This window comes from Dreissena polymorpha, chromosome 11, assembly GCF_020536995.1.
Source record: "Dreissena polymorpha isolate Duluth1 chromosome 11, UMN_Dpol_1.0, whole genome shotgun sequence".
Classification (NCBI taxonomy): Eukaryota; Metazoa; Mollusca; class Bivalvia; order Myida; family Dreissenidae; genus Dreissena; species Dreissena polymorpha.
In genome coordinates this window covers 70443469-70557711 of record NC_068365.1, presented here as the reverse complement: position 1 = coordinate 70557711, position 114243 = coordinate 70443469, and the positions used below count along the sequence as shown (strand labels likewise).

General features: G+C 35.8%; 2 protein-coding genes and 1 pseudogene across 17 annotated transcripts; 2 read left to right on the top strand and 1 right to left on the bottom strand.

Moving 5' to 3' along the window:
- Positions 1-19741: 19741 nt before the first annotated feature.
- Positions 19742-56334, top strand: LOC127850467 (uncharacterized). 9 transcript variants are annotated; one of them, XM_052383536.1, is made up of 3 exons: positions 41642-41842; positions 41981-42039; positions 54557-56334. In XM_052383536.1, exon 3 carries the CDS (start codon positions 54603-54605, stop codon positions 55158-55160), a length of 558 nt encoding a protein of 185 aa, XP_052239496.1. In that variant the 5' UTR covers positions 41642-41842; positions 41981-42039; positions 54557-54602; the 3' UTR covers positions 55161-56334. The 9 variants fall into 9 exon arrangements, with proteins under 9 accessions (XP_052239489.1, XP_052239495.1, XP_052239492.1 ...); XM_052383529.1 differs by lacking the exons at positions 41642-41842; positions 41981-42039 and adding an exon at positions 19742-19933; XM_052383535.1 differs by lacking the exons at positions 41642-41842; positions 41981-42039; positions 54557-56334 and adding exons at positions 25364-25618; positions 33503-34532.
- On the top strand, positions 28851-79048 carry LOC127850466 (uncharacterized). Of its 8 annotated transcripts, XM_052383524.1 has the most exons (3): positions 72173-72222; positions 72369-72430; positions 77479-79048. In XM_052383524.1, exons 2-3 carry the CDS (start codon positions 72420-72422, stop codon positions 78080-78082), a joined length of 615 nt encoding a protein of 204 aa, XP_052239484.1. In that variant the 5' UTR covers positions 72173-72222; positions 72369-72419; the 3' UTR covers positions 78083-79048. The 8 variants fall into 8 exon arrangements, with proteins under 8 accessions (XP_052239480.1, XP_052239485.1, XP_052239479.1 ...); XM_052383520.1 differs by lacking the exons at positions 72173-72222; positions 72369-72430 and adding an exon at positions 28851-29137; XM_052383525.1 differs by lacking the exons at positions 72173-72222; positions 72369-72430 and adding an exon at positions 58134-58442.
- An 8187-nt stretch (positions 79049-87235) lies between these two features.
- Positions 87236-89102, bottom strand: LOC127850468 (uncharacterized; annotated as a pseudogene).
- Positions 89103-114243: the final 25141 nt, after the last annotated feature.

The window sequence follows — 114243 nt, the reverse complement described above, 5'->3', positions numbered from 1 at the left end:
AAGACAGAATCAGCTCTGCTTTGAGTATAAATGATATTACGATGATTCTACTATTATTTGCTGACGACATGGCCATTTTAGGCAAGTCACATGCTGACGACATGGCCATTTTAGGCAAGTCACATGCTGACGACATGGCCATTTTAGGCAAGTCACCTGCTGAAGTCCTGTCACATTTAGATAGATTGTATTTATACTGCAATTCTTGGGCTTCAAGTGTGAACACTGCTAAACAAATTTATGGTGTTTCGGAAGAGAGGAGGTTTAACAAATTAAACAAAAATGGACATACAATGGTTATGATATAGACGTTGTTGATAGCTTTAACTTTTTAGGCATGTCGCATAATTGATGTATTTCATGTCGCATAATTGGTGTATTTCATGTATATTCCTTGTTCGGTGTAACTGATTACGTAATATCTGTCTTCATGAAGAAATGCATAAATGGGCATCATATGTCGTCGTCAAATTAGACGAAAAAAATGCACCAAGTTATGGCCCATGGCTGGGTTCACTAATTTGTTATGTCTATTGTAAGCACATGCAACACTGTTAATTTGTGTATATTTTCATGTTAAATGACAGGTGACAGTTAAACAAACGTGGTCTCGCTTAATTATTGGCATATATATGCACAAGATATGTAAGTCACACATACAGCCATCCCGTATCAGGTAATTCAACTCATGTTAAAGTCAATCATCCAGACAGCCGTCGCCCAATTTATTTGTCCATTATTGTATAAATTGGCACTGCGTTGTATGAAGGAGGGTCTTACTTAAACGGCCGAACATACAAGTCGCATTATTGCTGGCTTTCGCTGGATGGGCCCATTGCGGGCTTCGCATGTATCTTGTATTTGACAAACATTTTGGAAACGTTGTGTTGTGTTAATAAGCAGAAATAAAACGCAAAGAAATCAGAAATGAACTTTGTTGGTTAATGTGTCTTTTCCACGAACGATACGTAATTACGTGACACAGTACATTTTATGGTGCCGTGACCAGGATACGACCGAAGTACGATCACAAGTGCGATCACGTGCCGAAAAAATGAAAACATCACAACCACAACGCGACATGAATTCAGGTCAGTTGTTTAAAAAAAAAATATGGCAAACTTGGAGAGGGAATTTCAAAATTTATAAAGTAGAAAATGGAAGTAAAAGGCGTCATGACAACGAAATTTTTAAGAATTGTTTTAAAGAATTTTGTGTAGTTACATGTTAAAAATAATAGTGTTGATAATAAATTATGTACGAACAAATTTTACAAATATCAAAATCATGCCAATTTTGCATTTATCGGTACATTTTTATAAATAACGGTGAATTGAGAATAAAAAGAGATATTTGAGTTTTACATTATTTTTATGAGTTATAGAAATAATGAAATTAGAGGCGAACAAATCATTGAGAATATTTAAAGAATTTTATATAAATTGTGTATGATTATAATAAAGATTGTATACGAACGTGCGTTTTTTGCGCACAAATCCATTTTAAATTGTTGGTATTTTTTGTAAAGTTCCATTTAATTAAAACGTACACGGAAATAATAATATCTTATATAGTTTTGTTTATTATTTTAATAAAGAAACTTTGGCGGTGGTTTTATTTATTAATATAGTAGAAAAAAACTCGGAGATGATACAAATATTCAAAGAATTTACCTAGTATTTTACATTGGCAGAATTAAGAATTTAGGAATTTAGATTATTTAAGACAGTTTTGTTTATTATTTTAATAAAGAAAATAAGGCGGGTTTTGTTTATAAGAATGATAAAGAAAATTAAAGAGGACGAATAGATAAAATTATTGGAAAATTTAAAAATAGTTTTCCGAATTGTAAAAGAAAGAAAATAGGAAATAAGAAAAATAATGTTAATTGCGAATATGAATAGGGCAGACACTTAAAAAAAAAATTATGTAAATATGTATATACGTCATTGTGTAGATTGCAAATATATGTAGGATATCGGTAATATTGAAGGTCTTGAGTAATTTTAAGTAAGAATTTAATGCGATCTGACGCGTATAGCGCAGTGAAAATATAACGATATGTACGCATTAAATTTCTAATATAATTGTTTAAGGGTTACAATTATATTTTATGAGCACGGCTGACTGATCAGCGTTCGGACATACCGAGCCCGAGGTTGTGATAACCTTAGCGTCCTCATGAGTAAGAGAATTTATCCCTGTGCCATCGAAGCAAATTACGCTATGGACAGAAGATGCGATGTCGCATAAGAATTATTTGAGTAGTTCGATTAGGAGCAAAGACCTGAATTTTGAAGTATACCGATACGTGTTCTTATATTATGAATGCATATATATAAAAGTCTGCCTTGTCATATTTGCGCATTTTTACAAGTGCACAGGTCAAACATGTCAATAAATCTATGCCCAACGGCAAAACTATAGTGATAAAGATGAGGTTTATGAAACCATGATTTGAACAGGTACGTCTATCATTACCCATTACTCTAGGTCAATAAAGTGGCGCGCGCCTGTCAAAAATTTACCGGCTGCACGTGCGTAAAATGATTATGCCTTAGGCGGTACACAAGTCATATTAAGTAAATGGCTTGTCAGATGTCAAACTGTCATGTACTTATCCGAAGTATGTTTTGAGGAATTGACTAATATTTTTTCGTTGTAAAGAATTTATTTTTTTGAATAAGATATCACAGTAAGTTGTCATGACGATATTTAACAATAACTAAGGGGATATTTATAAATGTTTGCCATGATTTTGAACAACTGATACTTGTATCACCACGACGCAGATAAAAATATCGAGATTTGAAGACAACGCCGAAGAAGAGCGACTTCGCGAGACAACGCCTTCCACAACGAATAGAAGAAACAAACAACATAATTAGAATGGAACATCACGGCGTTTACTCTCAAAGTGAATACCTGGTTCTATCACTAAGAGAAGACCAACGCCAGAAGATTTCGAAGGACAACAAGTGACGCAACAATGGACACAATACTTGTGACGTTAAACATTATAGAGTAGATGCAGCCGTTCAACTGTTTGACGTGCGTAGATAACGCATTTGGAATGATACTTCCGAGGCCTAAGACATCAAGGAGAACACTGCTATAGTTGATACCTCGTGAGCATTATGGCCAATAGAAGATCTTAATGTCCCAAGAGAAATGAAGACGCTGGAACCAAGAACAAAAGTACAATCAACAACAACAGAAACAACAATGCGATCACAAAGGTTTTAACAGACGTCACAATTGATAAGCAACGCGGTACGCATCAACACCATATCCAGAGACAACATCACGATGGATTCAACAACAGAAACAACGACGTGATGACGGCTGGTTCAGCGACAAAAACAACAGAAACCACGATGACATATCCAGCCTCGATGTGAACCTTGATACGCAGATGAGTGCAACCGACCACGTGCGATTTGCCTACACAGCTTGGCGATAGATAGAGCTTCTTCACGACAGCAATGGTAGATAACATCACCCATGAATCAACATAGACAGAAAACAACAAACCAAGACATCTACTTGACAGCAACAGGTACATATTCAACCCGGGCAATACCTACTTCGAATGGACAGCACAGGAGGTCACTAGTCAAACAACACCTGTAGTGTTACGTGGACAATCGATCAACGTCATTTAACATTGATACATGATATTGTAAGACACTTGTCATTCAGGATTTGATCTTTCTAAAGATTTTAAATCATAAAATATAAAATCTTTCTTTAATGAAAATGAGGTGTGTCGCATAATTGATGTATTTCATGTCGCATAATTGGTGTATTTCATGTATATTCCTTGTTCGGTGTAACTGATTACGTAATATCTGTCTTCATGAAGAAATGCATAAATGGGCATCATATGTCGTCGTCAAATTAGACGAAAAAAATGCACCAAGTTATGGCCCATGGCTGGGTTCACTAATTTGTTATGTCTATTGTAAGCACATGCAACACTGTTAATTTGTGTATATTTTCATGTTAAATGACAGGTGACAGTTAAACAAACGTGGTCTCGCTTAATTATTGGCATATATATGCACAAGATATGTAAGTCACACATACAGCCATCCCGTATCAGGTAATTCAACTCATGTTAAAGTCAATCATCCAGACAGCCGTCGCCCAATTTATTTGTCCATTATTGTATAAATTGGCACTGCGTTGTATGAAGGAGGGTCTTACTTAAACGGCCGAACATACAAGTCGCATTATTGCTGGCTTTCGCTGGATGGGCCCATTGCGGGCTTCGCATGTATCTTGTATTTGACAAACATTTTGGAAACGTTGTGTTGTGTTAATAAGCAGAAATAAAACGCAAAGAAATCAGAAATGAACTTTGTTGGTTAATGTGTCTTTTCCACGAACGATACGTAATTACGTGACAGGCACAGTGCTAAACTATACTGGAAGTTTTACATTAAATCAAGAACATTTGGTTGGTAAAGCCTTTAAAGACATGAATACATTATTGATAAAATGTCATGACTTCGATATTAATCCAAAAATATTATACCAGATGTTTGACTCCTTTGTGAGTTCCATATTAAAGTATTCCGAAGAAGTATGGGGTTTTACTAAGTCAGATGACATTGAACGCATATATTTCAAATTTTGCAAACGATTGCTTCATGTTAAAATAAAAACATGTAATGTTGTGTTTATGGTAGGTAGATATCCATTGTATGTAAACAGGTTTGTAAAAATTATAAAATATTGGTTTAAAATTCTAACCAGTAAAAATATCATTATGCAAATTGTTTACAAACAAGCTTTAAATGATTGTAATAAAGGTTTTACAAATCGGGTCACACATGTCAAAAACATGTTAAATAATTATGGATTTTGTTATGTATTTAAAAATCCAAATGTTGTGCAAATAAATAGTTTTGTTAGAGAGTTCAAGTGAAGAATTGTTGACAATTTTAAACAAGAGTGGTATGTTAAACTGAATAGCAGTCCTGCATTAGATATGTATAAAGTTTTTAAAACCTCTTTTAAATATGAAGTTTATTTACATCAATATTCATATAGAAAATAACTGTTATAATTAATGATACATCTTATATCATAATAATAAGAGTTCTATAAAGAAAATAGTTGAATGTTAAAAATAATAATAACACAAATGAAGTTTGGAAATTAAATAATAATTCTTGGTGATATATTGGCAAAGATTATAGAATTTTGAAATTATTATTATTTGTTAAATTATAAAAAATCTCTCGCAAGTAGAGAAAAGTCATACATGTACATTCAATGCTAAAATAAAATCAACAAATTGAAAGATCAAAGCTAATATATTTAGATAGGTTCAATAGAAAATGGTCAACGATATATACATAGGGGCCTCACAGTTATGCCTTGTTTGCATGAGTCATACAAGGTATTGCACCGGGAAACGTAATCTTATTCAACTATAAGAGTACATTAAAAACTTTCTATCACCACAAATAATCAAACTAGATGTCTAGAGGGATTATTCTACAAGCGTGTAAATACATGAATAAATTGGTTTCTTCGTTCCCGGGATGTCATTGATTCAGTACATTTAGCAATTCAACCAATCAACAATAAGTTATAAGTGAGTTTTATTCAAATTAACCTGTAGACAAAATGTAGATGTTTGGTCAGAATAAAGGACTCTGCGCTTAGATTTTGACGTGAGCTGATCGAGAAAGTCCAATCATGTAGTTGTCAGACTGTACTTATATATTTTATAATATGAATTATATTAGATATTAAATTGGAATGGAATTCACATATGGCGTTGTTGTTGACTTTAATAGAATGGGACGGACTTGTCCTCTTCGCTTTGTAGCAAAATGTAGTTAACGCGAATCACGTCATTATGGCGATACGCGCATGATATGAAATCGAACGATAGGTTACACACTATTAAATGAAGAGAAATGAACTTTATTTGTTACTGTGTGTTCGCCACGAACAATAAGCGATTACGTGACAAAAATCACTTTGTTTTAAACTTAAGCTACTGTCCCTTATTACGTTTACCATTACTATATCTATCTGACCTACACTTTTAATTCAAAGATGTTGTAAACTTGGAGACTTTTCTAACGCAACACTTTTAAAACTGGAATATCTCCGTTATAATTTAAGATTTTGATTTACAATTTTAAATGTGATCATTTGACTACATTCTGATCAAACTCACGATAAAATCATTCATCCGTGACGATTGGATGCCCTCAGCACGTGAGGTGTAAAAGTGTTGCGCTAGAAAAGTATCCTCATGTGTTCTGTTATATCTTTATTTGTAACCTGGAAATCAATATCATGCTAATCTCCGCGGTCAGTACGTACTCAATAATTTAACCCTTTGCATGCTGGGTAATTTGTCGTCTGCTAAAATGTCGTCTGCTGAATGTCTAAAATTAGCATTTTCTTCAAAAAAAATTCAAAGAATACTATCAGAATAGCAAACAGTTTGGATCCTAATGAGACGCCACGTTCTGTTGCGTCTCATCTGGATCCAAACTGTTTGCAAAGGCCTTCAAAATTCGGTTCCAGCGCTTAAAGGGTTAAGACATCGTTGTAAAAAAACACAATAACAATTCATATCGAAACGCATACAAAGAGAAAAAAATGAGACCGGATCAGAGGCAATATGGACGATATTATCAAAATGATAAACAGCTAATTATTATCTTAAAATGATAAACAGCTAAATATTATCTTAAATGATAAACAGCTAATTATTATCTTAAAATGATGAACAGCTAAGTATTATCTTAAAATGATAAACAGTTAAATATTTTCTTAAAATGATAAACAGCTAATTATTATTTTTAAAATGATAAACAGTTAAATATTTTCTTAAAATGATAAACAGCTAATTATTATTTTTAAAATGATAAACATCTAAGTATTTTCTTAAAATGATAAACAGTTAATTATTATCTTAAAATGATAAAAAGCTAAGTATCATCTTAAAATGATAAGCAGATATAATCCTTAAAAAGCAATGAGCTACATAGTTGGCTATCCCCGATAATCCGATTCAATGGTCCATAAAATGATGCGTTATGGTCAGATAACATTACCATGTATATCTCACGTTAGATACTCTCTATAAAGAACACCATATCAAACAACATAAACATAGACAAACAGCAAAACATTACCAAATAAAAGTTTTAAATATGCTTGATGGTGCTCAAAATAAGTCAGCAAAGAAAGATTGAACACACTTTTACAACCTTAAATAACCACTTTGAACGCTTGTTATGGCTTCCAGTCTTTCCGGGTAAGTATGTATTAAGACGAGAGCGCCGATGGCGCTGAAAGCATAGTTGCAAGATACAGGGAAGATGCTGCTGAAGTAAATGTTTAGGTCAAAATATACTAAATAGTTTCCTTATATGTTTCGATGTAAAAGCGACAACTTTGAGCGAAAATAAATACAACATTTTGCACAAAGAGACCCCCATAACCATACCTTTTCTTGACGGGCATTCTTAGCTGAATCGATTTAAGCAATAAAAAAGATTTGTCATGTTCAAACCAAAAACAAATTCGACTCAAATCAAAATCGACTGTTTTTGCGCCTTTTTCGGCCGTTTTCTAGTGGATTGTAACCTTTTGCAGTGCCATTTTTTACTTTAATCTCCAACTTTATCCTATTTCAGGGATTAAGTAGTGAACACCTATGCTTCCCCTATCAATATCTCCAAACGATAAAACCAGAACAAAGTGTACAACATGCCTTCGAGGAAAATATGATGATTTGTTTAGAAAGTACAGCCCTTCATGACTCGATTATTTAGTATATTGTAGCCTTAACGATTGCTGACATCACGAGTCGCCCCCCTTGTTAACAAAATGCTCTATTTTTAGAAACGGGAATTCCAAATAGTGACGAATGTGAATGGTTACAAAATGACATAACTATGAAAATAAATACGTAGAATTACATTATTTCACGCATACCATTATGCAACCATCCGTTTTCTTTTCCGACTTGATACATTTACAGCTTTCCATTTAATATTTTACAGACACAGCACTCGTCCAGAATTCACGCGAATCCATTAAATCCGATGCCACATTTAAACCGTTAACTCTACTCGTAACGTAAATTTCTGGCTCAAAGTAAAACATTTTAACTTCAATTAACACATCTCTTACTTTTAAACTCTACTTCATCAAATCCATAGAAAGGCACGTCAGAATCCATGTCATAAATCAGAAAACATTCATCGTACTCCGCCATTTTTTACACATTTTCAAAGAATAAAAGTGCTTTATGCCCCACTTCCTGCTGAGAATATGTTTTAATTTCTATTTATAATTAACCGATGAAATGTTCCATATACTTTAACCAGGGCCTTATTAATTCAGTTATGTAAACATTTGACCTCTCACAGAACAGTAAACGAAGGAAATAGAAATTGGGATCCCATATAGATCTAAATTAGGTGTGAGGTCACTATCAACAAGAACAGAATTGTTTTACGAACGAAATTTGTTCTAGGTTATAAGAAGATTTTTTGACATAAAACGGTCTTAGAAAAATTCACTAAAAACGGTGTCAGTAATATTCTTGGAAGAAAACGTTAGAAAAACGTTTCCCCCCAACAAATTGTAAGAATTACCATATGCTAAATTAAATAGATATTTCGTCTGATTTTTGATCAGGTAAGGCTTCAGAAAGGTTAACCGACCGATGTGGATTTTCAAAATGTGGTATATACCTTAAGCATAGGTGCAAGCACCTATGCTAAAAAACAGGTTAAAATAGTATGACTAAGTATCAAAATATCCCGTTTGCGGCTTGTTTTGATCGTCCTTTTATTCTTTCCTACACCAAGATAAACGCAAAATGAAAACAAGGTAATTGTATTTTTTGATTATTATTCTAATATAACAGGGGCTCATGCTGCCTATAGCAATCGTTGTGAAAAGCGAACGTTTTTAAAAAAGTGGCGATACAATAAACAGGCCGTGTTTACCTACCTATAAGAGAGCCTAACCGATAAACAATGATTAATAGATCTGTGATGGAGATTATGCTTGTATAAATGTTGAACTTAATTTTTAGTTTATTAGCGTTAAGGACCATTGTGAAAACCCTGCTCATAATTAAAAGCAGGGTTTACTTGGTACGTCAATAATTCCGAATGTCACGGCAACATGAATAATATATTCACGTAACGGGATAAAATATTGATAGTTACAATAGTTAAATAGTACACTAGTTAACAGCCAATTGCACGATATTTTAAGTTCATTTCAACCCACGATAAAAAAACAACAACAACAACACACAGGCCGTGTTTACCTACCTATAAGAGAGCTTAACCGAGACAAAGATCTATAAATAAACAACGATTAATATATGTTTGTATAAGTGTTGAGCTTAATTTTTAGTTCATTCGCATAAAGGACCATTGTGAAAACAGACCGTGCGCATAGTTGAAAGTAGGGTTTACTTACTACGTAAATAATTCCTAATTCCACGGCAAAATGAATAATTAATTTACGTCATGGGATAAAGTATTGATACTTGTACACAAGTTAAAAGCCAAATGGCAAGATATTTGAAGTTGATATCAACCCACGATAAAAAAACATCTAGTCCGACGAAAACAAAACACGCCAATAACAAATACATTTTGAGTCGAAAGATCGAAATACATTGAGATGGACAGAGAAACTTAATCGATGTAAAGAGATACTATGTCGACGGATCGATGGATCGAGATACCAAAACCAGAAAACGAGATTCTATGTCGAGGGAACGAAATACTTTATCGAGAAAACGAGATACTACTTAAAAGGAACGAGATTCTCAGTCAATAGAACGAGATACAACGTCGATGAAACAGGATGCAAATCGAAGACAATGTCGTTTCATACTTTATTTTCGGTAAGAACCGGAAAAGGTCGAATGTCTGTATGAATTCCGAACGTTCCCGTGCAAAGGAAACATTAAAACTCGATTCGCGAGTGTGGTATTTATTTTTAAAAAGACGATCCAAAACCCATCTTAATAGAACCCCCCCCCCCCCCACCACCACCAACTTTGTATGGAATGAAAAGTGTTTTCATATCATATTCCATTCGATTTTTTTTTAATTTAACTATCGATACTTTTTTTTAGCCATTTCTTACGTGTGTGCAAGCATACCCTGATTTCCCTATTTCTTACAATGAAATATTAACAAAATGACAGTATAAATTAAAAAAAGACGGTCTGATCAATTATCTGCAACTCATCTTGCTGCCAGTTGTTTATAAAAAATATATATATATTATATTCGATATTTTACATGGCTGTACAGTCCTCTAAGCAGAGCGGAACTGTCTTTTTATTAGGATCGGAGTTAGTGTTCGTGTGTCGTATGAAAATATATCGTTGCAGGAAAACGAATCGTTTTTGTCCTTTTGTCGTTAGTTGTCAAACGAAAAGCCACACAACTTATTTGGCATAGTAAATTTAAGTATAAATAAGAAACATATTTTATCTATGCCAATTAAAATATATCAGTTACAAGGTAGAAAACCGTCTTTTTGCGCTTTAAAACTTAAAAATAATCGCGTTTGTCAAAATGGACGTATACGTCTAGAAATCCTACTTTCGGTTTTAAAAGCGGTACCGTTAGGAAAATAATAAATTACTTGCTAACTAGGCTATATATTTAATTTTATCTATGCCAATAAGAATATATCAAGTGGTTACAAGGTAGAAATCCGTCTTTTTTGCGCTTTTAAACTTACAAATAATCGCGTTTGTCGAAATGGACGTATACGTATAGAAATCCTACTTTCGGTACGGAACGAAAGTACGGTTGATATTCAAATGCATTATTTTTCTCTTTCCGGGATATTGTTTTAGTATGTTGATGCTGCATTAACAAATAAAGGTGTATATGAAGTGAAAACACCAACAATAAACAACGGTTGCGATAGACACCTATAAACAAAGCATATACTGTTAGATGCGCATGTCACTTAAAAAAAATACATTGATAACATATTATTCTTTATACAAGATGTTTTAATATCTAATTATTAGTTATTATTTAAATTATGAAACCAAGAGTTTTTTCTGTTTAATTTAAGGCTGCAATAGGGCTCGTATTCACCAAACAATTCTTAGGCTTAAGTCTAAGGATAAAGAATATTATTTTAACTGATATATTCAAGAATTGCTTGAAATTTTAGTCAGACTTGGCATTTAACACCTATGTCTATATCATTCGTCATGCCGAACATTTTGTTAATGACCTAATCACCAGTGGAGGCCTGTTTATATCCATACACTAAACGTAGTGTTCTTGGTTCCAAGTCTATTCTTAAGTCTAAGAATGGGTTGGTGAATCCGGGCCCCTGATCATCGATTTTGATCGATAGCGGCCGCGGGGTTGCATCGAATGTTGGCCGCAAGTAGCTTTGCTGTGCCTTTAACTCCGGCAAATTGGTATTTCCAGTGATCTGCGGCCTGAAATCAAGTTTTTTTTTCATATTTCGGTGATTTTTTAGCACGGGTGTTTTCATTGAAAACCTGAGGTATTGTTATAGCCAGCTCGTCGTGTCGTCCGTCGTCCGCGTCGTGCTAAAACCTCGACATTTTGCTCTAAAATCAAAGTGCTTCCACCAACAACTTTGAAACTTCATATGTAGATGCACCTTGATGAGTTTTACAAGCCAACCCCAATATGGGTAACTAGGTCAAAGGTCAAGGTCACTGTGACCTCTAAAAAAATTCTGACAAACTTTCATTTATTCAGAACTGCACCCGCAGCCGAGCGTTGGCACCCGCTATGCCCCCCCCCCCCCCTCGAACAGCGCAAGACCACACCAACATTTATACTATATCAGTAATAACTATGTACGTAAATACATGTAGTTGAAAACACAGCAATAATTCTAAATTCTTTCTCAAGTCTTAGGGGGAGATATAAAGAACGCTCCAACAGTTGGGATCGATCATCTGACTTCCCGGTCGCTAGGCGAACACCTTATCCATTACACCACCAATACCTCTTCCTCCTGTGACAAGGCATTGCGTCATTGCAAGCGATAGGTGATGGAGAGTAGAAGATACGAGAGGAGAGAAAATAATAGAGGGAGATGCATGAGGTAAGAGAAATGTAGGAGAAGACAGAGATATATAAGAAGAAAGGGTTGTGTGAGAAAAGAGAGGTATGGGTATGGGACCTGTTTCTAAAGGTACATTTCGCGTTCATATAATGCTCATCAATATTTTTTAAAACGTACGTTTCTCTTCATTTCCGTATTACGTTTATTATGACCTGACTTACATTTTTATTCAAAGATGTTTTATGTCCTTATATGGGTTATATCATTCTTCGTATTCTGCAAAGTATTTAACCCATTTATGCCCAGTGGACTCTCCCATCCTTCTAAATTGGATCAATTTATTTCCAAAATTAGGGATGTCTAGTATATTTATTTCTATTTTTAGAATATTACTTACAGAATTTCGTTTAAGCAAACAGTGTAGACCCAGATGAGACGCCGCCTCATGCGGCGTCTCATCTGGGTCTACGCTGTTTGCAATGTCCTTTTTCAGGACGGTAGGCATAAATGGGTTAATATCTCTCAGGTCAGTGCATATTCAGTTATTTTAAAAATCGTGGTAAACAACAATACCAGAACCATTGCATATCGAACGCATACAAAGAGTGAACCCCAGACGAAAGAAAGAGCTGGACTAAGTGCTTCCACAGAGAATCAGTCGGAAAGGTAGATGTCTACTTTCTCCTAACTGCTGCCCAACATATCTACTATATGTACTATTATGTGTATGCACGTCATATGTGCACAGGGCTAAGGATGGTGGTGGAATGCCGCCAGTGGGCAATTTGGTCTGGTCAGTGGGGTATTTCACAAGTTTATCAGGTGTTTCTCATCTTCCACACTTATAAAACTTCTCATCGATTCTAACTGCTGTAATATTCCCTAGTCTGGGACTTCCAGCGATAATGAAGGCACTTTAATAGTGTCTAGTAATTGCATCTTTGGCGTAAGGGAAGTAGTAGTTTACCAGCTCTGTTACGCTTCCCATGTTGGAGATCTTGATATGGATGTTCTCCGCCTCCTCCATCTAGTTCTTGGTTAGCTGTCATTCAGGTTGCTTCTAACACTTGTCATCATTCATCACTTCTTCCCTTTCTGGGCAGACACGGTGCCTTCCGAGAAAGGTACTCCCTCTTGCAGGTGCGTTTCCTTTATGCAGCATATTTATATGCACCGTACATGCAGATAATTCCGTAACACAGTATTTTAGTTCCCGACTTCTGCTGCATTCCTGTGCATGATGTCGTAACTCGGTACCTAGAGAAAAGGGGAAATCCTATTAATATCAAATGGGAAAATACCGATTTGAAGGCTTTAATGGGACGGGGAATTTCATGCTTCAACTTATTAAATCGGGAAAAATTGTTAATACCGATTAAGACTTGTAAAATATGTATTTATTATTCAATAGGGTGGTGAATATGTAATTATTATTTAATCCATGCATACATTTGGCGTTGAACACCATCGCGTTTCTCAAATGCCATTTATAATTTAAGGTGTGGTATGTGCGTTCACGCTGTTACAATGAAATGAGACTGGTTTATTAATAATGTTCTTTCCACGGCAGAACTTACGCTGTGTGCACCCTGCATACGACTCATATTGAAGTTAAATGGCGCGAACAATGAGGCGGCACGAAACGTCAGTATATCCTAAATATTAGGCGAGAAATGCAGCCTAGTGTCGAGCCTTATTGATAAATATATCAAGCTTCAGACACTTCGAAACACATTATTGTTAATTTATGGGAGCGTTATAGCTGTCATAACATATTTAATTTCAATAACAAGTGTTTGTTAAAACACATCAAATAATACTTAGAAGTAAATAAGGTATTTACATCAATTGACAAAAAAGTTTCGTTTCGTTTTTGTCCTGTTTTCGGCACCAATGCAGTTCGTTGTTTATTGACGGTTCCGTTTTAATGCTATACATTTTACAACAGTTGCTTACAAACTGTGTTCATTTAAATTTTAAATTGATCAATGAGTGCATTGTACGTATTGAAAGTTACCACATAAAATATGATGACACTTTGTAACAGCAATAACACACCAATAACAAATTCTTGTGTAATTACTTAATTATAATCATTTAAAACTAGCAATAACTAGAATTCGAATACTTAAAATAGTTAATATTTATGGTGTGGTATATACACGCACAAGCTTTTATTCTTTGATTACGTAAAGCACAGGAATGTGGGAGCATCAAGTGCATTTGGTATATTTCCAGTGTGTCTCTAAATTTTCTGATTTTTCGGATATACATTTTCGGCCTGGATTTTTTTAAATTAATTTTTAAGTTTCCGAAAAGTAAGATTACATACGGTATATTGTTTGCATACATTAAATGAAACTGAAAGTGTAATGAAATATTTTGCTTATATTATCGCCTGAATTAAATTCCCTTTTTCGGTTTTCGGCCTTAATTTGCCTAAGAAGATAAGTAAAAATGTCAGTTAACAGTGCACAATCGGACTGTGTGCGCTACATGCATCAAGAGCCTACGAACCTTTGGCTACCACCTCTCATCTTACACACACCTCTCTTTTAGGACACACCTCTTTCTTCTTATATATCTCTGCCTTCTCCTTCATTTCTCTTACATCATACACCTCCCTTACTATGTTCTCTCCTCTCTCAACTTCTACTCTCCATCACAAATCTATTGTATAAGAAGTGATGTGCATGTATTTGTTCTGAACTATCATTTTGAAAAACTGTTTGGAGTGTACCAAATGCATAGATTGTACATTGTTCACGTTAGAAAAATTCTTTACTTTTATAAAAATAAAACCCCTGCACACAGAGCTTGTACGTTTTACTTGTGTATAAAATTGCCTTCTTGCTCAGCGTCAAATGCAATCGTTGTTATCCTGCGTCGGATGCAATCGTTGTTATCCGTATCTGCATCGGATGCAATCCTTGTTATCCGTATCTGCGTCGGATTCAATCGTTTTTGTGTACCCAGATGAGTGGGTTTTTCCATTCCAGCCCGATTCGGAGAAAGTCTATGCCTCTAAATGGATAATGTTTGTTGCAGGGCTCGGTATACTGCCATGGTATGTGAGCTAGCTTTAATAGTGACGTGGCATAGTGTCTGTCTGATTGGAACCTGGAGGGGTTCAATCCCCATTGTGATCAGGAATTTCTGGCTGGATTACATCGGTGTCCAACGTTAAAAACCCACAATGTGTGTCAGGCGTCCCTCAGATTTCGTGGCAATAGGTAATTCGTGGAAGAATTTCATAATTGAAGGGTGTGTGTATAGCAGGGCTCGGTATAACGAGAAAGTATACTGCCGTGCTATATGTGCTAATTTTTATAACGACGCGGCATGATTTGGAACCGGGAAGTTATTAAAGCCCCATTGTGGTCCGTGATTTTTCTGGCTGGGTCACATGTACATTGAGGGAACAGGAGCATACGTTCACAGAAGCATGATACTGTAGCTGCACAAGCGAGATGGGAAACTTGATCCGTTGTATTTGCATCTTTAACAAATTATTAGACGCCGAACGCAGCATAATGACTTGAGAAGAGACTAGTATGTGTAAGTAAAGAGAAGAGATGATACTTCGAATGTGTTTAAACGCCGATGAGAAAAAAGACAAACATTTTCTATTATTTATTGCTTTCGCCAAATTTCGCTTTATTCAAGAGTTCATTGTTAAATATACGTAACAAATAACATATAACAAGTCGCAGCTCGACATAAATTTGAGCCGCGCTCTGCGAAAAGGGGATTTAATGCATATGCGTGAAGTGTCGTACCAGATTAGGGACGTCACCTTCCGCCTTAACTTCATTTGTGCTTAGAAGAGACATTCTTGAAACGAAAACTATGATAAACGCGGAAGTGTTGTCCCTGATTAGCCTTTGCGGGGGCTTATCTGCGACGACACTTTACGCGCGTGCATTAAACCCCGCTTTCACATAGCACGGCCCATTTATTTAATACTGAGCTGACAGCAAGACACATGCATAATTGTAAGAGATGGAGGTTACAAACATAATATATGGCATAATGTATGTCATGTATAGGGCATATAGTGAACAAAGACTCCGAAACTAAATGTTTCATTTCTTTCTATTGACGTTTTACGTGTCACTCTTACTGCGATATTCGACATGCTACATAGGTGCAAGGGAAGCAACTCTTCTAATCCGTGCAAGATAAATTAAGAGGAGTTATCTTTACTTAATTAAGTATAAATTTAATATTGCCTAATTGACAATAATTGTGAACTTATTCAATCGATTTTCTTTTTCTTTTTTTTTTTGGGGGGGGGGGGGTAGGGGGGGGGGGGCGGTTGGGGGGGGGAGTATAGGGTATGAACAGGAACACTACCGTGCGTTTAGAAACGATGTTAATTGCGTGCAACACTGATATATCTGGGGATATGTATTGAGAGATTTCTGTAGGGCAGTTTCACACTGAACTCTCGACATTAATACAAATGTGTTTTCCACTTTATATTAAGAAGATTATCAGCGCCAGAGTGTTTGTACTTAAAAGGCTGTGTTTTCATATTAAGTTATTACTACGATATTGCATGCTGTGCACTCGTATATTTTAGATCACATTAGTATTGTTGTTCAATAATCTAATATACGCTTTTACGAAAATATTTAAAATCGTTTTCGAAATTTACCGTTAAATAGGTAAATGTATAAAGCTTAAAACAAGCCGTCGGTCCAGCAGTGGAATCATAACCTCACTATAATACATTGCATTCCAACCTGCCAGGTATCAAGGTCAGTTCGCTGTCAGTAACAGAAGTCGTTATATAAATGCTTTCGCGTTAACTATGTTAACTAAAGTTTATTTTGATAAGATATTTAATGGTGATATACGGCGATATTAAAATCGTATATCAATCGTAGATTATTAATGTGTTTTCAACAAATACATTCTTAATGCGTTTTCAACAATTCCATCAAAAGTACCGGTTTTGATTAATCTAATTAGAAATATTCCACTATATAGAGTAATGTATTTAGCAAAGGCGCGATGATTCACTATACTATTAATAATCTAATCAAATAACTATGTCCGACAAACCACTAACACAGGTCTGATCGTCTGTTCGCGCGTATACATATTTCATATATGTACGGATGATTCGTGTGTTGCCGGCTGACCTATATTCATTTATTCGTTTTCATTCTTCTTGTGTTTTTCTAATCTGTAAATATAGATATCTGATCATTAATTTCTTATTTAGAATATTTCTTACAAATCAAAAAACGCAACGAAATCTGACGCAACACCTCGTAATTAATTTGCGTGCGATGCAGCTAAGATTTGCGCGGAAAAAAGCATTCGCTATATTTGATCTCATACATATAACTTTTGATTGTTTTAGTTGTTGTATTATTGTCGCCTTAGTTGTTGCTTTTCTTCATGTTAACTAAAGATCATCGGTAATACGTGTACAACCGTTATTTATGTTTATTTTACGTCCCCGTGTATTCATCATTCTTTATCAGTCTATTATTTTAAATAGCTACTGAAACGGATCGTTACAAATAATAACTCACGGTATCTTAACCCGGTTCATTTACATAGTTGGGTCGTCAGTATTTCGGTAATCCAATGAAATTGAAGCGCGCGACGACATCGACCAATCAAATGTGAGTGCGAGGGTCTTACGATTATCGACTGACAGCTTATGACTAGCTTGTTTCGTTTTCGTGTTTGGAGGCTCGTATAGTGAGTGTTCGGTAAATATTTAAACAATTGTATCGATAAAGTATTTTGTATGTACAAGGTTTCATGAACATTGTTACTTGGTTTAGAAAAGGCTTTGTGATTGCATATTGTTTATAGAAATTGAATAAAATATTTCATTCAGTCAATTACACTAGGACAGTTAATTAACTGATTTTAGTTCAAAACGTTTGATTTAATGGGACTTGTTCACAGTGTGGCAAATGGCAATTTTTTATAAAAAAAAGTTATACACTCAAAACAATTTATGCATAAGATTCAAACAAAAATAATACACTAATGACTAAAAACAAGTTTTTAAATATCGGAAAATGTATACATATATACTTCGAAATCGGGTAACTGATAAAGCGTTTGTAAAGTTTTTCGTCGAGATTTTAATAAAACCATGTATTTATTACATTGCGTTTGAACTATCCATATAATTAAATAGCTGCAATTTTGTCGAGAGGCTCCAGGTTCGAGTATAAGTGAAAGCATTTGTTTAATAATAATGGGCCGTGCTCTGTGAAATGGGGGTTTAATGCGTTTGCGTTAAGTGCCGTCCCAGATTAGTCTGTGCAATCCGCACAGGCTAATCAGCGACGACGCTTTTCGCTTTCATTGTATTTTCCGTTTGAAGAAAGTATCTTTTTAGCAAAAATCCAGTTAAGGCGGGCGACACTTTACGCACATGCATTAAACCCCCTTTTCACAAAACATGGCCTATATCTATTTTTCCTTGCTATTATAATTATTTAAAACTATTCCAAATTCCACTCTTGTGTTAGTAATGTTAATGACATTTGTCAAAATATGAATCTGAAAAAAGGTTATTTTTAATAGTCAGATATATCAGTAGTCTGCAGGTGTTTCTGTGTCGCGTTCCACTTTAAAGGGGCTTTTTCACAGATTTTGGCATGTAATGAAGTTTGTCATTAAAAGCTTTATATTTAATACAAACATACGATCTAAAAAGCCCGAGTAAAAGAACACAAGAAATTAAAAAAAAAAAGATTTAAAAAGTATCCCTTTACTGGGCTCGAACCACTGACCACTGGAGTCCTGGAGTAAAAGTCTACCGCTTAGACCCCTCGGCCATTCGCGCTCATACAATGAGTGTTGTATTTTATACTTTGTATACGCAATCCTCATAGTATCACAAATTATAACGACAACAACAGAACTCGCAAAATTATTCACTCGTTTCGCGTTGCAACGTTTTATAATTTTCAGGTTTTTAAATCGTCAAAAGATGCATATACTGGATATTTTAGAGCATGGTAAATGTTCAGTTTTATTGTTCCTCACAAATAACTAACACTAAAATTATTGAATCTGGAACAACCTTTTTTAATTTTGTCAATTTACCAAAACGTGAAAAGGCCCTTTTTCGATTGTGCATTCACTTGCGAAAAAATACGAAGGTTTCTACACTCGAAGCGATGATAAATATTTTCACGACTTACGCTCTTTTTGGTTTTGTATTTAAAATTAAATTCCCATTTTACGCGTTGGTTTAAACATTACAAAACACGTACAATAATAATAACTTATATAATTATCTAAGTACGTTTGTTAACGTTTGTTTGCTATATATGGGTTGTTTATTAAAGGAAAACTTGTTGGAATGCAATATGTTTAGTTTCGCTATTTATTTCATTTGTTTTACTTAAAAACACGTTTTCCCGAAATTACTTTGCTAATAGTATACTGTTGTCAATTTTCCAAACATATATACGATAAAACCGTGTTAAATATATAATTTGTATGCAAAGCTGTATAAAATATCTTCCTTTTTCGTTTCCCCTTAAAGTCCGATTTCCACGTAAACAGTGGACCACTATCAAAATCAAGAACTTTAATACTAGGAACAGGTTTTACACACCTCAGCGGACGAAATTTGATAACAGGCGGCAATTTACTTCCGGGACATACAAAACAAAGACGGGCCTCATTTCTAGTGTGTACAAATCTATGCAAATTACATGACCAAGAGACTGCGCTACTGAAATAAAGGGCAGCGAGAGATGTGAAAAGACGAATGGATTAGATCTATCTTAATGCAAAGACACGGATTTACATATAACTGTCGCGAAACATGTCTGCTTTTTCTTTCAAGGTAGGTTGTGTTTTCCTCTTTAACTTAACGCTATTTTATAAAATAGCGCATCGATGTTCTCATTTCGGTTCTTTAAATAGAACAGACTCGCATGAGTTGACCACATTTGCTACGCGTGGTTTTCAATGATCGCCTCACGGTAACCTTAATAAACATGTATTTGACCTTTGCGCCCGCACCACCATTGATGATTCTGAAATATTAAAAAAAATGGGCACACGTGTTTTCATCGGCTACATCGTTTCAATAATTTACAAATATTTGATGAACGTAATAATTTAGACAGTACACACATATTTGACGTAAGCAAACATCTTTTGAAACGGTACATCTTATATTGTCGATCAAATCTTGCCTGCTTGAAGACTTTTCGATCCAAGTGGACTGACTGGATTTCATGGCATAAATTGATGGGATTAATATTCTTTAGACGGTAAGTTGCGAATAAAATTATTAAAATTAAAGGGGCCTTTTCACAGATTTTGGCATTTTTTAACTTATTCATTAAATGCTTTATATTGATAAATGTAAACATTGGATCGTAAAAGCTCCAGTAAAAAATCAAGAATAAAATTTAAAAAAGGAAAAGAACATTGCCCGGAGCAGGTTTCGAACCAGTGATCCCTGGAGTCCTGCCAGAGTCCTGAAGTAAAAACGCTCTAGCCTACTGAGCTATTCCGCCGAGTACGCATTGTGGACGTATTTTATACCTTATATAAGCAATCTTCGTAGTTTCACAAAATTTAACGACAAAAACAGAACTCTCCAAATTATTCAATCGTTTCGCGTTGCAACGCTTTATAATTTTTAGGTTTTAAAATCGTCAAAAGATGCAAATAATGGCTATTTTAGACCATGGTAAATGTTCAGTATTACTGTTTCCTCACAAATACCATAACTAAAACGAAAATGTGCCAATCTGAAACAACTTTTTTCAATTTTGTCAATTTACCAAAGCGTGAAAAGATCCCTTTAAAATATAAGGCGTGAAAAAAGCTACTTTTTTCCACTAATCCGACTAACCATGTTTAGCCAACTATACCCGTTGTTTTGAGTTTCAGAATTAGTTTGTGATAATATTTGGTTCGTTCAATCATATTCGCTTAATTAAATGTAATCTAACAAAAAGAAAAACATGTTTAGTAGAAAGTGCCGAGATCATATAAACAAACGCCGTTTACTTAATTTCGCCCCCCCCCCCCAAAAAAAAAGAGGTTACAATGAGGAAAGGAAAATTACCACGTAATTATAGGGTACACTGACGGTCCAGCGATTTGTTTTCTTTCTTGATAAAGTACCAGAAAACGGCACTTTACCAATTAGGGATTCAAAGCGCTGAAGGCACTGTAGGTGTTCGCTGTTGTTTAAGTTTAGACGCAACTCAGTTTTAAAAATTATGTAATATATTTTTATATTGCAAGTTTTAAATGAACACAACCCATTAAAATTTATAAAGAGTGTTTCTTAAAGGGATCTTTTCACGCTTTGGTAAATTGACAAAATTGAAAAAAGTTGTTTCAGATTCGCAAATTTTCGTGTTAGTTATGATATTTGTGAGGAAACAGTAATACTGAACATTTACCATGCTTTAATATAGCCATTATATGCATCTTTTGACGATTATAAAACCTAAAAATTATAAAGCGTTGCAACGCGAAACGATTGAATAATTTGGAGAGTTCTGTTTTTGTCGTTAAATTTTGTATAACTACGAAGATTGCTTATATAAGGTATAAAATACGCGAAGTATGTGTGCTCGGCGGAATAGCTCAGTAGGCTAAAGCGTTTTTACTTCAGGACTCTGGCAGGACTCCAGGGGTTACTGGTTCGAAACCTGCTCCGGGCAATGTTCTTTTCCTTTTTTTAATTTTATTCTTGATTTTTTACTGGAGCTTTTACGATCCAATGTTTACATTTATCAATATAAAGCATTTAATGAATAAGTTAAAAAATGCCAAAATCTGTGAAAAGGCCCCTTTAAAGCACAGGTCCAGATGTGTTTTTTGTTTTTAAATCATTAATAAAAATATAATTTAAGCTTCATTTTGGGAAAACGGCTTAATGCATATGCATTAATTGTCATCCCAGTACTAGAGACTCTCTTTAAACGAAAACATTAAATCAGAACTGTCGTCCTTGATGAGCTTGTGCGCATTGCACAGGCTAATCAGTGTGCACAGGCTGATCAGTGTGCACAGGCTAATCAGTGTGCACAGGCTAATCAGTATGCACAGGCTAATCTGTGTGCACAGGCTAATCAGTATGCACAGGCTAATCAGTATGCACAGGCTAATCAGTGTGCACAGGCTAATCAGTGTGCACAGGCTAATCAGTATGCACAGGCTAATCAGGCTAATCAGTGTGCACAGGCTAATCAGTGTGCACAGGCTAATCAGTATGCACAGGCTAATCAGTGTGCACAGGCTAATCAGTATGCACAGGCTAATCAGTGTGCACAGGCTAATCAGTGTGCACAGGCTAATCAGTGTGCACAGGCTAATCAGTGTGCACAGGCTAATCAGTGTGCACAGGCTAATCAGTGTGCACAGGCTTATCAGTATGCACAGGCTAATCAGTATGCACAGGCTAATCAGTGTGCACAGGCTAATCAGTGTGCACAGGCTAATCAGTGTGCACAGGCTAATCAGTGTGCACAGGCTAATCAGTGTGCACAGGCTAATCAGTGTGCACATGCTTATCTTATTTGACATGCATTAAGCCTCGTTTTCCCTGAAAGCAGCCAAAATGTACAGATTTCAATGATAAACACTTGACGGGCCAATGTCGTCTTACATGCTGTTAAACACTATTAGTCATAATACACTCCAGTGTACCAGTGGTGAACTATAAGCAGGCAGACAGACAGACAGACAGACAGACAGACAGACAGACAGACAGACAGACAGACAGACAGACAGACAGACAGACAGACAGACAGACAGACAGACAGACAGACAGACAGACAGACAGACAGACAGACAGACAGACAGACAGACAGACAGACAGACAGACAGACAGACAGACAGACAGACAGACAGGCAGGCAGGCAGGCAGGCAGGCAGGCAGGCAGGCAGGCAGGCAGGCAGGCAGGCAGGCGGGCGGGCGGGCGGGCGGGCGGGCGGGCGGGCGGGCGGGCGGGCGGGCGGGCGGGCGGGCGGGCGGACGGACAGACAGACAGACAGACAGACAGAATAGTTTATTAACGTCTCACTTTTGTACAGAGGTGGTGGATATCGTTCCTAGCAGACGCTCTAAGCATTTGTCGTCTGCATAATTCTTCTGCAACAGGCAGTGGTTGTCTTTCCATAGCGTAGTTAAGCAGTTAAGCGCATACTGATTTGCAAAACTTGCTCTGTAACATCAGTGTGAGCCAACGCTCACACTGAAAACTACAAATTTCCCAATTGCTGTAAAAGGTTGAAGGTTGTTTTTTTAAATAAATAAAATGCACAATTTTGTTAGTGTCCCTATGCAGCTCTATGGCTTGAACCTAAGTAAATATAATTATCAATTTTGAAGTATTTGGAAGCAATAAATCAAATACATCAATTTTTCCAATATGAAAACTTCACAAAGCGAATTTCCAAATTTTTGGAAATAAATTGATCAATTTAGAAGGATGGAAGAGTCCACTAGGCATAAATGGGTTAATTATTCGCCGCAAGGTTTTGAAATGAAATATCTAATATGAAAGTGTGGGTCTATCCCGCGACTTGCCGACTGCTAGACGGACGCTATTTCAAGGCGAATGAGTTACCGGGTAAGAGTGCAGCGGGGGATCGAAACTTCGACCTCTTAGTTCTGGCGCATATATGTAACCATAAGAAATATTAATGACAGCGATTTTTTTCCTTCTTAATAAAATTATCGAAAAACGGCACTTTCCCAATGGGGTAAAAAATAAATTTTTCCCAATGTCAGTTTTTTTCGCGTTTATTTTTCCCCAATTTCGCTGGTACGGGTACTTAAAAAAACTGATTTACCATATTTGTGCAAATGCGTCTTATATTTGAAAACAATATGCGTATATTAATGGTTGAACGGGTGTTATGCTCTTGCGTAAAGTGTCGTCCCAGATTAGCCTGTGTAGTCATCTGTGCGGACTGCGCAGGCTATTCTAGTACAACACTTAACGCACATGCAGTAAACCCGGTTTTCTATAGCGAGTCTCATATGTTTAATATTAGGACATTTTGTTGACTCTCGACAAAACGTCTAATGAACGATCTTCTGATCAATTCATATGAAGAGTAATTTCTCCATATCGCAATAGATTTTAGCGCCGACGTTATAAAAATACGTAGCGCAGCTGTCGCACTATCAATATTGACGAATTTTTCGCGGAAATGTAGAGCATCAAAAATTGAGAAAACATAACAAATTTTGATTGTGTACTGGATGTTTGAATGTCACGTTCGTGTTTCGTTCTCTATAAAATTGAATGCAGCCCTTTTTGATAAAATTTGTAATAAAAGAAGAGTGTTTCGAAATATCGATTGCACAAAATGAGTTTAAGTGAATAGTGAATCGTACCCGTACATTAATGTGCTGAATATTCGACATTTTTTAGCTGGAGGGCTAAATTTGTACCTGCTGTTTTAGTATACGCTACAATACATAAAATAAACAATGGCGGTGACAAACATATTAAGCACGAGGAGAAAACACAAACAGTCAGCGATTTTTAATGATGCGATGCAACCCATATCTTTGTAAAAATAAGATAAGACCCAAGTGTAACGTTTTATTTCTCATATCACATGTGTATACCTAACATAACGTTTATACATGCAAACCCGTTTATCGTTGCTTTGTTGGCGTATTGTCATTATTATAAATTACACTAGACTTCCATTGGGCCATTGTCCACCAATCTTTTAAGCCATGCCACATTAATTTAACGAATATTTTATGTCGCTTATCTCTATGCTGTCATATCCGCGCGTCTTTAGCGCTATTATTTTATGTTAAAAGCCCTGTTATCGTATCGTCGCTAAGACGTTTTTACGATAAATTCATGTCATAATTGCAAGCGAAAGTCCCATGAAAGTTATGGTCGTTTTAAGTATTTGTTTTTCAATCACAAATACAGACGGCGTCCCTTTACTCGAACGTTTTATTTTTGCTTTCCATTATGAAATGGAATACCCCTTTTTTATAATGTCGTTTGATGTCCATCAAATCTTCGAATCACTTCTTTTTGAAGAAAAATGCCAAAAGTTGTAAGGTCGTTTTAATTCATGTTTGTCAAAATCCCTCTTTTACGCAAAGATAACTTTATTTTTCATAACATTTCATTCCAGTTTCACAACGTTTCCTTATAGCTGACAAGGCCCTTTGACATAAGTATGACAATTTAATCACCACTGATAGCTCATACTTGTACGCTATCTCGTTCTTGAAAGACTTTTGTATTGTAATGCAACTCCGAACGGATCGAACTTATAAAGATTGACTTATACAGAGCAATTGTGACGTTTAACCTATCGATATGCTCGTTACTTCATGGCTTAGAGTAACGTTATTCGGAGCATATCGACGATATTTCCCATTATTTAAAATATAGACATTAATACATCAGTGCATATTCCCACTATTCGAAAATACGTTTATTATATTAACAATACTGTGCCGGTGGATATGTATTGTATTGAGCGTTCATAAAAAACGGGACCAGTGTTGATGGTGAGTGTTCTGTTGATTTTTTATTGCAATGGATAAAAATAACTGACTATTATTTTTAGGTTAAAATAATTTTTGGAAAATAAAAGACCTGCTTATCCGTTAATATACCTCTTGTTAAGTATTATGTTGGTAAATGAACGCACTATTTTTATAGCGTAAAAAAAAAAAAAAAAAAAATTAAGCGTAATGGCCTGGCGAAACGTTACTTGCGGCACATTGACAATGCACACATCGTCGTAACCCAAGTTATATATGCCGGTGTCACTACATTAAAGATATCAAGACCCAGAGCGTATTTGAATGAATATGGGTTCAGACGATGACATTCATTCTATTTCAATAAATACATCTGCTGCACGGTTCCAGTCACCCTTACAGCAAATGCGTATGCGCATTTCAATCCAAAATTACACCGCTATAGTACACTTATCAATAAGTCCGACGTATGCGTTTACTTGTACAACCAATTTTCCCCGAGTCCCCCCCCCCCCTCTCTCTGGGAGTGTTTGTGTATACATAAAGAGTACATATTGCATCTGTCGTTTATAAAATCGAGACCTGTGTTTTGTGTTTCGATATTGTTTCATCGTACTGATTTTGTCATTGTATTATCAACAGATTTTGTTTAAAAATATAAAACCGTATTGACCGTCTATAAACCCTCTTTACTACTAGTAAATATGTTCGTAAATGTACGCAATATTTTCATAGCTCAACCCCTGGCAAATTATGTCGTATTCCCCACAAACCAAAAACATAGGGAGAGCTTTCATTAAAATTATCTATGTGGCCCTTAGAACAGAACAAAATGGGCCCAGACCAGTTTTAAGTGCGACCAGATACCATTGGCCCGAAGAACCGTACAAAAAATGGGCCCAGACCAATTTTAAGTGCGACCCGATACCATTGGCCATAAGAACCGTACAAAATGGGTCCTGACCAGTTTTAAGTGCGACCAGATACTCTTGGCCCTAAGAACCGTACAAAATGGGTCCAAACCAGTTTTAAGTGCGACCAGATACCCTTGGCCCTAAGAACCGTACAAAAACGGGTCCAGACCAGTTTGAAGTGCGACCTGATACCTTTTGCCCTAAGAACCGTATACAAATTGTCCCGGCCCAGTCTGAAGTGCGACCAGATACCATTGGCCCTTAGAACCGTGCCAAAATGTGTCCAGACCAGTTTTAAGTGAGACCAGATACCTTAGGCCCTAAGAACCGTGCACAAATGTGTCCAAACCAGTTTTAAGTGAGACCAGATACCTTTGGCCCTAAGAACCGTACACAAATGGGCCCAGACCAGTTTTAAGTGCGACCAGATACCATTAGCCCTAAGAACCGTGCAAAATGGGTCCAGACCAGTTTTAAGTGCGACCAGATGCCCTTGGCTCTAAGTACCGTGCACAAATGGGTCCAGACCAGTTTTAAGTGCGACCAGATACCTTTGACCCTAAGAACCGTACACAATGGGTCCAGACCAGTTTTAAGTGCGACCAGATACCATTGGCCCTAACAACCGCAAAAATTGGGGTCAGAAAAGTTTGAAGTGCGAACAGATAACCTCAAATTGAGGTTATGCTTGTAAGCGAATAACTAGAAACATTGCAATGGTAAAACACTATCAGCGTTTTAATGAGTAAGCATGCGTTTGTTTGATAAACGGTTTTATACGTGTCTGTTTCAGGAAAATGAATTATCAGAACTTTTCTTTTATTTACATTGAAACGCTCGCTTTGACAAACACTTTACATGATTACGCGGAATTCGTATTCAAAGAAATCTGGGTATGGGGTTCTGATTAAAAAAAACGATACGTGCATTCGTGGGAGCTAAATATCGTAAGGTAGAGTATTTGTGTTAGCGCACAGGACGAATCACTTTTCTGTTACAATTCTTATCACAATGACATACTGCCAGAAATTGAATTTTATTAAAATGCATTTAAAAAATGTGTTTCGGTTCAACATAGTACGTATTGTAATATTATAAGTTTATATAATCAGTAGCAGAAGCGACAAAAACAGCAAATTCTACAACTTCGGCACAAATTTTGTACATTATATGCATTTTTCTTAACTTTATCAGCAAAGTTAAGGGATCTAAGCAATACATGTATTGATAAATATTTGACATAACGTTTCGAGAGCTGCACACGATCGTTATTGGCGACAGACCTTAAACTCGTGTTGGATTATCATATCGCAAACAGTGTAGTGACTTATGCGATATTACGAAACCCGTTCACCGCAACCTAGTTACGCTAACGTAAGGTGATACGTGTGTCGAGTCCACTTAAAAGCAGGTCTATGTCGTTGTACAACTGGATTCCATTTGCGTCACGATTAATGTTATAAAATAGAATGGCTGATCACGACACTTACGACGATTGCGTTGCCATTAACCCTTTGCATGCTGGGAAATTTGTCGTCTGCTAAAATGTCGTCTGTAGAATTTCTAAAATTAGCATTTTCTTCGAATTTTTTTCAAAGAATACTATCAGAATAGCAAACAGTTTGGATCCAGATGAGACGCCACGTTCTGTGGCGTCTCATCTGGATCCAAACTGTTTGCAAAGGCCTTTAAAATTCAGCTCCAGCGCTTTAAGGGTTAACCGCATAGACGAAAGCTGTGATTTCTTTGAGGCTACACGACTATACTACGTCACAATGCAGGCTTGTTACAAAAATGGAGTGGTCGAACTTACTATCAATATTTCAAACTATTGACAAGACAGAAAATTACTAGATCCGTTACGTGATTAACCCATTTATGCCTAGTGGACTCTCCCATCCTTCTAAATTTGATCAATTTATTTCCAAAATTAGGGATGTCTAGTATATTTATTTCTATATTTAGAATATTTCTTACAGAAATTCCTTTAAGGAAACAGCGCGGCGTCTCATCTGGGTCTACGCTGTTTGCCAATGCCTTTTTTTTCTAGAAGCTAGGCATAAATGGGTTAAGGCTACGTTAATTATTAAATTTGGACTGTATCCCAGATGAATAGATTGTATCTTAGAACACGTTGTCCATTCCGTTTTATAATGTTACAGCTACATATTTACGTACTTTGTCCGATCATCCGCACACATAACGGATGTCTATGTCGGTAGGTTCTGTTCTTTATAAAGGGCTCCCGACGCGCGTGCACTTGAGCAATAATGCTGCGTAATGCCAATCTTTAAATCTATCGCATGTCAACGGTCATTTATGCGGCGGGCACTAGCGCATCAGAATAGTCAGCGTCACACGAGCGTAGGCCAATGTTTTGTTGTATGAACATCAGTTTCTATGAACATTAGAGCCATTACGAAATTGCTACCGACCGCGGTGCGGCGATTTTGCAATACCGGACTACAGTAGTGAAAAACGATCGCATGACATAACAACTAGTGATGCGGTAATGATATCGATATTAAAATACGGATAGAGGAAACACTGCCTTTATTATCGTAGTGGATTTAAACATGAAAGAAAGCAATTTTAGTGCATTGATGATAAACGTGAGAGCAAAATTAAGGTAAAATTTACGATTTTACGCTGTTTGCACAAAATACCATACCACTATTTTAATTGTAAAATTTATTAAGGGGATTTGTTCACAGTTTAGCTAAATAACTATGTTTAAAAAGTCAAATATTAATGCACACTTTTTTCAAACAAACATAATTACATACATGACATAATAATGTTAAAACTATATGTTCGCTTTTTGATAATCATCTATCGAAATCGGCAAAATAATTCTTTAATAAATCGATAATTTTGTTAAATATAATAGTATCACTAACATAACAATGATAAATCCATACGTATTGTTGCCGCATTCCACAAACCGATTGCATACAATGTGAAAGAAATTGTACATCATTAGATAAACCAGGGACCTGGATAAACAAGATGTTTACACGTCTACACACGTCTGCACTCCTTCTCAGAAAACCAATGCATTTTTGCAATGATTCTAAAATTACCATTTTCTATAAATTCACGAAGGGATCGTTTTCCCACTATTTCTAAATCTATATATAATTCGTTCGATATACTTTTAAAACACAGTGCACTTTAGTATTCTAATAACTTTGAATGTTGATAATTAGACGTTTTTAGATGCATCTCAGGTAAAATATTTCATCAAATGTATTTGATTGTAAAATTGTATTATATGATATACGAGTCGTATGGATGTTGGGATACATTTATAAAATGCAGGATTAGCAAAGATAGTGTATTTAATAATTGAAATTTTTGTTATTTTCAATTTTAAAAGTATTAGTATTTAACATTAAAAACATCATAATCACCTCGTTTTTTTTGCTGTACTATGCGTATTGGTAAATAACATTTACCGAACAGGTTACGGGCATAACTCAACAAATACCTACCGATCACGACCCACGTTTTTATAATGTAGGATTTTAAGAAGTTATTTTCAATCATTATTTGACTGCCAAAGATTTGAACAATGATCGTTTATGCGGATAAATACACTATTTGTCATTTAATTAGAAAATGCTACACACGGCTAATGTTATTTCTGTGAGTACTTTATTGTAGTCCTACCATTAGATAGATTTGGGTTCCTGCGTAAATACCAAAAGTATTCGTTTACGTTTAATAATACAATTTTTGCGGACAGACATTGGGAATTCATTCAGAATTATAACACAAAGTTAATGTTAGTCAAAGTATGTGTAAAACTTTAAAATCTTTACGTTTAGTCGAATGTAACCCGACCTTAGTATTTCAACTACCGGTATATTGATAAAGGAAGTGTTTCGATTGTTCAGTCACTGGCCCATAACATTCCAATGATTAAACTATAGATAGTGGACCGTGACATCCTAATTTATATATTATCACTGATTGCGTTGTCGCTCAGTTCAAAATAAATAAAACATTTATGAATGTATAAACGCTTTAAATCATAACGCATGCATGAAAGTGTATTATCGGTCAAAAACTGTGACATACGCACCATTACTAGTTTTCAAATGCCGTTAAGTTGTATGTTTAGTTTATTATAATCGATGCGTATGCATACAGGCTGAGCGGCTAATTAATTAATGCATAACTTTTTATGAATAACTCAGCACTTAAAAACAACGTTTGTCGTTACCGTTTTGCTGCTGTCTTTATTTTTTAAAGTTCTCAATTGTTCTTGTAAGCATTAGTTTATTTTTATATATTCCAATTTATTCAGATGACGATGATGGTACTTTAGTTCGTGCTGCACCACTCTTTTGCCTATTATAGTATTGCTTATTATTGTATTTCTGCCATTAGAAGAAGCGACTCTTATCAAAGCAAGTAAGGCGACATCAATGATTAGTACCTTCAGCACCAAAATATGCCGACGCAGTCGAAGCTATTTAATTCTACTCAATACTATTTATACTGCGGTATGAGCAAATGTTCATTCCATAAATAGACTAAACTGTTCTAAAAGGGATCTTTTCACGCTTTGGTAAATTGACAAAATTGAAAAAAGTTGTTTCAGATTCGTAAGTTTTCGTTTTAGTTATGATATTTGTGAGGAAACAGTAATACTGAACATTAACCATGCCCTAATATAGCCATTATATGCATCTTTTGACGATTTTAAAACCTAAAAATTATAAAGCGTTGCAACGCGAAACGATTGAATAATTTGGAGAGCTCTGTTTTTGTCGTTAAATTTTGTGAAACTACGAAGATTGCTTATATAAGGTATAAAATACGTCAAGAATGTGTACTCGGCGGAATAGCTCAGAAGGCTAAAGCGTTTTTACTTCAGGACTCTGGCAGGATTCCAGGGGTCACTGATTCGAAACCTGCTCCGGGCAATGTTCTTTTCCTTTTTTAAATTTTTTTCTTGATTTTTTACTGGAGCTTTTATGATCCAATGTTTACATTTATCAATATAAAGCATTTAATGAATAAGTTAAAAAAAATGCCAAAATCTGTGAAAAGGCCCCTTTAAGTTCATGTGGGCATTGTCCGTTGAAGAATAAATAAACATCTAAGAAATTATCCACTTAATAAAAAAAGTTTAGGGTAACCCGACTAACCGTGTCGCTGCTGATTTGTAGTTATCGATTGTTGTTGTAACAGTTTGTTGTTTGCGTTACAAATTCTTTAGATGAAGTTGATGATAATGAAGGCCTTGCTTCATCAGTCGTTTGAATATTATATTAATTCTTCAATAATAAGTGGCGACTCTAATCAACGAAAGTGTGGCGACATCATTTATTCATCCCTATATTGATGCTCTTTCATTCAATACGAGAAGCGTCCATGTCTACATTGTATATCTACAGTTACACAAGGGTAAACGGGAATTGGAATTTACAGTCTAGCCGACTTTGTCTTATACCAGATATCGCATTATGAACTTTAGTCTCTTCAAAAGTGACTGCAATGTGAGGAACAGAAATATATTGTATCCAAGAGATATTTATTTGATGAAATATTAGATGCCCAGAACAGCGTCTGATCCGAACAGTGTTTAGTGCATTCGCATAAAAAATTTTATTTTTCACTTATTGGCTTGTCTGTGGTGTTTAAGGTAGCTGTAGCAAATATATTTGCCAACATGTGGACGTTTTTATCGAGGGCAGTGTTTTATTTGATTGTATGAAGGAAAACATACCATTACACAATTTTACATAATTTTGCCAGAGTACGCTATACGTATATTAATCCTACCTTTGGTATAGTATGGGCATGCCTAAAAATTTTGCCAAGATAAATAATAATTTTTTAAGTTGAAATGCTTTTAATTTGTAAAAAGTGTTGTTAATATCAATAGTCAGGTTATACGAATCATTGCCCTTACAATCAACTCTTTCAAAAGAAAATAACAGAGCCCTTAATTGGTTTGACCAAATAATGCTTAATATGTGCATTTCTTTTCCATTCATAACCTGTATCTAATCAAATTATGAGCTACATGTAAGATGACTTGAGTCTTAGTCTATTCTTAATTCTCAAAGAGTCCTTTTCACAGATTTTGACATGTATTGAAGTTTGTCATTAAATGCTTTATATTGATAAATGTAAACACTGTATCTAAAAAGCTCCAGTAAAAATCAAGAATAAAATCTTTAAAAAAACAGAAAAAATATATCCCTAAACAGGGTTCGAACCACTGAACCCTGGAGTCCTGGAGTAAAAGCCTACCGCCAAGACCACTACTATTATTTTACTTTATTAAAGTAATGCTCGTAGTTTCACAAAATATAACGACAACAACAGAACTCTCCAAATTATTCAATCGTTTCGCGTTGGAACGCTTTATAATTTTCAGGTATTTAAATCGCCAAAAGATGCATATAATGGCTATTTTAGAGCCTGGTAAATGTTCAGTATTACTGTTTCCTTACAAATATCATAACTAAAACTTAAATGTTCGAATTAGAAACAGCTTAATTTAATGTTGTCAATTTACCAAAACGTGAAAAGGCCCTCTAAGTCGTAGAATAGATTGTACAACTAGGTATTATTGCTAGTGCCAGTCTGCAGCTTTTGCATTGATTTTATAATTTCGCAGCGTAGACATTTTTATCTGCAGAATTAAATGATAAGCCCGTCTCTTGATCAATGAATGAACACGAGTTTCCTGTGGATAGTTCATAAGTGTATCGCCCCTCTTTAAACACGTGTATAAGATGAATTAATGATGAATCTTTAATGGCATAATACTAGTTTAGTTTTATTGCGTTTAGTTCATGCCCATTTTTACCGATACCCATTTTTTGTCATTAAGCTTCATATATTCCAGACGAATAAATACAGAGTTTTAATCTCAATGTGATTTACTTGACACTTTTGAGATTGTAAAGTTATCCAATAGAGGTTTCTTAGAAAGTGATATATTTGAAATATCGGTATCGTCTCGTTCCAGATTTATACCTAACCTCCGACCATCCGCTGACTTCTCCGCTGGTCCGATGGTTAAATGCGTCCCGATGACCAAGGATGACCTGCACTCGGACGCTTGTACCCTTCTAGCGCTCTTACGCCGGGACGAAGACAGCCTGAATGACGCCGGGAAGCAGCTAGTGAAGCAGAACCGGAAGTATGCTTGTGACGTGTTCATGCACGAAGTCGACGGTTGGACGCCTTTTCACGCTTTTGTTTTGCGAGGCGCTCGCAAAATGGTGAAACTTTGTCTCAAGGCGGGCGTCGACGTGAATTTAACTATGGGATCTCCAGACGGCGTCCCAGGTGGATGCTCAGCGCTCCACCTGGCCGCCCACCGCGGTGACGTCAGTATTATCGATGTGTTAATCTCAAACGGTGCGGACTTAAATGTGAGAGACAACAGTAGTAAGACTCCGGTGATGTACGCTTCCTTGGCTAACAATAGTCTCGCTGTGCGGAAATTACAGCGCGCAGGCGCGGACATGACAGGATGTGACCTGAACAGTAAACAAAGTCCAGATGATATGACGTCATCGCCGATAAAGTGCCTTTTACCCTTCGTATGCACAGGTGGAAGACGGTAGCATAACGTGATACCTCAACCATGTGATTAAATCATAATCATCCTCATCCTCCTCATCATCATCAGCAGCAACAGAAGAAGCTGTAGCATTATTATTATCAGTTCGACGCTGCGCAGCTTTCACTAGCAATGCTAACGACAGACGAAATTGAAGTGAACGTGTGACCTCATTAAGCTGGGTTCCCACTGCCGATCAGATCAACTCGATCAAGCCCGACCAAGCGGTCGGGTACTGGTCTGGTTCGCTCGGCATGAGTGGTCACCTTTAAGGACACAGTGTTATAATTTTTTTCATTTTTATAAGCTATTAATGATCACATATAAAGAGCCGTTTCTAATTAGTTAAAGCATTTTTCATTTATCCTACGTCTATAATTGTATGCATACCAAATTATGAAATTAGAATAATAAAATATTTTTTCCAATATCGCAACATTCAAATTGAAAGGCGGTGTAATCAATGTTTAATGCTAATTTAAAAAAATCTCATGGAAACAAAATTGTAATGGGTGAAGATCAAGAAAAAATCCGTAAAAGGAGGAAAATGGATAATAATTTTATATCTGTAAAATGCGTGTGGGGAAATATGTTTTAACGTATTTTGTGTCTAATATTTTGTGTTTAAATTTGTAAATCTTACCCGTCGGACACCACACCCGTTTAAAAAATTACATTCTCAAATACTGATTTTTAAAACCTTCAGTCAAGACAGATTTTGAAAACTGGAAACACTGTTGTACGGGGATTGTTAGAAAGATTTTACCTTTAGTAAATCAATGCCGAACAATTTGTGCGAATAATGCCATTACATTTTTAAACGGTATTTGTTTAAGGAGTATTTAATCTTGTTGGGCGACTTTTACAGCTTAATAAAAGTACGTTTGTCGACTGTAATATACGCATTATTGTTGCGAATTTCATTATCATTACATTTATACACTTGACATTACAAATTTCATATAAATGTAAAATTTTACATTTTGGTGCAAGTCGTTTTACCTCGTACATTGTGTATGTTTAAAGTAGATTTTGCTTGTTTAGAAACTAGTAAGAAATCATAGTTCACACTGACCTTGTTTGCATGTAGTGATTACGCAATTTAACCCATTTATGCCAAGTGGACTATCCCATCCTTCTAAATTTGATAAATTTATTTCCAAAATTAGGGATGTTAAGTATATTTGTTTCTATATTTCTCATCTGGGTCTATGCTGTTTGCCAAGGCCTTTTTTAGACGCTAGGCATAAATGAGTTAAGTCTTGGTATGACAATCATGTTAATGGATTGATTGCTGATTAGGTGGCATATATTTTGTCATCGTCTGCATTGCGGATTAAGTGGCAATTATTTTGTCATCGTCTGCATTGCGGATTAAATGGCATGTGTTTTGTCATCATTCTGCATGGTAAGTTACCACGTAATATGAACTTAATTGAATCATTTTAGAACATTCCTTTTGGAAGATCTAGTCGCATTTACCCGTAATCAATGGATTTGCATTAAGTATTCGAAATTGGCGTCCTTCTTCCGAACTTCTTTCTGCATAAACGTTGCAGAAATCGTTTGATTATCGAATAATGCGCCCTGCAGTGAATAAATGAAAATACAACAAAGACAAATATATTTGCCAACTTGAGAAAAGTATTATTTGGAGCAGGGTTTTATCTGGTTGTACAGCGGAACATAATACCATTATACCATTTTACATAATTGTGCCAAAGCGCTCTTTATATTTATATCCGTGAATGGCTAGCAACTTTTGGTAGTTTAAAAAAGATGTAATGTTATGTCAGTTAAGAGTTTGTTTGTATCAAAAAAGTATTATTATTTGTACAACTTAATTTCCATGTCAATATGATTTTGTTAATTGTTCGTTATTTGAAATGAAAGTGTTAAAATAACTACAAAAATGTATTCTTATGAATGTAATTTTTCAGTTTTTTCGTTAACAATTTGTCTTCTTTAGTTTATGTATTTGATGGACCATGCCATTAATTTTTGTTTGTTCCATATATAACTTGATGATTACAACCTGTTCAAAACGGTATATATGTCTTTTGCTCTATGCAATTTATTATATGAATTTATCGATTGGAAAATAAAATGAAATAAAATAAAAAACGCTTAAACTATAAAATATTTTGTTTTTATGAATACCGCTTATAATTAATCTTTAATCTAATTAATCGGGTTTGAGCGTGTTCTTTTAGAGCCTAAGTTAGAAGGACTTTGTGAACGTAATCCCTACCTTCCTAGCTTCGGAAATCCTAGAAACGGATTTTAAAAGTGAGCAGCTAGGAAAGTCCTTCTTACTTAGACTCTCAAAGTACACACTCAAACCTGCTCAATCCAATACGGATAGGGGAATATTTACACTCCGCTGTTCACCGACATGTAAACAGTATCTCAGTCGTCGCATGATCCACCATCGTCGCTCGAGTCGATTGTACGGTGTGGAGAGCTATGTGAAAAAGACGACTAGATTATAGCCATATAATTCAAAGACGCGGATTTATATATACTTTTCGCGGAACATGTCTGCTTTTTATTTCAATGTAAGTTGTTTTTCCTTTAAATCTTTCAAAGTAACTAAACGTTTTTTTCATAATTTAATAAACCGTACATCCAGCGCATTGAAGTTCTCATTCCGGTTCTTAAAATAGAACAGACTCGCATGATTTGAGCACATGTGCTACGCGTGGTTTTCAATAATCGCCCGACGGTAACCTTATGATACATGGATTTGACCTTTGCGCACCACCAATGATGATTCTAAAATTTATTTTTTCAACGTGTCTTCATCGGTTACATCGTCTCAACAGTGTACAAATATTTGATGAAAGCAATAATTTCTGCAGTACATACATATTTGATGAAAGCAAACATTTTTAGCTCCACTGGCCAAAGGCCAGCGGGGCTTATGTCATGGTCCTGTGTCCGTCGTGTGTGCGTGCGTCCGTGCGTGCGTTAACTTTTTCTTCAAACATCTTCTTCTCCTAAACTACTAGTCCAATTCTGATGAAAATTCTCAGGAATGTTCCTGTGGTGAACCTCTTTCAAATTTGTTCAAATGATGCCCCTGGGGTCAAATTTGACTTTGCCCCTGGGGGTCAAAAAATTGAAAATTTGCTTATATAAGGCCTATTTTGTGCAAACTTTATAAATCTTCTTGTCAAGAACCATTGGGCCTAGGGCTACCAAACTTGGTATGTAGTGACATTTTATAGTCCTCTACCAAGTTTGTTCAAATTATGCCCCTGGGGTCAAATTTGACCCTGCCCCGGGGGTCAAAAAATTGAAAATTTGCTTATATAAGGCCTATTTTGTGCAAACTTTATAAATCTTCTTGTCCATAACCGTATGGCGTAGGGCTACCAAATTTGGTATGCAGTGACATCTTATAATCCTTTACCAAGTTTGTTCAAATTATGCCACTGGGGTCAAATTTGACCCTGCCCCGGGGGGTTAAAAAATTGAAAATTTGCTATATAAGGCCTATTTTGTGCAAACTTTAACAATCTTCTTGTCCATAACCATTGGGCCTAGGGCTATCAAATTTGCTATGTAGTGACATCTTATAGTTTTCTACCAAGTTTGTTCAAACTATGCCCCTGGGGTCAAATTTGAACCTGCCCCGAGGGGTTAAAAAATTGAAAATTTGCTTTTATAAGGCCTATTTTGTGCAAACTTTAAAAATCTTCTTGTCCATAACCATTGGGCCTAGGGCTACCAAATTTTCTATGTAGTGACATCTTATATTCCTCTACCAAGTTTGTTCAAATTATGCCCCTGGGGTTAAATTTTACCCTGCCCCGGGGGGTCAAAACATTGAAAATTTGCTTATATAAGGCCTATTTGTAATAAACTTTAAACATCTTTTTAACCATAACCATTGGGCATAGGGCTACCAAATTTGCTATGTAGTGACATCTTATAGTCCTCTACCAAGTTTGTTCAAATTATGCCCCTGGGGTCAAATTTGACCCCGCCCTGGGGGGTCAAAAAATCGAAAATATGCTTATATAAGGCCCATTTTGTGCAAACTTTAAAAATCTTCTAGTCCATAACCGTATGACATAGGGCTACCAAATTTGGTATGTAATGACATCTTATAGTCTTCTACCAAGTTTGTTCAAATTAAGCCCCTGGGTTCAAATTTGACCGTTCCCCAGGGGTCACAAAATTGAACATATGCTTATATTGGGCCCATTTTGTGCAAACTATAAAAATCTTCTTGTCCATAACCATTGGGCGTATTTCTATCAAATTTGGTAGGTTGTGACATCTAATAGTTCTCTACTTAGTTTTTTCAAATTATGACCCTGGGAACAAATTTGACCTTGCCCCAGGGGTCACAAAAATGAACATATGCTTAAATAAGGCCTATTTTGTGCAAACTTCAAACATCTTATTGTTCTTAATTATAGAGCCTAGGGCTACTAAATTTGGTATGTTGTGATATCTAATAGTTCTCTACCAAATTTGTTCAAATTATTCCCCAGGGCTCAAATTTGACCCTGTCCCGGGAGGTCACAAAACTGAGCATATGACGTTTACCAGGGGAGATTACTGCGGCCGTGTGGCTGTGACCAATAACAACAACAACATCTTGTAAACATGAGATAAAACCCTGTCATTTAGTGCCATTTTAGATCAGATGGTGACTGCTTACAAGGGAATTGAAGTAAGAACATGTGTTCTGAATGTTTTTCTTATAAACTGAAAAAAGTCGGGATTTATTTAAATATGTCGAAAGTGACCATATATCCGGATAAAAAAATTTCGGATGACATGTTTATTTAATGTCTTTTTTGTAGTGTTTAAACCAGTTTAATAATATCTTATTGATTTAAAAACACAACTTCCATGAACATAATTAGTTCCATAAAAGTCAATATATGATTCTGAAATGTTCTTAACTGTCTATATGCTGCTTTTTAATAACTAATGATTCATTGTTCCATTTGTGAATTGTGATTCATGAATTGTGGAGATATGATTGTCAATTGCTCAACGATCTATATAAATTTCTGATCATTTTATAATTTTCTTAATATAAGTTATGAATTGATCTTAGAAGTCATATGTATTACTTAATTAAATACATTTATAAATATAAGAAATAATCTTTAGATTATCATAATATTCTCAGGCCTGTTGGTCTAAGGGATGTGTGGGTTGTTAATTATATGTATGCCCATCTTCGAAGAAGAGGGTGTTTATTGTTTTGCACATGTCGGTCCGTCCGTCATCCGTATGTCCGTCCACCAGATGGTTTCTGGATGATAACTCAAGAACGCTTAGGCCTAGGATCATGACACTTCAAAGGTACATTGATCATGACTCGCAGATGACCCCTGCTGATTTTGAAGTCACTAGGTCAAAGGTCAAGGTCACGGTGACCCGAAATATTAAAATGTTCTCCGGATGATAACTCAAGAACGCTTTTGCCTATGATCATGAAACTTGATAGGTACATTGATCATGACTCGCAGATGAACCCTATTGATTTTCAGGTCACTAGGTCAAAGGTCAAGGTCACGGTGACCGGAAATAGTAAAATGGTTTCCGGATGATAACGCAAGAACGTTTTATGCCTAGGATCATGAAACTTCATAGTTGCATTAATCATGATTCGCAGATGACCCCTATTGATTCTCAGGTGAAAGGTCAAGGTCACTGTGACCCGAAATAGTAAAATGTTTTCTGGATGATAACTCAAGAACGCTTATTCCTAGGATCATGAAACTTCATAGGTACATGGATCATTACTCGCAGATTTCCCCTATTGATTTTCAGGTCACTAGGTCAAAGGTCACGGTGACTCAACTTAGAAAAATGGTTTCCGGATTATAACTCAAGAACACTTACGCCTAGGATCATGAAACTTCATAGGTACATTTATCATGACTCGCAGATGACCCCTATTGACTTTCAGGTCACTAGGTCAAAGGTCAAGGTCACGGTGACTTTACACAAAAAAATGGTTTCCGGATGATAACTAAAGAAAGCTTACGCCTAGGATCATGAAACTTCATAGGTACATTAATCATGACTCACAGATGGACCCCTATTGATTTTCAGGTCACTAGGTCAAAGGTCAAGGTCACAGTGCCAAAAATGTATTCCCTCAATGGCTGCCACTACAACTGACAGCCCATATGGGGGGCATGCATGTTTTACAAACAGCCCTTGTTTGAGATGATTCTTTACAAAGAAAGATGCTACTATTGTATTTGTTATAACTGTGTGAAAGGCTCTAAGAAGGAACCAGAGATTATTAACCCTTTACCAAGCACCATCAGGATTTTACGGGTTTATAGCTGACGACTTTATAAAAATTATGATAAAATGAGAAATTGCTCAAGATGAGCAATTTCTCCTTTTATCACAATTATTTCTACCCTACCTGATTATTTCCTTAATATTCCATTACAATTTAATTGTTATTTGCAACCTTTTTCAAATTGGGAAAGTCCAAAATGTGTAGTTTGGTAAAGGGTTAAGGCATTTTGATTCCTACGGGTCTTGTGAATCTGTTTCAAATCAAATGCGTATATTTGATCTTCAGCATCTAAAAATATGTGAAATAGAAAGAACGAAAATATCTTTTGGAGAGATAAATGTACCTACGTTATAAGCAATGGGACTGTGCTTCAAAGGAACAATTCACAGGCTTTTTAGTCTGTTTAGTTAACACGGTAGTAACTTTTTCCATATATAAAAATGCTCACCCTTCCAACTTTAAGCGCCCAATGGGACGAGGGATAGACAGAGAAAGTCACATGCTTGAGTACATTTCAACCCATGCGCATTGCGCGTTTTTTTCGCATAAAAAACAGTGGAGCGATACAGGGCCATCATGGCCCTCTTGTTAGAAAGTCCCCTCCACCCCTCCGCAAAAGAGAGAAAAAAACACGTCAAAAACAATGTCATCTGTCTCGGGCAGTTTTTGTGTTTTCATAAAGAGCATATAGTGTTAATGTCGTTTATAAAAAAAGAGACCTGTGTTTGGTTTTTCGAAATTGTTTCATCGTACTGATTTTATTATTTTATTATCAGAAGATTAAAAAAAAAAGACCGTTTTGACCGTCTATACACCCCCTTTAATACTGTAAATATGTTCGTAAATGTACGCAATATTGTTTTTTTAATAGATTTACACCTGAAACATCATGTCGTATTCCTCACGCGTTTGTGAAAATCGAAACCATAATGAGACCTTTCGTTTAAATCATCTATGTGGCCCAAAATACCGTACAAATGGGTCCAGGCCAGTTTTAAGTGCGACCAGATAGCATTGACCCTAAGAACCATGCAAAATGGACCCAGACAAGTTTTAATTGCGACCAGATACAATTAGCCCTAAGAACCGTGCAAAATGGGCCCAGGCAAGTTTTAAGTGCGACCAGATTACATTAGCCCTAAAACAGTGCAAAAATGTATCCAGTTTAAAGTGCTACCAGATAACCTCAAATTATCATGCTTTCAAGCGAACAACTTTAAAAATTGCAATGGTATAACACTATCGGCGGTTGTGAGAGGAAAGCCTGTGTTTGTTTGATAAACGGTTAAAAGTGTCTGTTACATGGAAATAAATAATCGGACATTTTCTTTCATTTACTTTGAAACGCGCGCTTTGACTAACACTTTAACAGATTACGCGGAATTCGTATTCAAAGAAATCTGGGAATGGGGTTATGATAAAAAAAGCGATTCTTGCAATAATATCGTAAGGTAAGGTGATTGTATGGAGCACTGAACGAATGACTTTTCTGTTACGGTTCGCGTTCTTATTGAATTTCATTAAAATGTATTTAACACATTTGTTTTGTTAAACATTGTACTTATTGTAAGTAAATATTATAATTTCAGTATCATTAGCAGCACGAGCGACAACACCAGCACCAGGCTACAACTACGGCACAAATTGTGTATATTACATTCATTTTTCTTAACTTTATCAGAAAAGTTAAGGGATCTTAGCAATATTGAGAACTATTTGACATTTCGTTTCGAGACCCGTACGCGATCGTTATCGGCGACAGGCCTTAAACTCGTGTTTGATTATCAGATCGCAAACATTGTAATTGTAGTGACTTAGGCGATATTACGAAACCCGTACACCGCAACCTAGTTACTCTAATGTAAGGTGATAAGTGTGTCGAGTCCACTTAATAAGCAGGTCTGTGTCGTTGTACAATTGAATTCCATTTGCGACATAATCAATGTTATAAAATAGAATGGCTAATAACGACAATTAAAACGATTGCGTTACAATTCACCGAAAAGAAGAAAGCGGAGATTTCTGGACCTCACTTTCTGTGTACAGTAGAGCCATAAAGAAAGTGCTATCAATCGTGGCGCGGAAATTTTGCAATTCATAAATAGAGTAGTTAAAAACGATCGCATGACATCACATCACGAGATCCGGTACTGATACCGATATTAAAATACGGATAGAGGCAAAACTGCCTTTAATATCGTAGTTGATTTAAACATGAAAGAAAGCAATTTTAGTGCATTGATGATAAAAGTGAGAGCAAAATTAAGGTAATATTTAAGATTTTACGCTATTAGCTCAAACTGCCACGAGTTTTGTTGCACAAGTCGTTAAGGTGACTTGTTCTTAGTTAAGGTAAATAATTATGTTTAAAAGTCATATATTCAAATATTAATGCACTCTTTATTTTCAAACAAACATAATTACACTCGTGACTTAAGAATGTTTAAACTGTATGTTCGCTTTTTGATAATCATCTATCGAAATCGGAAAATAATTCTTTAATAAATCGATTATATAGTAAAATGTAATAATATCACTATCATAACAATGATAAATTCATACGTATTGTTGTCGCATTCAGTAAACCGATTGCATACAATGTGAAAGAAATTGTAAGTCATCAGATAAACCAGGGACCTGGATAAACAAGATGTTTACACGTCTACACACGTCTGCACTCCTTCGCAGAAACCAATGCAGTTTTGCAATGATTCTAAAACTATCATTTTCTATAAAATCACGAAGGGATCGTTTTCCCACTATTTCTAAATCTATATATAATTTGTTCGATATACTTTTAAAACAAAGTGGACCTTAGTATTATAATAACTGTGAATGTTGATAATTAGACGTTTTTAGAATCATCTCATGGAAAATATTTCATCAAATGTATTTGATTGTAAAATTGTATTATATAATACGAGTCATATGGATGTTGGTATACATTTATAAAATGCAGAATTAGCAAAGATAATATATTAAATAATTGAAATTATTGTTATTTTCAATTTTAAAAGTATATTATTATAAATATTTTATCATTTGAAACATCTTAATCATTTCGTGTTTTTTATATAATATGCGTATTGGTAAACAACATTTACCTATCAGTTTCCGAACATAACTGAAGAAATCCCTACCGCGATCACGACCCACGTGACGATGGTCAATTCAAATACCGTTTTAATAATGTAGAATTTTAAGAAGTTATTTTCATTAATTATTTGACTGCAAACGATTTGTAAAATGACCGTTAATGTGGATAAATACACTATTTGTCATTTAATTAGAAAATGTTACATACGGATAATGTTATTTCTGTGAGTATTTATTGTAGTCCTACCATTTGATAGATAACGGTGATTTTGGTGCCTGAGGAAATACCAAAAGTACGTTTAATAATACAATTTTTAAATACAATGTTGTATTCACGCATTGGTATTGTAATACTACTTAGATGTTTTCGGACAAACAACGCGAACTGCAATCAGAATTATGACACAAAGTTAATGCCAGTCAAACTATGTTTGAAAGTTGCTTTACGTTTAGTCGACTGTAACCCGACCTTTAAACTACTTAAACTATATTGATATAGGAAGTGTTTCGATTTTTCAGTCACTGGCCCATTACATTCCAATGATTAAACTGAAGATTGTAAAACGTGACCTTCGAATTTATGCATAATCATTGATAACGTTGTCGTTCAGTTCAAAATCATTAAGACATTTATGTATGTATATACATGTCCTATAATTGGTTTTGGCATTTCTATTTTACCGAGTAATAAATATTCAAATTCGCGCATTGCATGTTTTTTTTAATATATATTTGGTTATATGTCATAGTCTTTCATTTTAGGTAACCAAAAAAAGAATTTCAAAAACTGTTCCCCATACATTAGAAATTGGAAGGGGGGGGGGGGGGGTGAAATCATTTTTAAACACTCTCTTGCGGTAAAAAGGCCCATTTAGATGACAAACATCCTGCGTATTGGTGTGGTGTTGTGGTTATCTGTTTATTGCCAAATATTGTTAAGTTACATAAACATCAGAGGTCGATTAACCGCGAAAATAGGTTTACTTACCTACACTTGAACAAAGCTTTACTGCAATTTTAAAAAACAAAATGCCCTAAGTCTCTTTAAATCTTAACGCTTCAAAGTCCTACTTTAAATCATAACGCATGCATTACAGTGTTTTATCGGTCAAAATCTGTGACATACGTGCCATTACTTCGTTTCAAATGTCGTTAAGTTGTATGTTTAGTTTACTAAAACCGAGGCGTATGCATACATGAAGTTTCAAACGTGTGACATGTAGACTGTAGTGTTGCAAAATTGTGCTACTTCTGCCTACGTGGAAGAGCCTGTGTGGACTTAATGTCACTTGTTTTCGAGGTTTTACAATTATGGTTTGTAAAATTTTTAAAAGGAAATGACAAGAAAGATTACACTGTAAAATATCTCGCTGGTTAAGGATTTTATTGTTCACTGCTTAGAAGGCGGTATACAAATGTACTTCGAAATATGTTAAGTAACATGTACATGTATCTGGAATAACTAACTCAAATTTTCTGCCCAAAATCGATGTTGTTGAATACGCAAAAGTATAAATTAATCAATACAGTGGTAGGAACCCAGGTTTATTCTATGTTAACATCGGTATAAATTGTTTTATATTAGAAACCATAAATGCATAACCGTTTATGAATAACTCGGCACTTTATAAAAAGTAAAATTTTGGCGTAACCTTTTGGCTGCTGTCTTTATTTTTGAAGTTCTCGATTGCTCTTGTAAGCATTAGTTTGTTTTTATATTCCAAATTATTCAGATGGCGATGATGATAATTTAGTTCGTGCTGCACCCGTCTTATGCTTATTATATTATTTCTGCCATAGGAAGAAGCGACTCTTATCAAAGCAAGTAAGGCGACATCAATGATTCATACCTTCGGCACCAAAATTTGCAGACAAAGTCGAAGCTATTTAATACTACTCAATAAGTCAAACTATTAATACGGCGGTGTGTGCAAATGTTCATTCCATAATCAGCATAAACTGTTATATAAAGGCATGTGTGCATTGTCCGTTGAAGAATAAATCTACATTTAAAGCGGGTATATACGATTTTTTATATGTGTTTAATTGTAATATATTGATAAAATATGTTACAATAACACAAAATAGGCAAGAAAAATTATACATTAAAGCCGAATTTCATAAAATGCAGCAAAGACAAATTAGCGCCCCGAGCCGATAGTGACGTACATATTTTCCTACAATAACCGAAGCATTCGTCTTTGTATTATAAACCGTTAAACTACGAGGGGTGTTCCAGAAGTTCGTGGATTTTCGCTATAACTTATTAGTTTGCTAGTAAAAGTCAATGAAATTTACATATTATACAAACCAATTATCACGGACTTTATATAAAAGCTAAAAACGCATGAATTCCGTAAAGCGCGTTTGAAACGTGTTGCCATAGAGACCTCAGTTACGACATGCGGCGCACGCGTGTATTTTATTATAAGTATGAGCGTTACGCGAATTTAAATTTGGTTTAAATGTCGTTGATAAACAGAATTTACGGCAAATTTCACGTTACAGCGCCTAAGTCCTCCTTACAGCCGGATTTGGCCCCTATGGACTTCCGCGTCTTTCCGGAAGTTAAATCACAGTTGCGCGGTATTCGCTTTGCAAGTAAACAGGAACTTACAGTTGCAGCAAAACGAATCGTGTCGTCTTTTGACGCTGACTGGTATAGAGACACTTTTGACAAGTGGGTTTCCCGACACATAAAGTGCATTCGCGTTGGAGGTGATAATGTGGAAAAGATTTGACAGTTGTTAACTTCATAACGTCATTGACGTTGAACAGAAACGTTACACGTGCGTCGGTGTGCGCATTGTTCACATTTTTAAATCTCTGATATATATTTATTGTTTTATGTATTTCCATGATATTTGATATTCTTTACATGCTATTTGTTTGTCCATTTATGTTACCAAATGAAAGTTATAGCGAAAATCCACGAACTTCTGGAACACCCCTCGTAAGTTTAGATGCACATCGTACATGTATGGTATACATGGCAACATGCTGGCGAATTCGGCTGTACAGCCGTTTTCAATTTCAGAATTAAATATCTGGCTTATTTCGCATTTTTCGACACATGTTCTTCTTAACTTTTATTTTAATTTATATTGAAATATTTATATAATAAGTTATTTACACTGTTTATATAAATTCATAAATATTTGACAAAATCGTATATACCCGCTTTAACAAATTACCCACTTAATAAAAAAAAACTTTTGGCGTAACCGTGTCGCTGCTGATTTATAGTTATCGATTGTTGTTTTGACCATTTGCTGTTTGCGTTACAAATTCTTCAGACGAAGTTGATGATAATGAAGGCCGTGCTACATCAGTCGTTTAATTATTAAAGTCATTCTTCCATAATAAGTGACGACTCTAATTAACGAAAGTATGACGACATCAATTATTCATTCCTATATTGATGCTATGTCGGACCGTATTTGGTACAAAAACGAATATGGTACATTTGTACCATATTCGGCCGAATATGGTACAAATGTACCATACTCGGACCGAAGATGGTACAATTTTCGACCGAATATGGTACAAACATTGTACCATATTCGGTTGGAATAAGTTTTTCTATGCTCGCCAAAACGTATTTGGTACATACCAAAAAAACTCATAAAAATGAAAATGGCCTACGTATATGGTACATAAATTATGTATTTCTTAATAAATGAAATAGTCTGCCGATGTGTAAACTTTTTTTCAAACTCAAATACATTGTATTAACCTAATATTGGAAGTGACAAAAGTATCATCATCATCATCATCATCATCATCATCATCATCATCATCGTCGTCGTCGTCGTCGTAACTAGCAGTAACAGAAACAGCTACTCTAACCACACTTTACATGGATTTTGCTGGTTGTGTAACTGTTTCGCCGGCTAGCTCAGTCGGTTTGCGCGTCAGATTGGCACGCAGGCGGCCTGGGTTCGATTCCCGGGCGGGCCAGATACTTTCGTGGAGATCATTAATAGCAATTTTCAAATTTTTAAAACTTTTTTTTTCGAAAGTGTATTTTCACCAAAATCCGATTTAAGAGATTTTGAGCTCTTTTAAATGAATATATCTCTCCAAAAATAAGGATGTTTGACTGGCTGCTTTAGACAGGTGTGACTGTATTCCTAAACATTACTTTGTAAAGTTGATTTGTCGTTCCGACGTCATATTGCTGAGAAGCCGACTAAGCTTTGAAGTTTCCGATTTTTTCTTTGATAACGTGCCGCTTTAAAAAGGCGGGAATTTTGCACACGAGTCTTACTCAGAAGTCAGTAACCATATTTGACTTGGCGGTCGGCAAGAAAAGTTGTGATTTTCGACTAGAAAGAATTGAAATCCAAACTTTCTTCAAACTTCAAAAGAATTCTTGACAGTAAGTACTGTACATAATTTTAATTTTCAGTTGTCTTAATATGCATTGATGTTTTAACATGCATTGATTTTTATGTTTTATGCCCCCCCCCCCCCTCAGAGTGCATTTGCAGTTGTCCGTCCGTCTATCCAATTGTCCGTGGCATTCCTTCCGGGTGCGTAACTCCTAAACTGCTAAAATATTTAAGCTACAGTCATTTTTTCGAAAGTGTATTTTCTACCAAAATCAGATCGAGCTCCTGTAATCTGTAGATTTGAACATTTTAAATTTTATGGAGTTTATAGGTCTTTGACCTTCGAACCCTGCCTAGTCGTGACTTCTGGTGAGCGACCTAGGCCCCCAGGGCCCCTTCTTTATATCCCTTCCATCCACGTAGCATTGGTTTCTACAGACCGTTTGTCCGTTGACCGCCATAAGTTTGCCCGCTATTTTTCCCCTGAATTTGAATTCGGTTGGATTTCAATGAAACTTTACATGAAGTACTTGCTACTTTCATTGCGCATATTGCCCGGAAGTTCGGATTGTAAATTTTAGCGGAGCTATCAGACGAGTGATTTTAGCTCAGCTCATGTCGTGAGACATTCGTTTTCGACACGCGGTGTTCAATACAAGCTCTATTAACTAATGAAGTATAAATGTATAATAACTTATTATATTATTTCAGATGAAGGAAGCAATTAGGAGAAAAAGGAAGCAATTAGGGTGCTTGCCCAGGTCGAAGTACGACATTATTGTCAGATGTTTAAACGGATCGTTCGATGTCCCTGTGAAGAAACGGACACCTGAAGAGAATAATTGTTTGGCCATGATTAGAAAACGTAAGGACTTCGAGCTTGGTGACCGGGGTTCTTTATTGTGTGGCGGAAAGCAAGTCCTTGTGAAAGAAGATCTTCCTAGATTTGTTGAGAAGATGTTCATGGAAAACAAAGGATGTGGAGCAAGGGTTATTTACAACAAACTGAAAGTAAATTACACGGGGTTCTCGGAACAAGCTATCCTTGAAATACTGTACAATAGCAAGTATTACCATGAGAAGTATCCGAGATTTACAAACAAGCCAAAGCCAAAGACAATTACAGAAGAGGAACCAGGCAAAAGATGGCAGATTGACATAATTAACATGAAAAATCAAAGTGTTAGCTACAAGGGGTCCACATACAGTTATATTCTACAAGTCGTGGACGTTTATTCTAGGTACGTTATGCCAAAACCCCTGAAAACGAAGAGTTCGCGTGAAGTTGCAAAGGCATTAGAGGACGTGTTGATGGTTAACCTTGCCCCTGACATCATCCAATGTGACAACGGACTGGAATTTAAAGGCCCTAGTATGAAACTTTTGTTGAACAAGTACAACATCAAAATGATCAATAGTAGGCCGTATCATCCTCAATCACAGGGCAAGTGTGAAAGGTCAAACAGTGTTATAAAGGCCAAGATTCTATTTGCAACAAAAAGTAAACGTGGATTTAACTGGGTCGAAGGGCTTCAAGATTTAGCCTATGCCATAAACACAAGTTTCAAACGAGTTCTTGGGGGTCTCACGCCCTTTGAAGCCTACTACGGAAGAAGTCATGTTTTTACCAAAGAACGTCATAGTTCTCGTGAAATAAAGAAAACCATACGGCGAGCAAATAAAAAGGCTTACAGGTCGCTGTTGAAAAACGCAACTTCCCCAAGCAAGTACAAAGTAGGAGAGACAGTATTAATTCGCAATCCCTTTCGAAAATCCAGGGTGCCAACCAAAAGATATGTTATCGAAGGCAAGGTAGAAAAAGTAAAACGAAATGGTGTTTTTATCGTGTCATTTCAAGTACCGAACAAACCCGAACTTGGATTCGTAAGCAAATCGGTTGGGGTCGAAAACATGACTAGCCTAACTGTTGCGTTAGAGAAACAACGAAAAATTAAAAAACATTCATTAAAACAGAACCGCTCAGAGAAACAAAATCACAGAACTAAGTACTATCATGTTTTAACACACCATGAAAATCTGCAGATGTTGGATGGGGTGAATATTGCCATGGACCCAAATCCGGATGGAAATTGTCAATTTGCTGCTATATCGCATCAACTTGGTAAAATTGGTATATACAAAGACGTAGATGCTTTACGTAAGGAAGCAGTCCATCACATTGTAGAAAACAGATATTTCTATGAAACTTTTGTCTATGATGAAACATTTGATGAATACGTTAAGAATATGTCTAAGAATGGGACATACGGCGACAACCTCACGCTCATTGCACTTATGAGAGAATATAATTTGCAGTGCCTGGTAGTTTCTACCCGAGGACTAGAACACTCATCAATTGTGTCAGCAGATGGAAAGTTCGATGGTGATGTTGGAACAATTGCATTGGGGTATTTCCCAGAAGGATTTGGCATGCATTACGTTAGTATCCGTATCAATCAACGCGTGTACAAGGACATAATATCACGCTTAGAACAGTCGTATGACAACGGTGACTCTGGCGACAGCGCTGCGTCTGGCGACAACGCTGCGTCAGGCGACAACGCTGCGTCTGGCGACAACGGTGACTCTGGCGACAACGGTGACTCCGGCGACACCGCTGCGTCTGGCGACAACACTGCATCTGGCGACAACGCTGCGTCTGGCGACAACGGTGACTCTTGCGACAACGGTGACTCCGGCGACAACGGTGACTCCAGCGACAACGGTGACTCTGGCGACAACGGTGACTCCGGCGACACCGCTGCGTCTGGCGACAACACTGCATCTGGCGACAACGCTGCGTCTGGCGACAACGGTGACTCTTGCGACAACGGTGACTCCGGCGACAACGGTGACTCCAGCGACAACGGTGACTCCGGCGACAACGGTGACTCCGGCGACAACGCTGCGTCTGGCGACAACGGTGACTCCGGCGACAACGCTGCGTCTGGCGACAACACTGCATCTGGCGACAACGCTGCGTCTGGCGACAACGGTGACTCTTGCGACAACGGTGACTCCGGCGACAACGGTGACTCCAGCGACAACGGTGACTCCGGCGACAACGGTGACTCCGGCGACAACGCTGCGTCTGGCGACAACGGTGACTCCGGCGACAACGGTGACTCTGGCGACAACGGTGACGTCTCTGTGTGTTCAGCCCTGAAAGAGCTTCAAGATATGATAAACAATAGGAGGGCACAGAAGCGAACGACTTTTCCATTTCTGATGTTACCACTTCACATTCAAGTTGAAATTTTTAAGTTCTGCATACAATCAAACCCGTCAATCCAGTTTGTGTTGGCGAAGGTCGGCAAACCCTTTAGAGATTTAATAAGGTCAATGAGTTTGCAAACACCTAGAATTTACATTCGGCCGGATATTGGACTAGATACTAGTAACAGAAATCCTGTTAGCGTTCGTTTCCTATTAACAAGAGCGGGCAGAAACAGCGGTCTTATTTCGGCAATAAAAGAAATCATCAAGGGGCCAAAATGGGCAAACGCATGGCTGCGTTTGCGTGTTAGTGGAATCGGTTGGTATGATATCATAGATGTCATGTACAGACATTACAGGTGAAATATACATGTATATCGGTGTTTGGAAACCTGTTATGTTATTTTTGTGATTGATGATTATGTTCTTCTACCGGAAATTTGTTGTCATTTGCTCATTTACTGGTAACTTTTTACGAAGCACATTTGGGATATTTTGGCTGCTACTAAAATGAATGTATATATGTATATTATGTCTTGTCAAAATGCTACAGTTGGATTAAAATTTAAATGCTGTTCTATGTTCTTCAATATTACTTTGAAAAATCCTGTCAGTATACCAATAAATGAAAAAAGTACAAGTTTGTTGAATCTCTTGAATGAAACAAATTATAAAATACAAAATGTAAAATGAATATGTGATGATGATGATGACAAAACATTTGTGATGATGATGGTAAAAAAATTGTGATGATGATGGTGGTGGTGATGATGATGACAGTGGTTATGATGATTGGGGTTTGATGATTGTGGTGATGATGATGATGATGATGATGATAATGATGATGATGATAACAAACGTTTTGGGATGATGATGACAGCGATGTTTATCGGACGATGATGATGGTTATAATGATGATGATAAGTTTTTAGATGATGATGACGGCGATGTTTATCGGCCGACGATGATGATAATGATGATGATGATAACAAAATATTTGTGATGATGATGATGGCGATGTTTATTGGCCGATGATGATGATGATGATATTCTCATCGTCGTCATCATCATCACAACATCCTCATTATCGACCGAAAACATCGCTGTCATTATCATCACAAAAAAAAACTTTTGTGATCACCATTACGATCATGATAATGGATATGATGATGTTGGTTTTGATGGTGATGATGATGGTGGTGTTGGCAAAGATAACAACGATGATGATCATTGGGGTGTTGATAATTGATGTGATGATGATGATGATGATGATGATGATGATGATGATGATGATGATGATGATGATGAGATAACGATGATGATGATGATGATGATGATGAGATAACGATGATGATGATGATGATGATTACGATGATGAGTGTGTATCATATTCGGAACGAATGTGGTACATTTTTCATCCGAATATGGTACAAGTTTGTACCATATTCGGTCAGGCATTTTACCCCAAAACTGCAGATACGTATATGGTACAATTAGACAGTTGTACCATATTCGGCCGAATATGGTACAAACTTGTACATATTCGTTTTTGTACCAAATACGGTCCGACAATGCTATATCATTCATTACGAGAAGCGTCCATGTCTAAATTTTTTATCTACAGTTACACAAGGGTAAACGGGAAGCAAATTGGAATTTACATTCTAGCCGACTTTTTCTAGACCACATATCGCATTATAACTTTAGTTTCCGACAAAGTGACTGATATGCGAGGAACATAAATGGACCGTGCTTTGTGAAAAGGGGTATTAATGCATGTACATAAAGCGTTGTCCCAGATTAGCCTATGCAGTCCGCACAGGCTAATCAGGGACGATACTTTCCGCATAAACTTGATTTTTTCTAAGAAGAGACTTTCTTGCAACAGAAAATATCATAAAAGCGGAAAGTGTCTTCTCTTATAAGCCTGTGCGGACCGCACAGGCTAATCGGGGACGCCACTTTACGAACACACCAAACCCCCTTTTCACAGAGCGGGGTCAAATATATTGAGTCCGAGAGATATTTATCTGATGAAATATAAGATAAGAATAGAGTCTGATCCGCATTAATAAACTCGTGTATAGTGCATTCGCATGTACATATCTTTTCTCACGTATTGCCTTTTCTGTGGTGTGTAAGGTATTTGTAGAACAATACATTTGCCAACATGAGAAAATTATTGTAAGCAGCAGTGTTTCATTTGATTGTGTAAAAGGAAAATAAAGCATTTTACCATGTTACATAATTGTTTCAAAATATATTGTCTATATATAAATCCTGACTTTGGTATATTTAGGGCACACCCATTTTTTCAAGATTTATAAAAAAATTTAATGGTTTCAATTTGTGAAAAGTATAGTTAATATCTATAGTCAAGTTATGCGAATCATTCCACTAACAAATTTGCATTCGAAGTTTTTTGAAGAAAATAATGGAGCCCTTTGAGCCCTTAATTTGTTTAACCTGGTAATGCTTAGTACGTGTATTTCTTTTTCATTCATAGCCTTGTCTTGTCAAATTATGAGTTACAGTTAAGACGTCTTGAGTCTTAGTCTGTTCTTTATTCTTAAAGGGGCCTTTTCACAGATTTTGGCATGTATTGAAGTTTGTCAATAAATGCTTTATATTGATAAATGTAAACATTGGATCTAAAAGGCTCCGGAAAAATAATCAAGAATAAATTTAAAAAAAACAAAACAACTCAACATGGCTCGAACCACTGACCCCTGGAGTCCTCGAGTAAAAGTCTACCGCTATACCACTCGGCCGTCCGTGCTCATAACATGTTTGACGTCTTTTTTTACTTTATATAAGCAATCCTCGTAGTTTCACAAAATGCAACGACAACAACAGAACTCTCTAAAATATTCAATTGTTTCGCGTTGGAACGCTTTATAATATTCAGGTTTTAAATCGTCAAAAGATGAATATAATGGTTATTTTAGAGCATTGTAAATGTTCAGTGTTATTGTTTCCTTACAAATATCATTACTAAAACGAAAATTTGCGAATCTGAAACAACTTTTTTTCAATTTACCAAAACGTGAAAAGGCCCCTTTAAGTCGAAGAATGGATTGTACAACTAGGTATTATTGCTAGTGCCAGACTTCAGCTTTTACATTCATTTTAGAATTTAGCAGAGTAGACATTTTTATCTGCAGAGTTTAATGACAAGCCCGACTCTTGATCAATAAATCAACATGAGTTTCCTGTGGTTCAAAAGTTCAAAATAGTTCAAAAGTGTATCGCCCTCTCTTAAAACACGTATTAGATGTATTAATGATGAATCTATGATGGAATAATACTAGTTTAATTTTATATCGTTTTAAAATTTAAACCCATTTTTTACCGATACCCATTTGTTGTCCTTTAGTTTCATATAATCCAAACAAATAAATACAGAATTTTAATTTCAATGTGATTTACTTGACACTTTTGAGATTGAAAAGTGATCTAATAGAGGTTTCTTAAAAAATGTCTGCAAATATCTGAATTATCGGTTTCGTCTCGTTCCAGATTTATACCTAACCTCCGACCATCCGCTGACTTTTCCGCTGGTCCGATGGTTACATGCATCTCGATGACCATGGATGACCTGCACTCGGACGCTTGTACCCTTTTTGCGCTCTTACGCCGGGACGAAGACAGCCTGAATGACGCCGGAAAGCAGCTGGTGAAGCAGAACCGGAAGTACGCTTGTTACGTGTTCATGCACGAAGTCGACGGTTGGACGCCTTTTCACGCTTTTGTTTTGCGAGGCGCGCGCAAAATGGTGAAACTTTGTCTCAAGGCGGGCGTCGACGTGAATTTGACTATGGGATCTCCAGACGGCGTCCCAGGTGGATGCTCAGCGCTCCACCTGGCCGCCCACCGCGGTGACGTCAGTATTATCAATGTGTTAATCTCAAACGGTGCGGATTTAAATGTGAGAGACAACAGTAGTAAGACTCCTGTGCTGTACGCTTCCTTGGCTAACAATAGTCTCGCAGTGCGGAAATTGCAGCGCGCAGGCGCGGACATGACAGGATGTGACGTGAACAGTAAACAAAGTCCGGATAATATGACGTCATCGCCGACAAAGTGCCTTTTACCCTTCGTATGCACAGGTGGACGACGGTAGCATAACGTGATACCTCAACAATGTGATTTAATCATAATCCTTATCATCCTCCTCATCCTCCTCCTCATCATCATTAGCAACAGAAGAAGCTGTAGCATTATTATTATCAATTCGATGCTGCGCAGCTTTCACTAGCAATGCTAACTATAGACGAAATTGAAGTGAACGTGTGTCTTCATTAAGGACACAAACGTTGTTATAATTTGTAGGCTATTAATGATCACATATAAAGAGCCGTTTCTAATTATTTAAAGCATTTTTCATTTATCCTACGTCTATAATTATATGCATACCAATTTATTAAATGAGAAAAATGAAATATTATTTTCCAATATCGCAAAATTGGAATTGATAGGCGGCGAAACCAATTTTTAATTTTAATTTAAATACATCTCTTATAATCAAAATTGTAATGGGTGTAGATTTAGGAAAAGATCCGTAAAGTCGGATAATGGTTAATAATTGTACATCTGTAAAATGCGTGTGGGGAAATAAGTTTTAGCGGATTTTGTTTCAAATATTTTGTATTTAAATTCGTAAATCATACCTGTCGGACACCACACCCGTTTACAAATGTACACTCTCAAATACTTGTTGTTAAAACCTTCAGTCAAGACAGATATTGAAAAAGGGAAACACTGTTGTACGGGGATTGTTAGGAAAGATTTTACCTTTATTAAATTTATGCCGGACAATTTGTGCGAATACTGCAATTACGTGTTTTAATGGTATTTGTTTAAGTAGTATTTAATCTTGTTGGGCGACTTTTACAGCTAAATAAAAGTACGTTTGTCGACTGTAATATACGTATTATTGTCGCGTTACCGATCGAATTTCATTATAATTACAATAATACGCTGTACATTATAAATTTTTTTTAAATTAATGTGAAATTCTACATGTTAGTGCGAGTCGTTTTTCTTCGTACATTGTGTATGTATACAGGTATTTTGGCGTTTTAAGAAACTAGTAAGAATCACCGTTCCCACTGTCCTTATTTGCATAAATTGATTACGCAATTTCCCCATTAATGCCTAGTGGACTCCCCCATTCTTCTAAATTGAATCAATTTATATCCAAAATTAGGGATGTCAAGTATATTTATTTCTATATTTAGAATATTTCTTACAGAAATTCCTTTAAGCAAACAGCGCAGAACAAGATGAGACGCCGCTTCATACTCATCTAGGTCTACGCTGTTTGCCAAGGCCTTTTTTCTAGACGCTAGGCATAAATGGGTTAAAGTCTTATTATGACAATCATGTAATGGCAATCATGTTAATTGATTGTTTGCGGATTAAGTGGCGTGTATTTTGTCATCGTCTGCATGATAAGTAACCTCGTAATATGAACTTAATTGAACCATTACAGTACATTCCTTTTGGAAGATCTAGTCGCATTTACCCGTAATCATTGGATTTGCATTAAGTATTCGAAATTGGCGTCCTTCTCCCGAACTTCTGTTAGCATATAAACGTTGCAGAAATCGTTTGATTATCGAATAATGCGCTCTGCAGTGTATAGATGAAAATACAACAAAGAAAAATATATTTGCCAACATGAGAAAAGTATTATTTGGAGCAGGGTTTTATCTGGTTGTACAACGGAACATAATACCATTTGTGCCATATATAACTTGATGAATACAACCTGTTCAAACCGGTATATATGTCTATTGCTCCATGCAATTTATTATATGAATTTATCGATTGAAAAAAAAATGTTAATAAATAAAATAAAAACGCTAAAACAATAAAATGTTTTGCTTTGATGAATATCGCTTATAATTGTGTCTTGTTCTTAGAAAATTAAGCTTAATGCATGTGCGTAAAGTGTCATCCCAGATTAGCCTGTGCAGTCCGCACAGGCTAATCAGGGACGACACTTTCTGCCTAAATTTGATTTTCGGCAAGGAGGGACTTCCTTGAAACTAAAAATACCATAAAAGCGGAAAGTGTCGTCCCTGATTAGCCTGTGCGGACTGCACAGGCTAATCTGGGACGACACTTTACGCACATGCATTTAACCCAATTTTCTCAGAACAATACACACTTAATCTTTAATCCAATTAATCGGGTTTGAGCGTGTTCTTTGAGAGCCTTAGTAAGAAGGACTTCGTGAACATTATCCCTACCTTGTTAGCTTCGGAAAATCTAGAAAAGGATTTCTTGAAAAGTAAGCAGCTAGGAAGGTAGGGATTACGTTCACAAAGTACTTATTACTAAGGCTCTCAAATAAAACACTCAACCCTGCTCAATTCAATACGTAAAATATAAAGAATATGGAAATACTTACACTCCGCTTTTCACCGACATGTATACAGTCGTCGCATGATCCACAGTCGTCGCTGGAGTCGATTGAACAGTGTGGAGAGCTATGTGAAAAAGACGACTAGACTATAGCCATATAATTCAAAGACGCGGATTTATATATAATTTCCGCGGAACATGTCTGCTATTTATTTCAATGTAGGTTGTTTTTCCTTTAAATCTTTCTAAGCAACTTAATGCTATTTTCATAATGAATAAACCGTACATCGGGAGCATCGAAGGTCATATCGGTTCTTAAAATAGAACATACTCGCATGAGTTGAGCACATGTGCTACGCGTGATTTTTAATGCCGCCTGACGGTAACCTATTAACACATGTATGGCAAAAATTGTACCTCGACGTACAAATATGAAATACACGTCGACGTATTTATTTTTATTATATACCTGTTCAATGCTTTTAACAAAATACAGGTTGTATCAATCGTTGAAATAAAAAATCCCGTATTACGCTACTCGCCGTTTCCAATTCCGTATTACCATACTAGCCGGACTACTTTCTTCGATCCATTTAATGACGTCACATAACGCGCACCGAAAGTAGGAAACCCCCCATATTACGCAATATATTACGTAGTACATCGTGTGACGTCATTTCTGTGACGAAATACAATAGTTTTATTTAAACTCTCTGGAATTTAAGGACAGTCGGACGTGGTTTTTTTAACAGTAAACTATTTGTTTAAAACGAACGAATGCAGAACGTTTTTCAGAGTGTGTGTTTATAATGCATCAATATAAATTTCGATTGGAATACAATAAGATAGTGTGGTTTAAAATAAGTTTCGATAGAGACATGGAAGAATAGAAGTGGAAGTGCATATCGTTTTAACGCTTTTGTTATAAACATCGAATCAAAGTTATCAACTTAGTTGTTATAAACATTGGATGTGATGTCATTAAGGCAAGCGTGTCGGAATCCTGTGTTTTCCCGGTTCAAATGTTTACACGGTAATTTACATAAACTGTATTCATACGCGTCTTAAATAAACTATGGCGTACCGTTGAAGTCATTGTTTTGTCAGTTTTGTTAAAGCAAAAATACAATTGTTAACTGTTTTCGTTAGTCTCGTGGCTTGTGTTATTTCGCATCACACTCGAGGCTCCGCCTCTCGTGTGATACGTCATCACACAAGCCACTCGACTGAATACAAACTCTTGGAACAATTTACTAGCGTAATATTCCGTATGTACGTCGACATACAATTTGTACGTCGACGTACATTTTTGTACGTCGACGTACACATTTTCTGAACAGCCAATCAAAACACTCGTCTCTTGAGCCGCTTTTCCTTCAGATTTATTCATAACCAATGTTGAAAATCTCTTTTTAATTGAGGAAAATGATGAATTACAATATCAAAATTGAAAAAAAAGAATTAAAAATAAGTATCTACTTGACGGTATTTATTCTAAAATCGCTTTAAGTAATAAATATTATTAACTTCTGGGACCGTTGTAACGTAAATATTGTCAGATCGTGAAATCTGTCAGATAAACCGGAAATCTGACGATTCTTGCAGTACCCCCCGGGAGATTGCTCAGATCAGTCGCCGTGAAAAATGTCAGATTGATGACAAGTTATATTTAGCGCATGGTTGTTTCAATTAAACTTCATTTCGCGTTTTAACACCTTGCAGTTATTTTCGTAAATCTTTTTTTCGGACGTTGAACGTAAACACGTACCGGTAGTTCACAACAAAGATATCAAAACAGTAGTTCGAAAGATCGGGGGTATATTGTTTTTGGCCTTTCTTTCTTCTGTCTGTCATTCTGTCCCAAAAATGTAACCTTACAGTGAAGTTTTGCAATAAATTTTGAAATATTGAACATAACAACTTGATATTTGGCATGCATGTGTATCTCATGGAGCTGCACATTTTGAGTGGTGAAAGGTCAAGGTCATCCTTCAAGGTTAAAAGTCAAAAATTTAAAACTTTAATATAGTAAAGTTTTGCAATAACTTTTAAAATATTGAACATAGCAACTTGATATTTGGCATGCATGTGTATCTCATGGAGCTGCACATTTTGAGTGGTGAAAGGTCAAGGTCATCCTTCAAGGTTAAAGGTAAAAAAAGCAGCGCATTAGGGGGCATTGTGTTTCTGAGAAATAATTTTAAGTTGTTAAATTTTAGTAATTTTTTATTTATTTTTAGCTCGACTATTATATATGAAATATATAGTGGAGCTATCCTACTCACCCGGCTTCGGCGTTTCCGTTTCCGTGCCGTTTTCGTTAGTTTGCAAATGTTAAAGTTTTCGTACTACCCCAATTATTGTCATTGTCCCTTGACATATTGCTTTCATATTTTGCATACTTGTTTACCAACATGACCCCAACCTCTAAACAAGAGCAGACAATTCTATCAAGCATTTTGTCATAATTATGGCCCTTTTCCACTTAGAATATGCAGCAAATGTTAAAGTTTGCGTACTACCCCAAATATTTTCAATGTCCCTTAACATATTGCTTTGATATTTTGCATACTCGTTTACCATCATGACCCCAACCAATAAACAAGAGCATACAACTGTATCAAGCATTTTGACAGAATTATTGCCCCTTTTATACTTATAATATGCATATTATTGATAAATATATGTTAAACTGTGAGTACTACCCCCAAATATTTGCTATATCCTTTGACATTTATTGCTTTTATATTTTGCATACTTGTTTACCAACATGACCCCAACCTATAACCAAGAGCAGACCACTGTATCAAGCATTTTGACATAATTATGGCCCCTTTTACGCTTAGATAATTGAACATTTTGCTTAAATTGCCATAACTTCTTTATTTATGATCACATTTTATTATTACTTTGACAAAACCACACTTACATGAATTCCACAATGGATTCCACCCAAACAATAATCCACGCCCCTACCCGGAATCCCTTACCCCCCCCCCACCCCAAACTCTCCCCACCCCAAATTATTTTTTTAAACATCATCTTATAAATAACCCCACCCCACATTATACCCCACTCTCACCCCCCTACCCCCCCCTACTTTTTTTTCCTTTTTTTATTTTTGAAAGATCGTCTAATAAATTATTGAATATGAACAATTTCCCCATGATGGCTTACGTTATACTGTCAAGCACTCGATTAGTCGAGCGTGCTGTCCTCTGACAGCTTTTGTTAAGCTCACCTGATTGCTCAGGAGAGCTTATGTGACCGGTCTTTGTCCGTCGTCCGTCCGTCCGTCGTCCATCCGTCCGTCCACATTTGTTCGTAAACACTCTAGAGGCCACATTTATTGTCCGATCTTCATGAAACTTGGTCAGAAGATTTAACCCAATGATATCTCGATCGAGTTCGAAACTGGGTTATGCTGGTTCAAAAACTAGGTCACTAGGTCAAAAAAGAAAAAGCTTATAAACACTATGGAAGTCACATGTAATGCCCAATCTTCATATAACTTTTTCTAAATGTCTGTCTTACTGATATGTTGGTTGAGTTCAAAAGTGGTTCCGGTCTGTTGAAAAACATGGCCGCCAGTGGGCGGGACAGTTTTCCTTATATGGCTATAGAGAAACCTTTTAAACACTCTAGAAGTCACAATTTTGACCCAAATCACCATGAAAGTTAATCAACACATTAGTTTTATTGATATGTCGGACGAGTTGGAAAAAGGTCCAGATCGGTGACAAAACATGGCCGCCAGTGGGCGGGGCATTTTTCTTTATATGTATACAGTGAAAACATGTGAAATTCTAGAAGTCACATTGTTTGCCCAATTTTGATGAAATTTGGTCAGAACATTTGTTTCCTCGATACGAGAGTTGAGTTGGAAAATGGTTCCGGTCAGTTGAATAACATGGCTGCCGCGGGGGGGGGGGCAGTTTTCTTATATTTATATAATAAAAAAAGCTCGTGAACAATCTAGAAGTCACATTGTTTGCCCAATCATCATGAAACTTGGTGAAAAGATTGGTTTTATTATGCCCCCGGTAGGGTGGCATATAGCAGTTGAACTGCCCGTCAGTCAGTATTTCAGTCAGTCTGTCCGTCCGTCCGAAAAAACTTTAACATTGGCCATAACTTTTTCACTATTGAAGATAGCAACTTGATATTTTGCATGCATGTGTATCTCATGGAGCTTAACATTTTGAGTGGTGAAAGGTGAAGGTCAAGGTCATACTTCAAGGTCAAATGTCAAATATATGCCGTCTGTCCGTCCGAAAACTTTAACATTGGCCATAACTTTTTATGCCCCCGGATCGAATGATCGGGGGTATATTGTTTTTGGCCTGTCTGTCTGTCATTCTGTCTGTCTGTAATTCTGTCTGTCTGTCATTCTGTCCCAAAACTTAAACCGAAAACTTTAACCTTGGTTAAAGTTTTGGGATAACTTTTGCAATATTGAAGATAGCAACTTGATACTTGGCATGCATGTGTACCTCATGGAGCTGCCCATTTTGAGTGGTAAAAAGGCCAAGGTCATCTTTCAAGGTCAAAGGTTAAATATATGGCTTAAAAGCGGCGCAAAAGGGAGCATTATGTTTCTGACAAACACATCTCTTGTATACATCTCAGATGAGTTTGCAAATGGTCCCGATGGGTCAATAAACATGGCTGCCAGGGGGGTGGGGCAGTTTTCCTTATGTGACTATATAGAGAGAAACTTTGTGATTGAACACTATGGAAGTCACATATTTTACCTTATCATCGTGAAACTTAGTCAATACATTGGTTTAATTGTTTTCTTGGACAAGTTGGAAAATGGCTCAGATCGGTGAAACACACTTTTTAACTTACCTGATTGCTCAGGTGATGTTTTAGGATTGGTCTTTGTCCGCAGTCCGTCCGTCCACCACATTTGGTTTGTAAACACTCTAGCATTCACATTTCTCAAGCATTCTTTATCAAAGTTGCTGAAAGATCTCAGTCAAGTTTGATGATAAGTCACTATTTCAAATCTTACAAAAACACTCCCTACGCCAGAGTGTTGGTTCAATAATTATGAAACTTGATCAGGATGCTTGTCTGGTCAATATCTAGGTCAAGTTTGACATTAGGTAAAGATGGAATGAACCGACTCCTCTCAGGTGAGCGAACTAGGGCCATCTTGGCCCTCTTGTTTCATTATATGACACATTAATAATTATAAACATGTGTAATCTTTCTGTTTAACTTAATTTTCAGGGTAATTTGACAAAAGTGGGACTCTTTTTGATTCTCACGTTAAGATATTACATATTAACTATCATGTCCTATATAAATTAAAAGAAAATGCAAGGCTCTAAAAACCAATGCACCAACAGAAAGGTACAATAATTATATTCTACATTCTCCCATTATTTTGTTGAATAAAAGTCCCCTACCGGTGAAACTCCACCATGTCAGTATTTTTTATATTATTTGTTGTGAAACGATATGCATAATCTCCATATTGCCATTTATCCATGTTTCAAGTTTCATAACAAGAGCTTTCAGAGGACAGCGCGCTCGACTATTTGAGTGCTTGACAGTAGAACGTAAGCCATCATGGGAAGGTCAAGGTTATATAGTCATATTCTAAGTGGAAGAGGACCATAATTGAAACATATTGATCGCTTATGTTTTAAAGAAGTTGTACTTTATAGACGATTCTGAGTTAAGGTATATTTTCCACAATCTATTGAACATTTGTTAAGACATAATACAAACTAATACGATTTTCAAGTTTGATAGCAATAGCTTGGGTGGGATGGTTGGACGGTCCTTAAAAAATAAAATAAAAAAATATTTGTGTTTTTTTGTTTCCATGTTTAAAAAAAATGGGTGGGGTGGGAGTGGAATATAATGTGGGGGTCACGTGGTCATTAGGTGATCTTTTAAAAATTAGACAAAATAATACATAATGTATTTGACATTTGCGCACCACCGTTGATGATTCTGAAATATTATTTTCAACGTGTCTTCATCGGTTACATCGTGTCAACCATGTACACATATATGGTGTAAGCAATAATTTCTACAGTACATACATATTTGATGAAAGCAAACATTTTTTGAAACCGCACAACTGTTTAATTGTCGATCAAATAGTGTATGCTTGAAGAATTTCCAAGTCAAGTGAGTTGGTAAAATTTGGTTCAGGCGTTCATATTTTATTTATTAACTATAAACAATAACAAAATAAATAAAAACATGTGAAATAGAGAGAGTTGAGATCCTATAAACAAATGCCTTGTACTTGGCCAACTTTTGTTGAAATTAAGTCTTTTGCCCCAAAAAAGTTATTTGTAAAAAGTTTTAAAAAGTTAACATTAAGAGGAAAACTTCTGCGTAATTATAAGGGGCACATATATGAGCCGCGCTCTAAGAAAACGTTACTTAATACATTTGTGTTAAGTGTCGTCTCAGAATAGCCTGTGCAGTCCGCATAGGCTACTCTAGGCCGATATTTCTCTCCGGGACTGGATTTTCCCAAACAAAATAAAAAAACTTCATATAAACACACATTGTATAAAAGGGGAATGTCTTCTCCAACAAGCCTGTGCGGACTACACAGGCTTATATGGGGCACTTTACGCACATGCATTTAACTCTTTCAGTGCTGGAACGGAATTTTGAAGGCCTTTGTAAACAGTTTGGATCCAGATGAGACGCCACAGAACGTGGCGTCTCATTTGGGTCCAAACTGTTTGCTATTCTGATAGTATTCTTTGAAAAAAATCGAAGAAAATGCTAATTTTAGAAATTTAGCAGACGACATTTTAGCAGACGACAAATTTCCAAGCATGCAAAGGGTTAGACCCATTTTCCCAGAGCGCGGCTCATATATTTTTGAAGCAGGTGAAATAAAGCCGAGACATCACTTTAAGAAGATTGAAATAACACAGGTGGGTCACGTTGGGTAAAATGTTAAATGATAGTTAACCCATTTATGCCTAGTTGACTATCCCATCCTTCAAAATTGGATAAATTTATTTCCAAAATTAGGGATGTCAATTATATTTATTTCTATATTAAGAATATTTCATAAAAAAAATCCTTTTAAGCAAACAGCGCAGACCCAGATGAGACGTCTCATCTGGTTCTACGCTGTTTGCAATGTCCTTTTTTCAGGACGATAGGCATAAATGGGTTAATTACAGTGTCTTAAAGTTTGGCGAGTTTTTATCTGACCGTCAGTTTATTATCCGCTGCAAGGTTTTGAAATGAAGTATCTTATATGAAAGTGTGGGTCTATCCCGCGACTTGCCGATTGCTAGACGGACACTGTTTCAAGGCGAATTAGTTTCTGGGTTAGAGTGCAGCGGAGGAGCGAAACTTCGACCTCTTAGTTCTGGCGCATATGTGTAACCATAAGAAATATAAATAACAGCGATTTTTCCTTCTTCATAAAATTACCGAAAAACGGTACTTTTCCAATCGGGAAAAAACTTTCCGATTAACTGTAATAAAAAAGCCCTATACAAGTATTCACATGTTTTCTGATAAATTAAATGCAACATTTTTTTTAAGTCCCTATACAGCTTTTAAGGCTTAAACCTGAGTTAACATAATATTGACAACCTGAAAACATTAAGTTATCAACTTTAAAGTATTTGTAAGCAACAAATCAAATGCACTCATTTCCCAATCGGAAAAGTTAACGACGCGAATTTTCCCAATTTCATTTTTTGCGTTAATTTTTTTTTCCCAATTTGGCTGGTACGGGTACTTTTCCAAATTGGGCAAACAAAATCGCTTAATTACCATATTTGAGCAAATGCGTCTCATCTCTGAAAGCAATATGAGCAGAGTTTTGGGAAAACGGGTGTAATGCTCGGGCGTAGAAAGTGTCGTCACAGATTAGCCTGTGTAGTCTGCACAGGCTATTGTGGGTCTACACATAACACACATGCATTCAGCCCCGTTTTGCTATAGCGAGGCTCATATTTTTGATATTAAGACATTGTGTTGACCTCGACGAAACGTCTAGTGAACCATCTTCGGATCAATATTATGCGTTCATTTTTGTAGAATGAGTAATTTCTCTAAATCGCAATAGATTTAAGCGCCGACTTTATATATCAACATGTAGCGCAGCTGACGCACTATCAATGTCAATGTTTGTCAATATTAACGACTACTACGCGGAAATGTAGAGCATCAAAAAAATGGAGAAACACTAACAAATTCGGATTGTGTAATGCATGTTTGAATGTCACATTCGTGCTTACACGTGTTTTGTTATCAATTTCAATGCAGCCTTTTTTGTTGTACATATAGAGTGTTCCGAAATATTTATTGCACAAATTAAGTTTAAGTGAATAGTTAACTATAACCGTACGTTGAATTGGCGCGGACTTAAACAACCTATTCGCTTTAATGTACTGAATAGGCGACATTTTCTACAAGGAAGGCCAAATTTGTACCTGGTGTTTTTTGTACGTTACAATTCATAAAATAAACAACGGCGGTGAGAAACAAATTAAGCACGAGAAGAAAGCACACACAGTCAGCGATGTTTATTGATGTGATGCAACCCATGTCCATTTCTTAGTAAAAAATAAGATAAGACCTAAGTTGAACGTTTTATTTCTCATATCACATTTGTATACCTAACGTAATGTGTATACATGCAGAGCCGTTTATCGTTGCTTTGTTGGCGAATTGTCATTATTATAAATTACACTTGACTTCCATGGGGCCATTGTCCACCAATCTATTAAGCCAATCGTTTCCGTGTTGGCGTACTGCCATTATTATAAATTACACTTCTATTGGGACATTGTCAACCACTCTTATATGCCATGCCACATTAATTTAACGAATCGTTTAATTATCTTATCTCTATGCTGTCATATTCGCGCGTCTTAAACTCTATTATTTTACGTTTAAAGCGCTAAGACGTTTTTACGATATTTTTATGTCTTAATTGCAAACAAAAGTCCCATGTAAGTTATGACCGGTTTAAGTATTTTTGCCATTCAGAATACAGGCGGTGTCCATATACTTGAACGTTTTATTTTTGCTTTCCATTATGAAATGGAAAACCCTTTTTTTTATATTGTCGTTTGATTTGCAGCAAATCTTCGAATCACTTCTTTTTGAAGAAAAAAAAGTTAGAAGTTGTATGGTCGTTTTATCTCATGTATATCACAATGACTCTTTAACTCAAAGATAACTCCATTTATCATAACATTTCATTCCAGTTAAAGCAACGTTGCCTAAGAGCTGCCAATGCCCTTTGGCATAAGTACGGCAATTAATCACCACTAGTTGATCATTTATGTATGCTATCTCGTTTTCCCCATACGACTTCTGTACTTTAATGCGACTCTGAACGGATCGAACGTAATGAGTTTGACTTTTACAGTGTCGCTGTGATATTTGATTTATCGATATGCTCGTTAGTAATTAAGAAACTAATTAAGCAAAATGGCTTAGAGAAACGATAACCGGGGGCATTTCGACGATATTTCACCTAATTTAAAATATAAACTTTAATGTATCAGTGCATATTTCCACTATTCGAACATACGACATTATGTTTAACAAAATAGCAAGACTGCGCCGGTCTATATGTATTGTATTGAGCGTTCATTAAAGAACGGGGCCAGTGTTGATTTTTTTTGCAATTTATAAAAATGACTGACAATTAAATTATGGTTCATATATTTTAGGAAAATAAAAGACCTGCTTACCTGTCGATATACCTCTTGTTAGTTAATATGTTGGTAAACGAACGCACTATTTATAGCGTACAAAAATAAAATAAAAATTAAGCGTAACGGCATAGAGAAACGTTACTTGAGGCACATCTACAATGCATACATCGTCGTAACCCAAGCCAGGTGTCACTACATTAAAAATATCAAGACCCATGACGTATTTGTGGTTTCAGACGATCACATTGATTCAATTCCAGCAAATAAGGTCGCCGTGGCGTAGTGATTATGGTGTCCGCCTAGCGATCGAGAGGTCACGGGTTCGTACCCCACTAGGAGCGTTCTTTCGATCTCCTCCATATACACCAATAAGTTTTAACTGATTCTAGAGCCAGGAAACCGACTCGAGAGCGTTTCATATAAGCCTTAGGCTTGTTATGCAATCGCATATAAATTTACTTGCACAACGAATTTTTCACGAGTCCCCCCCCCCCTAAAATAACGAGAAGAAAAAAACAGGTCAAAAACAACATCATCTGTCTCGGGTAGTTTTTGTGTACTCATAAAGAGTATATATTGCATCTGTCGGTTATAAAAACGATACCTGTGTTTTGTTTTTCAAAATTGTTTCATCGTACTGATTTTATTCTTGTATTATAAACTTTTTTTGTTTGAAAATATAAGACCGTATTTACCGTCAATAATCCCCTTGTAAAACAAGAAAATATGTTCGTTAATGTTCGCAATATTTTCTTAGCTTAAATCCTGACAAATGATGTCGTATTCCTCACGCGTTTGCGAAAACCAAAACCATAGTGAGAGCTTTCGTTAAATTCATCTATGTGGCCATAAGAACCATACAACATGGGTCCAGATCAGTTTTAATTGCGACTAGATATAATTGGACCTAAGAACCGTACAAAATGGGTCCAGACCAGTTTTAAGTGCGACCAGATACCATAGGCCCTAAGAACCGCATACAAATGGGTTCAGACCAGTTTGAAATGTGACCAGATAACCTCAAATTGAGGTTAGGCCTGTAAGCAAATAACTGTAAACATTGCAATGGTAAACACTATCAGCGGTTGTATGAGGAACGGTTTTATAAGTGTCTGTTTCATGAAAATAAATTATCAGACCTTTTCTTTCATTTACTTTGAAACGCTCGCTTTGACAAACACTTTACAAGATTACGCGGAATTCGTATTCAAAGAAATCTTGGTAAGGGGTTCTGATAAAAAAGCGATTCGTGGGAGCTAAATATCGTCAGGTAGGGTGTTTGTGTTAGCGCACAGGACGAATTACTTTTCTGTTACAGTTCGCGTTCTTATCACAATGATATGCTTTCGGTAATTGAATTTCATTAAAATGCATTTTACAAATTTGTTCCGTTTAACACAGTTCCTATTGTACGGAAATATTATAATTTTAACATCATCATCAGCAGAAGCGACAACCACAGCATAGGCTACAAGCCTACAACTACGGCACAAATTTTGTATATTATACTAATTTTTTTTAATGTATCAGCACAGTTAAGGGAATAAGCAATATTGAGAACTATTTGACATTTCGTTTCATGACCTGTACACAATGGTTATCGGCGACAGACAAGTCACCTTGAACTCGTGTTTGATTGCAAACTTTGTCATTGTTGTGGCTAACGCGATATTACGAAACCCGTACACCGCAACCTAGTTACGCTAATGTAAGTTGATAAGTGTGTCGTGTCCAATTAAAAAGCACGTCTGTGTCGCTGTATAAATGGATTCCTTTTCCGCTATGATTGGTGTTATATTATACAATAGCTATTCAACACAATTACGACGATTGCGTTACCATTAACCGCATAGACGAAAGCTGTGATTTCTTTGCGGCTACACGCCTGTTAGAATTACGTATAAACTATGCACTATTTTGGCATTATAAGAAGGTACTTTGATGAAAGTACATAAGGCGTGACAAGCCCGAGAAGTGGTTGTCAAAGCCTTCAAGATCACTAAAATCGTTGAGGTTCGCCTCCACCCCTGAACCCTCTAACAGGGCCTTGCCCTACACCCAACAGGGGCCCTAGCGGCCACCTGGACCCCCCAGCAAATCTGTCAATATCCCGCCTCCTAATCATAAATCCGCACCTGTACTGACATGACAATCACCCAAAATTACTAGATCCGTTATGTGATTAAGGCTCTATTAATTATTATAATTTGACTATATCCCATATGATCATTATGCCCATAATACAAATATAAAATGTTTCTCAGAATACGTTGCCCATTTTGTTTTAAAATGTTACGTATTTACGTAAATTGTCTGATCGTCCGCACACATAACGGATGTCTATGTCGGTAGGTTGTGTTCTTAAAAGGGCTCCCGACGCGCGGTCACTTAAGAAAGAATGCTGCGTAATGCCAATGTTTAAATCTATCGCATCTCAACGGTCATTTGTGCGGAGGGCAAGATCTAGCGCATCAGGATAATCACGCGAGTGTATGCCCATGTTTTGTTGTATGAACATCAGTTTCTATGTACAGTTGAGCCATTTAGAAATTGCTACCGACCGCGGCGCGGCGATTTTGCAATACATGACTAGAGTAGTAGAAAACGATCACCTGACATCACAACGCGTGATCCGGTACAGATATCGATATCAAAATACGGATAGGGGAAACGCTGCCTTTATTTTCAAAGTGGATTTAAACATGAAAGACAGCCATTTTAGTGCATTGATGATAAAAGTGAGAGCAAAATTAAGGTAATATTTACGATTTTACGCTGTTAGCTCAAACTGCCACGAGTTTTGTTGTACAAGTCGTTAAGCGTAATGAAGTTAAGCTAAATGACTATCTTTAATAGGTCATATATTCAAACATGAATGTACGCTTTATTTTCATACAAGCATAATCACACTCAAGCCGTAAGAAGTTTAAAACTATATGTTCGCTTTTTGATAATCATCTATTGAAATCGGAAATCGGAAAAATTATTCGATAATCGATAATTTAGTAAAATATAATAATATCACTAGCATAACCAGGGTGCAGGATCACGTGACTTTGTGAGGTTCCACCTTTTAACTTTAATGGATGTATACAGGACGGTAAGTGGTGCTTTATAACCAATAACTTTTTTAAAGTATTTTTCCTTAAGAATGTCAACTAGTGCATAAGGACAGATTTTTATGCTGCTTATGGCAATGTGAAATACATCGGAATTACTTTATTAAATAAGCCTGTGATCTTGGTAAAAAAATCGGTATCAACTGCATTTCATTGTACACGGTTATGCTTCAGGCAACGTGAAATGTTGTCAACGATTTCAGACTTATTCAATGAATTATTACTATACCTCAAGATATTGACACACATTGCAAGAAAAAACTGTCTTTTATGCACTAAAGATTTTTACAAAAGCATTTCAATAACTTGCGATATTTGCAAAAATAAAGTTCTCAACGGTTTGTTTACATTCTGTCCAGTCCGTGTGTAAAACCCGGGAAACCCCGTTGATTCTGCACCCTGATAACCATGATAATGGCATGCGTATTGAAAGTAAATGTGAATCATCATATAAACAATATGTTAACACGTCTACACACGTTGGCACTCCTTCGCAGAAAACTATTGTAGTTTTGCAATCATTCTAAAATTTCCATTTTCTATAAATTCATGGAGGGAGTGTTTCCTACTATTTATATACCTAGATATAATTCGTTCGATTAACTTTATTTATCCCACTTTTACAGCGAAATCGGTTGATTAAAGCCCCGTTGATTAAATTTCATCTATAATCAACGGCAAGGCTATAATCAATGGCACGAAATGACGTCATCAACTGCCGAACCGGGACTACTTTTTCCCACGCACCTCTTCACCTGTATTTGCCAAGTGCATCAATAATAAAAACAATCTCAAATGTTTGTCAATCTTAATGACCTTAAAACAAAGGAAAGTAGCAAAAAACGAGTTTTTTGTCATTTATTGTCATTAAAACCTAGTATTAGGTAAATTTAACACTATGCAAATAGGTTCTGTTGTTGTTGCTCCCCTTTGAAGAAGTCAGTTCGAGTTGCTCCCCTTTGACCGTAGAAAACAATCGTCTGGACCAAGAAATCCTGTGTTCATTTACAAGATGTACTCGGATATGCGTCCATCTGATTTTTCTTTAAAGCATCTTTTCTACCTGGCAATACGCACAAATGACACTGCATCCCGGTGATTCTTGCGTCAACAATTGGGTGTCAACAAGTTTGGTCAGATGCTGAAGGCCATGGCAAAAGACGCCGGCTTTCTCAAGCACAAGAGAATAACGAACCACTCAGTTCGCAAATTCCTGGTCCAAAAACTTCGAAATGCAAACATTCCACCCACTGAAACCATGGCCATAACAGGGCACAAAAATGTCCAGTCCATAACCAATTATTCCAACATATCTGTTGAACAGCAGCAAAAGTGTTCATTCTTGCTCAGTCCAGTAAATGTAACAATCCAACAGATTCCTCTTGTTCACCTTCACGCACTGAAACTATGGCCGAAATGCAGCCTAGACAACCGATGTCTACCGTCGAACAAGTTGATCTTGATGTTCGCCCCACCCAGTCACTTCACTTGCAAATGTCTTTCTCTAGTTCGAACAACTTTGCCTCACAATTCTTTGGTGCCACTTTCAACATTCAAAATGTTAATGTATATAATTAGCTTAAATCCAAGTAATCTTTGTTATTTTGTCACGAAATAACCACATATTATAACAAAGAAGGAAATATTGTGCACCTCGTGATCGACTCGATAGTTTGATATCGAAAGTGAATTGTGTGTGGTGTTAGGCTACGTTGTAAACAAATGTAGTTCCTTGTATATAACAACTTAATGCCATATTGATATCATAAAACTTAAAGATTTGCAATTCAATATGATTAAAATTGTAATAAATAACGCTCGACACTTTGTTACAGAACGATATTCTGATTAAAAAAAAATGATTATTTCATCAGCGGTTATTTTTGGAACGCGGAGTAATACACTGACCTTGGTTACACTACAGTCATTATCAAAGTACGACAAACACTCATGAAAACTTATTTTGTTTAAATAAAAATAGTTTACTGAATAAAAAGTGGGATAAATAGAATAATAGGTTAGTGTTGATTATAGATCAGGTTTATCATGCTCGGCACGAAAACGAAAAAGCACTCGCCAAGGCTCGTGCTTTTTGTTTTCTAAGCCTCGCATGATAAACATGATCTATAATCAACACTAACCTATTATTCTCTATGAACACAGTGGACTCAAGTTTTTCGATTGCTTTGACTTTTGATAATTAGACGCGAATAGATGCACTTCAGGTAAAATATTTCATATTTGATTGTAAAATTGTACTATATAATATACGAGTCATATGGATGTTGGTATTTATAAAATGCAGCAATGAACAAATATAATATATATATATATATATATTTAATTATTGTGTTAAAATTTTAAAAGAATTTAAAAATTAGTATTTTATAATTTGAAACATCTTAATTACTTCATGTTTTTGCTATCATATGCGTGTTGGTAAACAACATTTACCTAACAGGTTCCGGGCATGACTCAACAAATCTCTACCGCGATCACGACCCACGATTCATTCATTATTTGACTGCAAACGATTTGTAAAATTACCGTTTACGCGGAAAAATATTTGTCATTAACCCATTTATGCCTAGTTGACTCTCCCATCCTTCTAAATTGGATCAATTTATTTCCAAAATTAGGGATGTCAATTATATCTATTTCTATATTTAGAATATTTCATAAAGAAATTCCTTTTAAGCAAACAGCGCAGACCCAGATGAGACGCCGCATTATGCGGCGTCTCATCTGGGTCTACGCTGTTTGCAATGTCCTTTTTTCAGGACGCTAGGCATAAATAGGTTAAATTAGAAAATGTTACACACGGATACTACTCCATGAGTACATGTATGTAATTTTGTCCTACCATTAGATAGATAACGATGATTTTGGTTCCTGAGTAAATACCAAAAGTATTCGTTTACGTGTAATAAAACATATTTTAACATTTTTAAAAACAAATTTGTATTCACGCGTTTGTATTGAACATACACAGAATTTTAGCGCATAGTTAATGCCAGTCAAACTATGTTTAAAAGTAACCCGACCATAGTATGTCAACTGTTTTGATATAGAAAGTGTTTCGATTTTTCAGACACTGGCCCATAACATTCCAATGATTAAACTTAAGATTGTGAAACGTGACTTCCGAATTTATTTATAATCACTGATTGCGTTGTCGTGCAGTTCAAAATAAACAAAACATGTATGTATGTTTATACATGTACTATAATTAGTTTTGACAAATCGATTTTACCATAGTAAATATTCATATCGACATAGATCTATTTCATGTTGTTTTTTTATATTTGGTTATAGGTCATAGTCTTAAATTTTAGTTTTAAAGGGAGATGAAATATTTTCCAAAATTTGCATTTGAAAACTGTTTCCCTTACATTAGAAATTTGGGTTGGGGGTGGGAATTAAATAATTTTTAAAACATTTTTAAAAACCCATACTGAAGATGAAAAAAATCCTGCGTAATGGTATGATGTTGTGGTTGTTTGTTTGTTGCCAAATATTGTTAAAGGGATCTTTTCACGCTTTGGTAAATTAACAAAATTGAAAAAAATTGTTTCAGATTCGTAAGTTTTCGTTTCAGTTATGATATTTGTGAGGAAACAGTAATACTGAACATTAACCATGCTCTAATATAGCCATTATATGCATCTTTTGATGATTTTAAAACCTAAAAATTATAAAGCGTTGCAACGCGAAACGATTGAATAATTTGGAGAGTTCTGTTTTTGTCGTTAAATTTTGTGAAACTACGAAGATTGCTTATATAAGGTATAAAATACGTCAAGCATGTGTACTCGGCGGAATAGCTCAGTTGGCTAAAGCGTTTTTACTTCAGGACTCTGGCAGGACTCCAGGGGTCACAGGTTCGAAACCTGCTCAGGGCAATGTTCTTTTACTTTTTTTATTTTTTTTTCTTGATTTTTTACTTGAGCTTTTACGATCCAATGTTTACATTTATCAATATAAAGCATTTAATGAATAAGTTAAAAAAATGCCAAAATCTGTGAAAAGGCCCCTTTAAGTTCCATAAGCATCAATGGTGGGTTAAATTGTCATTAACCGCGAAAGTGGGTTTACTTAACTACACTTGAACGCAGCTTTACTGCCCTTTTCAAATACAAAATGCCCTAGGTCGCTTTAAATCTTAGCGCGTTAAATCATAATGCATGCATTCAAGTGTTTTATCGGTCAAAAACTGTGACACACGTGCCATAACAAGTTTTCAAATGTCGTTAAGTGGTATGTTTAGTTCATTAAAACCGACGCGTACGCATACAGGAAGTTTCAAACCATGTGAACTGTCGTGTTGCAAAATTGTGCTAGTTCTATCTACGTGGAGTAGCCTGTGTGGACGTAATGTCACTTGTTTGCAAGGTTCTACAATTATGGTCTAAATAAAAGGTTTGTAACAAATTATCAAATTTTATAACACTGTAAAATATCTCGCTGGTTCAGAATTTGATTTGTTCACTGCTTAGACCGGTATACTTCGAAATATGTTTAGTAACATGTATCTTGAAAAATTAACTCAAATTTGCCGCCCAAAATCGAAGTTGTTGAATACGCGGAACAAAACATAATCAATCATTACCGTGGTACGAACACTGGTTCATTCTATGATCACGCCGATATACTTTGTTTAATCTTGGCAACTAATAATGAATAACCGTTTATGAATAACTCAGTACTTAATAAAAAAGTTTGGCGCGACCGTTTTGCTGCTGTCTTTATTTTTTCAAGTCCTCGATTGTTCTTGTAAGCATCGGTTTATTTTATATTCCAATTTATTCAGATGACGATAATTGAGTTCGTGCTGCACCACTCTTTTTCTTATTATATTTGTATTTCTTCCATACGAAGAAGCGACTCTAATCAAAGTAAGGCGACATCAATGATTAATACCTTCAGCACCAATAATTGCCGACAAAGTCGAAGTTATTGAATAATACTCAATAATTCACCTATCAATACTGCGAAAAGAGCAAAGGTTCATTCCATAATCAGCATTGACTGTTATATAAGTTCGTTTGTGCATTATTCGTTGGAGAATAAATATTCATTTAAGAAATTATCCACTTAATAAAAAAAACGTTTGGCGCAACCGTGTAGTTGTTGTCTTTGTTTTTGTAGATGTCGATTGTTGTTTTAACCATGTGTTGTTTGTGTTACAAATTCTTCAGATGAAGTTGTTGATAATGAAGGTCGTGCTACATCAGTCGTTTGATTATTATATTAATTCTGCCATAATCAGTGGCGACTTTAATCAACGAAAGTGTGCCGACATCAATTATTCATTCCCATATTGATGCCATTTCATTCAATACGAGAAGCTCCCGTGTCTACATTGTACATCTACAGTTACACAAGAGTAAATGGGGAAGCAAATTGGAATTTAACTTCTGGCCGACTTTGTCTAGTACCAGATATCGCATTATGAACTTTGGTCTTGGACAAAGTGACTGATATGCGAGGAACATAAATGGGCCATGCTCTGTGAAAAAGGGCTTTAATGCATGTGCGTATAGTGTCGTCCCAGATTAGCCTATGTAGTCCGCACAGGCTAATCAGGGACGATACTTTCCGCATTAACTTGATTTTTTCTAAGAAGAGATTTTGTTGCAACGAAAAATATCATAAAAGCGGAAAGTGTCTTCCCTGATTAGCCTGTGCGGAGTGCAAGGCTAATCGGGGTCGCCACTTTACGTACACACATTGAACCCCCTTTTCACATAGCAGGGCCAAATAAATTGAGTCCAAGATGAAATATTAGATACATCTGAATAGAGTCTGATCCGCATTTATAAAATCGTGTATAGTGCATTCGCATGTAAAATTATTTTCTCACGTATTGCCTTTTCTGTGGTGTTTAAGGAAGTTGAAGAAAAATATATTTGCCAACATGAGAAAGTTATTGTAGGGAGCAGTGTTTTATTTGATTGTATACATGGAAACTATACCATTATACCATTTTACATAATTGTGCCAAAACGCTCTATATCCAGGTTTTTATTTCCTTTTGTAAGAATGGCCGTTTTTCACAATTTTTGGAAATCTGCGAGTCAAAGTTTCAAAATTTCAAGAAGTTCGCGACTCAAATTTACACAATTTCAAGGAGTTTGCTACTGTAATTTTCACAATTTTAGAAAGTTCGCGACTAATTTTTTCACAATTTTGAACAGTTCGCGACTCATTTTTTCACAATTTTGAACAGTTCGCGACTCATTTTTTCACAATTTTGAACAGTTCGCAACTCATTTTTTTTTACCAAAATGGGGTGGGGGCCAAGGCCGCTTCACAAAAAAGGGAAAAAAGCCCTTAATCCCTACTTTGGTATAATAAGGGCATACCTTAAAAAATTGCCAAGATTAATAATAGTTTTTTAAAGTTGTAGTGTTTCCAATTTTTGAAAAGTATTGTTAATATCAATAGTAAGGTTATACGAATCATTCCACTTACAATTTGGCATTCAAAGTTTTTTAAAGAAAATAATGGAGCCCTTAACCCTTTCAGTGCGGGAACCGAATTTTGAAGGCCTTTGCAATCAGTTTGGATTCTGATGAGACGCCACAGAACGTGGCGTCTCATCAGGATCCAAACTGTTTGCTATTCTGATAGTATTCTTTGAAAAAAATCGAAGAAAATGCTAATTTTAGAAATTCAGCAGACGACATTTTAGCAGACGACAAATTTCCCAGCATGCAAAGGGTTAACCTAATAATGCTTAGTATTGGCATTTCTTTTCCATTCATAGCCTGTCTCTAATCAAATTATGAGTCACATGTAAGATGACTTGATTTTAAGTCAATTCTTTTATAAGCCGTAGAATGGATTTTAGAGCAAAGAATTATTGCTAGTGTCAGACTTCAGCTTTTACATTCATTTTAGAATTTAGCAGCGTAGACATTTTTATCTGCAGAATTTAATGATAATCCCGGCCCTTGAACAATGAATCAACACGAGTTTCCTGTGAGTAGTTCAAACGTGTATCGCCCGTCTTTAAACACGTATAAGATGAATAAACGATGAATCTAGAATGGCATAATACTAGTTTAGTTTAATAGCGTTTTAAAGTTTAAACCCGTTTTTACCGATACCCATGTGTTGTCCTTTAGATTAATATATTCCAGACGAATAAATACAGAGTTTTAATTTCAATGTGATTTACTTGACACTTCTGAGATTGTAAAGTGATCCAATAGAGGTTTCTTAGAAAATGTCTGCATATATCTGAAATATCGGTATCGTCTCGTTCCAGATTTATACCTAACCACCGACCATCCGCTGATTCCTCCGCTGGTCCGATGGTTAAATGCATCTCGATGACCATGGATGACCTGCACTCGGACGCTTGTACCCTTCTTGCGCTCTTACACCGGGACGAAGACAGCCTGAATGACACCGGGAAGCAGCTGGTGAAGCAGAACCGGAAGTACGCTTGTGACGTGTTCATGCACGAAGTCGACGGTTGGACGCCTTTCCACGCTTTTGTTTTGCGAGGCGCTCGCAAAATTGTGAAACTTTGTCTCAAGGCGGGCGTCGACGTAAATTTGACTATGGGATCTCCAGACGGCGTCCCAGGTGGATGCTCAGCGCTCCACCTGGCCGCCCACCGCGGTGACGTCAGTATTATCAATGTGTTAATCTCAAACGGTGCGGATTTAAATGTGAGAGACAACAGTAGTAAGACTCCTGTGCTGTACGCTTCCTTGGCTAACAATAGTCTCGCAGTGCGGAAATTGCAGCGCGCAGGCGCGGACATGACAGGATGTGACGTGAATAGTAAGCAAAGTCCGGATGATATGACGTCATCGCCGATAAAGTGCCTTTTACCCTTCGTATGCACAGGTGGACGACGGTAGCATAACGTGATACCTCAACAATGTGATTAAATCATAATCCTTATCATTCTCATCCTCATCCTCATCCTCATCATCAGCAACAGAAGAAAATGTAGCATTATTATTATCAATTCGACGATGCGCAGCTTTCACTAGCAAAACTTACTTTAGACGAAATTGAAGTGAACGTGTGTATTGATTAAGGACAGAAACATTGTTAGAATTTTTCATTTTTGTAAGCTATTTATTATCACATATAAAGAGCCGTTTCTAATTATTTAAAGCATTTTTCATTTATCCTACGTCTATAATTATATGCATACCAAATTATTAAATGAGAAAAATGAAATATTTTTTCAACATCGAAACATTGAAATTGATAGGCGGTGAAATCAATGTTTAATGCTAATCAAAAAATACATCTCTTAGAATCAAAATTGTAATGGGTGAAGATCAAGAAAAAAATCTTGTCATCGTCTGCATGATAAGTTACCACGTACTATGAACTTATTTGAACCATTTTTGTACATTCCTTGTGGAAGGTCTAGTCGCATTTACCTGTAATCATTGGATTTGGATTGGATTAAGTATTTGAAATTGGCGTCCTACTCCCGAACTTCTTTCTGCATATGAACGTTGCAGAAATCGTTTGATTACCGAATAATGCGCTCTGCAGTGTATATATGAAAATACAACAAAGAAAAAATATTCTCCAACTTGAGAACATTATTATTGGGAGTAGGGTTTTATCTGGTTGTACAACGGAAGATAATACCATTATACCATTTTACATAATTGTGCCAAAACGCTCTTTATATTAATATCCTTGCATGGCTAGCAACTACTGTTTTTTTAAATAGACGTAATGTTATGTCAGTGTGAGATTGTGTATGTATCAAAAAAGTATTATTATTTTGTCAAACTTAATTTCCATGTCAATAAGATTTCGTTAATTGTTCGTTATTTGAAATGAAAGTGTTAAAATAACTATAGAAATGTTTTCTTTTGGATCATTTTTTTAGTTTTTTCGAACACATTTTTTTCTTCTTTAGTTTATGTATTTGATGGACCATGCCGTTTATTTTGTTTGTGCCATATATAACTTGATGAATACCACCTGTTCAAAATGGTATATATGTCTATTGCTCCATGCAATTTATTATATGAATTTATCGATTGAAAAAAAATGTGAATAAAAAATAATAAAACCGAAAAACAATAAAATGTTTTGTTTTTATGAATACCGCTTAAAATTAATCTTTAATCTAATTAATTGGGTTTGAGCGTGTTCTTTACGAGCCTAAGTAAGAAGGACTTTGTGAACGTAATCCCTACGTTCGTAGCTTCGGAAATCATAGAAACTGGGAAGGTTGGGATTACGTACACAAAGTCCTTCTCACTTAGGCTCTCAACGAACACACTCAAACCTGCTCAATCCAATACGTAAAATATAAAGAAAAGGGAAATTCTTACACTCCGATTTTCACCGACATGCAAACAGTATCTCAGTCGTCGCATGATCCACAGTCGTCGCTCGAGTCGATTGAACGGTGTGACGAGCTATGTAAAGAAGACGACTTGACTATAGCCATATAATTCAAAGACGCGGATTTATATATAACTTCCGCGGAACATGTCTGCTATTATTTCAATGTCAGCTGTTTTTCCTTTAAAACCTTCAAAGTAACTTAGCGCCATTTTCATAATTTAACCCATTTATACTTAGCGTCTAGAAAAAAGGCATTGGCAAACAGCGCAGACCCAGTTGAGACACCGCATGATGTTTGCTTAAACGAGTTTCTTAAAATAGAACAGACTCGCATGAGTTATATGCATGTGCTACGCGTGGTTCTCAATGATCGCCTGACGGTGAACTAATAACACATGTATTTGACCTTTGCGCACCACCATATTTGGTGAAAGCAATAAATTCTGCAGTACAAACATATTTGGTGAAAGCAAACATTTTTTGAAACCGCACAACTTTTTAATTGTCCATCAAATATTGTATGTTTGATGAATTTCCAATTGAAGTGAACAGTTCTAGTTGGTATAAATTGATGGAATTAATGTTATTAAGACGGTTAGTTGCGATTAAAAATATTAAACTTTAAATATAAGGCGTAAGCAATAATTTATTTTCTTCCACTTTTTAAAGCCAACCCTAAACGTGATTTTGTATTCCAGAATACGTATGCGATAAAATTTACTTAAGCCGTTCATATTCGCTTGATTAACTATAAACTACCAAAAAATAAATACAAACATGTGAAAGAGAGTGTTGAGATCCTATAAACAAACGTTTTTTACTTGGCCAACTTTTGTTCAAAATAAGTCTTTTGCCACAAAAAAAGTTGTTGTTTTTTTAAGTTAAAAAAGTAAACATTAACCCATTTATGCCTAGCGTCCTGAAAAAAGGACTTTGCAAACAGCGTAGACCCAGATGAGACGCCGCATGATGCGGCGTCTCATCAGGGTCTACGCTGTTTGCTTAAAAGAATTTATGTAAGAAATATTCTAAATATAGAAAAAAATATACTAGACATCCCTAATTTTGAAAATAAATGGATCCAATTTTGAAGGATGGGAGAGTCAACTAGGCATAAATGGGTAGAGGAATATTTCCACGTAATTATAAGGGACACACAAATGAGCCGCGCTCTGATGAAACGTTACTTAGAGGGATCTTTTCACGGTTTGGTAAATTGACAAAATTGAAAAAAATTGTTTCAGATTCGCAAATTTTCGGTTTAGTTATGATGTTTGTGAGGAAACAGTATTACTGAACATTTGCCATGGTCTAATATAGCAATTAGATCTATATGCATTTTTTTGACGATTTAAAAACATAAATATTATTAAGCGTTGCAACGCGAAACGATTGAATAATTTGGAGAGTTCTGTTGTTGTCGTTTAAATTTGTGAAACTACGAAGATTGCTTATATAACGTATAAATAAAAAGTTTATGTATGCTTGGCAGGAAAGCGCAGTTGGCAAATGCGTTTTTACTTCAGGATTCCGGGGGTCACTGGTTCGAGCCCTGCGCCGGGCTACTTTTTTATCCCCTTTTTAAATTTAATTTTTGATTTTTTACTGGAGCTTTTAAAATTGAATGTTTACATTAATCAATATAAAGCATTTAATGACAAACTTCAAAACATGCCAAAATCTGTGAAAAGGACCCTTTCATGCATTTGTGTTAAGCATCCTCTCAGAATATCCTCTCCAGTCCACACAGGTTTACCTAGGCCGATATTTTTCGCCGGAACTGGCTTTACCCTAAAAAAAAGACTTTTCATAAACAACATTTCATTAAAAGCGGAATGTTTCGTCTCCACAACACAGGCTAATATGGGGCACTTTAGGCACATGCATTTAGCCTCATTTTCACAGAGCGGGGCTCATGTTTGTTTTTCGGCAGTTTATTTAACCCATTGCATGCTGGGAAATTTGTCGTCTGCTTAAATGTCGTCTGTTTAATTTCTAAAATTAGCATTTTTTTCAAATAATATTATCAGAATAGCAAACCGTTTGGATCCTGATGAGACGCCACGTTCTGTGGCGTCTCATCTGGATCCAAACTGTTTGCAAAGGCCTTCAAAATTCGGTTCCCGCACTGAAAGGGTTAAAGCCGTAAAATCACTTTAAGAAGATCGAAATAACACAGGAGGGTCACGATGGGCAAAATGTCAGTTTTTTTACCGTGTCTCAACGTTTTAAGATTTTTTTATCTGACCGTCAATAAATTATTCGTCGCAAGGTTTATAAATGAGATATCTTCTTCAAAGCAGTAACCGCCAAGTTCAGTGCACTTGGCTATTATAGAACATTCATGTTTGATAACATGCCCTAGCCCAATTTAATAGCTCTATCGGCAATCTATTGTTTACATGAACATGTACTTAGTAACTAGGTTGAGACGGTCTGTGCGGCTGGTTACTTTATGTTGAAAAATGATGTTTCAACGTATGGTGCAAATAGCAATCCAAATAATAATTCAAACTTTAATATTCGTCAGATTGCTACGGTTGGCTACTTGGTAGTTTTGTTACAGCCAAGCGCGAGTCGAAATAATCACCGAGCAAAAGCGTGCACGTTTATTAAAATTTACATAGGCTGAAGTAAGTTTCGTTTTTTTCAGCTTTTTGGGATTATTTATTACACCGTGTGAGACTGGGAACATTAGAGTCAATTTACTCTTAATTTGGAATACAATACTACGGTGGCACTAAGGTGACATCACCGCTCCAAAAAAAAGTCGGGAAAACACAAGTTATGTTTTCCCGTCGCCAAAAAAAAAATTTAACTCGGGGAAACACAAAATAAGTCTGTTTTCAGGAGTTTTTTTTTTGGCGACGGGAAAACAAAAGTTCTGTTTTCACGCCTTTTTTTGGAGCGGAAAACACAATATCTGTTTTCCCGTCTCTTTTTTTGAGACTTGAAAACACAATCGCTATATTGTGCGCACAAGATAATCGGCCAATCACAGACGCGGATTATATGGAGGGAAGATTTGAAAACGTCCTAAAGGCGTAAACAAAGATGGTCTGTTACATTCTTCCTGCATTCCAGTCTCATAGAATTTCACAAATATTTGACACTTCCTGTGAAAGGCTATAAAATGACCCACCAAAAATTTGATCAGTTTCATGATAGGCTTGACTTTCTTTGCTGCATGCTCATTTAATGATAATTAATTTAATTTGTTACCTTTGGCAAGTATTTCTGTAAAAATCTGTATATACAGTAACATCTGCAAAAATATTTTATTCTTGTATTTGTTATTATAAATTAAGATGTTTACAGTTATTTTATTTATTAGATTGAAATTAATTCTCCATTAAAGGATAACTTTTAAGAACTTCTATTTCTATCAAAATAAGCTATTATCATTGATTTAATATCTTAGCATGACTGAAAAAAAAACAACATTTTAAAGTTCTCTGTTAATGCAGCATTTCATTTGGATCAATTAATAACGTATAATTTACCATAACATTTTACTTAATGTCTTAAATTAATTTAATTTAATCTATAACATGCAGCAAAGATGATGGCTGCTCAATTAAATAATTTGAGCAACCATTAATCTCATTAGTGTCATCTTACACACAACAAATCTAATCAGTGGTTCATAAGTTATCTTTTGGAAGGTGTTATCACACCTTACTAATCTAATCAATATCTTGGGGGGGGGGGGGGGTTGTAATGACTACACCTTGAGAGGTGTAATGTCCAGGCTTGGAGAGTATTATGACTAGGGGTGTAACGTCTGTGGGTTGTAATGACTGGATAGGGGTGAAACACGGGGAGGACGCTGACCACCCCATGGTGTTGAGCTACGCTGACTTATCTGTCTGGTGTTGCAAATGCGAAAACTACCTTAATAACGAGGCAAGTGATTTGGTGTTTCTGTCTTTAAAGTCCCATTTCTAAATTACCTATGTACATGTAAAATCATTATAAATGATGTCATATTATGTCAAACTATTCGCTTTGAAAGTATTTTAATTGTACATTTAAAGGCAAAGATTAATTTAGATTTGGTATAGATCTTCTCCGGGTTTATAACATAAGTCATAGTGAAAACAAAGTTTTATTCAGACTGGGAACCTTTTGAACTGGGTTTTAACCACGTTTCTGTACACTTCACTCTTTTGTCATTCAAATATTTCAACTTTTATAGTAATAACATGCATTTTCTAGAATAATAATTGTGTATATGTTTTTATGTATACAATTATTGGTTTGACAACTCTAACTAACATTATATAACTGAGTCTTCTTTGTTTAAAGGCCCTTGGACCAGCCAAGAGTTCTGCCCACAGGAGCAAGTTTGGACAGGAGATATAGATCAAAGGGAGACCACTCATCAGTGACCACTCATCAGTGCTTCAGTGGACTGCATACATCTGTGTGGCTTTCCATACTTGTTTAAAATAAACAATGAACATTGAGATATAATCTAAGATCTGAAAACAAGCATCAAGCGCTTTGATAGTCATTATATTGTTGTTCAATATATGTTTGTATTTATACTGTGGTGAGTTTTTTGTACTTGCACATGTTTTAATAGTATCAAATTCGTCTGGTAGTTGTTTATCTCACGTTAGCACAACGTGTTTGGCGAGCTTTCAGTTACTATGGGGGACCTCTTCGTCGTTGTTTTTATTGTGTCTGCATTGTGTTTGTTTTTATGCTAGAGAGCACACTTGGTTTTACCTTAACCAAATTTGCAATATTCGTGTTTGACAATGCAATATTATTTAGTAATGCTTTTTATGTAGATCTCACCAGTAAATCAAGAGTTATTGCCCCCTTTTTAGCTCACCTGAGCACAACATGCTCATGGTGAGCTTTTGTGATCGTCTTTTGTCCGTCGTGCGTTGTCCGTTGTGCGACGTCAACATTTGCCTTGTTCACTCTCTAGAGGCCACATTTATTGCCCATTCTTCATGAAATTTGGTCAGAAGATTGGTTTTAATGATATCTTGGATGAGTTCGAAAATGGTAACGTTTGCTTGAAAAACATGGCTGCCAAGGAGCGGGGCATTTTTCCTTACATGGCTATAGTAAAATCTTGTTAACACTCTAGAGGCCACATTTATTGTCTGATGTTCATGAAACTTGGTCAGAAGATTCATCCCAATAATATCTTGGACGAGTTCGAAAATGATGCCGGTTGGTTGAAAAACATGGCCGCCAGGGGGCGGGGCATTTTTCCTTATATGGCTATAGTAAAACCTTGTTAACACTCTAGAGGCCACATTTATTTTCCGATCTTCATGAAACTTGCTCAGAAGATTTGTTCCACTGATATCTTTGATGAGTTCAAAAATGGTAACCTTTGCTTGAAAAACATGGCTGCCAAGGGGCGCGGCATTTTCCTTATATGGCTATATGGCTATAGTAAAATCTTGTTAACAGTCTAGAGGCAACATTTATTTCCAATCTTAATGAAACTTAATCAGAAGATTCATCCCAATAATATCTTGGACGAGTTCGAAAACGATGCCGGTTGGTTGAAAAACATGGCCGCCTGGGGCGGGGCATTTTTCCTTATATGGCTATAGTAAAACCTTTTTAACACTTTAGAGGCCACATTTATTGTCCAATCTTGATGAAATATGGTCAGAAGATTTGTCTTAATGATATCTTGGATGAGTTCGAAAATGGTTACGTTTGTTTGAATAACATGGCCGCCAAGGGGCGGGGCATTTTTCCTTATATGGCATGATACGGCTAAAGTAAAACCTTGTTAACACTCTAGAGGCCACATTTATAGTCCGATCTTCATGAAACTTGGTCAGAAGATTCATCCCAATAATATCTTGGACGAGTTTAAAAATGATGCCGGTTGGTTGAAAAACATGGCCACCACAGGGGCGGGGCTAATTTCCTTATATGGGTATAGTAAAACCTTGTTAACACTCTAGAGGTCACATTTATTTTCCGATCATCATGAAACTTGGTCAAACGATTTGTCCCAATGATATCTTGGATGAGTTCGAAAATGGTTTTGGTTGCTTTAAAAATATGGCCACCAGGGGCTTGGCATTTTTCCTTATATGGCTATATATTGCTATAGTAAAACCTTGTTAACACTCTAGAGGCCACATTTATTGTCCAATCTTTATGAAATTTGGTCAGAAGATTGGTCTCAAAAATATCTTGGATGAGTTTGAAAATAATTATGTTTGCTTGAAAAAAAGGCTTCCAAGGGGCGGGGCATTTTTCCTTATATGCCTATAGTAAATCTTGTTAACACTCTAGAGGCCACATTTACTGACCGATCTTCATGAAACTTGGTCAGAAGATTCATCTCAATAATATCTTGGATGAGTTAAAAAATGATGCCGGTTGGTTGAAAAACATGGCTGCCAGGGAGCGGGGCATTTTTCCTTATATGGCTATAGTAAAACCTTGTAAACACTCTAGAGGCCTCATTTATTTTCCGAACTTCGTGAAACTTGGTCAGAAGATTTGTCCCAATAATATCTTGTTATCTCAGGTGAGCGACTTTGGGCCTTTCAGGCCCTCTTGTTTATTAAGAAAGGAACATTTAGTTAATTGGACTTGATTTTCAATGCATTTTTTGCAAAACGTTCAAAGTTTGTGTATGAGAAGAAAACCAGAGTGTGCTACACACGCTTGTCTTTGTGGAGTAGGGAAGGCATTTGGTGTTGCAATTCTCCTAACGTCTGTATCACGTAGGTATCCACGTGTATGTTTCTTATTTCTTTGTAACGGTTGAGTGAAATGTTTTCAAACGTTTAAATAAATCATTCATGCGACCTGTTTTTGCTGAATACCGCCCCTCGTCTGTTTTCCACTATGTAACATAAAGTCCCGATAATATTGTGTTTTCAACTCATCTTAAAGTCCTCGGCAGATTTAGCTTCTACTTCCGCAGTAATGAACATGGTGTGTAGATGAGCGTAAAGGAAGGAATTCTGGCTGCTACTATATAAGGTAGAATTATGTCATTCTGTCATGTTTTGTCTCTATTGATCAATATTCTTCAATAAACTCTTCAGTTTGTGTTTTCTAGTTAAGGAAAGAAACGTATTTTCATATAAACTTCAATTTTATTGTTCATTTAAGCTCATTACATTGGGATAATCCCATAACACTCGAGACCAATCCCATATAGGCCTACTAACCGTTGTTCAGAATCGAACCTTCCCATAACACTTTAATTCGATACAGATGAATGGTATTCAGATACCCTTATTATCAAACATGATCTTCATCTCTGCTAGTCAACAAGTGAACACTTGGGTCATCATGGTCCTCTTGTCTTATAGAACTTGTTAACTACCGTTGGTGTTTGTTTTCAATAACACTTCTTGTACAGTTGAAGTTAGAATAGCATTTAAGAAAATACTTTTCGTCAGTACTTTATTCTACACGTATATTAATGTTTGATAAATAATAGTTGTTTAAATGGAAATCCAGCTTCATTGTTGTAATTCTGTTGAATGATGAGTGTGTAAGTTAATGTCATTTTTCGTTCTAAATCTTAAATAAAGCTTTTCTTAACACGTGCGTTTGTCATCATGCACAAATATCCAAATAAGTAAATTCATAATAACTATTACAAATATTCTATCCGAATTATATATATTCAATATATATTAAAGTTTATTACTTATATACAAATGACAAAAATCTAGCTAGAAACGCCTTTATTTAATGTCAATAAACACATCAATAAACACATCAATAAACACATCAATAAACACAAAGGTATATAGGAAACAGTAATCAAATAATGTAGGTCTATTTATCATCCGTAAATTTTAGGGCTTTGCCCGGGTTCACGTAGAAAAGCGCGTTTCCACTGACTTCGTTGTTCCTACCAGAACTGAGAGACGCAATGAAGGTACATGGCGGCGTCCTGGAGCGCTTCCGGTGTGTAGTAGTGCAGCAGACGCTGTTTCCAGACGCCCCATGCAACCGCGTCCGTCAATTTGGGGATCGGTTGGTTAAGAAGCGTAAGAAGATAAGAAGTGGAAGTTCCGGTTTTGTAGTGGTTTGCTACCCATTGAACGGCGTCCTGAAATTTAAATAAATAAGTATTTATATTTATGAAATAAAGCAGAAGAGTTGATGTGTAAAAGTTGTGTTCCCACCGAAACGCTATCTATGCTTTTCAGATACTAAAGTAGCTAATAATTAGTTTAAGCTTGTTTTGTTAGAAAACAGGGAAGTAATTGGGGCACCATTGGTCCGTTTGCCGGCTTAATCCAGTATATGATAGAGAAAGCTGATTTCTACGAACGTTAAGGTTGCTTAGTTTCGCGGTGTTCTCTAAGTTTAGTAAAAAGGAGTCGGAGCCATGAATTCATTTTACTAGTATTTAACTTAATAATTAGAACGAAATGCTAAATAAGTAACAACGTGTACGGATCAATCATCAATTTCTGCGAATTGTGGATATCCCGTATTTTAAAAACATTCTCAGAGTATTTGTTCATGCATTAAAAAAACACACCATGCATTAAGACATCTCCTTTTACTTTAATTCCGTTGAACTCGACGGAGTCGAGGCATGTGCAAATCTCGTCCGTGGGCGGGGTCTTCTGCACGCGCGGCCAGGCGCTCTCCTTGATGCGGTACCATAGGTCCCACATGTGGAACACGTGCGTGACACGCTCCACCGGCGACTAGTGGGGGCCTATGGTTAATAGGTATGAAATAGATTTATATCAATTCATGGATGGAATCGCTAGTTGTCGACGTGATAGACCCATTTATTTCACCATATTTTCTAAATAACACCTTAATGGATAAACTAAGGCCTATTCAAACATTGTTAAAAACAGGAAGCGCGCAGAAATTTCCAACGGTGTTATGCATTTGATATCGTTTTCTCATCTCAAATCCGTTTGTTTGATCCATAAAACGTAAAAGAAGCAAACACGTAAACAGCACACTAAATATGTTTCAATTGTTGGATAGAATAGACGTACGCTTATTTGTAAAACTTGCGTAAGTTAATAGTAGTAATCCTACCTAGACCATCCATCGAGTTCCCGAGATTTGACAGTATATTGTCAATTATGTTCATTGTCAGCGTGCTGAAGTCGTGCCCAAGGACATGCTCGGGGGCGTGGTCGAGCACCGTCTGCTCCTGACTGAGATCCTGGTTCACAGTCGGCACGAAGTTGTTCGCCGACGCCTTGGGACTGAAGACGCGCAGACCGGCGACCGTCATGGAGTGAATGGCGTGCGCAATCGTCTCATTGTAGTTCTTGGTCAGCGTTGACGTAGGGAACGCTTTCTGGCAGTTTAACGCCATGGAACCTGACGTCGGTTTCGCTAAGAGGCATATTTCCAATAGAAAGACGTATCCTATCATATTAAAATGGTGTGCGGTATGGAAAATGAACTGTCGCGTCTTAAACTTAATAAACGACCAAATGTTAAGTCAGACCTGGTGCTTTGGCTTCTGACAATCTACAGATCGATTAAATACCATCGTTATCTGTTAATAAACGTCGATTTGATAGATGTTCTAAATATATTCCGGTCATTTCGCGGACATTTGGTGATGCTCATTGTTTTTCGATTCCAATTCGCGCAGCACCTGTCATTTTCGATAAGATGGTCTAGAACACTTGAACCGATGCACATTAAGCAACCATACCAAGTCATTCGTAAACATAGTGAACGTTTAGTTTAATTTGGATTTAATATTTCTTGTAGTTTCAAAACATGAAATACTGACAATGAGAAACCGAGTACCATCGGGCATGAAATGAATATTCTCGTTCAGGTATACCGACCGACCATTAATTTTTACTGCAGATCTTTCAAATATTGTCAATAATTTTAAATTGTGTTATTGTTTGCAACACAATTTAGCACCTTTAACAAATCACAGCGCAGTTTAAGTTACGACTTGCCATAATATACATGTGGAATGTTTTTAAGATGATGATTTTCGGTTGATCGAGTTGTAGTTCAAATTCTAGTTTTTTTTATCAACCAAAATCGAATGTGGATCCATGTTTGCATAAATTATATACGCTGTTAAAGGCGGGTTTTAATCAGTTTAAGTAATTTCCTCATTATATAAAAATACGGAAACTCCATAAGCATTATGAACAGACTGTGTGTGTTCATATCGATAGTATTTTATTTAAGACAAGCGACCAATTGCTTTTACCGGACCACGCATAAATAGAATACATCAATAAACATGGCAAATGGTTAAAGCCCGGGTCAATGCTGGGGATTTGAATCAGCTTAAAGTCATGTCAAACCGAACACTTATCCATCAATATAATCACTGTAAAGGGAAAGTACACAACTGACATGGCACCAAATATGTACAAAAAACTTTTAAAGGGATCTTTTCACGGTTTGATAAATTGACAAAATTGAAAAAAGTTGTTTCAGATTCGCAACTTTTCGTTTTAGTTATGATATTTGTGAGGAAACAGTATTACTGAACATTTACCATAGTCCAATATAGCCATTATATGAATCTTTTGACGATTTGAAAAAATTGCGAATCTGAAACAACTTTTTTCAATTTTGTCAATTTACCAAACCGTGAAAAGATCCCTTTAAAGTGTCTTCAAGGATTAGCCTCTGTAGTCCGTTGTGCGCCGGGACTACATTTTACGCACTTGCATTAAGCCCAGTTTTTCTATAGCGAGATTCATATGTTTTAATATCAAGACATTTGTTAAATCTCGACAAAACGTCTAGTGAACCATCTTCGGATCAATATGAAGTGTACATCTTCACATGAAGAGTAATTTCTCCATTTCGCAATAGATTTTAGCGCCGACTTAAAAGAAAAATATGTAGCGCAGCTGTCGCACTATCGCCATGTTTGTCAATATTGACACATTTTATGCTGAAATCTAGAGCCTTCAGAATGGAGAACAATGAACAAATTTCAATTGTGAAATGTATTTTTGAAAGTCAAATTTGTGTAAACATGTTTCGTTCGCTATCAATTTACAACCAGCCTTATTTTGAGAAGACTCTTAATGTCATACTAAAAAAGAGTGTTCCGAACGGAATCCGGGTAGTGCAATCTATGATCTCGCTCTTCTTTTATCAAGGGCGACACACGATGCACGAATCGATACACGATATTTTGCGCGACACACGTAGCGACACACGATATTTAGCGCGATACACGAAGCGACGCGCGAGAATGTAACACGAAATATCGCCCTTGTGTATGTAGCCCAAAAGGCGATATATCGTGGTAAATATCGCGTGTCTCTTCGTGTATCGCGCAAAATATCGTGTGTCTCTTCGTGTGTCGCGCAAAATATCGTGTATCGATTCGTGTGTCGCCCTTGTTGAAAAAAGAACGAGATTATAGATTGCACTATCCGGATTCCGATACGGAAACAGCGGCGACTATATTCTAAATAATTTTTTGATACACATCTATTACAAAACAACACATATATAACTCAACACGATTTCCTATTTAGAGGGTACGGAATACATTATAATAGTGCCTGAAATTACAGACATTCTTGGCTAGCCATTCCAATGTATTATACTATTGCCAAAGAGCCTGTTTAAGCATTTTAATCGCGTGACATTTCATTGGACTAAAACAAACTTCTTTTGGCAATTGGTATGTGTTCAATGACGGTTCAATGTTGTTTAACGATTGAGTCAGAAACCGGGAATTCGGCAAAGGTGTTTAAACAGATAATGACAACAGTTGTAGTCGAACCTATTTTTTGAAGACAGTCGCTTGTTCTTTTTTGTATCACGTCATAAAATGTTTCTTTTACAATTGTTAAAAACTCTCAATGCATACAATGTTGAATTAAATAGGAGACAGTGGAACATACATGAATTACCATTATCTAAATTTGTAAAGTATATGTAATGAGAGTAGTACTAAATATACAAAATACGAATAAAAGGAAACTCGCGTACGTGTTTGCAGCTCAAACTTCTATGTTTACGAACTAACCGTAGACATAAATTCAGTATTACAACTCATACCAGCAAATAAGCAAGATCTGGCACTAATATCTGCATATATTCCAATTTCTGCCAAAGCTATATTTAGTTCTTTTGGTTTGTTTCAAACATCAATCGACAATATTATGACAATATATGACTCTTCGTGTAATACTTAAGCATTATATCTAAAGGTTGGAATATTTTATTTAGAAATATTTCTATATTTAGAATATTTCTTACAGAAATTCCTTTAAGCAAACAGCGCAGACCCAGAGGAGACGCCGCGTTATGCGGCATCTAATCTGGGTCTTCGCTGTTTGCAAAGACGCTAAGCATAAATGGGTTAAAATAGTTTGTAGACGATACCACCACGTTAAATCTATATTACCAGGCCACATCTAGCGTTGAAATAGTGGCTATTGCTATAAGGAATACTGATTTTTTATGGGTTAACTTTATTTTGCGAAATATTCGGTGATTTTGAGTATTTATGTTACTTTAAATGGATAGATTTTAATAGAATACATATTACACAACATACTTTGAACATAGCAACACGCATGGGGTATTGCACATTTAAAAAATGCAGTAAGAATAAAATTACAAAAATGGTATATTGCTTTTAATGACGATGGCATAAACATTCAGATGATTATGATCTTGATGATATCGATGAAGAGGAGGATTAGGATGAGAATAAGGATGGTGATAATGATGATGATGATGATGGTGATGATGATGATGATGATGATGATGATGATGATGATGATGATGATGATGATGATAATGATAATGATGATGATGATGATGATGATGGTGATGATGATGATGATGATGATGATGATGATGATGATGATGGTGATGATGATGATGATGATGATGATTATAATGATGATGATGATGAGGATGATGATGATGATGATGATGATGATGATGATGATGATGATGATGATGATGATGATAATGATGATAATGATGATGATGATGATGATGATTTGATGTTCGTTTCCATGTAAATATGTGCTTCTTCGACGCACTGTAGTCGCCCTTTGGTTATGAAGACCAAAGTTGGGCTTGCCCAAAAGTGCGTTATGTCACAGGGTATAAATAAAATTAAGTTTGTATTAAACACTTTGTGTTTATTAGTGTCGAGTAGTTCTTATATAAACATAACTTGTAGCTTTAGTTTTCTTTCTAGTTAACCTACAGTTGATTCTAACCTATTTTAACACGTGCACGTAACAACCAATCATTCACTTTCCCTCCATTATTCAGTTGCTTGTTGAAAGTTGTTACAGACAGCCATTCTATTTTGATTGAAACATTATATTATTTGTGTAGGACATTTTGTATTCCTGCAGGTAACTAGTTTAAATCTTTCATTAAGGTTCTCTGTCAATTGTTTGTATTATTATTTTAGACATCTGCACCCGATTGTATAAACGCTGGTTTAAGTTACCGCTCGGTAACTTTCAAACCTTGGTTAGTTTGCGGTTATTCAGGTTTAGTAACCTTCAAGGTAACTCGATTGTATAAACACGATATCAAAGGCGGTAATCATGTGATAGTTAAGATGGCTACGTCCACGCCGAGACAGGTATTTTTCGCCGTTTTATACCATTTATTACTCTTGTTTAATTTTTCAACGACGCTCACGTTCCAGCCATATCAGTAAAAGAGTGATTAGCGTTTATTTTGTATTTAAATTCGCTTCGTACTTGACCCTTGTATCTTTGTATCCGCAAATTTTCTTAGTGGAGCCCTAATTAGGTCATCCCGCTAAGAAATTTCGCACCGAGTAAAGTCGAGATATAAAGCGAATATTACTATGAAATAAACGCCAGAAACTTTCTTGCTCATTTGGCTGGAAAGTGGTCAGAATTTAAAAAATAATACAAGTTATGAAAGGGTATAAAACGGCGAAAAATACTGGCCTTGCCATGGACGCCGCCATCTTGATAATCACGTGATTACCCCCTCTGGATATACCGCAAAGTAACGTAACCGCGCATACTGGAATTTAACCAAAACAATACCACAATGCATTTTATAATGACGTAATTTTACTCGGGGATTCGACGACAAACTATCGAATCAATCGTGATTTAAAGTTCTGATACATCGATAAAGGTATCTGAAATAGAAGCAATTAATACATGCAATTAGGTATATAATCAAGATAATATATGTATGCATTCAAATGAAATACACAAAAATAATGATCAGCGTTGCATGGCGATGTGAACATTACTCGCAATAAGTTATTTTAATAAATAACTAAGTTATTTCAATAAATAACTTATAAACACAACCGTAACCGTCAGCACCCGATTGTATAAACAGTTAAACCTGCGGTTAACCACATACCGGCGGTTAAAAGTCGGTAATTTATTGGTTACTGGTCGGTAAGCGTTTGTATAGTTTGTCGTCGAACCCCAAGTACGTAAATTGCGCGTAGCTAGGCCGGCAACAGTTTCTACAATGCAAAACTATTACGTGTCCACTAAATCAAGGGCGAGTTCAGCATTTTTTTACATTGTTTGCGTGTTAATAATAAACGTTTAGGAATTGTTCTAGTTTCAAAAGTACATTTTCTTGTCATGCCAAGCATTAAAGTACATTGTATTGAAATAGTTTTGTTAAGTACAATAATCTTATGGGTATGGTTTTAACGACAGAAGGACATTTAATACTATCAATAATTTACATCAAAAGTTTCGATGAGCTAGGAGTTATATGGAAAATATGGTTGAAATTATATTAAAGATTCGTAGATGTGTGTTTAACTATATTTATATTAACGAATGGATTGACATGTATAGCGGTCATTCTTAAAAATCGCATATAAAATGGTAATACCTATTGCATCACGAGACGATTTTCCGCGGGATATGCGTTTTGAACTCTATAGATTTATTTCGTATTCATCATTTCCCCAAAGCACAAATGTAAGTGGATTAAGGCTGGCTAAATCGGGCTTCTTTTACACAGGATTGGGAGTTTTGGTGAGGTGCTTTTGTTGTCATAGATATCACTCGAACTGGCGAACAGACGACACCATGTTCAGGCCTGGAATGTTCATGCACGAGGTAAACTGTGCTTTCATACTTGGAACTGACAGAAGTAACGTCCCCATGCACGAGAATAGGAGTCAGTAGAATGGATTATATGCATGAAGTTTTATGTCATTATTGGTCTCTTTGGTAGTCCATCATGTAATTAACTGTTTTGAATCCAGTATGTACATAGATGTTACAAAACTACTTATACCTGAACGACAGTGATCGGAAGAATTGTAAAAAAGTTCCAAACAGAACTGTGAAAACATGTTTTAACACAATTATTAACAAGAAACTTACTGGAGGGCAAAATAATTCAAATACGAAGCCTGACCGATTTGGTTGGACCTGCATCAAAGTGGTCGTACCAGCTCCTGACTCAGGTACGATTTGGTGAGTTTTTTCTTTTTTTGATAAGTGTTACTTTGAAATCAAAAGTGCCATCTACACGTTTAACGCGCCTGTCTTATATAAGTTACACGTGGCACTTTCTGTCGATCATTAACAGCCTTTGTTGTGTTTTTTTTGGAGAAGCTGACTAAGATCACGTGTAACCTAGATTTCCATATTTTTAACTTTTTGTAACCAAAGTGATTTGAATGTACAAACTAATTGAATCACAAAGCTGAATGAGTTAAACACATGTTTAAAACAATGGCAACACAGGAAACTTTCCTTAATGGGCAAAATTACTGTCATTAAAACGTTTGCGTTGCCAAAATCCTCTACCCATTTTCAGTTTTACCAAACCCTTCTAGCATAATGCTGAATAATATAACAAACAGTATATTTAACTTTATATGGGACAAAAAGCCGGGCACAATTAAAAAAAAAACAATTATATAAAAAGTGTGAAAGAGGTGGTTTAAACCTTACAAACATTAATAAATTCTTAACTTCAATAAAAAGTAGCTGGATAAAAAGATATTTAGAATCAGAAAACTGTGGTAAATGGAAACTTTTATGGGACTTGAGATGAAATAAATATGGAAACGAACTAATTTTGAAAAACTATAACAGAAATAAGCGGAGGTGACACTTTTCTTCACGACGTCATTACATCGTGGTCTGCAGCATATGCAACATACAAGTCACAGCACTCACAAAAACGCATCAAAAAGAAAATAATATGAAACAACAAGCCAATTACCGCTAACGGAAAAACATTTTTTTTTAATTTTTTGGTATGACAAAGGTATTTAATACATATATCAACTTTTTGACTTTAGAAATAAAACGGTGTATAATTTTGAAAACATTAAATACCTCTACGACATCAATAACAACGACGTTATGAAATTTAATACCTTTATAACACATATCGCAACAAAATATAAAACTGAAGAAAGCATTCATTACCTCGGTTATCAATCAACCAGATGAAACTTTGTCAGAAGCGTTATTCAAAACAAAATACCTTAATAAATTTATATACAATATTCAGTGGCAAAACGAGGACAATGACATTATTGGAAACAAATGGAACACGAAGTTTACCGACAAATTTCAACCATCGACATGTCTTTACGCAGCTTTCAATATAAACTCATCATGCATATTGTCCCCACAAATACATATATTTTGAAATTCAAACGTAGCAACAGCACCTTATGTTATTTCTGTCAATCACATATTGAAACAATAGACCAATTATTTTGGGAGTGCCAACATGTTTAAATGATATGGAAAAATATGGAAACATTTCTTGTTAGTAAAAACACATTAATTAAAATAAAAATTAAAATATCACCTGTCGACGCTCGCGTTTTTAAAACGGTGTTACAGTATTTTTTGACCATTTATTATCAATATGCCTGATGCTCATGCTTGATGACGTAAACATATCCTCTATTTGTCTCCCCTGATTTTTTAAAAACGCGAGAGCGGACAGGCGATATTATTACAGCGATATTTGAACAGTACAAATATCGCTTGTCGCTTCGTGTATCGCGCAAAATATCGAGTATCGCTTCGTGTGTCGTGTGTCGCGGTCTGAAATAAGGCCGCGATACACGAGATTTGGATAATATGGGCGATATTTGAATAATAAAATATCGTGTATCGCTTCGTGTGTCAGATAAATTATCGTGTGCCGCTTCGTGTGTCGTGTGTCGCCCTTTGAACGCGAGACACGATATTTAGTGCGATAGTCAAATCGACACACGACATTTTGCGCGATACACAAAGAGACACGCTATATTTACCACGATATATCGCCTTTTGGACTACCTACACAAGGGCGATATTTCGTCGTACATTCTCGCGCGTCGCTTCGTGTATTGCGACAAATATCGTGTCTCGCTTCGTGTGTCGCGCAAAATATCGTGTTTCGCTTCGTGTGTCCTGTGTCGCCCTTGATGAAAGAAGGGCGAGATTATAGATGACACTATCCGGATTCCGTATTTTGCAAAATTAAGTCTAAGTGAATACGTTACATATGTTCGGACTTTACCATCCCATTCACTTTAATGAACTGAATTGGCGACTTTCTCAATCTGGATATAAAATTTGTATCTGCTTTTTACTTTAATAATATACGCTACAATATGCGAAATAAACAACGGCGGTGGGAAACAGATTAATAGCAAGGACACGACACACAACGCTTACGCTATTTACTTACGCGCCGCAAAAAATCTTAGTAAAATTACGATAACACCTAAGTTCAATGTTTTATTTATCATTTTTATACACTAAAAGCCGTTCATACACGTAAAGCCTTTTATCCTTGCATTGTTGGCATACTGCAACTATTACAAAATCTGCTTTCATTGGAATATTGCATTTATTTAAAATTTATCATTATGCCAATTTTTTTAAATAAAATGTTTACATGTTTTATCCAGTAGTCTTATATGCACTGCCCCATTAATGTAACGGATATTTTATTTCGCTTTTATTATATATGCTGCCATAACCACGCGTTTTGAAAAGTTTAAACCTATTTATTATAGCTCGATTGCATTAAAAGTTCTTACTACTTGTTTGAAACGCTCTCGAGTCCGTTTCCTGGGTCTAGAACCAGTATTTGGAGTCATTGGGAGAGATCTAAAGATTTTTTTGATTTTTTGAAATACTCGTTATCGTAGCGCAGCTACGACCTTTTACAATATATTCATATCTTGTTAGCCAACATGTTAGTATCATGTAATTTATGGCTGGGGTTGATCTTTATTTGCGAGTCATAAATACCTGCAGTAAATCTTTTATTAAATTTTTATTTCTTTCCATTCTTATTTGGAATACCTTTTTTTCTGTATTGTCGTCTGATTTACCAGCAAATGTTGGCAGCACTTCCTGATAACCCTGTACAAAGTTGTATGGTGTTTTTTTCATGTACGTCACGATCCCCCTTTACCCAGGATAATTTCTTCTCATAACTCTTCATTCTTATTTGTGTAAAGCTGTCAAGCCCCGTACACATAAGTGTGACAATTTAATCACCACTGATCATATATATACGCTATTTCGTTCAAATACTCCACATAGGCCCTCTGTGCTGTAATGCGACACTGAACGGATCAAACTTAATCAGATTCGTTTTAATTAAGCAAAATGGCCTAGAGAAACGTTGATCGGGTTATATCGACGATATTTCCCTTAACATTGACATTTATCCCATTTTCAACGCGACATTGACGGTATAACACCTTATGGAATATACTAGCCTGTACTCAACACTGTTGGATATACCTGTCACGTGCACGGACTACTTTTTACTTTACCGCTGAATGAGTTTTCATAATTAATAAAGTCGAGAAAACTTTAGCTTCAACATTATACGACCTTCATCCTTTAAATCTTGTCATATGACATAATTTTTCGCCATCCGTATAATGAATCAGCTGATTGATGGCGTCATAAAATGACACTTATTGCGTCATTTTCAAAAAAAAAATTGACGATTTATTATAAACGCGACTTATTTCACATGTACATGTACTGTATATCGACATATACGGTATTTAAATTGTTAATTAATCACATTTTCCTTATTTCGTATAATGTGCATTGTTTATAATCCATGCATATACTTTTGACATATAAGAATGTACAACAAGCCATACAAATATCGCACAATTCTTAAATAATCTGCAATATTTGCTATCCGATTTAATTCACGTTAAGCATAGAGCTGTGTTAAGTATAAGATGGTAAAAATAGCACCACACTGGAATTCGGAACGTCCCATTTTGTACACGGGTATTATCCACTGATTTATCTGTTGTGTAATGGAATGTTTTCCATTCTTTGTGTATTTATACATTAAATTATTTTCTTGTACACAATAAGGGCATTTATCATAGACAAATAACATTGTGCAAGTTTAAACATAATTATGTTTGTATGCAGAAATCTGCAAATGCATCCGAGTTTACCAACGGCTATTATTTGATAAACTGCTCCGGTTCATTTTAACAGCAGTAATGTTCATAGAGTACATGACGTAGCGTGTGACGAATAAGAAAGTTTAACGAGTTCATAAATTCATTTGAAAATAGTGATAGGATGGCATAAGGGTATGCTAAAATAATTATTAAAGACCCTAGATGCAAAATCGCCAATTATTAGGTTAAATGGATTATTAGATGGATTTTAAAGGATAATTAAAAGTAAGATACTAGTTCGAACGTGTTTTGGTTTTTGTTTGTACAATTGTCGTTCCCTGTTCTCGGGGAAATGATTTTAACATGGGGCCATTGATTCATTGGATCACACACGGCATACCCATAACATTATATAAAAAACACGTTCTGCGCGTCCTTAAATTCGTCGTCCGAAGTCGGAAAAGGTATTGCCCTGCATATTAAGTCAAATTAAGTGTCAGTCGCTGCAATTGTCTGTTTACTCGTCGATAGTGTACATGTATAATCTATGTTGACATCGACATCATTTTGTCAGGAGCAATCGCCGCCATATTGGATTTTGATCATTTTCTTTCGAAAATAAAATGAATTATATTCAAGTAAAATCTTCTTTTCGCGGTCGTAATGTGTTACAATTCGCATGCTGCGTAAAATTGAATCGAGGCATATGGTGATATTTTTACTAGTTTTACAGTTTGTGTATGAATTTTTTTAAAGACTATTTTTCGTACCAGAACAAATACATTTATATCACTACGCATGGTTACTTTCGTTAGATTTTAAGCGATTTTTAAGAATTAATTAAAATAATTGTTAGGCTAAGGTTATTAGATCTAGTTATGTTAAATGTCACGATGAAAAAAAAATCAAATGGGATAAATAGAATACTAGGATTAACGTTGAATACAGAGACGTTTATGTTGCTCGGCTCGAACACCGAAAGCGCTCGCCAAGGCTCGCGCTCCCGGCGTTCTAAGCCTCGCAACATAAACTTCTCTGTATTCAACGCTTACCTAGTATTCTCTATTTATGCATCAGTGCATAATATATATATTGTATTGCGCGTTAAAAAAAACGAGGAATGAATAATGTTTGTGCAATAACACAAAAACTTTTTACTTAATTATTTTACTATTGAAATATTTTTGTTTTCATATAAGAGCGTATTTTGTTGTCGATATACCTTTTTAATAAATATCTACGTAAATGGCTTAACACGTGATGAATGGTGTCGTATTATTCACACGTGTGTGAAAAATAGGCTTTTTGAAAACCAAAATCATACTAAGAACCGTGCAAAATGTGTTTAGACCAATTTTAACTGCGAACAGATAACCTCAAACTGATGTTATCTGGGCTTGCGAGCGAACAACTGGTAACATTGTAATGGTATAATATTATTTATGCGAGGACAGCCTTTGTTCAGTAAGTGGTTTAAACCGTATCTGTTTACGAACTAGAGAAGCGTATCTTTGTTTTCATTAACTTTGTAAAGCTCGCTTTGGCAAACACTTCAGTTGAAAACATTACGTAGAATGTGTTTTCTTAGAAATCCGGGTTTGTGGTTCTGATGAAAAGATCAAACGTGCATTCGTGGAAGGTAAATATTGATAGGAAGGGTATTTGTACTTGCACAAAGAGCGAACAGCGCTCCGGTTAAAGTGGCCTTTTCACAGATTTTGGAGTGTATTGAAGATTGCCATTAAATGCTATATAATGATAAATGTAAACATTGGATCTAAAAAACTCCAGTAAAAAACAAGAATAAAATGAAATAAAGAAAAAAAGTAGCCCTCAACTGGGTGAGAAACACTGACCCCTGGGGCACTTGAGTAAAAGTCTATCGCTAAGACCACTCGGCCATCCTTGCTTATTCAATGAGGAACGTATTTTATACTTTATATAAGCGATCCTCGTAGTATCACAAAATATAACGACAACAACAGAACTCTCCAAATTATTCATTATTCAATTTACCAAAACGTAAAAAGGCCCCTTTAATTTTACGTTCTTAACGCAAAGGTATGTTGTCAGATATTGATTCAAATTAAACTATTGCAATTTATTTACAATTGTTTGGTTTATAACTCCATATTTATTATAAGGATTTTTTCCTTATTTTAATATCATCAACATCAGTAGCAACAACATCGGCTACGACAGCAGCAAAAGTTTCATGCATTGTATTTATTGAGTCATGTTCTGAGAAAACTGGGCTTAATGCATGTGCGTAAAGTGTCGTCCCAGATTAGCCTGTGCAGTCCGCAGAGGCTAATCAGAGACGACACTTTCCGCTTTTATGGTATTTTTAGTTTCAAGGAAGTCCCTCCTTACCGGAAATCAAGTTTAGGCGGCAAGTGTCGTCCCTGATTAGCCTGTGCGGACTGCACAGGCTAATCTGGGACGACACTTTACGCACATGCATTATGCCCAGTTTTTTCAGAACGCGACTCAATTTGTCTAAACACTATCGGCAAATTAAAAGGATCCTAGCAATATTGGGCAATGTTCGATTTTACTTTTTTACGTTTGAACGATTTTTATCGGCGACAGGCCGGAAACTCCTGTTAGATTATCAGCTGGCAAACTGTCTCATTGTAAATAGTTACGCGATATTACAAAATCCCGCACACCGCAATCAAGTCACGCTAAGGTAAGGTGATGAGTGTGTCGTGTTTTGTATTTATATTCTACTTAAATAGCAGGACTGTGTCGTTGTATAATTGGATTCAATGTAGGACATGATTGATATATTATAAACTGGCATGGTGTATAACGGGACTGCGCTGGTAATTATTGCATAGACGAAGCCGGTGAATTTCTTGCGGCAACACGCCTATACTGCGTCACAATGCAGGTTTGGTACAAGAGTTGAGTGTCGGAAGTACCCCAAATATTTCAAAATATCGACTTGAAAGTACACCAATTACAAGATTCGTTACGTTATTGAGGCCATACTAATTATCCTGCATTGTCTCTATCCCAGCTTATTTGTATAGCCATATAACAAATAGAATATCTTAAAACGATTTGTTCATGTTTTTGATGCATTTTAATACATGTATTTAATATTTTATATTTAAAGTACATATTTTGTCCGATCGTACATATACATAAAGAATATCTACATGCGCTTACGAAAGCTATAACCCTCATACGTAGGTATGCACAGTTGAATGTAACCCTCATACGTAGGTATGCACAGTTGAATGTAACCCTCATACGTAGGTATGCACAGTTGAAGACATTACGTAGGTATGCACAGTTGAAGACATCACTTTACGAAAGTTGTAACCCTCATACGTAGGTATGCACAGTTGAAGACATTACTTTCTGTAACCCTCATACGTAGGTATGCACAGTTGAAGACATTACTTTCGAACTGTCGAAACCTGCGGTCTATTAATTTTACCAAGCGTCGCGCGCGTTGAGGACAAAATGCCTTTACGTCATTTTGACGTCTTATATACGTCATTTTGACGTCTTATATACGTTATAAAGGACAATAGGTTTTTATCCGGCAAGTCCCCGCCCCCTTATCCACAGTGAAAATACAGCTATACTTTAAAATTCGTTCAGCGTAAGTAAATATAGCAGAAGTACGGCAACACACGTATGACGTGTAAGGACTTTATTTACTTCAAAATGTACGCAAACATACCTCTATCAACGATATTTATCCATTTTATGCAGTTCTATATGTTTGCATGTCAGACATGTTTTATGTAAATATATTATAATTAATCATAAATGTGGGCATACACGTGTTAATAGAAATATGTTTTGCGTTAAATAGAAACTTTCCCAACGCTTATCGATAATACATTAAAAACGTAAGTTCCGTTTATATGTCTCTCTATTACCATAACACTTGAACACGAACCAACCCGTTCGTCCGTCCGTCCGTCCGCCCCGTTTGTCTGAATGTTACCATATGTGTTGGGCTGGGACAGTCATGAATAAGTTCAAGTCTAAATGGACAATATGATTATTTTAAAAAAATAAACATGAAAAATTGAGTCTGGCTATAATTAACGCATGTAGACGCTGTATCAAGGTTACTGTAGGTTTTGTTCTGTATGAATGACTAGACTCGCTTGTGCAATTTTGCATATATGCTTCGTAATAGAGGCGTAGTCACGTGACGATCAAAAAGGCGACGTCCATGCCGAGACCGGTAGTTTTTGCCGTTTTATACCCTTATTATTTTCATTATAGTTAAATGCCGCTCACTTTCCGGCCATATCAGCAAGAAAGTGATTAGAGTTTTATTTTACATGAATATTCGCTCTACATGTTTCAGCTACGAAATTTCTTAGCGGGAGCAATGTCAATGTTTATATTTGTCGCATCGCAACAGTAACTTGAACCAAGGTCAATATTTATCGCATCGGACTAGAAATATGAGTGTAGGCCTATAATTTCGTGTGTGGAGATCAGTTTCTATGTACAGAAAAGCCATTGGGAAATGTTTCTATCGACAGCGGCGCGGCGATTTTGAAATACGAGAATAGAGTAATAGAAAATGATCACCGGACGTGATCCGGTATCGGTATCGATAATAAAATTACTGGGTGATGAAACACTGTCTTTTTTCTCGTTTTCGATTTAAACATGAAATAAAGAAATTTTAGGGCATTAATGATACAATTGAGAGCTAAATTATGGTAATTGCACGCTTTCACGCTGTAAACATGAAATGCCTCGAGATTTGTTGCATAATTCAGTAAGAGGATGTGTTCATAGTTAAGCTTAATAACAATGTTGACAATGTCATATATTCGAAAATAAATATTTGCTTTACTTTCAATCAAACAAAATAACACTCTTGATTAAAAAAATAAATATTTTCTATCATCATCAACACAAAGCGGAAAAATAATTCGATATTCGATAATTTAGTAAAATATAATAATATCACTATAATAACAATAATACATACTGAAAAAGTCTGTGTACTGACAATACCACGTTTAATAAATCTTTTCCTGCGCAATCAAACGTATTGTTGTCGCATGAAGAAACTTATGTCGTAAAATGTGATAGTAAACGTAAATCGTCATTTACACATGACGTTTACAAAGCTGCACTCCATCTAAAACGGTTGCAGTTTTCAATAGTTATTAAATGGTCACATGCTATTAATACATCTATACAAATTCGTTAGATGAAATTAAACAAAAAACACCGTGGAAACAAATGTTTTGATATATTAGAATTTTGATAATAAAAATGTATTGATGCGCTTCTGGTAAAATATTTAGCGAATGTATCTGATTGTAAAATTTAAGCATATAAAATACAAGTCGTATGAATGTGTGCATCAATATTAAAAATGCTTGAATAAGCAAAAGGATGTATTAATTATTCAAACGAATTGTAAATATACGTAATAACTATTGTATTATAATTCTATTTTTAATTAAAAAAAATCTTAATTGCTACGTGTTTTGTTATACTATGCGTATAATGATATTTTGTTCGCTACTTTGAAGTTTAGTTTTTCTTTAAATTTCGGATAGGGACCTGTAAACACATTTGTATAGGTTCCTGTTTCGGAAATCTAGTATGTTTACTAACATTTTTCTTGAATTATCATTTGCCAACACAATTAAAGTTATTAAATAACACGAAGCCAGTGAATCAAACCCTATTTCGTAACTTTATTCGGCATATATTGTTTCATCTTCGCAACAATAAATACAACGCAAGAATAACTCAACAAATTATCTTTTTATAAAAAAAAAATGGCATAACATTTTTGCTTTGGGAAAACCGTTTTTCTGTTGCCTTGATTTTTATCGTTTGCTGTTTTTCTTGTAGTGCTTTTTTATGTTCCAAATTCTTCGAATGTCGATGACAACAATGTAGGTCGTGCTACATCAGTAATTTGATTAGTACATTATTTATGCATTGTTTAGTAGCTACTTTACTCAACGAAAGTGGGGCGACATCAATTATTCATACCTATATTGGTAATATGTCGGTCAATACGAGAAGCATCCATTCAATCATTGTTGATCTACAGTCACGTACGCGTAAACGGGCACAAATCGGAAGTTACCCGGTACATTCTAGCCGCCGTTGGCAAACTCCATATATCTGTTTTTATGAGACTAACGTGATTCTCCGACACAGTGACTAACATGTGATGAACATTATTACATGAATTCTAAACGAAATGTAACTGATTTAATATTAGATACATCAGACTGGATTCTGATCCACACGTATAACATCGTCTAAAGTATGTTCTGCAATAATTTCTCATATCTCACTTATAGAATTGTAAATGGTGTTATATGAAGATTTTGCTTGGTTTTATCAGAAAATTATTTGAAGAATATTGTTTGACCGGATGGAGTTGAGTTAAAGATTTTAGGAGAAATTTTGCGTATATGCTTTAATCTGGAAACTGACAAAGATATGAGCATATTTAGCTGTTATCTTGTATTTCGTTCAAAGTAAGAGTTGTTGAACTGCAACACAATTAAATGTGTCTTGTTCTGAGAAAACTGTGCTTAATTCATGTGCGTAAAGTGTCGTCCCTGATTAGTCTGTGCAGTCCGCACAGGCTAATCAGGGACGACACTTTCCGCTTTATAGGTATTTTTAGTTTCAAGGAAGTCCCTCCTTACCGAAAATCAAGTTTAGGTGGAACGTGTCGTCTCTGATTAGCCTGTGCGGACTGCACGCACAAGCATTAAGCCCAGTTTTCTTAGAACAAGACACAAATAAATAAAGAAGTATGCAAAAGCTGAATCACATTACAAAGCTATCAAATTCGTTTTAATCACGAACGTATTTCGCAGCAAATGATCCGGAAGACTGCGCTTCACCTTCAAATACTTTTATTGTCGAAATACTTTTATTTGTTACAAGTTGAGTTAAATTTATGGTTTGTTTATAATGTTTTGAAAAGGGGAAGTTTTAATTTAGCACAGGCCGCAAAAGCTATTCAAACATTTATTTTGAAATATTGCTTGTTGAACACCTTGAGATTTATGAGATATCATGGCGATTTCTTTGATAAAACGGTTCCCAGTCCCTACTACAGTAGACTCTCTGTAAACCGGACGGTCTCGGGACCGGCCTGATCGTCCGGTTTTCAGAGAGTTCCGGTTTACCAAGAGTATGCATATTGCCGAAATATACATTGTATGCATTGTGTACAGAATCACATATATAACAAACCATATACATTTACATGTACCATGTGATAACTGTACGCATGTACTGATGATGATAATTGCATTCTTAAAAATTGTGTTTTTAATCGATTGAAGCGCTCGCCGAGTGCCTTCAGAGATGGTTTTGGTTGAGCAGTTGATTCCGTGATGAGCTTTATCTTATCCTCTAACGTCAGCTCTACGCGTCTGCGTTTAGCAGGAGGCTGCGACATTTTAGATGCGTTCGAAATTAGTAAACGGCAATGAATGAATTTGCATACAGATGGATGGATATTTAACAGTCATATTTTTAACAGTTTATCTGACAAACAAACAAACAACCATTTATACTAAAAAAAAAACATAAACCCTACTATACGATAAATACGAGTCGCAAGTAAGATTGTTCTACGATAAAACGGCCTCCTGTTGAATAATTCTTTCAGGGAAGTAATGCACTATAAGTTTTATTTGCCGATATACTGATAATTCCTTCTGGAATTTACGTGACTAAAGGTTATTTTCATACCATATATCATTGAAATATTAAATATATACGTACTTTAAATTAAAGTCAAACGACGTATTCGCAACCAAGTCCAATTTAGGCTCAAGAAAATAGGTCTTTGTATGGAAATGTGTAAAGTAACAATGGCGTTAAGATAATATATTTCATCCTTAATTTAAACGAAAAAAGTCAAGTTTGAATACAAGTATAGACGTTTGAAATTAATAATACTTCTTCGTTTTCTTTTTCTGAATCCCATAAATAATTTTATGATTAATAAAACATGGCCTCAATGTCATGTATTTATCGATGTCCATTTTTTACAAACTATGTGTTCCTGACAGCAATCATGTTATCAACATGGCGCAATTGAATGAACACAGTCGATCTTGACAGATATAATCGGCCAATATTATGACAAACGTGTATTTCTGATTGTGTACCTAATGGACGTACTTGTAGATTATCTGAGCTTCAAATTAATCGATTACATATTGCAAAATTATATGAGGCCTCGCTATTGGAAACGGGGATTTAATGTATGTGCGTAAAGTATTGTCCCAGATTAGCCGGGGCCGTCCGCACAGGCTAATAATGGACGACACTTTCCGCTTATATTGTATTTTTCGTTTGAAGGAAGACTTTTCTTGACGAAAATCCAGTCTATACGGGCATTGTCGTCCCTGATTAGCCTGTGCGGACGGACTGCACAGGCTAATCTGGGACGACACTTTATGCACATGAATTTAACGCCGTTTTCTCAGAGCGCGACTCATATATAGTTTGTTCCAATATAGGACTATGGTATTGACTCTGTCAGTTTTTCGCTCCATATTCGGAAAAAAACTATTCTGAAATGCATTGGTACAGTATCCGCGAGAGTGATGTTGGCAGATGTTTAGTAAATGTTGTAGAAATGCCCACAAATGCAATCAAGTCGCCGTTCTTGAAACACGAACTACCTTTCGTCTAATTTATTTATTCAAAACAACTTCTTATAGTTTAACTCTAGTATGAATACAATCAATTTTTCTTTCTGTTGCACATGCAATAACATGTAATTACTTTTGCACTGAACTATTTTGAGAAATTAACTTATACTTCGTCACCAGTTTTCTCCCAACTGTCTTCTTCCTTTTCTAATATTATTTTGGTTTTCCTTTTCCAAGTAGACAAAGCTATGCTTTATCATCTTCTCTGAGCGTTAAATAATACATAATTTATGCAAAGCTGATTAAATATCTTCATGTGTTTCGTTGCGCCTTAATTTCCGATTTCCACGTAAAACCAGTTGAATCACTTTTAAAATAACGAATTTAAATACTTGGAAAACACACCTTTGCGGACACGACATTCGATAAAAGGATGTATCATATCTTTTTATCTGGATCTGGATAGGTACACAGCAGGATGTTAAAGTGTGCGCGCTGCGGAAGAGATATAGTAGTTTCTTATATTTTGGATTTATTTTAATTTACTGAAATTCATCACTGAAGTTACAGTATGATTTCATTTGATATAGATGTACATGATTGTATCAACCAAAATATATTAAATAATTATCAGTATTAATTCACTGTCATGATTTAAGTATCATTAAAATGATTTCAGTAAAGTCTATCATTCATATGCATCAATTTTGTAAATATCAATATAAGTATACTACATGAAAACATTTTTGAAACAAGGTCTGTTTGTAAAACATGCATGCCCCCCATATGGGCTGTCAGTTGTAGTGGCAGCCATTGTGTGAATACGTTTTTTTGCACTGAGACCTTGACCTTTGACATAGTGACCTGAAAATCAATAGGGGTCATCTGCGAGTCATGATCAATGTACCTATGAAGTTTCATGATCCTAGGTTTAAGCTTCCTTGTGTTATCATCCGGAAACCATTTTACTGTGTCAAGTCACCGTGACATTGACCATTGACCTATTGACCTGAAAGTAAATAGGGGTCATCTGCGAGTCATGATCAATGTATCTATGAAGTTTCATAATCCTAGGCATAAGCGTTCTTGAGTTATCATCCGGAAACCATTTAACTATTTCGGGTCACCGTGACGTTGACCTTTGACCTAGTGACCTCAAAAGGGGTCATCTGAGAGTCATGATCAATGTATCTATGAAGTTTCATGATCCTAGGCATAAGCGTTCTTGAGTTATCATCCGGAAACCATTTCACTATTTCGGGTCACCGTGACCTTGACCTCTGACCTAGTGACCTGAAAATCAATAGAGTTTATCTTCGAGTCATGATCAATGAACCTATGAATTTCATGATCCTAGGCATAAGCGTTCTTGAGTTATCATCCGGAAACCGTTTTACTATTTCGGGTCACCGTGACCTTGACCTTCGACCTAGTGACCTCAAAATCAAAAGTGGTCATCTGAGAGTCATGATCAATGTACACATGAAGTTTCATGATCTTAGGCATAAGTGTTCTTCAGTTATCATCAGGAAACCATTTTACTATTTCGGGTAACCGTGACCTTGCTCTTTGACCTAGTGACCTCAAAATCAATATTGGTCATCTGCGAGTCATGATCAATGTACCTATGAAGTTGGAAATTCATGATCCTAGGCATAAGCATTCTTGAGTTATCATCCGGAAACCATCTGGTGGACGGACATACGGACCGACATGTGCAAAACAATATACCCTCTCTTCTTCGAAGGGGGGCATAATAATACAGTAGCATGAACCAACAAGGGAGGCAACTTGTTATGTCACAATTCGGCAGTGTATAAAAAGTTGTACTTAATTATCTCGCTAAACATGGGTCTAAATTACGTGTAAAAGCTATTTTCTGATTGGATGAAACAGTCCGAAATCATCCAATAAATAAAGTCGAGATATTTATCTTGCGGAACATGCAATGCCATGCCGCATGCACGCTATTTATAAAGTAAATATAGTAAATCAAAAAGATTGTTATGTTTTTTTTCGCGGTCATAGACAGTGTTCCTGGCTGAAAACGATGCAATATTACTTTTAAATCATTCATGCATTAGTTTTTAGCAAGAAAGAGTTAGAATATTAATGTAAAACATAATTTTTTAATTTAAACTTGTGTCTTCTACAATTTAACGAGTGGTTACGGAAATTACCGATTGTACAGATGTATCGACATACATGTGCAAAACGAAAGAATTGCTTGCATATTTCTCAAGTTTATCAGCCTTGAAATTACCTATTTATCAAATGAGAATCGAAATTATTAAAATATAAAACAGTAATGTTCATTAACACCAAAATCTTTGGGCACAACCATCATATTTTTGGAAACCGTGACTTATTGTTTTTCGGAAACCGACGATCGGTAATTTCCATAACCACATGGAAAAGTTCATCACTGACAAGTTTCGTTTCTAATGTTTTTCTAAAATAGTCTGCCACAAAAATTACTGTATACCATTACACAAATGAATGACAAGTAATAATTCCTTGATTTTGGGGAGGGATACTGTCTATTAATGCTTATAAAAACGTATTAAGGCTAAACTTAAGTGCATAAAATATTGAAAAATAAATCATAATTCAAGTGTAGACAAGTGTTTGTTTTATCCGATATATTCATTCATCCACATTGCTCAGACACTCAATTATATTGGAAATTATTACGAATATCTGATAAAACTTGCATTATTTATTTTTATCTTTAAACTTCCATTTCATAAATGTTTTTTTTGATAAACGTTGTCAATTATAAATTGTATATAGATTTCTCTATAATTTGAAAAGCATTTAGGCAAATATTTGTCATGTAAGATAAAATGCAAATAATTAATAAAATATTCTCTTTTAATCAGTATGTTGGTTTATCGGTCAATAACAATATCACTTTGAACATTGAATTATTAAAAAGTTATAACAAACATTGAATGTTCTCTGAACGAATGAATCATAACACATATAACAGATTGATAAGAAGATATGAACAAATCAAGGTTGCTATGTTGCCCGCCTAGAATGGTCCTGTTAGTATGGAAGTACTTGATATATAAATTTATTAGCCTGTCGGTGTTGTAAAGACATAAAATATTTTATGAATGTCTCAAAGTGTAGATTTATTTTGCATTTAGTAAAAGAAAGGCAACATATAACCCTTAAGTGGCTGACAAGAACTTGTGGCTGAATACAACTAAAAAGAGGCATTATGCTTCTTGAAAATAAAAGTAAACATCATCATATATGAATTTTCTGATCAAAAGTGTTATTTTCAGTAAAAAGGGGAAATACATTTTCAAGAAAAAACAATACATTTATAAATGTTTTGGCGAAGTGCATCATAGTATAATCAAAGTACCAGTTTTGGTCTAAAAATCCAGTAACATTTTTTAAATTTCATAACCCTTTGTTGCAAAAAAAATCATCATGAAAAATAGCATTTTCAGAGTCACGTAAGAATAACGAATATAATGGCTAACTTCAAAACATGTCAAAATCTGTGAAAAAGGCCCCTTTAACATAATATCTACTCCTATAAATATGAGGTCGATATACATGGACTAAACGGTAAATTACCTATAATTTTTTGGACTATAATGATATCAACTACTTAAATAGAAAGAAGAAAGAATTCATACAAACCAGTAATTTGAGTAAAGAGTTTCTAATCAATGTTGTATTTCAGGACAGCTTGGTGATATGCAAATCTTATATGACATGTTGATATCGGGTATCATAGCCATTCAATAAGTCGCAAAATGCTTGAACAAAATTTATAAAGCAAAATGTGACTTAAATTGATAACTAAAAATACCAGTATCATTAGTATGCCAGTTTTGCCTTGTCAAGCGGTCGAGATCCAGAAAGTGCTTCATTCACATTGAATATATCCTTCGAATGCCATTTATTGTTGCATTACTAAAGAGCGAAACAAGCCGATTTAAGCTGTAAGAAAGTTTTGACACGAGTGTTATCAAGTCTCTCATGGGTGAAGCCTACCTTGTGTCTTCTAGGGACTTTCATAGCTCTTAAAGCTTGTTGATCCCTTTAGACTTCTTCAATTTTTATGTCTCTACTCCGGTCTGAATTATGTTTGTTATAAATGTCCCAAGATATTAAATTTTCTTATTTAATAAACTTCTGATATGTCAAAACGCTTATCCCTCCAAAATTTGTCTAGTCGAGATTTGAACGAATTTACTGTATCACATGTCACAATGTCTTGTGGTAAGTTGCTCCAAACTGAGACTGTGCGGTGTCCAAAAGAATGGAGGCGAACTGACTTATGTGCTTTCTGTTTTGCAAGTTTTAAACAATGGCCTCTTGTCCCTCTATTTTCAGCATAAACGAAACAAATCCAGCCTCATTATCATCAATTTTATGGATTATCTTAAATACTTGAATCATGTCGAATCTTTTACGTAGATAGTCCATTGAAGGAAGATTTAATTCAGTCAAACGATCTTGATATGTTAGTTCACGTATTTCTGGTACTAATCTGGTTGTCCTACGCTGTTCATTTTCAATTATTTGTTTACATTTCTAACGTTGTAGAAAGTGATGCATTCACATCGAATATATCCTTCGAATTACATCTATTACAGCTTCTAAATAGCGAAACAAACCAATTTATGCAGTAAGAAAGTTTTGACTCGAGACTCTCATGGTGGCTTCCATTGTTGAATGTTGAAACACGAACGACAACTCTGCTAGGAGAATTTTATCAATGAAAATCAACGAGGTCGAGGTATTTCGATTAGAAAAAACGAGTTATCTCAATCGGACTGGCTCGGTCTTTTACATAGGTTGCCATTGTGAATATTTTTTTTATGGTTATCATACCTTAGACGATGCTGTTCCAGCATCGTCAATTATTGTTCTAGTATTGTTTTGCTAATACATAGTTAAAAGTGAAAATGAAAGTGATTTCGATATTTTGTTTACTAATTTCTAATTATACAGCTGGATAGAAGATGATTTAAATGTTGAGACATTTCATTATTTATTGCCTTCAATGGGTATTTTTAGGTCAAATTTGGGAAGATATATTCTATTTACAATACCCAACCGCCCCAAATTTAAATAAAATACAAACACTGTAAATGGTTTGTAAAAATATTATTAGTGAAAACTGTGAAAACCATACCACACAAAGAGTTTTCTTTCACTTAACCAAGGATGCCCGAAAAACAAAGTTGTCCAGGCCAGTTTGTTTCAATTCTAACAGACAATCTCGAACTTACAATCGAGCAAATGTAAACATTGCAATGGTATAACATTATCAGCGCTTTTGTGAGGACAGTCTGTTTTTGTTTGATAAACGGTTTGATAAGTGTCTGTTTTATGGAACGTGATAAACAGACCTTTCCTTTCATTTTCTTCATAACGGTCGCTTTGACAAACACGTAAAAAGAATATAGATTACGCGGAATTCGTATTCAAATAAATCCGGATTTTTGGGTCTGATAAAACGATTACATACACGTGCATGCGTGGAAGCTAAGTATCGTAAGGTAGGTTGTTTGTATTGGCGCATAGGTCTAATGACACTTCGCGTAATTTCACATTTTGAACGCTATCAACAATTGAATCATATTAACATATAACATTTAATACACATTTGTTTTTTAATGAATGTTCTAAGTTTAACTGAATTGTCCGCAACAGCAACAACAACAGAAACGGCTATAACAACAGCAACAATTTAAGTCATGGTATTCAATTTTCGTAACCCTATCGGGATAGCAATATGGATCTTAGCAATATTAGGCAGTGTTTAAAATTAAGTGGCACGATCGTTATCGGCGACACAACGGACACTCTTGTTTGGTTATCAGCTCGCACACTTTCTCATTGTAGCGACTTTTACGCGTTATTACAAAACCCCGCATACCGCAACCTTGTTACGCTAATGTAAGGTAATAAGTGGGTCGTGTTTTGTACTTGGGATCCACTTAAAGAGGGTTTTTTTGTCCTTGAATGATTTGATTCCGTTCACGCGACGATTTATAGTATAATCTATACTGGCTAATAACCACAATTACGAAGATTGCGTTGATCACCACACACGAATGCGGGAATCAAAAAGCAGACTTGGTACAAAAGTGTAGAATGTACTATTATGATTTCAAAATTTTGACACATCAATGACGAATAAACCATTACAAGACCCACCATGTTACAATAACATAATTATTTACTTAGTTTGGCCTATCATTCACACACACACATACCGGTTGTCTAAATGTATTTACTTTACGCAATATAATCGTCGGTTATAAAATAGGAAGTAATACATACAATGATATTAATATCATGCTAAGCTATGCTTGTTACTCAATATACAAATGCTATATTATCAAGGAAGAGAAAATCAACAATTATTGATATGAAAAATATGCTTATGAAAGATCTTATGACTGTGATGCAATATTACAGGAAAAGAATATATGTCACGGTATACTATCAAAGTTTGTTAAACATTTGACTTTATAATTTTGTATATACCATGTCAGAAAAATGCTTAGTAAAATTGTAATAAAGAAATTATCTTATGTAATTTATGTAAGGAGTTATTTATATAATTTAAATCACCAATATATTTTAATAAATTATTGATTAAATATTATATCGATGGTCCCAATTCAAAATGCCGAACCTACATTTT

Excerpts from the sequence above, each read along its gene's own strand:
- LOC127850467 (XM_052383528.1), top strand. The coding sequence starts at position 41,694 with ATGGAAATAAATAATCGGACATTTTCTTTCATTTACTTTGAAACGCGC. Across the intron at positions 41,843-54,556 it reads TCTTGCAATAATATCGTAAG|ATTTATACCTAACCTCCGAC; the intron begins GTAAGGTGATTG and ends GTCTCGTTCCAG.
- LOC127850466 (XM_052383519.1), top strand. The coding sequence starts at position 69,672 with ATGACTAGAGTAGTAGAAAACGATCACCTGACATCACAACGCGTGATC. Across the intron at positions 69,842-77,478 it reads AAAGTGAGAGCAAAATTAAG|ATTTATACCTAACCACCGAC; the intron begins GTAATATTTACG and ends GTCTCGTTCCAG.